This window comes from Harpia harpyja, chromosome 6 (genome assembly GCF_026419915.1).
Source record: "Harpia harpyja isolate bHarHar1 chromosome 6, bHarHar1 primary haplotype, whole genome shotgun sequence".
NCBI classification, from domain to species: Eukaryota; Metazoa; Chordata; class Aves; order Accipitriformes; family Accipitridae; genus Harpia; species Harpia harpyja.
Window position 1 is genome coordinate 53,345,531 of NC_068945.1, and position 129,791 is coordinate 53,475,321.

At 43.0% G+C, this 129,791-nt stretch overlaps 2 protein-coding genes across 12 annotated transcripts; one reads left to right on the top strand and one right to left on the bottom strand.

Annotated features, from left to right (window-relative positions):
• Positions 1-14,789: 14,789 nt before the first annotated feature.
• On the bottom strand, positions 14,790-100,733 carry GRAMD4 (GRAM domain containing 4). 5 transcript variants are annotated; one of them, XM_052789901.1, is made up of 21 exons: positions 100,498-100,733; positions 67,080-67,290; positions 62,485-62,605; positions 47,617-47,737; positions 38,217-38,278; positions 36,099-36,231; positions 35,593-35,618; positions 33,512-33,603; positions 31,855-31,946; positions 30,837-30,885; positions 29,923-29,994; positions 28,529-28,572; positions 28,320-28,429; positions 26,888-27,042; positions 24,361-24,396; positions 23,531-23,548; positions 22,817-22,964; positions 22,259-22,352; positions 21,105-21,189; positions 19,347-19,415; positions 14,790-18,329 (listed from the first exon to the last, which is right to left on the bottom strand). In XM_052789901.1, exons 1-21 carry the CDS (start codon positions 100,524-100,526, stop codon positions 18,228-18,230), a joined length of 1,869 nt encoding a protein of 622 aa, XP_052645861.1. In that variant the 5' UTR covers positions 100,527-100,733; the 3' UTR covers positions 14,790-18,227. The 5 variants fall into 5 exon arrangements, with proteins under 5 accessions (XP_052645861.1, XP_052645865.1, XP_052645863.1 ...); XM_052789905.1 differs by lacking the exon at positions 100,498-100,733 and adding an exon at positions 72,401-72,481; XM_052789903.1 differs by lacking the exon at positions 24,361-24,396 and having other exon boundaries at positions 100,498-100,732.
• A 142-nt stretch (positions 100,734-100,875) lies between these two features.
• Positions 100,876-120,077, top strand: LOC128143244 (histone H2B 5-like). 7 transcript variants are annotated; one of them, XR_008235688.1, is made up of 3 exons: positions 101,044-101,252; positions 102,980-103,136; positions 104,377-105,731. XR_008235688.1 is itself a non-coding variant. In XM_052790267.1 (3 exons), the coding sequence occupies exons 2-3, from the start codon at positions 101,850-101,852 to the stop codon at positions 117,152-117,154; spliced, it is 471 nt and encodes a 156-aa protein (XP_052646227.1). In that variant the 5' UTR covers positions 101,046-101,252; positions 101,793-101,849; the 3' UTR covers positions 117,155-120,077. The 7 variants fall into 7 exon arrangements, 6 of the variants coding, with proteins under 6 accessions (XP_052646233.1, XP_052646227.1, XP_052646229.1 ...); XM_052790267.1 differs by lacking the exons at positions 102,980-103,136; positions 104,377-105,731 and adding exons at positions 101,793-101,910; positions 116,745-120,077 and having other exon boundaries at positions 101,046-101,252; XM_052790269.1 differs by lacking the exon at positions 104,377-105,731 and adding an exon at positions 116,745-120,077 and having other exon boundaries at positions 101,049-101,252.
• Positions 120,078-129,791: the final 9,714 nt, after the last annotated feature.

Below are 129,791 nucleotides of genomic sequence, written 5' to 3' on the forward strand. Positions count from 1 at the left end.
GCTCAGCAGAGATTACATGGACAGGAATTTAAAGAAATTACACTAAAACCTGCTAAGTTTAATTTTACTTTAAAGGATTCTTTACCGTGAACCTTCTAAGACCCTCACTTGCTCTAAGGGCTGGCTCACAAGTAAATAGAAAGCCATCACTGCAGAGCTGAATAGGATTCAGCTGTCCTTAATACATGTCCCAGTAAGAAGAAGTAATTAATAGCCTTGAATAGGATAGCAGGTGAATAGAAGACAGTTCCTATCAAACTCTCATCCTTGCTACTGCTCTAAAACACACTCTAAGACTCATCCCATTTGTGTGAATGGTTTCTAAATGGCCCATTTGTTTAAAAGTCCCTTTTTGCTGTGCTGAACTTCCCTCCTAGGAAGAGAGTCACATTTCACATTAATAGTAGAGCCGCAGCTAGTAGACCCCCTGCAAGCATGGCGCTCATCGCTGCTGCGTTCACCAGCTTGCAATGAAGTTCATTCCACGCTGATTCATTACTAGGGAGAAGATGCAATAGCAAATTCTTTCAGTCTTGCTGACTGGTTCATCTGTTAGTCAAATAAACAGAGGAGGAAGCTGGTTAATTTGGTAACAGGAAGGCTTTCCTCATTGAAACATCACAGGCAATAAATAACCGTTCAGAGGGGTTTTGTTTGTTCTCTTGATTATTCCATGTCTATAACAAAGAGAATTCATCTGGTATTATGTTTAAATGAAGAAAAAAATATATATAGTCATTTGTACCAAAGTCATAGGGGGAAACCTAAGATGTTTGCAAAGAAAGATTATAATGGAAAATAAAACACACACAATTTGTAAGCGACTTTAATCCTTTTTCTTCTTTCTTTTAGACAAGCTCATTACAGAAAGAGAACTGAATTTCTGCAGTAGCTGCCTTCGCTCACAGACCTCTGATGAGCAATCAGCACTGTGCACTGAAGCATGAACTTTATATGTGTACAGAAATTCACAGTTCAACAAATTCCCCAGATCAACCTGGAGACGGGATAACAACAGAATTAGATGTGTTATTACAGATAGTGACCCAACACCTTCATTCTTCATCTTTCATTTACCTTTCCCTTTGCCTGCATCCAGAATGACAAGCTGAATCTGTCTTCGCTCAGGCACTTCTGTGATGAAGTGTTTGATGAAATTTCTGCAGGCCAAAAATATTATTGCTTTCTTATTAATTTTGATGTTGTTTTTCTTATGTTGCTATTCACATAGAAGCCATGTACGGATAGAAGAGATAAAGGAAAATGCCACATCGTACAGGCTTTGCATTAAAATAAAGTCCCTGCATCCCAGTTTTTTTCACGTACGAAAACACAAGAAAGATCCTGCATTTCTTCCATTTTTCCAAGAGGAATCACTAGGTGATTTTAACTCTGCTCATGAAAGCAGCAACAAATTCAGACTGCAACAGGTGGGATAATTTTAGTATCAATTGTTGTCTACAAAGCAAACTTCTCATCCAAATATACCTCCTCCCTGTAAGCCTGCCACCATGTCCCTGGTCATCGTGGTCTCCGAACAGCAGCTCCAGCTCCTCTGTGCTGCACGAGCCACAGCAATGGGCATCTCCATGACACTGACAAGACGGAACCAAAATGCCAGTGTCTCTGCGCTGACCCAGCACCTGCAGTCAGCACAGAAGACAGCATACTGGTTCCTGTCAGGGTGGTCAGCAGTCTGCTGGGGTAGCCAGATACTGGTGCTAAATTACAAGGATTTATTAGGTCCAGCATTTTTAGTGTATCTTGGCTTCCCTTCTTCAAACTAGTCTGCAAGGCTTGCAAAGGCATTAACTTCTTTCTGAGGCACTGGGGAGAAGGACACCAGCGCTCTTAGGGTTGTGGAAAGCAAACCTGAAATCCATAGCAGCCTTTTTGACAAGATCCATTCATTTAATAAATGGCAAAGTGTATTATACACATACATATATATATATTTTCTGAGGCAAAGTAACAAAAGGGTGGCAGTCTCAATTTTGGATTTACTAAAAACACTTCAAGCACCTCTCCTACAGAAGATGGACCAGAGCAAGTCTTGCATTAGCAAGGCATTGCTGGGCCATGATGACACCAGAGGGGTTTTCAGGAACATGCTGCCCGACTCCTGGCTTCACAGAGCCTGTTTTCTGGAGTAGGACAGCCCACTATGCATCACATGCTGCGAACACTACGTGTTCATGAACAGCTAACACATTTACCCACAGGTAAAGGGAGGAAGGTCGGGAAAAAAACCACCATAAAATCAATACTTAGCTTTTTTTTCTTTTTCACACCATTTCTTACAGCTGGAACCAGTGGTAGACAGACCCTGAAGCCAGGTGCTGAGACAAGTGTATTTCCAGTCGTGCCTCCTGCCATGCAAAGGCTGCTGCAGCAACCGTAAGCAGCAGCCTCCTGCCTCTGACTTTCCTCACTTGTTGGATGACCCATTTTCAGAAGTAAAAAAGAATTTGGCCTTGAATAGCAGGTGATATTTTTACATTTCAGTTCAAACATTTTTTCTTAACAGGCAAATGAGAGGGGCTTTTAGATTTCAGGCTCCTCAAAAATACTCACAGTAACTTTACTTTAATAATCCCTGTCTGTCATATCTGGGACTTCAGACTCCTCTTGCCTCATACAAGTCTTAAGCCAAAGTAATGTCAGCAACAACAGCAGCACAGTCTGCCACTTCATCTTTTTTATTTTATTTTGTTACCTTAACTCTTCCCCTTCTCCCTCCCTCCCTCCCCCCAGTTGGTCAATACTTTTAAGATTTTTGGTCACTAAAATCTCTTTTATGTAATACATATTCTATTACACAGGAGATTTTGGAGCCACATCCTTGATGTATCAGCTTAGCATGGACAAATTTGTAATGGACCCAGTTTGTAGGGAAATGGCACTGCAGGGTGTGCCCATCCCTGGGCCAGACCTGTTTTCACGTCCCACTTGCTGCTGGCCAAGGGGCAATGGCTATCACCTGCTTGTGCCAACCACATCTCACTGGTACAGCAGCCAGTGTCATCTGTCCCATCCAAGGCCTATCAGCAGGGTGGGAGCATCCTTCCAAATGCTGGAGGGCACCACAACTCCTGCTGGCATCAATAACCAAAACTGCCCTGTGCAATGATTCTTACAGATAAGAAGCACATTTACTTTATTCACTAGAGGGATAAATACATTATCATACCTTGAAACAGTCCCCAAAAGACTAAAAGAAACGCAGGTGTGTCTGGACAGCACCAACTTCCCCCACTGGTGCTGCTCGAAGGCTCCTCTCCTGCTTCTGCCCCCACCACCTGCCCAGTGGGTCATTCCCCATGCCCTCCTCCGCAGCCATCGGCCCTGTGGAGCTCACCAGGCACTTTGCATGCCAGCTGTCGTGATGCCTTTCATTCATTCAAAGTCTTTTATCAGAGACGTGTCCTATGGTGAGTGCCAGCGTTTTCTCCCTGTCTGTTCCTATTTCGAGCCCTGCAGTTGAGGTCTCCTTCAGTCCCACTTCAGGTCCCCCAGTTACCTTCCTAATTCAAAGCTACTGGCCCCGAAGCCCAGCATCACCTCTGCAGTTCTTCAGTTGAAGTACCGAGGGTGGTGGCACATGGAGTCCCACCACTCAGCTTTATGGCTGTGAGAATTTGAGGGTCCAAAAAGTTTGGGAAGCAGGTTAACATCTTCAGAGGTTTCCCTTCCTTGGTACTGTGGCAATGGGGCCAAGTGCCTCACAGAGCACATGTTCGATGTCACGCCCATGATGGAGGATGTCCCTGAAGGTATTTTAAGTAGTTCAAGCTGGCTTATTCTACCATAGGGGATCACAAAGGTGCCATAGCTTTATCATTAGAGAGCTCTGAGCTGATAAGTCTGATCGCAGCCTGCGCCAGATCTGTTTGCCATTAAATCATTAGTGGTCCATAAAAACTGAAAATAAATCAGGCTACTATTCACCAGACTTTGGCCATTTCCTAATCTCATGAAACACACAAAAATAGCTATGCTAATGACATTGTTATGAATCCAGTTTTCTTGCTCATCATTACCATTTTAAAGTGGCTTAAATGGGCTAGTAATCACCATAGCAACAAAGCAGCAGTCAGGAGGACTACTATTGAGAGAATTTGGTATCTTAAAAGGGAATGTGGTTTTTTTACATCTTTTCAATGAAACCTGGGTTTCTTCTGATTTTGAATCTGATAACAGACCAGAAAGAAACAGGAAGAAAATATGAACATTCTCATGAAAGCACTGAATATCCCCAAAATCTACATTTATTTATTGATGCAGAGTTTAAGGGGCATAAATAGAGAAGTAAGTAGGAATTAGTATATCAGGAAGGATCTAAGTATTCATTGGGGTAAATAACACATTCCAGTAGCAAAAAGGCAATGTTGCACCTGGGAAAGCAAATAACTGAGGTCTGGAAGAAGACCACAGTGTCTTGCTGTACCTGAGGTTTCAGGGGTATTTTTATAATGACTTTTCCTGCTTCTGCCTCCTCCTTCCATTGTCAAACACTCACAGACCCTTAAAATGACCTGTCATGGCATACATCACAGTCTAACATAGTTATTTTAGTTGTTCCATAGACACTGGCAACCACAGCTAATTGTATTAGAGATGAGATATAAAAATTTTTTTAAAAGTGTGTGCTACTGCCTGGCTTAAAAAGTTTAGATCTGTCTACAAAAAATAATGACATTGAAATAGCTATCATTCTCTGTTGTCTCTTTCCTACCCTCCCCTGCTTCTGGAAGACTTGATAGGTCTCAAGAAGAAGCAAATTGAGTCAAATATAACAAAACTGTTTAAAAACCTTTTTACTTTTTTTGTTGTTGTTGTTAATAGTGAACCATATCTGCACAAATGCCCAAGAAACTCTGGGTAAAAACTCCTCCTGTGAAAACTGAGCCAGCTGCAGCTGAGGTTGGAGTGCTGGGATGTTCCTCTGCCACGAGCCCTTCACCGGCACATGGCAGCAGAGCTGGAGGCTCTGGGTCCTGGGCTAAGAAGCAGAGGGGAAGCCAGAGGCCAGTTTCTTGTTGGCCAGATCCTTCCCCCTACTTACATTATCTTGCCAAGCCACTGACGACAGCACGGCTCTGGGCTTCCCAAAAAGAAAGATAGCTCTTCTTCCCCAAAATGCCTGACAGCAGTTGTTCTATTTAGGCACTAAACAGGCAAAATAGACAGCAGGTACAAGCAAGACACCTGCCTGCATGCAGGCATCATTTAGCAGCCTTAGAGAACAGGGTTTTGCAGTGCACAGTCCCTTCCGACCCAATAAAAAGGCAGTGGTGAGTATTTTCTGCTCTTGAGGGGCTGGTCCTTGGCGTGCCACAGTACCATGCAGCACGGGGACGGACAGCCAAGGCATGAGGCGGGAGTACCCTGCGGGGTTTGGAGCCCAGGAGCAAACCGCGGGTGGACGTTGGGCTGGGGGAAGCGGTAGAGAGCTGCCCCCAGCCACGCTGGCCAGCCCTGGGCTGCTCAAGTTGCCGATTAGACAACAGACATTGCACCCTCGAAGGCAAAGTCCTTTTCCCAGCTCTTTCCAGTTTGCTTGCCTTGCCGGAGCCTGAGGAAGCTGCGCGCATCCTGCTGGAGATGAGGCCTCTCCATCCCTCCCCACCCTGCCTACAGCTGGCAGACTTCTGCATCAGGAGGTGTGAGAAATTATATTACTTCAGCCTTTAGCCTCCACCTTGGTACAAAAGCATTTCAGTATTACAGAGCACCTGTATTAACTGCATTGCTTCTTTTTTTGGAATGCGCAAACATAGTTTTCTTCTTATAAGGGGCTTGGGTGCATGTCAAAAACTTGCATCCCGATGCCACTGTAATCACTAGGTATGGAGACCTTTTCCAAGACCTGTACGCTGACCTCTAGCCAGATGCTATTTTCACCTCACTGCTGACGAGCGTGTAGAAACTGCTGATGAGCAGATCTAAAGCAGTACACTTCCTCCAAGTTCCTTTCCTTCATCATTAAATACCAGCAGATGGACTCAGCTTCAGGTTGTCCCCAGCCATGCCCAGGGCTCGGGGAAGATGCAGGTCATCTTTAACCGTGAGCCGAATGCAGCAGGACCCACCAGGAGAGAGCTCACAGGAAAACACATTGGTTAAAAAACCCACCCCGAAGGTCTCAGAGGTGCCCAGCCGACCAATGCTCTGAGTGATGGAGACTTCCAGCTCCAGCACAGCACTGCAATACCTGTACCACTTGGGGATGAGTGGCTCTTACCCATCCTTTGCACAGGAGCACGTCACCCTCACAGCTCAACAGGCTCCTGCACGTTACCCACTGCAGCAGCTGATAGTCAAGTGCTGGTGACAAAGGTGCCTGCTGCTCATTAAAAACATATAACATTAGACAGATGACAACGTAGCTCTTCCTAAAGAAAGCATCAGAACCAACATCTGGCAAATGTACTTCGACTTCATCCCCTGCAAGGGCTTCCCTTTAAATTGGTTAAAAGTCTCACTCATCAGCTGTATTCAGCAACAAATTAACAGAGAAAGGGTTTTTAGGTCACCTCAGCCACATCGGTAGCAAAAGGAAATGGAGACCAAGGGTGCCCTGAGCCCAGGCTGGCCTGGCACAGCACAGTCCCCCCCTGGCTCTGCTGGCGGTGCTTCTGATCTGCGGACTCAGCCTCCAAAAAGGAGAGACCAGGTAGTTCCTGCACTTCAGGAGCTACAGAAACAGTATAAAACCAGACAGAAACAGTTACCCTAATAAAAGGGGACAAACCACGCAGGGCAGGTGAGACTCTCCTCTGTAACAGTGCCCCTCTCTCCTCATCGCGGCTGCTCTCGTGACCTTGGCACAAGGCACAGTGCGAGCCGCGCAGTCCTTCCCACACAGAGCTGGCTGATTGAAAACATAACAAACATGATCAAACGTGCAACAACAGCGTGGAAACGAGGGTAACGGCCTAAAGAGGAACTCTGTTTTGCTACGAGAAAAGTTCAGGTTTTGCCTGAAACCTTTCTGGCTGTAGCCGCAGGAGAGCGGAGCAGGACCCCTTCCACCTCTGCCTACCCGCCGGTGGCTTGGGGATGGCACTGGCCCGGCTGCCAGAGGCGCAAAGCCCAGACGTTTCTGTCACTCGTCCTGGCTGGGACAAGCTCGAGCGCGAGGGGGTGATGACTCTCCTGGCCAAGAGGAGAACGAAGCCGTGACTTGTACCCAGCCGGGACAGGACCTCACTCCGACTGCTCTCTGTGCTGGGGGTACGTGAGCTGCTCCACCCTGACCCCCCGCACAGCCATGTAGGAGCCTGGAGCTCACTGCAGGCACCTCCAACCAGCTGCTAAAGCCAGCAGAGCAGCACGAGCTGGGCTCGGAGGGGTCGTCAAGCTTGCGGGCACTGTGAGGGTCCCCTAGGCCGAAAAGCTTCAACAGCTCCGTACCTTTGGACAACTGCAGGGCTGGGTGCCCACCATAGGAGCTTTAAAGCACCTACGTTTGGGGCTTAATCCCTCTTGGAGATCCAGCTTTGCCAGAAATCAGAAGTCAGACCGAGTTTGTCACCACTGTGCCCCCCCCATCACAGCGTGTGACATCTCCTGCCAGGTGCTCAGGTCTTCTCTCATCGGCTGATCTCTTTTCCAAGCAATCTGATGTGGTTGCTGAAATGACGCTGCTAAAAGCAAGGGAAAAGTGTCTCTCATCAGGGCTTTCTTGACAGTAATAAAAAAAAAAGTCTAATTCCTAAAAACAAGAACTCAGAAGTAACTGAAACCTGGCACCTATATTATGATTTTATATTGTCCAGCAAGGAGGATTATAATACAGTGTCATAAAGTATCTCAGCCATAGAATGACATAAATAACTTACAAAGGACCTTGTGTGATGCATTTTCACACAGGGCTTACAGGTCAGGTTCCCAGAGCTGTCAGGGGAACCTCCCAACACCAGCAGTGCCTCAGGCTGCAGGCAGTGCCGAAGGATGAGCCATGGCCAACAGTCCCCACTCCAGTCTGGCACCGGTGATGCTTTTTTCTTTGCACTGGTGACTTGGGCAGCTGATGCTTTTGAAAACCAAGGGAGAAAAGTCATAAAGACAGAGGTAAATACAGCAAACATTGAAATGCCTGGCACCACTGCAAGGACACAGATCTGGGTGTGTTTAACAGTGAGACAGTATTTTCTTCGCAGACTAAGGGTACAGAGGCATAAAGGAGCAGGACATACCCCACCTGAGAATGCTAGTTACTCCTATCCAGGTTTTAAAAGCATCAAGTGTTAGAAACTGTGCATGCCTGAGAAAAATTCTCATGCAGGTGTGTGCCGACGGGGAACCGAGCTTTCTCTCAGCAGCTGCCGCTGCTGGTACAACCAGAGGCGCATCTGCACACAGCTTACAATTCAAGGATGAGATTTTTTGCAGATTCAGGATACCAGCACCACCAGCAACTTCCTTTTCACACAGGCTCACAATCTGGTCCTGTATCTACCCTCTTTTTATACCAACCCACTTCTGAACCTCTGAAGCTGGGTCAAGTATAGGTCTGCCCAAGCTGCACTTTGAAGAGATGATGAGCACTGGGCATAGGGGAAAAACAGGGAGAGTATTGTGCTTCCTTGGGGGAGCTGCAAGAAATGAGATAAAACCATTTCTGCCAGTTATTCTCCCCACCCTCTTTTGCTAAAGGGGGCACCACAGCTTCCTTCTGGCAAAAACTCATTCTAGACCCAACCCTCTAGAAGCCACATTTCCCAGCAGATTTAACTGAAAAGTGATTAACCAGCTAAAGCAGGCAGGAACACTCCGAGCCTTGCGGTATCAGACTGCAGGCGGTGCCCGAGAAGTCTCCCAGCGAGAGGAGCACCCGCGCGGTGCCACCACCTCCCGAGCCCTTGGCCCCTGTGGGAGCACGGCGGGGCTGGAGGCAGCTTCGGGAACTGAAGTGGGGAGGGCTGCCTGAGCACGATGGCTGGGCACGGGGCTAAGGGCCTAGAAAAAGAAGGCCTACCCTCATGCGAACGCATCTGCTGTGCACTGAAAGGTAAGGGTTTGGCCCATTTGTCAGTGCATGCAGCTACATACCCACAGGCACAGATGCAGAAAGGAGATGGTAAAACTTGGAGAGTAACATAGGTTAAAAAAACCCAAACCAACAAATAAATCCTTTTTTTACTTCAATTTAACAACATCCAAGATCCTTACTCCTGACTTTTAGGAGGAGAATGCGCCGCCCTGCAGATGACTAGTCTTCTGCTCCTCCCGCATGGGTGCCCCGAGACAGCCGCCCCCACCTTCCAAGGGGGACCAGCCTCACCCAGCGCAGCGCTTCCCCTCGCGCTCCGCTCCGTGCTGCCGGCAGAGCCGCAGCCCCTGAGACAACGTGCTCAAGTGGAAAGCCCGCAACCTCTCCTGGCCGTGCTTCCTGGCTCCCCTACAACCATCCCTGCTCTGATTGCAATGGCCCAAAAAACTAGATGAGCAACTACCACCCCCTCCTCACCTTCTTTCTGTCAGCTGTGGTTGAAGTTCTGAGAGAAGGAGCAGGGGAAAAGTCAGTGCTTGAAGGAATCGGATTTAGCAGATTAAATGGAGCTCTAACAACAGCATACCGACTCTCTAAATATTTGCACAATCGGGTTTTGTGCAGAGTTAGCCTGCACACACAGACATTTTTAGCTCAGTTGCTTTCCGTTATTCTTTAATAGTACAAACTCAGGACCAGCCTTTAATGTTTATCCAATTTATATTCAAAAGTTACCTCCAAAATCTGATGGATATTGCAAGACTGGGAAGGGGAACATAGAGGCAACTGTATGTATCAGCTCCGCTATGGACACCAAAAACCTACCTGCAGCTGCAGATCCAAGGGTAGCTCAGCCAGCCTGTAACAATTTACTGTGCTGGAAAGGGAGATGTACACTCCTCTTCTCATTGCACTCAGGTCCTCTCCTGGGCTCCTGCCAATTTTAGGAAGGTCTGGTGAGCCCTAGTGCCGGTATTAAGGTAGGTGGTAGGGAGCTCTTACTTTGGCATGAAACCATTGTCAGCTTAAAATGTTTGCTTGAGCAGAAGCCAGAGTTTGGGCTTTTCAAGAAGGTGTTTACCCAGTTGGACCTGGCACACCTGTAGAAGTAGGCGTGAAAGGGTTCCCGTCATCTACAAGTAAGGAAAAGGCTGTATGGTGCACAGTAAGTCTTCACCAAGCTGTCCAGCTCATCAGGAATATAAAATAATAAACCTACTCAAATAGCAATAAATTTTAAGCATATGTTAGCAGAGCAGTAAGTCCAGGTTGTTTGCTGAGGCCATGTATGATTTGTGTGTATTTATTTTCCCCAAAAGTCACCAAATGCAACTGGTATTTGCGACACAGTGACCCTGCAAGACCATGGTGGTCATATTTGAAAATGGCTGTTAGGGCAATACAATAAATCCACATTCTTCACATAAACATTCTTTATACACTTTTTGGTATATTTAAAAGCAGTCTCAACATATTTACATGCCTTTGAAGACAGCATCTCCCCTCCTTTTCCAAAAGCTGTTCTGAACTCTGCTCAGCCACAGATGGCGGGGGGACCACCCACAATCATCCCAAGTCCAGTTTTGGACTCAAAGCTGCCTGTTCCTCACATCCCATCTGTCCTCCCTTCCAGCAGACACCATTTCAGTCCTGCATCACCCAGACCAAGTCCAGGGCTTAACTCCCTTCTGCTGTGCTTTGCTTTCCTTGGATAGTGCCCAGGGCCACTCATCTTGCAGAAGGATTTGACACAGCCACCACAACTCCATGAGCTATGCAGTCGGGGTTGCTTATTTTGGGAAATCGTAGGGGTCAATGCCCCATGAGAAACCATGTGAAGCTCCATCTATGAGCAGGAAAATGGCTGAGGTATCTCCCCTGCCAGGTGAGCACTGTGAGCAAAGATGATGCCCTGTGTAGCTTTGGAAACTTTCCCAGAGCATGTTCACTAAGCAACACCATTCACATGCTTCCTGCAGGCATCCAAAACACAGGGTATTGCAAGAAAAACCCATCTGAATACAGGAAAGCCCTGAAGTAATATACTAAACCCTACCCCAAGAGTAAAAAAAAGGTAACTGCTAACATTATATATACTCCACGAAGAAATGCCCATTAGATCATTTCCACCCCCCCCTTTTTTGCAAAGAGCTGCTTTTGTTCCCAAATGCTTCTCAGACAGCATCTCTGCAAATTTATAGACTTGCATGATATTTTTAGGGATTATTTGGTTCAGAAACAGCTCATGTGAGTCTTATTCCTCATTCCTGTTGTGTGGCTGGTTAACATTTGTCAGTGGCTAATGACATTTCTGGTCAGAGGAGACGATTTTTCAAAAAGCAAAAAATAACACCATATAGTTGTTGGATTTACAGACTTTACACTAGGAGCACTCCTCCCCAAATACTTACCTGACCTAAAAAACTAGGGAGAGGATTTTCAAAAGTTCTTGCTGACTTAGCTGTGAGAGGTTAAAACCTCACCCCTGTGCTCAAGAGTAGCATGGAGATGCCTGAGCAAATATTGGCTTAGGTTCAGTCCTTCCCAAATACCATTTTGCAGCAGGCAGCTATTTCTACATTTATTCCTCTGCAAACACGTTTTGTTTGACATAGGCTTGCACCAGTGAGAAAACTGGCTTTGTCAAGAAGAGATTTTGTCTGCTTTGAAGAGCTCACTCAACGATTTCAAGAGGCATCCTCTCCCTTCAGTTGTGCAGGTCATCAAGGAGCAAAGACATGACACATCAGCGTGAGAAAATGGAAGCCACTGAGTAATCCAAAGCAGCAGAGAGAGTACTTTAGCTCCAATTTGCACAAAATGGAAAATGTAACAGGTGCGAGGCAGCTTTAGTGAACTTGTGACATGTTCATCAGGGAACGGTCAGTCAGTATTCCGAAATAATCAGGACTGAAAGTATGAGGGTATTTTTGTCAGAGGAAGAAAACTGGAACAACACTGAAGCAGAAAAATCCAGTTGAGAGGAAAGAGAAGAAAGCTCTCGCTTCAAAACTTGAGTAGTCACAGAGACAGCGAACCAGAAATTTGGGCCATTTAGGAATGAAAAAAGAGCAACTTCTCTTCGGACATAATTCAGCTTGAACTTTCAGCTAGACTGTAAGGTAAAAGCCAGCCACAAATTACTAAATGAAGTGAGGATGAAGAGAAATTTCTGTCTAGGCATGCACATGCTAGTAGGATTTTATCTATTCACATGAGATCATCCAGAGATGAAATAAAGAGCAGAGGATAAGGGATGCAGTAGGCCAAATGGGCCAAGTGGTTTTGGAGGAAGGTTTGTATATGCGCATGAGGAAAAGCAAGAAAAAAACATGAAGGAAAACAAATATAGAGAATTAGGGGAGGGAGAAGCAGAAGGCAGAAGCTATAGAATAAACAAAGTTGGTATTTAATAGAAAAGCACAGTGAAAAAGGAAGACTGAAGGAAATCAGCCTCCACATACAACTATTTTCCATGAAACGGGCAATGATGGAGCTTCAGTAGAGGATGCAAAAGCAGAGATTTTGCCTAATTCATACCTCAAATTGGCTGCGAAGCTCACAAGGTACAGAAGAGCTAGCTATCTAAACACAGAAACAGGTGTTTATTTTCCCCGTTTCTTCCCTGTCTCCCAACCAAATCCAACCTGGCCAAATACAGCATCGGTTCAGGCTAAATATATCAAACACATGTTCACAACTACCTTCCTGAGGCACTGCATTAAGCCAACTTAACTTTTAGAGCATCCACAGCCCAGTGAGGATACTGTTGCTGCAAGGGACTGCTCCCTTTGCAATGCCCTGACTTCTCCAACACAGAAAAGGAACACCTCACATCTTTAGTACTTTTTACTCATGATGTAGGAAAAATACTTGACGGTCTGAGATGAGCTAATAATTCATGGGTAAAACATTTAGCTTATCCTGAAACTGTCTAAACAGAGGAATTTAGTGAATCCAGGGATTCAGTAGAGGAACTGAGACTTAAAAATTATTTAAAAGTGAAAGCAAAGAACCCCCTCTGCTTCTGCAAGCTGAACACTGTCACTGTCCTTTACCATTAATCCAGATACTGCACAAGACATGCTTTTATCTGCTTATCTGCATTAAGCCAGCATGTGCTGGCGACACTCTGCAGACCACCACCAGCATACCTCCTTTCCTTGGACAGGCTTAGAGTTACACAGAGAGCAGGTAAATGGCTCATTCAATTCAATTCTATTATCTTCATGGGCTGCTAAAGAGAGTTTGAGAAAGCAAGTGCCGTTTTCATGAATGGCATGAACGACCATCCCCTCCTCCCAAATGCCATGCAGTCTACGGCTGAAATTAGACTTCCAGGCTCTACACCCTCCTTCCACGAGGCTTCAAGCAGGGAGGGTTGAATCCAATCTCTGTGAGCGCTGCTGCAGATGTAACTCATCTTGTACAAATATTTAATGAAAAATGCATTAAAGTAGTACAAGTCTGAAGTTAAGTATTGTCAGAACACATAAAGTACCAGCTTAAAAGCACTACTGCATTGCCAGATGCGTCCCTGCCATCGTGAAAAAAATAAACATTGAAATAAATAGAGCAGCACGCATTCATGACTGGAAGACCTGTCCCAGACTGATCTATTTCAGCTGAGCAAAACACAGAAAGGAGTATTGTAGAGGCAAACAAATAGGTCTGGATTAGATGACCAGGCAGCTCACTCCTGGTATTACATTCCTAACTGCAGACAAAGGCCTGTGTACCCAGTGAAAGCCAGTGCTGTGCAGCAAGCCTCCCTGGCACACACCATGGATAAAGAAGCCCTGCCATTTATCCCCAGCAGCGTTACAGGTTACACAGAAGCATAGCCATAGGCTCAGCAATTAGGCACGTGTCGGTGCAACCGATGAGCTGAAATGACCGCAGATGCTGCAGAACAGCCGCCACATCTGGATGTGAAACACTTCTGCTGAGCATACCTCCTGCACACCTCAGGGGTGGAAAAAGGCTTATCCTCACCTCCAGTGCCCACCTGTAACACAGTCTGCAGCTATTTGTTTCGTGGATGAACTCTGGCAGGTATGAGTTAGTACTCCTACAAACAGTCTTGTGCCATCCATGCCCTCCTGCAGTGGCAGCATCTTAGAAATCACTCCTTGCATTTTCATCCCTTAAATTAACTGTATGATTACAAAGTGACAGAGGTACTTATAGACAAAGATCTAACCAAAAATGTACATCCAGTCTCCAATACATTAACAGGATTATTTAAAACAAAACCATGTTCCTTGGGCTTCAAAAGCAGTGAGAAACAAAACCCACTCGCCTTCCCCCCAGTGACGGACTTGAGGTGGCTATAAATCTGCCTAAAAGCACTAACTCACCTCGTTCCAAGAAATCAGGCATAGTTTTGATAGATAAGTTATTAAAGTTTGTAAGAAGTGTTAGCACAAAGCATTTTTAGGTTTATTTAAATAAAAATTATAATTTATACAAGACTTTTTAAACAAACAAGATTTTCTTAAAAAATGTACAGGGCAAATCATTTCATTATTTCAATTCTTCATACAGTATAAGTCTTTTGTCAAACAAAAGTTACACTGATAATGAATTATTTACAACTTCAAAATATAGACTCAAACTTCAGACATAAAAATTTTAACATCCATTATATTTCAATGATTAGTAGAAATTAAACATCTGCCAAAATGTACAGAATTCAATAAAAACTACCAGTGTTTTCAATACAAGTTTAAGTAGCCAAAAAAAAGTACATCCTTTCATCTCTTCACGATTGGATAAAATCTCTTTTCTCTTTGTCTGCAGGAACAATGCTGCTGGCGTCCTGTGTGATGTTGCTGCTAATAAATAGCTCGTTTCATTCAATCTTGCCTCACAAAAGCTACAGTGCACAGAAAGGCATGATTTCATATTTCATCTTTTTTTGCCTTTTGAATTTAAATGGTCACCAATGAAGAATTAAAGCAGTCAGTTTTCATCTCCCTTTTTTTTTTTTCCTCTTTAAAAGGGACTCAAACTAACCAATGCACTTCTAAAGAAGTTAAATCCAATTACACGTGAATGATCCAGCAATGAACCACAGACATCAACAGAATTGCAAATATAAACAGCAGACAGACAGAATGACAAGAACATCACTTTCTGCTATTAGAAAGTAGCACTTTACATTAAGTGGTACGACCCATCCTGTTATTGAAGTACAGCAGGCTATACTGCAAGACTATGTAGGAAGATTGGAATTTAAGGTTAGAGCTTCAGTGTAATTATACAAGTCAAGTTTGTATTTACTCACTGTCCATCCCCTTCTGCCCTCCAAACCTGGGAGAGCATAGCAGGAGGAAAAGCGTGAGTAAACACACCAAGGTTACCTTCTAGTGTCTCTGAAGTCACATACACCACAGTAGCAGTTAATGTAGCAGGAACTTGGACAACCCAACGTAAAGTGAACTTTGCAAAATATGTACATAGATGTTTGTCAGTTATATTACAGCTTTATTTTTTAAAAAAAATCCAGTCTGTTTTCTATATATTAGAGTGAAACAATGTTGCATTGCAATTTGCACTAGGTTTACTGCTTTAAGAATCGCCAACTTTTAAGTTCACACTGTTAAAGTGTGGATTAATTTCAAACATCAACACGTTAGATTTTATAAGAAGTTTCTAATTTCTTTGTCCAGAAAAAAAATTTTAAGAGCATATTGTACGCATGAGGCATTTCAGTCTGGGAAAAGGATAATAACTTCTTTTCTCCCTCTCTGAAGCCTAGGTATGGTTAATTGTCCTGGCACCATCAACATCAGACCTATAGCTCCTCCAGGAACCAGAATCTAGGACAACCCTGTATACGAGGGTCAACCAGTGAAGGGTGGGAGGGGGAGGAGGTAATAAGTGCAAGTCAACTGATTTCCTACTGAAACTGCTGTTATGGTCAGAGTGAAGTTATAAATTACATTTGAAAAATGATACAAAAATAAGAAAAAGAGCATGCTCTCTGTAAAAAATATAGTTTTCTGTTTCTTCAAAAAAAAAGGATAACCTTAAACACACCCAAGGGATTTTTTTCTTAAGACAAAATGAATGAATCTGATTAAGATTTCTATAACATTAAGCGATTTTAATGCCTATTTGTTAGTCACACTTACTATTCAAGGAAGCTTCTAGAAAGGAAAGCCAAATGGTAATACACAGCAATTACAAAAAGAGATTAATTGGTTTTAAAGTAGGTTTGATGAGAAAAATTTAAGATTGAGGATTTTTACTTAAACATAAAACCTGCATGTGTAAAGTGAAGAAACCATAAACTGTCAAGCTACATCCATATTAGATGGTGGCAAAATGGATTTCCCACCAGCTTCACTTGTATTTTAAGTTTTCAGGCCCTGAGTTACACCATACGTAAGGAGGTCTTAGAAATGCACCCCTTTTTCAGGTCACATAAAGACATGTTCAAGTGCTACTCTAAAGGGAGAACTCAAAAATAGCATTTTAGCCATTTCGGTGGATTCTCCCCCATTCTTGTTCACATTTCCACCCAGGCCACAGAGTTTTACCCTGTCAGTGTTTCACTTTACACCACCCAACCAAACCACAGTATTCAACAGTATTTCTTCATATCAAGTTCATATTAAGTTCTTCATATCATGCCTCTTCATGGCCAGACTGAAATAAGGTTTGTACAGTTTGACTGCCACCTTCTTCCTAACTGCTGCGTTTGTTGAGAGACTTTAATCAAAAACTGTGCTAAGAGTTAAACACCCTTTGGTGTTTGTCTCCCCTCATTTTACCCCTTTCCCTATAAAGAAAGAAAATTCCTGTTTAAAAAAAGAGAAGAAAAATCCATGAAATTAAGTCCCACTTTTACATAAGAATTTGCATCTCCATTGCTTTTGGGGGGGGGACATTCATATAATGTCTGGAGACATCCATACTACTCAACTCAAAAGACATAGCAAAGGAAAAGACATACTGGAAGGCTTGGCATAACTCCTACTGTGCTTTCATGAGAATTCTAAACCTCTCAGATGGGTGCTATTACATAGAGTATAAAAGCTTTCTAATATTAAAGACAAAGGTCAATATGTGCTTTGCTGCTAGAAAGGCCTGAGAGAGTTTAGAGAAGGAGCACAGCCTTCCTGTTTTACCTGGCAGTTGGGTTTAATTGTTACTAAAATTTAATTTTGCAAGGGGAAAGACAGCAACATAACAATACCCCTCAAACTATGCTTTGAAAAGGAACTAGTACTTTCAGCTGCTATATTGTAGTGTTATTTTATTACAAGGTAACTCAAGAGAAATGCCAAATTAAAAAAAAAAAGTCATATCTCAGTTTAGTTTAATTATTCCCACCTCCCCCAACACAGAAAGCCTGCAAGTCTTCAATGCATTAACATTCAAACACCTTGTACACACAACATGTACAATAGTTGAGCCCTTCTATGACAAGTATCTACAGAAATACAAATATACGATGCCTAACATTTTAGGAACAACATTTTGGTGCCCTCTTTTATAAAAAGTATCTGCCTGCCTTCCCTCCTCTTACTTTGGTTAATTAGGAACGGAAGATATAGTTACAAACTTTCTCCTCCATTTCACTGTACAAGCAATTTAAATGTCTATGCAGGAACCTAACCAAACCAGTAAAACATCCTTCTGCAATGCAATAATTAGCAAGGAGGAGTTATTTTAAGTGCAGTTTTAAATATGGAAATATTAAGATGATAATACCTCCCTGGTGTTGCTATCAGTTTTAATAAAGAACTCAATTAAAAACTCTGAGCTGAAGAAAGAGACTTCAGGCTGCTGCAGTCATCATTCTCACATATTGGGGAAAAACAACTAAGATAAAGGGACAAATGTATCCCTAGTGGTATCAGTGGAGTTAAAGGGATCAATCTGTTTCACTTTGTTATTTAGTCAGTTCTCCAAGTATCTTCCCAGCTTTTAATGTCAGTAAATAAACATTAAAAGTGCTTAATGTGCAAGGCTAATAGTGATGATAGCACTTTCACTGTTGTTTCATTTTGTTTTTGTTTTGTTTTGTTTTTTTTTTTTACAAAAACCTTAAAAACAAACATGAAGGCATATATAAAATACACTTGATTTATGTAACAGATAGAATATAAACCACCAGACAAGAAAAATTATTGCAAAATAGATGAGGATGTTCATTTTTTTTCACTACCAAGTTGTAAAATAAGAAAGTTTCCTTTAGATCTTCTAAGATAAGATACTAGCTCTCACTGCTTGATGATGCAGAGGTTATTTTCACATATTGGTTGAAAATTGTCTCAAAAGCTTCATCTCTGTGTACCATGGCACCAAACACCAAAGGCTAAATGACAGAAAAAAAGATCATGTCAGTCTGGAAATGAAAAATCTTCCCCTAGGTATAGTTTTGGCCAAATCAATAGCAACAGGAGATGAACTCTACTTAAAGTGCATTAATAAAGACATAAGAATCTTTTTCTTTACTAAATCCTTGGATATATGGCAGAATTTCTAAGATTTTTTCACTTCTCCTCCTCCTCTTAAAACAACCATGGCATAAAATGCAACTGCACAGAGTATTAGCAATGGAGAACACTTCAACTCTCTTTCCAATCCATCCACTCAGTGCATGATGTTTTCCTGATTGACCTCTGCCTCCATTAAAGATTTTTAGAAATCTTTATCAGTGCCTCTTTGTTTTGGCTCATAGAATATTTATTTAGGTAGATGAATATTTTCAACCTCGTAATTAAGAAGTACTTCTCAATACCAAACGGCGAATAGGAAGCCTGGTACAATGGTCATGTGACTTGGAAAAAAGTAATTTATAGGTGATTAGTTTAAAATAAGGTTCAGTCACATGTTATGAAAAGCTACAGTCTCGCCGAGGGTATTTGAGGCTTAGAGAAGCTTAAATCTTCAGCAACATAAGACTGAAACAGGAAAACCACATCTGAGGGTCAGGCCTTTCCACTCCAAAGCTGCCTCATCCACAGATACTCTCAAGCCATCAGCTTTTTGTTCCAGACTGCACAGCAGAGCAGCCCCCATGCTCCTGATGAAGGATGCTGGGGAATGGTCAATGGAGGTAGTGAAGTAATGAAGCAAGTCTTTCTGAAGTGTTACAGTAAAATAGCCCAGATGCAGTAGAATAAGCGAAATGTTTAAATTAAAATTCTGAAGCCAAATATACTGAATAATAGACAATTGAATTAAAAAAACCAAAACCAAACCAAACAAAAACCACACCACTGGCATAAGGAGAAAAAAAAAAAAGCCTTTACGTTAGTGCTAGCCAGCGAAGGAAGACAAAAAGGGCATGAAGTCAAGCACAGCAATACAGATACAGCCAGCTACTTACTTTTTGCGTAGATGGTGTTGATACAGCAATACCCATCCCTGATCCCGGGAGAACAGAGAGCACTTTATACTAAAAAAAAAAAAAAAAACAAAAAACCCCAGACCAGGGGTATCTTACATACCAAACAATTGCAAGAGGTGCTGAGAAGGTTACACAACTCGTCACTGGTGTATCCTCCCAGCCACAACTAACAGACCTCTATTAAAAACAAGAGGAGGCCAGACGATGTTCTTTGACCCTGGAGTCAATGGGTGTAGCATTGCCCATATTGCGAGAACCTGCCTCTCCTCTTCCTCCCATGCGCTGCGGTGGCCCAGCCTGCCTGCCAGAACCGGCCCTGGCCCTAAACTGAGCACCCTGGTACCACTACGGCACGTGGGAGCTGGCCCAGCCGCGATGCCAGGGACCACACTGGCTGCTGGACAGTGCGGGCAGGTAGTACACCCTGGCCCTACATGTATATCTGTACGTGAGAGTGCTTGTGAGTATCACCTAGAGGTTTCCCTAGAAGTAACATTCATCCACTGTTTAAAGGAGCAGGAAGCAGACCAGAAAAAGCTTCTTTTTCAAAATTAGACAAACGGGGTATATATAGGTTGTTTTTTTGTTTGTTTTTTGTTTGTTTGTTTGTTTGTTTTTTTAAAGAAAGTCTGTAATGCTAAGGAATACAGTTGGCTGAACTGGGGAATATCCCCAAGGGGGAAGAGACCCTGAGTCTGGCCTGTGTTCCCCACCCCTAAATAAACCCAGGCACAGTATGTTTTTATGCCTGGCTGCATGATCCGCGTCTCATCTTCATCAAAAAAACTACACAGATGCAAAAGGACCTTTATGGCAGTAGACCTACTAAACAATCAGCCAGCATATACTTGAAGTATGATGTTTAAAATCCATCAACATGAATTATTAATTCCAACAGGAATGTTCAAGTTATGCATAAGTGTCAGCTTAATAGACATGCGATATAAATAGAAGGAACTAATTTGAAAATCTGGAGGTACTTAAGCAGTAGACACCAGACTGAGGTGTTTCTTTGCACAGCATGATTTAATCTGTGGCACTCATGGCCACAGGATATAGTAGAAAGCAGGGGTGTCTGCATTTAAGAGTAGGACAAGTTCAGACAGGGTAACAAAAAGTGACATTAAATGCCATATAGAGTGAAGCAAAGCACCAATAAAGCTGTTGGTGACTGCAGGCTGATAAAACTCAACCAGAGAAGGGACCACATTGTACTTGCCACGCTTCCAACCATCCACTTCTTGCCTCTGTTAGTGATGGGATCCTAATTAGATGAAACTCCAGCCTGATCCAGTCTAACAATTCTAATGATTTACCTTTCTCCACTGACAATAATGCCTCATCCCTCTGAGGCATCTACTTTTAAGATGGTGCATCTACTGATATCGACACGCAAACTGAAGTTAGTATTACACAATTCCTGCTAACAATAAATCTTAAAGTCTACACAGCTCTAGCCGATGCAGGAGTTAAGAATCAACACAAATTTAATTTTAAAATAATTTAGAAGTGTAAGGGTTTAGTAAACTACTTTGTTTTTATGGTCATAGTGAGTTTGAGTCCAAATGGCTAAACAAGCAGTTCTGGGAAATATTCTTGATCAAAGAATTACATTTTACTTATAAAAATTATCAACTGCATGCTTTTTCAAACTAACATAAGCAGAAAAGCAAAACATGACTAGCTGAACATAAAAAACCAGCTTTTGCCCCTATTTGCAACACAAATCAGACATACCTTCTGAATATCTGTTATATCCGTTAGCTTTATAACTTTATTTCTTTTAGATGAGCCAGATTTGGAGCTTTCAAAGCACAAGTAACTGAAGACAAGGAAAGAAAATGCTCATTTTGATACAGTATTCTAAAACGAAGCTCTCAACATCTTATCACTTCTGAAGTTTGAAATCTCACAGGTTAAAACCAGCTTCGAAAAAAAGAATGAGGCACACAATTCAGTTATGGCTTCTAATTTCGAGCAAACATTTGTAAATTCTAGCAACTGGCTAACATGTCTGAAAGCCCAGAACACACAGTATGCACACAAACACACACACAAAAAAATCTTGTATTTATATTACTGCACTGAATGGTTAAACCTGACAAGCATTTTAAAGACACAGGAAGCACGTATATCCTTTAACAGTTGAAATACCAAATCTCAAAAGGCTTATAAATCTTTTACCATCCTAAAAAAAGATTAATGGAAAACACTGTGTTAGTTTCATGCTATTGTGATGCAAACAAAAGCTCAGATTTCTAAACGCTGGAGAGTACTCTCCATCACTAGGTGACATTGCATACAGATGAGCTTTACTTCCATTCATTACACCCCAAAGGAATTTCAGTGCAAGAGACCCAAACAGTAGTGACAATAGCTAGTCAGCTCTGGGAGGCTGGGGCGTAAGGATTTAAAAAAAAAAAAAAAAAAAATCAAGTACTAGTTTTGAAACCAAGGCTTGAATTTCTATGTTCTTTTTATTGCACACTGTTTCAAGGAAGCTATACAATCAGTTTCCTTTAAAAAAAGGAACTAAGAGTATTTGCCAAATAACCATTGATCACAACTCTCCAAATACACTTAGCTTTTAGGTTTCTTTTTTGTATATAGGTAGTATGTTATCCACATCAAGAACTGCAGCGACTAACAGCTAACTATATAGAGCTACTCTCCATTCCTATGCAAGCCTTTCCAAGGCAAAACCACATTTGTTAAGCCTTACCACACCCCAGATTCAGCTCTCCCTCTGCTATGGTGCTTTCTTGAGGTTTTAAACCACCATGAAAAGGCATTTTTGTTTCAAAACATTGTTAAAGGATTACTTTTAGATTCAATTTTTTAATGTCTGTTAAGTTTCCCTCTTAAGAAATGTGTGGAGTGCAATGACTCACTTTTCTGTGACATAAAGAACTCCATTCCTGATGTAGTCTGTAGGCATCTTCCTATCTCTGTTTATCAAGCAACAGCGCCAGCCATTTTCACACACTGAAAAAGTCATAACAAGAAATCTTACTTTAAGAAAAAGAGAGACAGACATGTATTAGCCCCAACAGTTTCCTTATAGAACAGCAGAAAACACTGAAAATTAAACTTTAGGTACCTAAAACCAGACATGTTTACAAAGAAAAGCGTAAATAAGGTGTTTTTAGATACCGCAACATCTGTTTTGACGCTGGTTTTAAAAAAACACAAAACAAAAACCACTGACACAATTATTCCCTTTAACTTGCCTATTCCATTTGCATTACCACAAAAGGCATGCCAGGCTGTCCATCCTTTCAAAGAACTGCAAGGATGCGGAATGAAAGAGACTATCCCCATTCATCCTACTTTAAAGCAAGTCTTTTTAATCAAAAGCTTATACCTGTAGATTGCACAAAGGGAATTCAACTTTAACCTATCCTTGGCTTTTTAGAAAATACTAGTGTAGCCTCCCTGTTGCATAATACCTGCCAAAGGACGCTCATTTTCTGACAGGTTAAAAACTTCATGGAAATTCCCCCTCTTGGTGGTATGAAAACGACTTGTATCTTCATCTTTGCTTATTCCAGTTGGGGCGCTTGAGCCCACATAACTTCTGGATGCTGCTGTTTGAAGCTGCAGAAAAATAAACACGATACCAAAATTTGAACAGCAACATTTAAGGTGCGCTCTTAAAAATAACTTGGCTAACTACTCTTCCTAAAAAAAAAAAAAAAAAAAAAATCTGTAACACAACAATTTTCATTAACTACTTAATAAAGTTAAATTGGGACTATTGCACTGTACTATTGCTATAACACAAAACTCTAATGTGCTATCTGAACATAATCTTTCAGAGTGCTACCCTTTGATGGACACCCTTTGCAGGGGTGAAAGTGCATGGTGCTAAATGCACCTATCTTAAAATACCATTTTTCTGCAGTAAAGGGTATATCTGATTAGATACAGCTAAGTCACGGCACACGGCTCCAATTATTATACTAGTGGGAATAGGAACAGTTAATACATTACCAGTACTTGGCTTGTCTTCAAGAGACAGACCAAGCACAAAATATTATTGCACAAAATAAGTTTAGAAAGAAAAAAGAGCAAACAAAGAAAAAGCCACAGAAAACTGCTTAAGCTCATTATGAATACAAATGCTGAAATTGAAAGGAAGTTTTCCACACTATGATCCATACCTTTTCATGCCCTGACAGCTAGCAGGAAAAGAAACAAACAACACAAATGTGACAGTGACAAAAGAAAAAAGTGAAGTCTATTTAACAGTATAATACATAGAATAAAACATGAACTGAGTGACACTGCAAGATCTTGCTCACAAACCAAAAGACTACACACAATGAATGCAATTAAAAAAAGAAAAGTTATCAGTGGTTAGAGCACACCAGTTCAATTTATTCAGGTTGCATTAGAGCCATTAATCTTTCCTTTGCTTTGAAGTTACACTGAATTTTGAGAGTGTTGACATGTGAAATAAAACTGGAATGGTTGTCAGCATCCTTGACGGGGCGGGGGGGGGAGGAAGACAGCATGGAGTTCTCAAAACCGAAGTACTTGAGTAAAATCTACTTTTAAACAGAGCTCTTGAACCACTGGAGACTGCCCTAGCAAACAAGTCTTGCTTCTGGAAGGGCAGCAGGCAGTTTCTTTTGGAAAGCTTGCTTGCGTTTGCTTTTTCATCTTGGTGGGGCACCACACGATTCCAAAGGCTGGCTTTTGTCATCGAAGCATTAACAGCTCTGTTCTTAGCCTTACCATACACGTGCAGTTAAACAACTGGCAAACTGACAACATGCAAGCTCCGGACTAAGCCCTTCTTCTGTAAAGGCCTGATGCTGTCGGAGGCCAACTAGCCTCTGCTGGCTTTTTTTGCACGTAAGTTGGCAACACTCAACACTTCGCAGGATTTAGCACTTACAAAAGAAATCCAAAGCAAATGAAAAAATGCGCACTGCAATTGCTGACTAGAAGCCAGACTGACAAAACAGGCACAGCATAGGGTATTTACCATCCAGCTTTTAGGGTAACTGTAATACAACGATGCCTTGGGGGAAAAGAATAAAGAAAGTTGACATAGAAAGCAAATGGTTGAATGGTAACTGTACTATTGCTTCAGTTACTGCCCTTCTGCGGTGCTCTTAGCAATGATAGAGCCCCTGGAACCAAGGAAAATAACAGCTTCTCCAAAAATTTGTGTGCAGGTAAAGATCAGATGAATTTTTTGAAGGCTTTCTTGGACAAGTTATTTGGCTCCATATGCACGTAACCACAGGAAGCTCCATGGCCCAAAACGTAAAAAAGTCAGGGCAAGAGGTCTAATGCTTTTTGTGCTGGCATAAGGATTATTCCTGCTCTCTGCTACACCGATTCCTACCTATCCGTTATATAAAGAGATTAAAAAAAGGTGTTTAAACTTCAGTACCACATCCCATCCGGTGGGCTGAAGATATGAGAAAGTTCTGCCCTTACTTCTAGTCCTTCCTAACATAGGCAAATGTTTCCTCTTCTACCCTTAAAAAAAAAAAAATCAGCTAATTTGTCCATAAGCACCCAGGCTTGAGACAACCTATGGTCGATTACTCAAAAGAAAAGCATTGCATCCAATTTTGATAAGCCTTAAATCTAACTGGAAGTGATTGGATTTGTAATGTTGGAAGAGTCCTGACTGTCTAAAAACGTCACCAACAACCTGGAGGCAGGAATATCTGGAGGTATTCCTTTTCACTTGATCTGTTGTCAGCTTTTGACATACAACCTTTACCCATCAGATACTGTTGATAGGATTGTTCTCTAAGGACACAAGGTCAAAGTGGTGGTATAGGCAATGAATATTGCATTGTGTCTAGGTTTACAGTGTCTTGTATGCTGTTTAATGATAAGAAGCCAAAGCAAATGTACATATGGTGGCACTACATGTTTTTGGGCTCTGCCTTTTCTATGAAAAAAATGAAAAACCTATTTGGTTTTTACCTTTTCATACAAAGCCCCCTGTTTTTTTATACTATGAGGTTCCCAGAAATCTCTCAAGGGGTAAGAAAGTTTGTCTAAAATTATTGAGACCAAGTTAATGGTTTCAAAGACATTTAGAAGCAGATAATGCACACCCTTTCCAGGCAGACAAGCCAAGCCCATAAAGTCAGACATAGTAGTACTAAAACTCTGGTCTACTTGTCAAAACTTAAGCCATAAGGAAAAGCCATAAGGGATAATTACGCTCTAAGTTTATGGATTCAAGTTCAGCAATTCGTAGTTTTTCCACCTCCAAGGCAGATTAAAGACACCCGGCAAGAAGCTGCCACCACCACCACAGTATGTGAACGATAACCTGTAAGCTTGAGAAGCACAGAAACCTTTAAGCCCATCTTCTGCAAGCAAGAGAAATACCAGCTATGGACAGCTCACTCCAACCGCTCATTCACGTCTCTTGTCCCTTGGAAAATAGGAGCAAAAGACTCACTTTCTGTCAGAGAGTGTCTTTCTCTTCTACTTCCTTCTGAAATACTCAGATTATGCTGCAGTTATTTTACCACCAGCTGCTCCATCACCCCCAGAACCCCATACTACTTCTTCACAGGTTAACAACCAAGGGTTCATGTGTTTAACCCTTTGGCTCTCCAGTTGTGTACCGAGGCTGAATTATTGCTAAGTGCTGCACATTTTAGCCAGTGAGCTTATGACAGTACTCAGATACTCCATGAACATAATTAGATACCGTAATAAGAGGCATTAAGCAAATGCTAAAATGGGATTAGACTGAAGTTTTATTACAACTATTTTTATTTTTAAACTAATAAACATTGACAAATTCAGGGATACGGAAAAGCATGACTTGCTTTTCAGTTGTCATGTCAGGCCCCAAAACAATTTGCAAAGATGCACAAAACGCAACACTTAAAGATTTAACTATGAGATTTTAACGAAAGAAAAATTTACTGTTGGAGTACCAACATGGTGAAAAGTCATTTATCACCACTATGTTAAAAGGTCATCCAATACAAATAACCATAAGACATAATGCCTAAATCTGTAAACTGCTTTATTACCTCTGTTAATGCTTATCCCATTAGTAAGCTGCATATTACATCCAAGCCTTTTTTTATTTATTTTTTAACTAACTGTTCTTCAATCTACACAAGCAGCTGAATTTCCACTGAAAGAGAATGTCTGAGAACAGAGAAGGGGAATACATAAGACTAAATTTTGACAATAAAATCACACAGAATGTATGTTACAGAAATTTATATGAATATGGATGGTGTTATTTTTGTGCGTTTAGCTTCAGATGACTTCCAGTATATGTATATTTATATACACATTTTGATAATAGATTTCTTTCTTACAAGAAACCGAATCCATATAAAAACTCTGTGTCATGAAAATAATTAAAAAAAAAAATAGAACTAACGTTGACTTCTTGTAGGATTTAATTAACCTTCCTTTTAATGTGCTCTAGTCACTGGGGAAAAGGGAGAGGGAGAAAGGGATCCGATTTTCAGATGTTGGGAAGGAGGGACAAAAAGATTTATTACCCTTACCCGTCTCGACACTGTAGCATTAGATCTTTCTTTGAGCTGAGGATCTGTCGGGAGACTTGTCCAGATGATATAAGGAGTATCATACTTAGCTCTTAGTCTGGGGCATCGTTTGAAGATAAAATCAATAAGGAAAAATTTGATTCCAGCATAGAGTCCTGAAAAAAAGGTCACTTTAGTAGGCACGTTGAAGGGCATTAAGAACATCACTGCTTTGATCACGTTTTAACAAGTTCATGAATGAAACCAAATTCTGTATTTTCAGTCACAGTGCTAAACCATTCTCTTGGTTTTAATATTTTGATTCTTCTTCTAGAGGCAAGAAATTATTTTTCTTTTCCTCCGCTGCCCAGATTCCTTCCTCCCCATCCCCAGTTCTTTTAAACCACTTACGTAGCTTCTTATGACGCAGAAGAATATTAAAATAATGCAAACATACATTCCTTGTTGCCAGAAGCATTCTGAAAACATTATATACTTCCAAAACAGAAAATGTGCTAGAGCATTCAACTCTGCAGCTCCCTGCAGGAATTTAAATGGCAACAGAGGGCTCTCATGTACTACATTAAACTCTATCTTCCAGTCAGTATGTCCTCTTATCTTACACAAGGTATTTCCTTGCATTCTGCCAGATTAATAAAGGCTTGAAATACTCTCTCAAAACTTTACTGAATGCAATTCAGATCTAAGAGTCCGAGTAAAAAAATAATTCCCCACACATCTAAGTCAATTGTCACATCAAGCAAACCTATGTTTATGTTCAAGCTAACACAGTTTGACGTTCAGTGCCACTAAAATACTGATCTGATCATATCATTACTTTAATGAAAAAAAAAAAAAAAGAGAATTCTTGGTTCACAGGACGTGGCTTCATATCTCAGCAAAAAAGACAGTCTCATGCTATAGCAAAAACCCTCTTTTCCCAATTCTCAGTCGAGAGTTTAAGTATCTGCAACTTCACCCACAGTAATCTGTTCATTTTGTCCAGCCTATCTTCCAGCCTATCTTCCAAGTTTTACAAGTAGTCCCATTAACCCTTTCATTTTTCCCAACCCTGTCATTTTTGTGCCTTCTATGTGGTCCCACGTATTAACTTGCAAGGAAGTATGAGTGAAAAAAAACCAAAATATAGGACTTTCTGGAAGCCTTGCAGCTGACAGTCTGAAGACCTCTGCTAATAGCTCATCATAAAGTTCCCCTCTTCAAGGAGTGAATGCATTATCCAGTCTTTTTCTATTATATTATGTATCCAGAGATGGTTTTCAAAATGCACACGACAAACAATGTCAAGCACAATGAAAATACTTTAAAACACTGCATTACTTATTAATGCAGAGTTTTCCTTCTTAAACTTAAAATTCTCCCTCTAAAGATCACTTTAAGTTTTAACACATTAAGTCTAGACTGTAACAGGTCAATTATTTATTACGTTTACCCATTGCAAGCCCAATAATCCTGTAGGGCAAAAAGCAGGATGCAATAAAAGCTGCCCATAGAGTAATGTAGAGCTTCTGTGTTATTTCTGGCTGGACCCACATGAACAAGCTGAAAACAAAAAAAGAAACAAAATTTTATTACTAGCATTCCAGACATTGGTCAAGTCTTGTTTTAAGAGGAAAAAAAGACTCATGTCAGATAACTTACTTTTTAATTTTTTCCAGTATGTCTGCCATCTTGCCAAAAAGGTTCTACATAAGAAGCAAGAGAATTATAACCAAATCCTGCATTATTTTGAGCTTTTTCTCCACATAATAGAAACCAACAGTTATCTTACCCTGTTGGTAATAAGCAATTCCCAGAAGTGAGTTTTTTAACTCATTTTTATCCATTTATGTACTTCACAATTGAGTAAATACAGAACAGAATAGCAATACTCAATGACTTCCATCTCATTTAACACCTTGTTCTGAAACTCGTGATTGACTGTTAGAAGTGAAGAAGTTATCTTACCCCACTGTCACAACTGGAAAGCGTTTACATCACTGCAAATATTTTAAATTAAGGTGTCAATCTAAGAGTTAAGAACTTCTGTCAGTAGGTAACAAAATGGGAAGTTTCTTCACACATTTTGAGCACCGAAATCTCAGGCAGTAGTTACTGAGTTCATCAAATGTTGGACTCGTAGCTTCTTTAGAAACATACCACCACCAGGTGTTTATGATATACCCTTCGAGTTACTAGTTTCCACAGAATTCCAACAGCTGTTGATGCAAACAGACCCCTGCTCAGGACTAAGAGGGTTATTCAGCCATCTCCTCTAACTGATTCTTGCTGTCACAGGACCTGTAAACTTCACCTTCCCAATAAATTTCCAAAGACGTTCATATAAACATATGCATCACCAGCAGCAGAAGGAAGGAGATCAGCATACACAGTTGGTGAGACAAAGGTAAGCTACTTTCAGCAGTGACACATCGTTAGACATGGCACAAGGCTGCAGTTCAACTGGATGGTGGAGTCACTCAGCTGCTAGGGTAGCTCATCAAACTGATGGAGCTGGGAGAAAACCTTCGCTCACCCTCTCCCACACAAGCAGCAGATTTCAGGGCTGTGGTGGGGGATGGTGTTTAAAACAGACTGTTTCAGAGATGCTGTGCAAACTGTTGAATTAACACAGCTAAACAGACAGTTGAAGGAATAGGGCCTCTTACACCAGTTTTGCAACTAGCAGATTTGGGAAATGGATCCATACTCCAGTACACTGGTAAGATCTGCCACCTGACCTACATTATCAGAAGCTCATTTGCATATATTAGGGGAAAACCCATCAGAAGCTGCTTCTGTTCCCCTTCAGACCTTGCTCAGAGCCATGATGGCAGAATTTTGACCAGTTCTCTGAAGCATCATGCCATTCCAGAAGCTCCAGGCATCTTACTGAGATTTCTATTGCTTGTAAGTAAAGATCCCTATGCAAGGAAAATATTGCTTGTTTAAGTGTTTGTTTTCACATGCTGCATAACAAAGTACTTTGATCACTTGGACTATGAACCTCCTTGTTCTAAGGAAGCAGCCAGAGAAGTCCAAGAACAGCACAGTACCTGCGCCTTCTGAGCCACGTCTAGAACAAGCTGAAACTTTTCAGACACCGTCAGGTCCTCTTTTGGGGGTTCCTTGGGCAAGAAAGAGATAATCCATTAATTTTCAGCTCAGCTAAAACTGGTATTTTACAAAATTCCTCATGAAAACATGACTCCTCAACATTCTTGGCAATAGTCCTCTTGCTTTAAACAGTCTAAATTTGCCAAGTTCCTCCCTTGTTTCAGATCTACTGTTTGTGCTGGTTATCTTTAGTTATCAATGCTTTTCCTCCATGGTATATGCAAACATAGTAACATGAGGCTGTGAAAGATACAGTAAGTCTTTGGAACAGCATGGTTACAATGACTTTCAGTCTAGAACACACACTTAAATTGACCTACTTCTGGTCTAGCATAGAAATGCCTTTTTTTTTTTTCTTTTTTTAAGTTTTACATCTATAACTTTATTATTTATTTATTTTAATAGATTATTGGCCTTTTAAGAGTAACAAAATTATCCTGGAAGCAAGGCCTCACTAAGTCTTACTAAAAGGGTTGAAATTCAAAGAACTCCATCTTACTTACAATACTTCCTCCTTAAAGCAGGATATGCAAATATTTATTTCAAAAATAATACAGAGATAACAGAATGCAAGGCTTCCTGAAGATCCCACAGGATCTAACTTGTCCCAAGCTGGCATATTAACATTTATTCCAGAAATGTCATTCAAGTTTGGACTACTTTATGGTGAAACACCCAAACCTAGTGCTGTTGGTGAAGATTTCTAAATTTAAAGAGAAAGAAAAAAGCTGTAGTGTCTTTATTTGCATCTCGCTCTTCCCTCCTTTTACAGCTACCTACATAAAGACAGAGAAGGGTTTTGAAGGTGCAACTTTTAACATAGGCATATAGGCCAAACCCATCAAAGACCTACCATGGGTTCAGAAACTTCAGGCACAATGCTCCACTGTATTCTCCAACCCCTAGAAGTTATGGAAATAGTTAAAGAGAGCAAGTACTTCTTCTCCACCTGCCAACATGGATTATTTGTAAGAGGTTAAAGTAGTTTTCTGCAACAAGCACTTACGGCTTAAAAATAAAAAATAAAACAAATAATCCCCAAATCAACAAAGAACCCACAAAATAACATAAGCATAAGTGGCCAACAACAGACAGCTTTAAAGGTATATACATAAAAAAAAAATTATATTAGCTAGGTGGATACTACACAGAATCACCGCTTGTGGGTTTTACAACAAAAGTGAACTGTGTGCACAGAGTAAATAATTAGGAATATTTTTTCTTGGTTTTTTATGTGAACAAAATTGTATCAACTTATTCTGGAGCCTATTTACTACTGGTAATTTTCAAACAGTGTCAGACAGTAAGTATTAACTAAGAAATCAGAAAATTATTTTAGAATATGCACATTAAGATCCTTCCCGCCATTTTTAGCTTTTTAAGGGGGAAAACACCATTAGCCTAAAATAGCATTTTTAAGAGATCCTCTCAGTACAGAAAATGTACTTTTTTCTAAAAAAATAAAGTCTTAATTTTTAATAGAGACCAAATATACGAATGGAAAAAGCCTGCCATTTTAAGCCTAGGTGAAAATCCTCTCCAGGGAAAAGCAGCAGGGTTCAATATTTAAGGTGATGTTCTCCACCTACTCTGAATACTGCAGAATACTTTTATTTTAGAATTTTAAAGTGTTGAGGGGTTTGTCTGAGAACATGCAGCATCATTTATGATGACCCAAGTCACAGGAAATGAAGACAATTCCTTAGAATAGTCACAAATTATAGAAACTGAGCAATGAAATTAAGGATATTAGAGTTTGAATTTAACTCACAATGTTAGAACAGGTAACAGTTTATGACTCAGTGCAAGAATAATAAAACATCTTTCAAGCAAAGTGTTACAAGAGAATAATCTAGTATTTAAGTAAATACCTGGCTATGAGGTAATTTAGGGACAACCTCAAAATTGCTAAAAATAAGAACATAGGAATGGCCCAGCCATGCCATACAGCATTCATGTAAATCTGCAGATTAAGAAGAAAAAAGAAAAAAAGAAAGAGAGATGTGGATTACAAATTGGGGTACAGTGAGTTGTATGAAATACCGTTTCCCACTGTACTGTTGGTTTCAGAATCACACAACTCAGATCACAGAAGTTAATAAGTTTTAGCCACCCCATGACAGACAATAGCACTGCATTCATGAATGTAAAGTCAAAACTAAAAGATTGAACTAAATCTCCGGAGAGGACACTTAAATAGTGCTCAGCTGCTTGAAAGAATGAATATTTCCAACACTGCAATTGCATGAAGGTATAGAAAAAAAAGTAAACCTTAAAGTTTGTGAATCTGCTACATGACCATGATATGTCTGACCTTACCTAGATCAGCTGAAGCAGTGGTATGGTAGAAGAGTTCTAACAGCCCCCTTACAGGGCAATGGGATAAACTCTTGCTGTATTATTTCAGGTCAACTAAATCCCCAATTTTTACCAAGCTTAAAAAGACTGTAGGAAAACAGGTCTTATTTTACCTAACAAGTACAGACACAAAGTGCTTCAAAAGGTGTTCTGTCCTATTCCCAACTTCTGAAAATACAGAGACTACAGCCTCCCTGCCAAGAGACATTAGGCTAATTTTTACTGATAACCCCAAAATGAAGCATCGCTCTGGCTCTGAGGTCCCAGAGCTTTCTGAACAACAGCTGAAGTTCCTTCCTTCACCTTGTATCTGAAGAATGGTTTTGTCAGGACAGGTGAGAGAAAAATCAGTTCATAAGGAAAAGGGACAGACACAGGGCACCAGGAGGGGGAAGTCTCCTCAATATTCCTTGAGCTGTGCCATCAAAGCAGCATTAAGTAAGGCTCTGTAACTTACAGGGAGGGATCATTTAACGAAAAGCCGCGTGACACTTTTACCAAACAGGTTCATTCAACAACTACTGGTAATAATTTCTATGAGTATCAAAATATTTCATATAAACCGTGACCAAACGAATTTAGATCATTTAATTAACAATTGGAAGGAAAGCAAATAAAAACTCTACTAAATAGTTATGTCACTTTGTAGCATTCAAACCTCCTTACATAACATGGGAATACTTGAATTTAGCTCACAGACCCAATGTTTGCACATTAAATGATACTCAAATCAGGGCATTTTTTTCTCATCAGTAAGTATGATCCTAACGAAGGCCAAAGAGCACTGATGGTGAACAATAGCTTCTTATCAAACACAGCTGCTATCAGCATTTCAGCCCTAGACAAGGGATTTTGCAGACGCTGAAGTAACCATCAAAATACAGTACTGGGAGACAGGAAACAAGAAATGACAGAATGATGACCAAATCGTTCTAAGTTATTTTAACAGTTTCAGAACTATGCTACAATAAACCCAGAATACACAATTTAAGTGGCTTTGAAATATAATTGAAGTGACAACTACCAGTATTTTGTGTTAAATGAAATTACACTATTTGATTTGACTTAAATTGCAGCATAACCCCATCTCAGATATGGCAGTTTCAATGATTTTCGTTAAATAATACATTTAAAAGTTCTTATTACTCCTGGAGGAATAGGATAACTTACAATAAAGGCAATAGCAGAAGTGTAGATAGAATACCAGTCTGATAAGGCAGAAAGATTCTTCACAAAATTAGTAACAGGTTTGGCACCTCTCTCTAAACAGAAGTGGAGAAAAAATACAACTGTTAGAATTAGCTGGCAGTGGTTAAATCACTTGTAAATTACAAACACCCAAATCAGAAAATTAACAGGAATATTCAAGATATGTAAAGATAAAAAGGCTAATCCAAATTAAGAAAAATGAAATCCATCACTGTAACTGAACTAGTTAGGCAATGCATTTCCAAAAACTAAACTGTTATTCAAGACAAAGGTTATGTCTAAACTCTGAAGTACAGACAAAAATAATCAATGCCCTCTACAAGGGTACCCTGGATGCTGATAGCAGTCTGTTCTGAGTCCTGTTCATGCTACCCCGAAGACCTCCGCACAGGTCAGTTCATCCCACTGTAAAACAAGGTAAATTAGCCTGACTGGACTCCAAGCCACCAAGGAACAACTTGCTGCTGCTTGACCAAGCTAGCTTAAAACCAGGATAGATCTCTCTTGGCTACATTTCTGCAGGAGTCTATCCATTGGTAGCATTTTGCTGCTTACTCTTCCTAAGCCAAGAGACACAGGACCTTGCTGCCTGAAGAAGTTTTTCTCCCACCTCTGCAGACCTTTGCTCTCACAGTCACCGCACAGGAGACAGACCTGTGCCAGGAGAGGCATCACTCCCATGCACAGATGCCCACAGCCAGCCAGTGACAGCAAGAGGAGCTCTTCCTCAGCTCCCTAAAAAAGACTTGTCCTTTACCCTTCCTATTCCTCTAAGCTCTTTTACCACTTGGGCAAACTAGCTAGGGGACACAAGAAAACAGGAGAGGGCTGCTGCAAGAAGACCTTTGCTTTCTCTGTTGGAACACATGGGTTTTGCCTTCCCTGCTGAGAAGAGTGACGACTTCTCTTGCACAGGAGGCCCCTGAAGCACCCATCATCGTTTGCAGTATAGCTCACAACTTTCAAAGGCTTTCCTCAAGAGAACCTGCGACTTGCTGTCCAAGTTTGTTTGGCTTGATATTCAGCTATCCTTGATACATTCCCTATGGGAAATAATTAAACAGCTGGGACTAGATTTCCTTGAGCATCAGCAGGACAACCAAAGCAGTGGATGAAGTAAGTGGAAGGGCACGCTTGAGGCACTAGAGGTGGTCACGGACTCGAGCACTGCTCCACCATCCTCCACCAAACCTGCAGGGAAACCGCTGGTGACAACAGGGGTCTTGAGAGCATCCAAGGGTCTTGAGAGCTCTGGGTGGTCGTCAGGCATGCCTGGACAAGAGGGATCTAGATTTTGTGGCTCACCGAGTGGAAGTTAAGAACCACTTAAAGCTTGAGCTTAATACTGCTTTTTTTAAAAGCTATTCTGAAGGCAATGCACATCCACCAAGGAGAACAGGTCACAAGTACTCTCCCAAATGAAACTAGAATGAATACCAGTATTAGAATAAGGAGAACAAAACTGACCTTACATGGAGATTACAGACCCTTATATTTCAACTTCACCTTCCCCCCTACAATAATTTAACAATTTGGAGCACAAATCAGCCATATTTTTTTTTAGGCTAGCAATTCTTTGCTGTACAGAACTTCTGGAGGGCTTAACTACTTTCTTTAACCTGCCATCTTGCATCCTCCACCTTCCAAAATTATTTGTCCAACCCTTCCTTCTTTAAAAGCATAAGGTAATAGACCAGCAAGCGAACTACCAGCAGCTCCAGGTATAAGCGTATGAACACTGTTACTTTTGCCAGTGGACAAATACCCTGTTCTCATTCATTACATGTTTACGCATTTTAATTTACATTACATTTTTAGTTTAGAGATACCCTGTGTAATTCAAGATTAAAGGCAAGCTTCTACCACCGCTCCTCTAAGTTACTTTGCACTCCAAACACTAATTCAGGATTTCAGAATCATTTCTGCTTATGAACTGGCAGAAGTATTTCAAAACACTATATTTTAAAATGCAGCAATCCTCCCAATAGGGTTACTAAGAACTATTTTTACTTCCAGAAAATAAAATACTGCTAAGTACTTACTTAATCTTCTCATATTTTCAGTCAATCTGAAAAATAAAGGATAAAACCAACTTGTTAAATAGGCAAGTAGTGCACAGTTGTGTACATTTGGTCCCTGAAATACTGCTCACAGTTATAAATTAGATGTTTGTGCATAAAGCTTCATTCTTGCCTGTTATAAAATGTGTTTCTAGTAACTATTACAGCCTGCCTTACATCAGACCAAAAATTGAAATATAAAAGCTCTCCAGCCTAACTAAGACTTTGTCCACAGTTTTTGAGAGGCATATGACAGAATGTGGTAAATAATATAACTCTTACTCTACCTCAGACAGCAGATAAACTTCAAATTTCATGTTTTGGCCAAAGCATTTACAAACCTTTTGAGATGGTTCTGTACTTTCAGTTTTATTACTTGTTATGCAAACACTTGTTTAAACCACGTAAAAGGTTGTAAAAAAAAGAAAAGAAAAAAAAGCCACTTGTAAAGAAGCCAACAATATCATACAATCACATTACAGATTTACCTTCTAGCACTAAGTGGCTCTTCTGTTTCCACTGTATTCTCTTCTGGCTGAAATCTGAAGTCCTCAACATACTCCCCAAATTTGTCACAAAACCACTTCTGGAGTCTTGAACAGACTGTGTGACTACGCTTATCTGTAAAAAAGAAGCACTAAGTATCAGGCTAATACTAGAAGACATCTTCATCCAAAGCCTGCCCTTGCTCCTGCATGCCATGCTTCATTGGAAAGCAGACTTTGTACAACTTTCCTGTCCTTCACCAACACTTTTCACAGAAACTCACTATGCAATTTACTTCTGCCATTGCACAGAAACCCTGACTGCACTGAGCTGGTAAAATAAGACTAAAGGTTACTCCTGCTTTGTTCTAAGTGTGGCACATGGAAGCACCTTATTACCAGAAGTACAGAGCTTGCTTAAACATCCTAACAAACGAGAATTTTAGCAAACACTGTAAAAACATTTGCTGGTTAAGAGGTTCCTGTAAACAAAAGACTGACATAAATCTCAGCGCTCCTATTGTACTGAAGCATCACATCAAGAAAAGCAAACGTAAAGCAAAACACTCCTGAGCAGAAAGCAGAACAACCACCTTGCAGCCATACAAATTTAACAGGAAAGGGAGGTGGAAACTTAAGCAAGATTCTGCAAGAGGCATTTTTCCTACCACTTTCCAACCATTTATAGGCTTGCAAAGATTGTGTGTGTGTGTGCATATGTGTGTGTATGTGTGTATCTCTCTCTCTCTGTAAACATGCGCTTTCTTTTTTTTAAAGCCAGGCTACAGAAATTATGCTGTTTACGCCACTTTCTATATATGGAACATACAGGCGTAATACTGCCTGGAAAGTCTCATACAGCAAAGTAATGAAGCGATCCACACTTTTTGTATGTCAGTTTCAGTGGAAAAATATAACATAAATATAAGGATATATGGAAATAGTATAAGGGTAAAAGCCTTATGGTAGCACAAGTGAGAATAAAACAATCACCATTTGCTTTACCTGTAATTCAGAAAATCACTGTCTAGAAGGAACAGACAGACTATTCTTTGGAAAGGTAGGTCAACACAGCAATGTCACGAAGGGTACACTGGTCACAGCTATTCCAGAATCAAACTTTGTACAGAACTCCATAAAATTAAGGTATGATTAAACAGAGGCATGAAAAATTAATCAGCCAACTAAACCAGCCAAAATAATGCTTTTAAACATCTGAGAAAAAGCAACCAGCGTTCAGAAAATGGAATCAAACTATTTATTAATGAATGACAGTGGTATCTAGAAAAACAAGGAATTTAGTGACAGTTTACAGCTGAGACAACACTACAATTTGAAAATAAAAAAATTTTTTTTATTAGCTTCCCACATGCTAATACTTCAGAGAGTACTGAGAAAGAAATTTTGAGTGTACAAGACAGAAAAAAAATGGCAGGTTATAGTTCACATAACAAAAAGTCTTGACATTATGGGAGTACAGGAGGAGCAACTTCAAATTTAATCGGCAGATTTAAAAGCCTAAATCTCAATCAAGAGATGTGGGGCGGAAAGCTTAGGTGTACTGAAAGATTGAAAATCCGCCTGCTGCCTCAGTTCTTTCAGAAATCACTACACGATTGAATTCATAATAAGCAGCAGCTTGAGAAATGTAGACGACGGTTTAGGTGTCCAAAAAATGAGTAACTCTTAAGCCTATTCCTTCTCCAGAATGTCTTTTCTTTTAGAAAAAGGAAGAAGTAATCACTTAATGGCATAAAAGAGCTTTTACAGTTGAGAACAAAATAGAACATCTTTTCTATGTATTATACCTGTTTTCTGGTAAGTCAAGGATCAGCAAAGCATGCAAGAATGATAACGTCAGGCAACAGGTTTCATTATATTCCTAGAAGCTATACAATGCACAACAAACTCCTTGCTCAGGTGTGCAAAGTCAACTACAAAAAGTAAATGCAGAAGAAGTAAGCAGCTGCTCAAATAGTCTTTCATATTCAGCTTCTTCGGAAGCCTGCTTCAGGACCCAGCAAGTTTTTCAGCAAAGTTTGATCTTCTAAGGATCAAAAGAAAGGGGTGGAAAAAAGTCTGACTGAATCAAATTGCTAGTACAGATCTGACCAAGATTACCTGTTCCGTTGGCTTGCGTCTGTGGCTTTGCAGGTTGCTGAGCTGCTGGCACCTCTTCCGTCCTACAAAGAAAATGGAAACAATGTGAAATGCTACAGATGAAGAATTTTTTTCCCTCTTAGTTAAAGGGAGCACCGGAACCTCCGCGGCTTCCACAGCTGAGATAATACAAGATGACAAGAAAAAAAACACACTCATGCCCTTTCGCAAGAGTCAAAATATTCATTGCACTTAGGATCCAGGGAAATACCATCCACTGGAAGGAGAGGTGCAGTTTAGCCATTTCCTGTCACCGACAGCTCCTTTTCAACTTACAACTACTACATAATTTAGTATCAAATTTGTTGCATTACTTATGCCTTTGTGTTGTATATTCATTTCAATGCCTGCCAGGAAAACTCCTCAGAGCCCTGACTTTTCCCACAGTAATAAATGAAAAGGGATTCCATATCGCAAGTTGATAACCACAGTACTAGAACAAAACCACAGTTTAATGCATGAACCTTGAAATCTGCCATCATTACCAGAGTCAAACACCACTCACCTTCACAATGAGAGGAACAGGTGTCAAGAATTACTTAAAATGTTATGTTGTAAGCTCTTGAAATGCACAGATACCAACCAATTCTAAAAATATTTTTTTTAAAACTTGCAAAATTGAAATAATGGTCTGAAAAACCGAGACAAAAATGTTCTAAAAATATATGGCAAGTAGCAGGCATCATTAGTCTCACCTTTCAAAATGAGTCAAGAATAATATTCTCATCCATTAAAAGTGAACAGATTTTGGAAAACACAAATGCTTTTGCTATTCTGCACACGTGCAAGGCTTCAAATTACATTTACACTATCCATAGCCTCCAACTGCCAACCCGTCTTGAGAATACTTCAGGCTTCAGTCCAAAAGTCTTCAGCCATCAAAATGTAGATGTCCTACAGAAAGATTCTTCTAATGAAGCAGCAGCTTTGACAATGTAACACCAGCCGCAGCAAGTTTTACTTGACAGGAAGTTGTATGACTGAAAAGATTACTGCTTGAAACAAAAACATGTCGGTCATGCAATTTCATTATCACTCATTTATCAGACTATATAGGTGCTTTCAGATGTTCCCTTCATCATTTGCTCCACAGGAAGGGAACCAACTGGGATGCCAGTCAGCAAATGGATAGCGAGAAGAGGGATCCCACTGGACTGGGCACATTGCAGCAATATAGACAAATATATAGTTCTCTCTCCTGCTGTTCCTCTACAAAGTACATTAGGGAAAGATCTTGCTGTACTGTCTGCAGATGGAAAAAGCCATTACTAACACGTGCTGTCTCAACATCAGCATATATCAACGAGCATGATGGAGAAACTACAGAACTAATTACCTCCTTTTGTTCCTAAGCACATTTAATGAGCTTTCCACATCCTTGTTCATTTCTAAAAGGAACATTTAGAAATAATTTACTGATTTATAAATTATAACTGGACATCTATCAGTGTGGAGAAGGTGAATTCAATGGTTTCTGCTTTCAAAGCCACTTGTTTTCACGCCTCTACAGGACTTTTCCACACGGCTTCTGTATTCACAGCAACTCTTCTTTTCAAAAGCCACCTGAAATTCCACCAGTTAACTTTTTCTAGCTAAATTTTAACTTTGCTTTCTGTGCCATTCTTCCTCAGTCTTTAATAGCGAGTCCAGTCATCCTCAGGGTACTCCACCCCATGAGCTGGAAGGTAAGGATGAAGAGCATAACATACCCCCCTTAATCCAGGAGGAATTAGTTAGGGACCTGCTACGCCATCTGGACACTCACAAATCTATGGGACCTGATGGGATCCATCTAAGAGTAGTGAGGGAACTGGCTGAGGTCCTTGCCAAGCCACTCTCTATCATCTATCAGGGTTCCTGGTCAGCAGGGGAGGTCCCAGAGGACTGGAGGCTTGCCAGTGTGACTCCCATTTATAAGAAGGGTCGGAGGGAGGATCTGGGGAACTATGGGCCTGTCAGCCTGACCTCGGTACTGGGAAAGATTATGGAACGGTTTGTCTTGAGAGCACTCACATGGCAAGTCGAGGATAAGAGGGGGATCAGGCGCAGTCAGCATGGGTTTACAAAAGGCAGGTCCTGCTTGACCAACCTGATCTCCTTCTATGACCAGGTGACACGCCTAGTGGATGAGGGAAAGGCTGTCGATGTTATTTTCCTAGACTTCAGCAAGGCCTTTGACACTGTCTCTCATGGCATACTCCTTGAGAAGCTGGCGTCTTGTGGCCTGGATAAGTGCACTATTCACTGGGTGAAAAACTGGCTGGATGGACGAGCCCAGAGGGTTGTGGTGAATGGGGTGAAATCCAGTTGGCGGCGGGTCACAAGTGGTGTTCCCCAGGGCTCGGTGTTGGGCCCTGTTCTGTTTAATATCTTTATTGATGATTTGGATGAGGGGATTGAGTGCACCCTCAGCAAGTTTGCAGACGACACCAAGTTGGGAGGCAGGGTCGATCTGCTTGAGGGTAGGGAGGCTCTACAAAGAGATCTGGACAGGCTGGATAGATGGGCCGAGGCCAATTGTATGAAGTTTAACACGGGCAAGTGCCGGGTCCTGCACTTCGGTCACACCAACCCCATGCAGCGCTACAGGCTTGGGGAAGAGTGGCTGGAAAGCTGCCCGGCAGAGAAAGACCTGGGGGTGCTGGTTGACAGCCGGCTGAATATGAGCCAGCAGTGTGCCCAGGTGGCCAAGAAGGCCAATGGCATCCTAGCCTGTATCAGGAACAGCGTGGCCAGCAGGAACAGGGAGGTGGTTGTTCCCCTGTACTCGGCACTGGTGAGGCCGCACCTCGAGTACTGTGTTCAGTTTTGGGCCCCTCACTACAGGAAAGACATTGAGCTGCTAGAGCGTGTCCAGAGAAGGGCAACCAAGTTGGTGAGGGGCCTTGAGCACAAGTCTTATGAGGAGCGGCTGAGGGATCTGGGGTTGTTTTGTCTAGAAAAGAGGAGGCTGAGGGGAGACCTTATCGCTCTCTACAACTACCTGAAAGGGGGTTGTAGTGAGGTGGGTGTTGGTCTCTTCTGTCAGGTGTCTGGAGATAGGACAAGAGGAAATGGCCTCAAGTTGAGGCAAGGGAGATTTAGGTTAGATATTAGGAAAAATTTTTTTACTGAGAGGGTTGTCAAACATTGGAATGGGCTGCCCAGGGAAGTGGTTGAGTCACCATCCCTGGAGGTATTCAAAAAGCGAGTGGACAGGGTACTCCAGGGCATGGTTTAGGGGGCATGGTTAATGGTTGGACTCGATGATCTTGAAGGTCTTTTCCAACCAAAATGATTCTATGATTCTATGATTCCCAAGTTTCTACACAAGCCATAGGTTCCCCACCTAAAACCTCCTCTTCTCCTTGCTCTTTCCTGCACATCCTTGCATCTCCTCCATTTCCAGCTCTGACTCTCTAAAGGCAGAGCACCATTAATGTGATTAAATTTGCACAAACTATTATACAGCAGTATCTTGTTTTCCTCAATCAGCACACCAGGTGATTACACTATATAGGTGGGCATTTTCATCTGCAATCTGTCACTGTCACCGTGTTTCACTGAAGCTGAAAACATATTTAGGTAGAAAGGAGGTAGTCATTCACAAGCAGGTTCACACAGGCAGGAGCCAGTTACTCAACCTGCTCCAGTCATGCAAAGGCACTGGGGGGTGTCACACCTGAATGGCCCCAGTGACAGAGCCGAGAGAGGATCCCACCACTGCCAGCCGTCAAAGCCTTCAGGATGGGTCTTCCTTTGACATGCTGGGATATATTTTCAGAAGCAGCACAGCGTCATTACTCCCCAGGTTTCTTGGAAAACAATCCAAAAAATCTCATCAAGAAGGAGTTCTGGATAGCAGCCTCACTGGGCTCCATCAGGAGTACATGATGCTTTGGCTTTGGCCCTTCTTGGTGCTTTTTTGTTTTGTATTTTTTGGCAATGTCTTACTTGCCACCTGCTTGTTACTCCTTCCCTGTGAAGAACCTGACCTTTACGAATCATCAGGTTAATGACAGCTCATTACTGCACCTGTGAATCAGGTTATAATTAGCCACTTCAGACAGATTTGGGCCAGGAAGCTCAGAATTCATTGTTTAGGCTTGCACACCCACTGGGAAGCTCAATCCCCAAACCAGGTCATGTTGAACCAGCCAGTACATCAAGACCACTGATAGAGGGGAGAAATTATCCTTCCTACAGTTTCTGAACCACTCTTCATGCCAGAGATCAGTTAAAAGGCTGGAAAACATAAGCGGTCCCTCAGAACAACGTAAAAGGCTGTGTTTCTATGAGGGCTTCCTAACTGCAGCCTGCACCAAAGAAAACAAGCTGCACAAATTCCTCCGGGACCATGGTTTTCACCCAGAAAAAGGGTGCGATTGGTAATACCAACAGATCCCCAACCTGAGGTTAGGTCATGTTTATGCAACTAGAGATTGTACCCATTTAAAAGCACAGGCTGATTAAAACAGATAAGAGCAACCTCAGCCAATGGAGAAGACAAACACAAATGTGCCTTTTTTTTTTTTTCTTCAAAGATACTGAAATCAGGGAAGCATGAATGTTAGAGCTGTTCATGACCAGTACACATGTACCATTCAAAAATGACCAGCACACACTGATGCAGCATCCAGTCAATGCTGCTCCACAGAATAGCACCAAAGCGTTATTTTTGTAGCTGCAATTATGACACAAAAGTTAAGGGAGCCTGGATACTGAAGGCCATTGACCTTAAATAAGCATTTTTGGTTTGTGCATATTAGGCCTTGAATACAGTTGCGAGTTGAGGCGTATGTGGATCAACTGACTTCCCCCAACAACTGCATGAAGACTGGACTTGCTGCACAGAACAGGTCCGGTTGATGTCAGGATGTTCTTAGACATATTAAAAGCAATTTTCCTACAGGCTAACTCCACATTCACAAGCAACCCATCATCATTCTTTTGACAGCTGTTGTGGAAGCCAGTCAAGGCTGTTACATCCTTCTTACTCCTCAAAGCAACATGAACGTGTGTGTGTTTCCATCAAAAGCACCCTCCAACCTCAGAAATGCAAAAATAAGCATAAAGCAGGTATTTTCACAGCCTAGTTTAAAGGCATATCTTTCAGGTATGCTTGGCTTCTTCACCTGAGGAGCTGTGACTTAAACCATTTTCGTGTTTTGCATCTCCTTCAAAGAAATGTCATCAACCCAAAGTCGTACAAGATCTAGGTGTTCACAGGCAGAAAAAAATTTATAAGAAACTCTTGACAGGAGCTACTTTACAAGCAGCCTGTCACCAAATCTACTAAGTTAAAAATAAACACATACATGAAGTTCAGCCAACTGGGTACATCAGCAACCATGTATGTCAGCAAGCCCAGTGCAGCACGGCAGCCAGGTGATAAACTTTCAGCCCTGGGACTCAGGTTCTTGCTACCTGTGCAGAGTCCCAGCCTGACAGGGATCCTTCCAGGAGGGAACATTTCCAGCCTCCAGAGCAATCTCAAGCTGAGACATCTTCTCAATGGACAAAGTCAGCCATGCTCAAAACATCGCATGTGTCAAACACAATGTCATTTAACAAAAGGCTGGGAAGGGCTAATTAAGATAACTAAGATAAGCAGCAGCACAGAAGGAATAGGGGCTTATGCAGAAGCATTGCCTATTTGCTCCTCTTAAAATAGTTCACAATGATACTAATAAAAAGGTTTGCATAAGCCACATCTTGTTGGTAGGTGTTGTTACAAAACTACTTGGTTTTGGGGTGGTTTTTTTTCCTGTGTGATAGAGCTAGCTCACAATTTGTAAAATAAGGCAGCAACAGCCCACAATTTATGCTAAACAAGCACTGCTCACACAGACTATTCCAAATTATTTATGCACTGTTCCACTAGCAAAATGTCATAAGCTTCAGCTGTCGTACCAAGTGCTGGGATGTCCTGAAATGCATCTATGGAAAACTTCAGCTGGGGCCACCATGTTTCTGAATGCCGACATACAGACAATGAACACCATGACAAACAAAACCACTAAAAATCCTATTCTTCCACTCCTTCCTCCACACAACTCAATGAAAGAAGCCCATTTTCTTCACAAAAAAAAAAAAAAAAGAATCTAGATTAGCTCATTGTTTTCTCCTTGCTGAACACTTTGCAGCATGTATTCATATAGCTACATGTATTGATGTACTTCACAAATACTTCTGAATACTGTAACTGTTAAAAGAATTTCTTCCTTCTTACACCATAGCATGATATGTTTTTCATCAGCACTTCACTTCTGTAAGCAAAAAAAGAGTACAAGCAAAAATGTTTATATGCATATCTATTTAAAGATTACATGAAAAATTAGATAGCTGACAAGCAGGGCAAATTTTGTTTTGTTGACATAAGCAAAGATGACTTTCTGTGGTAACTTTGCTTGATAAAATTAAGTTTCCATCAGGTGTAAATTTGGCCTATTACGTATTTGATTGTGTCAGCCAACACTTTGCCTGTAGTCCTAATAAAAGTATTTTAAAATGTCTACAGCAAAGTGCAAAAAGATAAAAAAGCAGTGAAAAAATTTCACACAATGGAGCACAAGTTAAGGAAAAAACGTAGGAAACCTGCTTTTTCTTCTTCTGGGTAGAAGCTGGGAAAGTCTTCAAAGTCTTTTTTTCTGTTGTCATCTTACATATACCTGCCTGTCCCAAAAAGGTTGGAATATTAGCAAGACTAGCCTGAAAAAGACATGGATAAAGGGGATAATTGGCTGAATGTAATCCCCAAGTGCAATACCCAAGCTAACAGGGCTAGTGTAATCCTTAGGATATCTAAAAGGGAATACAGCGTCGAAGCACACAGGTCATGCTACCTTAATTTAGCAATGGCACGCCTGCTAGAGATTTGCTGTTGTCCACAATCCAACGAGACACAGATGTTGACACTAATACTGAGAACCAAAATCCTTCAAACTTTTTTTTCTATGAAACACATGTACTCTTAAGTTGCACTGGGCCATATCAGACCCTGGGCCATCCTCATTACTCTGAAATAGGGCAGGATGATGAGTACCTTCCTGCAGAGGAAGGCAGCTCCTCATCCTTCTCCAGGACTCCCAGCAATGATGGGATCACTCTCCCCCTTCTCTGGCGCGCGAGCTAAAGCCCAAGCATATCTGCTCTCGGGAGAAAAACTTAAGGCCTACGCCAGTGTTAATGATATAACCTGTACCGTGCTCAAAGACAAGCATGTGGAACTTGCATGTCAGATGACTTCTTCAAGGCAGCATGTCAGAGACGAAAGGTATCCTGAAGCGTTATCTTTCTCTACCAATAGCAGAAAACAATACTAATTGCTTTGTACTGCTTTTATGGAGCTAACAGGTACTCTAAGCATGGGGATGGGTCCAAGTTTGTCCTCTTCCACTGTCCCCAGTAGCCCTCTCAACTAGGCAACATCAGTCTAGATACAAAATAGAAGTTACACATGCATACAGCCAGGTCAACCAGCATAGGCAATAAAAAATGCAATCCCACTTCTCAGTTGTAAGAGCAACTTTTAAAAGTCACCAAAAAACCACCCAGGTCAGAGCTGTCCGGATCACCTTCCCAGTGCATGGTCACAGGGCTGGCTTGGGAACAAGGCTCCTCCACAAGGACCTTGCAGAGCCCCTTCTAAGCATGCAACTTGGCAGCTCAGGTCCAGACTACACGTAGACCAACCTTGCAGGGAACCAGTGATTTTGGAAAACCATCAGTGTGAAACATCAGCCAAAAAACCCCCACTGTACTGGGTACTGAGGGTAAGAGGGAAGGACTAATTTATTCTATATAAGGCCTTAGTGAACCCACACTTTGAATACTGCATGAACTCAGCCTCTTCATCTTAAGACGGAACAGTTAAAGAATGGCAACTGAAGTGATGAAAGGGATGGAGTACTCTTAAGAAGATACTGGAAAAGCTGGAACTCTTCAGTCTGGAGAGGAGAAGAGTAAGAGAGGAAAGGACTGATCAAGAGTGGTAAATAAGCTGAATGCTGAACAGTTATTCACCAAATCTCAAAATTCTGTAACTTCAGGCCACTTCTTGAAACCACTAAGAAATCTGTTAAAAAGGAAAGAAAATAAATTGCTGCTTTAGAGTCAAGAGTGGACTTCTGTAATGTACTGTCTCCATAGCTTCCAGGTGTAGACAGCACCAGCACTTTCAAGAGGGAGTTAAACAAATTCATGGATAACAGGTGTGCAAACAGATACAGAAGTGAAAAGGCAGCGATGTACCTTCTGATACCCCTAATACAGTGTTTGTGGATGCCATAGGAGTAGGAGGTAAAGAGACCACAGGAAGCAACTAGGCTCACACATTTCCTATAAATAGCTCCTATAACCATTGCTACAGAATACCAGGGGACATGGACTATTGGCCTGACCAGAAAGGCATCTGTATGCTCAGGATGAGTACAGAAGGAAGCGGCGGGCTGGGAAGAGTTTGTATGGCACTGGGAAACCTCACATCCAAGCAAAAAGTTTTGCCTGATGGTTCTTGCTTGTCACCTCTAAGTAACTGGCAGTGCTTATCGCATGTGATTACCAACTCAGTGTGCACTATCTCCTGGTGACAGCAGTTGATGGTGAACCACAGATCCTAATGCTCAGCCAAGTAATCTTAGCTACTGCTGAGGAAGATAACACAGGCAGCTATGTACGCAACTGGTCTAGACCAACAAGGCCACCAAGCACCTGCTATGGTCTTAAGACCTAAAGTCTATACAGCTAGGCAGACTAAGGAGAAAACATCAAACATGATGCTTTGCATCATCAAGGTGGGTGTCCTCAAGGCTGAAAGGACTTAGAGGCATGGGAAGGCATGTTTCCATTTGTTATTGCAGTGGCAAGGAAGGCTCAAAATCAGGTCACTCCCACACAGTTAGAGTTGTGCTGCAGTACTGGGATGTCCTTGCTGCTGCTAGAACAGGAGTAACAAGGACTAGGCAGTCTGGAGATGACACAGGTTTTGAAGAGGCAAAGCATATACAGTGGCATGGCAAAGTCTCTGGCATTCAGTAGCACACAGTGCACGCTGATAGCTCCAGGCAGGTGAGATCCCAGAGGGACGGCATCAGAGAAGGTGAAATGAAGAATATCCCAAATAGAAAAGTGTCAGGACACTTCTGTAGCTAGGGCAGTATGTATGGTCAAGTAACTTGGGTGTACATGGGTGCACAAGTGCACTTTTACAGGAAAACGTAGACAGCTTCTCTCTCTGTGAGCTACTAATTTATTTTAAGAGAGCCTAGGCTGGAAATGGATGCTTTTACCAGAACTCCTCAGAGACAGTCAGAGATCTCAAGTGGCTTTCAGCTTTACAGTGAAGATATTTCTCTTACCTTGCTTTATATATTTCTCTTACCTTGCTTTAAGTACTTCATTGACTTTTTGTTCTAGTTCTAATCTCCTCTGCCGTTCCTTTTCTAGCTCCTGCCTTAACGTTTCAGCATTTGTTTCTTCTCTCAGCTTCCTGAGCTCCTCCTCTGTTAATTAAAGGAGAAGAAAAAGATTTAGTTACCCTGAAGTATTTCTACGAGGAAATTAAAATCTAATTATGATAGATTAGGTAGGGGTTTTTTATCTGTGCTATACCAAATACGTTCACCAGAAAAAACAAGTAATCAAGGGCTAGGAAGATTTCATAAAAAGCACACAGCTGTATCACGTACAAAATATTTAGTTACAGTTGTTAAATCAAGGAGAAAAACAACTTTAAAGTTTTCTTTTCAAGATGCAATGTATCAAAAATAAGCCCTTGGTACAAGCTACCTTTATCTAAATACAAGGTGACATACCCTTTATTCTGCAAAGAAATAATCAGCAGGAAAGGCTGTCTATTGCTAAATTCAGTGGTCATAACAAGAAAAAAAAGTATCCGTTTTCTTCGCCCATGTCTATGGGTAGGAAAAAACCAAACCGTATACTCACATAAAGTTATATTATGCCATATAACCCTCTATCCATCAATTTCTGGCACCCCTGTATTTTTGTATAAGTCAGATGGCCCCATTATGGACCTGAGCATCTTACAGTTTTAAGATGGGGTTATGAGACAAGGAATTAAGTTCAGATTTTTACCCTTTTCTGAGGTTACAATGTACCCTACTAACTTCCATGTAATAATTTTATATATAAATATATAAACACATACACACACATATATTTACTTATACAAACATACATAGACCCTCTCAGAACTTTTTTCATGAGAAGTTAGTATCAACTATGCGTAAGGCTTTTTTGTGGCTAATTAGCCTTGCTTTTTTGTTTCTGGCAGTATCCTTATTCATGACCTTACTTTACTCTAGAGCTACAACAGGGTCACTATCAGTGATCACTTTTCCCAGATAGGCATATAAGAGACATGACAAAAAGACGACGACTGGGAATCGCTCTCTTTTTTTTTCTTTTTAAACAAAAAAATTACTCTACATTTTGGTCTCTGGGCTGGTTTTTAAGCTCAATATCGGCAATAAATTGTAGAACAGCAGGTGTATTTCAAGCTTACAGCAAACCAGAACAGAAAATACTTGCTAATTCCACCATCAACACAGACACAGGGGTTGAGGTTTTACATTGTTTTTACAAGATTCGTATATTACGTCATACCCTCCAGCAACCTCTTCTGTTTATTTTCACATATTGCCTTGTAAACCTTTGCTAGTCAGATAATTTTGATATCTGACCCTCTCTGACTACAATCATTATGCATCTTGAGAAGGTCTGAAGCCCTAGTGCAAATGTTCAGAGGAACTGATAAACACTCCCACCTCTGAAGGAGGCCCTTGTGCAGTATCTCTGACCATTTATTTTACTTGCTGTGCAAGTTAGGTGGTACTAGATTATTTGTATTCCTGCAGCGCTAAGAGATTTAGAGCACAGAGTTAGGGGAGACAGGAAAAAGATACACAAATCAAGAGGACATGACAGTTTCCACCATGTGGCTACAGGCTGAACTCCACCAAACAGAAAGGAGTGCTGCCATCTCCCCATTGATGCTTCGTCAGTGACCTCAGAAAGAAGAGTCAGAGCACATAAACCAAGTTATCTTCCAGCAACTAAAACTGAAATTTATTCCCAAGGGTAGGGTAGGGAACTTCCACTGTTGCAGCAGGTATTGTCTCTCCTGTAAATAAATGGAAAGATATGGACAAAAAGGCATACCCATACATGGTGCTGTTCCTAATCATGTGTCCACAAGGACTTTTAAATCCAATAAGAAAACTATGTTTATAATTAGCTTACCCTACTTTCAAGGGCTCGCCTTGTTCCAGAACAAGAGCAGGCACACAGCTAAGGGGAAACATCTGTTGCACTTCAAATGCACTGGACCTTGTGCAATATCATGAAGATATCACAAAAACTTCCAAAGCTCCATAGGGTTGTTATCTTCAAGACCATTAAAGGGAAAAAATTTTTCACTAAGCACTTTTTTTTTTCTTTAAAGAGGAAGTGACTATGCATTGTGTGTACATAAGAAAACCACAAGTAGTATAAATTAACCTCAGTGCCCTTGAAAGTCTACTCAGATGTTCCAGCTTCCTTAATTCCAGTTGTTCTGATTGTGCTACATCTTGTTCTACCAAAACCAAAACACAACCCCCAGAAACTTGACCACTAGCAGGACAAGCAGTGCCAGAGATTCTTTATGGAAAGAGGCAGAGTGAAAGGATACACAACGAACAGGGCAGAACTCCTATAGAACAAAACATAAAAATACAGCACCCCATCATTAAGGATTGTCACAGCTTCACCTTTCATAGTATTTCCTAACTTTCACATACATGACTGCAATTCAAATCCACCCCACCACAACTGCTCTGGCCCCTCCAACTCCTTAAAGCATTATTTGTTGCTACTTTGGCAGCAGTGCCGTCTGGCATTGTAAAACCTCCGGGTTTGGTTAGTTAAATACTCTAAAGTTTGCTAAGCAACAGAAACCATGGCAGAAGGTGGGGTGGGGTGGTGTTCTTCCTTGCTCTCTCCCCTGAAATAATCTACAATTTGGCCAAGCTGAACGGCACTTTCAGAGGATATTTCTCTAGCCCTAAGGGGTCCTCCTGCAGAACCAGTGAAGTTGGCTACAAAGAGCAGAGGTCACGAACCGTTGAGAAGAACCTGTAAACATTTCACCATGGTATCTATCTACTGAGCTTTACAGGTGAGTATCCTCCTTGATGATGAGAACAGGAGTGCTCCTTGGATTTCATCTTCAGCCAGTCAAAATTCAAACAACTTCCCCCCTCCACACACACACAAAAGGGTAGAACATAAAAGGTCAAGCTTCAGCTCCAAGATGAATCGGCTTCCGTAATTTCCCTCCTCGGCATATCAATCACAGCTCCCTATCTCCTGCTGGGCAAGAAACATTAAAATATTACAAGAGGATCAGTGCACGTCTTAACTGGACATGCAGGTGATGTGAGTAGCCATAACAGTGACCTGGTTAGAAGGGGAAAATTACTAACAGAAGAAAACGTCTGCTGAAATACTGACACAGAAAATGCCTGCCATCCTGGGAACTAGGCCTTGGAACCAGAAGCATCCTTGAGAAGTACAGCTGGCCTCTTTGAAGTACACAGATGGGTACCTAGAAACCAGAGACATCCTGAGATACCACTGATGAGCACAAAAACAAGGAACTGTAACAGCATCTTATCATCTGAAAAGGTGAAAAATAGTCTGGAAAAGGGAGAAAACATCCTGAGAAAGTAAGAATTGGTAACTGCCATTGGCTGTTCTATCTGCGAGAACAGGAAAACAGTCTGGAAAAATAAAAATTGGCCTGAGAGAACAGAAAACATCAACATTTATTGGCTATTCCAGGTAAAAACCAGAAATTAATAGCATCTATTGGCTGCCGAAGTGGTGGTGTCCTACACCTCCTTATTTCTCTATGATATAAAAATGACTTAATTTTTATCCAAAATGAAGCTTCTCTCTCTGAGAACTTCCCATGCTGCATGTACTTTTCCTTTCCTAAATAGGTTGAACTCTCCACACAAACTTTCTAAGAGATCTTGGACCCTTGCCGGGGAGGGTTTGGTTTGTCCTCCCACTTCTGGGATGGTTTGGCCCATTCTGAGATCTGTCCAATAAGCTTAATACTGGTATTATTGTAAACATATGTATATGTGCATAAGTAATCTATCATAATTACATCTGCTGCTGTATTATTGATAAGTTTGCTTCACCAGTGTTAAGTTTGTAGTCACCTGTAATAATATACATGTATTTGGTTGCTGCCATACTATTGATTGCTGCCAACAATTTGTAACAGCTTTATATATACTTTTTTTTCCATACATATATATTTGCTTTATCAATCATAGGTATAGTTGCTAGTGGTGATTTTTGTGGTATTTGTAGCAAACTGTAATAAAATAGAGAAATTTAGAGTAAAAAGCCTCCGTGTCCTTCTGCATTACAGAATCCTACCAACCCACTGCCACAATCTCTATATACCTGCAGGCTGGGTAACCCTTTAGGTTGTGACAGCAAGTGTGACCCTGAAAGAACACTTTAAAATCTCTCCAGCGAAGTCAACTTGTGTAGAAAAGCAGGACAGTATCTGGATGCTATTGCACTTTTAAAAGTGAGCTTCAGAAGTCTGTGAGACAGGGCAACAATAGCATTTCAACTGCATTAACTTGAGTACTACTGCAGTGTAAACCCTAGGAGAATTGACCCCATAGGAAAGAGCATCATCCACGATGCATCTCACAGGTTACCAAAAAAATTTATCCATTTCAGTTTTTCTACAGCATTTTATCCTTTATTAGGTGTAACATAACTGTCGCACCTGAAGGATTTGGTCATTTAAATTTAAAGATTTAACATTTCAAAAAGTTTAGTTGCTATCACGCAACTGCTAAAAGACAAGCTACTGAGCGCTTCATTGCATCATCATATGGCATCAGCCATTACAGCAACTGAAAAATTTCAGTTTGCTCCTCAGAATACAAAAGCTTGTAAGAAATGCTTTGATAAAAAGCTCTTAAATACCAAAGTATTAGTTCAGGTGAGACTGAACAGAACCTGAGTAGTATTTAGAAAAGAAAGATGATACATCAGGCTGGGAAGGCGTGGCAGCAGCTTGGATTTCTAATTCAATACTGCAGTAAAGCGGATGTTTCCCTTAATGCGGGGATTGGAGGTGGATTAGGGAGTCTCCTAGTAGCTGTTTGACATAATAGCATTCCTTCGTAGGCCTACAGGTATGCTGCAAAATCCCCCTCTGGGACAAAGTGACCAAAAATTTCTTTCAGAGCATAGCTAAAGACTGCAGACTACTGTTTCTAGCTACCAAATCAGTTTAGTATTAAACCTAAGGAGACCAAGTTAAAAAACTAGAAATGCCAAAAAGCGTACATGCACCCTGTAATATTTACATGGGGAAACACCAGTACTTAACAAGATATAAATAACCCTTCTACGTCTATGTTAATTATGGCAAATCTCCCTACAACCCTCTGAACATTACCAGAGTTCAAGGATGTTGTTTAATTGGTACTAAATGCACTAAATCCCAACCACACGCAGTCAAACTGGATCTCGCCAGCCACGCTGACAGAGCCAGACATTTGGAGTTTTCTCCAGTGCAGGCAGCTTCTACCTTTGCCAGACTCCCAGCTCCTACAGAAAGCTAATATTTTAACTTTGTCCCAACTAAACCAACTATATGACATTACTAACAAGATGTTAGGAGTCTTAAAACATGTCTATTTTCATTAACATAGACATTGAAGAGCTTTTAGTCTTTATCTTAAACACCAGCAGCAAGTTGCAGTGTTCTGAAAGACAAGGAACGGCTCCACCACTTGTGATAATGCAAAGACATACGAAGAACACTGTCTGACCAACAAGCAGTGATGGAGGAAGGACCCACAATAGCAATCCCTAACCTGTTTTTTTCCTGTCTCCAGTTATTTTGTAATTCATATACTCCTCTGGAGACAAGTTCACAATTCATAGCAATAACTGGATACAGCTTAATTGTATACTATTTGTTTCTTGTTCTTCTAATCTCTAACTCTCCTTACCCAGGGCTTATGTCCTTTCCACCAGTGACTTGAGAACCACAGAGACTGCCAAAGACTTACCACAAATCTATCCAAAAGGCTTCAGATAAAACATTAGCCTTTGATCCCAGACATTGCAAGATATTCTACTTCTTTGCATGCCAGATGCTTGGGAAAGAAAAGGGCTTGCCTAAGCCATCGCTCTAGCAGCTGCACTTTATTAGCTGTCCTTTCTTCTTTAAGTCACCTCTTAAGTTCATGTCCTCCTTCACACTTGGACTTCTACGCTTCACTTTGGAAGCACAAAGCTAACCTGCTTACGGGGACTACCCTTAGCATTTTAAGAAGGAAGAACCCAAAAATCTCCCCTTTCAAGCCCCAAACTCAAGGTTGACTGTCTAACCCTTCCTTTGCTTGTGCGGTTAGGTGGTCACTTCTAAAACGGATACCAGCCTTCTTCGTAGCTCTTCCAGAACTGGACAACGAGTGGTCTGGAGAGTCATTCCAGCAGACAGACAGCAGCAACAGTGGGAGGGGGGTGGGAGAAGGAGCCCGACTGTGGCGTTATCTGACCACAATTTTAGAAGTTCCTTCCTACTATAACAATACCAGATACTATTACCAGGATGATTCAGTACAACACTGTAAACTGACCGCATTTTAAGCAAGAGTTCTTCATGCTGTTTTTTTCAGGACACTGTCCTCACATTCTTTGCTGGAGAAAGTAGAAATCAGCATTATATTGACTTTAAGTCCCTTTTACACCAACAGACTAAAGCCAACCTATGTTCCTACTCTAGATTTTTATTTTTCTATTACCTTTAATTCAGAAAAGCCATGAGTGAACTTGGCAAGGCATAATGATGGGTTTCAGCATCACTGATCCCTCTTTTGCCCAGTGCTTCCTCAGACTTTTTTTAAAACTAAATGGTATAATATGGAGTCGACATATAACATAGTTACCAAAACAAAGAAGTAGATTAAGGGGAGGTCCTGTTAAACTGAAGGCAGAAGCTCTCAGACTTTGTCTAACTCAGAGGTGGTTCTTTAGGACAACTCAGGCACAAAGACAAGAATAATTTTTTTTTTTTTCTCTCTTTATCTTGCAATAGGTATTTTGTGAAGCAACATTGAGGAAGCTAAGTGTCATATACGAACATTTAGCAGCTACATCAAGTGAAATGAAAGAGTTACTGAGCCCAGCACCCTGTTTGGCGACGGTCAGGAAGAGATGCTCTTCCACCAGCACAAGAAGAGGGACTGGTGGCAGTACCCTCTGAACCACTACCTACCTGCAGTGCAGGGACTTCCTCTGCCAGGCATGCTGCATAGTGCTAAGGAGTGGAATGGCAGCCAATGTTACAGCATCACAGAGAGAATTACACAAAAACTATTCCCAATATATTGTGATAACCGTTTCCTCTTACTAAGAGCAGTTGAAGATGCCAGTGAAAGCATCAGCTACTTAGCAGGAACAGAGCCATCTACAAGCCCTGATTCATCTCTGTAACCTTTAGCAGTTAGTGTCATAGTGAAATTCCCCACAGCATAAGTGAACTTCTGTCATATTTTTTGTATCATTCAAAAACTTATTTATTTAGTGGTGAGGAGTCCTAGGTGAGCAAAGAAACTCCTGTAAGGAAAAAGTAAAATCAAGAGAAAGCATAAAAAAAACCCCAAACCAAAAACAAACCACCACCTCGAATTCGATACCTCACATGATCTACTACTATACAGGTATCAAAATGTGTTGTCCACACATTCAGCTACACAACTAATCCTCAGTGAACTCTTATTCCTCCTTCCTCAAAAACTTCTTTTCCTATTGCTCCAAAAGACTCATCCTGAACTACTTTATCTTCAGCTGATCTTTGCTCAGCTACACTCTCTAGAAGAAAATAATGCTAAAAACATATGAAGATTTTTTTTAACCCAACCAGTCTACGAATGGGGACAAAAAGCAAGACATCCACAAGCTAATTAGATAAGGGGAAAAAACCCACAAACCAAACAAAAACAAGTCAGCAAAGAAAGAAAACTGAAGGAAGAACTATTCAGAGGGTTTTTGTACTTGAGAACACCTTGTTTCCTTGCTTTGTCAATTTAATGGTTTTCCCTTTTGGTCAGGCCTCTTGCTTGTTTGCATGAGTCTTTCATACAGAAAAAAGGGGAAAAAAAAAGATTTTCTAATGGGAATATTGGTGTCATAAAAAGCCAAAAAAGCAGACAGAAACATTAAAGATAAGCTACATTTTTTGAGTGCATATCCTTTCCTCCTCCCTATCCTGTTTTATATAGGTGTTTTGGTAGAGTGGAGAAATGAAACAGTTAAGTATAGAAACCGCATTTTCACTATAACCTTTCTCCAGCTCAGTCTGGTTTACCTGCACACATCAAAACGAACAAGTTATGTGTCATATCCAGAAACAGTCATACGAGTTTGCCTTAAAAAACCCCTAACATGGGTTTGGCAGTTAAACAATCCCTCTTTTTACTTTTTTTGTTTCCGTCATTCTGCTGTGCCTCTCATTGCTCTTTCAAAGGCAGAGCTCCTGTTCCAGTACTTAAAATAAGCATAGCATTTGAGGACCAATTTTTGAGTGTCTTTGCATACGCCTACAGTGTGGGGAGCAGCCTGAGTGCTCTCTACGCTGATAGGAAATAAGCCAACTCTGATCCAGAAGCAGTGGAGGGAAGGTTAAATCTGAACCGTCGTCCTGCTTCTTAGTGCAATTAACATTCCCCTGGTACTATTTTCCTCACCTCAACAGCAGAGTTTCATGTGAAAGTGTTCTTCTATCTCATGTGATGAGGAAGACTGATTTACAAAGCACATCATGTTTGACAAGATCTTCTTCCTCTATGCAAACTGGTCTGGTCTCCTCTCTCACCATTCCTGTTATGTCCCACTTCAAGTGGGTGAGGTTGGAAAGAATTAAGATGTCATTACTATGGTATGTACAAAATAGTTACGCTAACAACCAATTAGTAACTTTATGTTTACACATAGTGTTTTCAGTAGACCTTTACTGTGTTGTAACAGACACAAGATCATTTCCCCTTCATTGCAGAAGGATTTTAAATTAAGCTTCCTGAAAATATCTGAACTATCTTAAAAATCAATAACTTACTGAGACAGATCCCGATCTCAAAATATCAAGTGGGAAGTTTTCTGTTGCTAGATACACTTTTGCCAGCTTAAAAGTCATGAAAAGTACTCCTGCTCTATGAATTTTCAGAAATTTCAGAGACTAAAAATGCCAGAAGAGTTGCAGAATCCATCTAAAATGAAGGGAACCGCAAAAATTTTGTCATTATTGCAGGAACTGTTTTCACTCCCTGTTTTTGGCAGAAGTGAAACAGGCTATAAACATTGCAACGTCTGGCTTGGGAAGAGCAGTAGGTTCTTCCAAGGCTTTTATGTTACTAAGCTGAGCAGGGAAAAGCAGGTTCCACATGGGGGTCCCAAAATCTCCAGCCCAGTTATACAAAAGGGACAGGCACAGCAGCGCTGACTGCTGCCCTGCCGCCCTGCCTGAGCTTTCACACTGACTCCACAATTCATGAAGCCAAGTTGGGCACCCAAAAAAAGGCAGAAGCAAGAGCACATCCCACCTACTTAAAGCGATGCGTAGGCACCATCTGTTTGAGCCCATCGAGGAGCTAAAACAATACACCTCTGTCAGCACTGTGCTGCACTTTGATTAATCAGCCCCACGAAAAGGCGGCGTGATGGCACATGATCCTCCTGGGTTGGACCCTCCAGCATTCTGGCATCTTCACGCCACCACCATTCGCATGCTTTATCCAATGAAGAGGGCAGACTGCACAAGCCAGTCCCAGGACTCCAGCCTGCTGCTGCGCTGGGCTGGAGTCACATTCTTTCCCTCTCCCCTGAGGAGAGGCTCTCGGGTCTCGGGAACCTTGTGCTCTTGGAAGCCAAGTTACGAGCAAGAGCACAACCCATCCTCCATCAGTCAGAGCAGAGTCCTCACAGATGAGAAATGGAGGTCTGAATCCTCTTTTGTTTGTACTGAGGCCTCTTAAACACCAGGCAAATGCTCTAACCTGCTCACAATTACCTCTTCCAACAATGTTCCCAGGAAAACGAAGCCAGTTTTGGAGAGTGTTTTGTCCAGGAAGGCTAGACATGCATTCAATATGCACAGTGCATCATGTAAGCATCTCTGGGTATAATCAAAACCTTTCCTACACCTTTTAAGAAGCTTTCTGTGGGTTTTGAGAAGTCTCCCATTCAGAAGTCAGACCTTGAAAAAAACTTAAAAAATTTGTTAGTACAAAGCAAGCAAGAGCAGCTCTGATGAACAGACAGCTCTGCAGCAAAACCTGGACTCATGCCTTTTTACTGTGGCTTCTCTGGGTGCCCAGGGAAGATGTTCAAGAAGATTCCCCACCAGTCACCATACACAAACCACAGTCCTCATCAGAGGAACTCCACAAGCTCGAGGGATGTGTGCAGATCTCTCAGAAACACCCTGTTAGTGTCTGGGAGTCCAGGATTTTAAGCTGAAAGAAAGGAGGGCACTTAGGTTAAGGAGCAGAGGGTGGGAGAAACCCAGGGTAAGCTCCACTGCCACCACAGCCTCCGTGCTCACCAGCATCAGCACGCTTTATTTAGCAGCCCATGCTGCAGCATCAGGATCCCTTGGCCAGGGTTGTCCATCAAAGCAAGGAATGGCTACTATGGCCCACAGTCAGTATTTGGGTGGCTGAGATATACACATCAGCTACTTACTCCCTTACCAAGGTCTTCACCTGCTACTTAAATCAACTCTTTATTCTGCTTCAAGATTTTTAAACCAAAGATGACTACAGGCTGCCAGGTCAGTAAGACAACAGCAAAACCAATGCAGTGAAACTATTCCTCTGCTATTCTCTAGTTCTGCTACTGCAGCAGGTGTTTGACCCTCATGTCAGGAGAAATTACACCAAGGGTGTCCTGACACAGTTGGTAGTCAGACTCTGACTCAGTTTCATAGTCAATTTGTGGCACACAATTACTATGGCTGTTCGAGGAGGTATTAGCATTTCTGTACAGAACAGGACTTTGTAGTACAGGTCTTTTGCTGGTCACAACCACTACGACACACTTCGCCTCTAAGGTTTATCACTTTTTTACACCCCAGAACTGCCCAAGGACCACGTATAGTTTTCTAGAGCTCTACTTTCATGAGGTCTGCGTTCTGCTAGGTTGCTCTTCTTGCAAAGAATCATTGGGTCATTTATACCAAAATGCAGAAGCCAGAGAAAACAATGGGAATTTAGTCACATACAAGGTTTAGAAAGGAACGTGAGAATGAAGAGTGTGGGGAAGCAGAAATTTCAATGGGAAAGCATAATCCTCACTTCTTTTGTAATGTTGATATAAAAATCATAACTGAAACCAGCAGTTTTGTAAGCCCCTAGAGACTCCTGCCACAGCCTGCTGTACAGAGTGGAATGCAAAACCCTTGTGGGAGAGGACTTTATTTCCTCCTAAAGCTTTTCATCCTCACACAGCGTTTCTTAGATTTACCAGTTTATGACTAACGTTCTTCTCTAAGTCACCTGGTTTGTTTACTCTTAGCTGCTGCTACCACCACCTCCTCTTCCCCGAGCTGCTAAAATTAGCATTGCAAAAGGACTGAACATCCTTGAATGAAAATTAGCTAATACTTCATGTAAACCATAGGATGCATGTATGCCTACAAAGCACCTTGTAGCACAGGGACCAGAGTGCTGATATCAGGAAAACTGCCCTCCATAACCAGGCACAAACGGTAACGGGAAGGTGCAAACCCAAAAAGGTATTGCCTATAGTTTTGTCTTTCAAATGCAAAAGCAGCAAGCAAGTTTTTATTTCTTGTTTAGATACAACCAGATTTTGAAATAGAAGTGCTAAAACCACTACTAACCTTAGGATATTAACCCAGCTGCCCCAGTTCAGCAGTTGCCTTCCCTACCTGAACCTTTAGCCAGCACCAAGGCAATGTTCATGTGCATTAAAAACAAGTTATATTAATACACAAAGTCCTTTATAAGCAGATTATTCCGATGGTGACAGCTCCAAGACAGAGCTTTTTCCATCCACGTGCATTTGGAGGTCCAGCAAACTAAGCTCTTTGCACTTTTCGTTCAGCAGGCATTCAAGACTTGTTCTGCAGAACCCACCCTGATACTGCAGTCTGGACAGACCCAACACACTTTTTCAGTATTCCTGTACTATGGCTCAGAAGGAGCCATTAGATTACGGAGATTAAGACCATTCCCCCACAGACAGGAAAAGCAACTTTAGCCCTTTCAGGCTGGAAGAGTCAGATGATCCCTCCCTTGCTTAAAACATCATTATCCAAGATCCCTTCCTCCTCATGCCTCATCCTCCTGTCAGTCGGCAGCTTAAATCCCTTGCATTTCCAGTCACATTTTATTTGCATTTACAGCTATGCAACACACTAAGCAATTCCTCTCCATCTTCACTTCTTGATGTTTAGATTATCTCTTTGCTAAGGAAGAGATTCATCTGACATCTTAGATGTAGATACTTTCCCTTTACAGACAACTGTTTTTATCCAGTAACTATTTGCTCCAGATTTCCTCTGCAGCTTGTAGAGGCTACAGTTAGATTTGGGATGTGTTTCACTGAAAATACTAGTCGGCCAAACTGCACCTTTTACTGGTGCCTACTCATGGTTGAATGGAGTTTAGAGAAGACTACCAGTTCACTCTTCCTTTAGCCAGGCACCTGCAACTACAGACCCACACTGACTTGTAGCTGTGTTGTGTATGTGTACATTATACATTATGTATAGCTGGGAGGAAATCTCTCCTCCTTAAACCTCCTGGCTCATAACACACAAATACAAATAAGAGTTACAGAAGAGGCAAAAATAAAGCCAGGATCAGGCTAATAATGTTTAGAAACTCAACACATTAAAAAGCAAATCCATGGAACCTTAAATATTTCCCCCACATACTAGCAGTTGCTTTGATTTTTGCACACCTAGCTGGAAGAAATGGAGTAAGAGGAAGTGGCAAACAGTTTATGCAAAAATACAATTACAGCAAGGTGTCCTTAAGGAATTCCATAATTAAAAATAGTATGCAAATACAGCTGAGTGACTAGCCTTCTTGAAAAACACCTACTGCAGCAACAGGATTTAAAAACAATAATGATCAGGCTTTCTTCCAAGGGCAAATTAAAGTAAACAAACTGCACATTTCACGAATGTTTTTCTGCTCATCATCAATTCACTTTTGGGAAGAAAAAAAATAACAAAGCATTTCTAGTACATAAAAAAAAAAAACAAACCCAAAACATTAACTCAAAGCGAAGGAGGAAGAAAACAGAAGAATACAGGAACTATATCCAAAAAGCAAGCTCCTACTTCACTCCCAACTGACAAACATAGTTACATATTTCAGCCCAAAACTTTGAATGGTGTGTAGGGGAATAAGGGATAAGCTTTACTGCACTTATTTGTCTACCAGTTTACCATTTTTTCTCCTGTTTTTACGTTCAGAGTTACGACCAACTTGCCAGGACAACTCTATAACTGCAGCTACAGCAAACCTCAGGCTTTGGTGAAGAGCTCTTGACCTAGCAGTAAGGGCTGGAGACACCCAAGACTGACCCATGCCACTCAGCTGAACTACCCCATTGGCCTGAACGTACAACCATCTGCTCAAAGCTTATGTGAAAGGGTGAGCTTCATTACCCTTTACCTTGGAGTTTGCTACAAAGGTCTGTGCAAAGGAAAAAGATTCAGCTAAAAGTAGTAACATAGTTGATCAGAAGGTTTTCAAAATACAGCAAGAACCTGAAGACTAAAAATATTCACAAAAATGCCTGCCCCATGTAGTTACTGTAAGCATATATTAAGGACTGAGAATGGATTCACTAGCCATGGAAGAATTTGGGAACCCTATCATGTTTTTACAGCAAAAAGCATGTCCTAGTTCAAATCAGAAATCAGTTCTGGGAAGTCCTACTGTTTCTGTTACACATCAGATTACATCAGGAAATCACAAATGTCCCATCTAGTTTAAAAAACAATTTGATAACAGGACCTTAAGCAATACCTCTTTGGGGATGGAAGGAGTACGTGGTAACTGTGTACTGCACAGTTAAATAAGAATTCAGATAAATCACTGAAACCAACAAGGCAAGTCAAACAGAGGTTTCAGTTTTTGCTTGATATTCCAATCATGATACCTCTTCCAGATATCAGTGGAAGCTGACAGCAGCTCGCTATAAATTCTTGCCCAGTCTCCTTTATTAGGCCTCCCTCACACACACAGGGGGGAAAATATCAAAGAAATATTGCCAAATGAAAACACAAGTCTTGTTGTTAGATTATAATCTAGAAATTGAGTAGAATCTATAGCCTTGTTACTTCTACCCCTTAGAAAATATCTGACAAGCTTTGAACACATAAAAACAACCCTCATATTCTGAAGTTCAAAAATAATCCATTAAAATGATGATTTGGGGAAGCAACTGAGCAAGAGTTCTCGTTGATTTATTACAGAGATCTCTACTTTGTCAAGTTAAAGGAATGCTTGTCTTCCATTTTTCTGGTTTAACTATCCTGTCTTACAAGTCAGCAGTTCAGATCTGCTGACGTAAAATCCCAAAAGTCTTACAGGTGCCTCTAGCCATGAATGACAATTTTGTCTCATACACACACACACACATATATATGTGCACACAAACCCTAACAAGTAACACTTGAAATCTACAGGTATCCTTATCTGTATTTCTTACAACACTTACAGGTAATTCATATACTGTTAAGAGACATGTGTTTTAAGACATATTACTTGTTGAAACAGCTGCCAAGGAAATATATTGGTCACCCCTTCAGAAATCTCTTCTTACAATTACTACTAGACAAAAAACACCTACTGCAACCACACTAAGGTTGAGTTAATTCTAAGATAACCTGCAGATGTCAACACCAAGACTTCAACTAAGCAGCTTTTGTCATGTAGTGAGGTATGTTGTGAAGAATGCAATGAGGACAAAAATACCCAAGTGACCCAGAAACCCTGAGAATACTTTTAAGTTCCTCCTAGGGAAGCATCAGTCCACGCGCTATCCACACATCAGCACACCTCAAAATTCTGATGCCAACTTTTGCAGTTTAGAGAAGCCTTATTTCAGCAGGCTTAAACCATTCCTTTCCACAGAGCATTAATTTTATACTTACGTAAAAAGTGTTTTTCCAGTAAGGCTATTTCCAGGTGACCTTTGATCTCATTCAGTCTGTCAGACTCTGTTCTGTTAAAATCCTGGACTCCTGAAGCCATGATGATGGTCCCTGGACCAGCCTATAAGAAAGCCAGAACACACTCACAGCTTGGAGGCACATTTTTTTTTTTTGTCATTTAAATACATCAACTTACTTCTGGGGCAGTAAAGATGCAAGTATCAACAACTCTGCATGCCTCTTATTCAGCATTATATTACCAAAATAAATGAGTGAAAACTAATCAAATGCACAGCATCTCTCCCATGTGAGTTTACAGAACACACTTCTGCAGACCTCAGGGAGTTACAGAAAACAAAGATATTTCCCCCCCCTTACCAGTTCCACTGCATCATCATTTAGCCCTTCTTCTGCTGACTTAAAAGGCATACTATCCCTCTCCTCTTCCTATTAAATGAGCTGTCAATTCAACATACTTTACATATAAAATTGTGAAGCTAGCAAATGTAATACTTTTCTAGATATTTACCGAGCTATTAGAAAACACATATTGTCTATTTTAATATCCATTTATGGAGTGTGTAATTCTGAAGACCACGGTTTCTCTGCAAGGAAAGGGTTCCCTGCTCCCCAACCTCCAGCACAGCCCAGTTACTGCTGAAGTATGTGGTCAGTGCCCAGAAGCTCATCCTGGCAGGCCAGGAGAGGGGGGAGTGAGGAGATTGAGTGTCTCGAGAGATTTACCAGCACCCCTTGAACAAATTCAGCACTGGAAATACTGCAGAATGCTGGAATTGAAGAGCAATTTGATTAGTTAGGAATGACAATGACAACCACCGCCTCCATGAAGTGAGCACAGAAAAGCCCCAAGCCCACACAGCAGAAGGCAGGTGATGCTGTCCTTCCCTCAAAGTGGGCATTTTCAGACAGCAGGGGAAAGGGTGGGTGAGGGCATCTCCTGGGTAATGGTTGTTCAGGCACTGTGCGCAGCCCCCACCAGGTACAAAAAGTCTGCCAACAAGTATTACAGGAGCTTCTCCAACAGTTTGTACTCAAAATCAAAGTGCTAGATTACAGAAGCCTACATCTAAGAAATGACCTCAAGACAAAAAGAGATTTATTTACCTATCCTAATCATTCCCCCACCCTTTGTTTGAGCCCTGAAAACATACAGGAACTGTACTGCTTTCAAAAGTCAGCTTGCATACATTTAACCATGACAGCTTAAATTACATACATATATGAACTCAACTAATCTACAAGAGAGTTAATTAAAAGACATTTCTATGTTTTAGGAAATATGTGCAGAAAGCTCACTGACAGAAAAGTACTTTCACTGTTGGGAATGATTTGCACTTTTAAGATAAAACAGTGTGGAGATACCTATTAAACATCTGTTTTCTTGCTTGAGCTGAACAGATGCTGAGTTTAAGCCTCAGAATTTGTCTATACAGGCAAATTAGCACTCTGAAGGCATTTATTGCACAGCGTTTACCTGGCAGCAACTCCCCACCTGGGCTTGCTCAATACAGTGCCAAGCAGAGATGCTATTTCCAGTCCCAAAAGCAACACACACCCACACAGCACTGTGCCAACACTGCTAGCCCCAACGAGGAGCAGAAGCTGTTAGCTGAGCAGCAGCCCTGTGCTGCTTCCCATTTTGGAGCCGACATGAACCATGCCATAGCAGAGACGGACAGACCCCAGGGCAGTCCTCACACAGGGAGCTGCAGCACAGCATCCTCCTCCCCGTGCTCCACATTTCCCGTTCGCACCTGCCTTTAGCCAGAGAGGTGCAGTAAGACATGCCATTTGCAACCACTCCAGCCTGCTGAAGAGCGACAGCTGCCTGTTTTCAGATGAGCATGGGATGGCAATTAACCTCTGTGTTGATTTCTTATCAATAGAGCTGGGTTATATTTATTTACGCTGCAAGATTCAGTGTTATCACTTGCCAGACACTTGGAGGGTCCCAAGGAGGATGGTGTGGCTGAAGTCGAACAGCAGCACCCTTACAACACACTCTACAGGCAACCACAAGGAAAGTGTTATTAAAATATAGATTGCTGCCCAGGTGTTAAAGCATGGCTTTCCATACTGTATATCCACATCTGGTACAAAGGGACAATCTCTGCTCCCAGCATGCAGGAGTTCATACGGAACTGTCTAAAGGAACAGTGCCACTGTTTAAAAATAAATAAATAAATAAAATCACATGTAGGTCAAAGAGCAAGATGCTGTACTCATCAGGAATGCACCTGGGCTCTGCGCATCAGCCCAGTGCTTAGACCTGCCCAACCAGTCCCCGCTCCCCAACCCCATGCGCTGTGTTGGGGACAGGAGCACAGAGACTGATGGGATGAGAGGAAGAAGGGGCTAACAAATATCTAAGCATATTCAAGTTTTCAACCTCATTGAAGATACTCGTAAGGTATTTCACCCAGAGAAGAGCTACATTTCAGAAATCCATCCAGAGAACCAGCTCTACTTTTGCTTCTTTCAGAGATGTTAAGACATTAATTAAAGCCCAGGATACCTTGACTGTGCCTCTTTGGAAGAAGGAAAAAGCAAGAGGTGCATAGCACTGGGGGCAGTAATGCAAGTTAACAGGACTCATTCTGAAAGTTTCCAAATGTGTCTGTCTGCTAAAGCATTGGATCCAAGAAGTCTGACATCAGTTGATGGGTTAAAAATCAGGAGGGTACACATCATTAAACTAACACAAAAGGTTACAATGACCTAAGTTAGAGAAAAAAGGAAAAAAAATATCCACTAAGTTAAAACATAAGGCTGCTTGCTAAGAATACTAGGAGCAAGATCATGTAATTATCGTGTAATGATAAAATGTTTTAACCAGAGTAGTAAGATACACAGTGATACAAGTTTGGTGGAAAATAAAGCATCCCTTTCCAAAATTAGTGACACCATAACGTATTAATGAATACAACTTAGAAGCATTTAGAATGTCCAGGACAGTGATACAGGAGACATTTAAGCAGATGGTTCTTTTGTCCAGAAGTTTCTTCCCCACACCAACACACCTTGTTCTGTCAAGAGGTGCTAACGGGCTAAAAAGATAAGAACTAAGGTCTATACATTTGCTGTAAGTCAACTGCCTGCCTCTGAATTCATAAAGTACCTCTGTCTGAAGTTAGCACCACTGACTCAACTCACAAGTTAACAAAAAATTATCTTGTATTAATTCCCGTGTTAACTGGGTAAAGGTTTCTCCTTTCTGCTGCCTCTGTAGGCTAGTGCTAGGACTTGGGCTGGATTAACTACACTGTACTGTACAGATGCCCTTTCTTGCTTCTGACTCACAGTAAAAGCCTTGAAGCCTTCCACGGATTTCTGCTTTTCCTTCTGTATCTCTAGCTTTGACGGTATTTGACACAGGAGCCCTCTTAAAATGTTGGCAATCACTATTGCTTAGTGAAGACCACGCACAAGGCTTGGCGGTGCCTAGGAAGCCAGCAAAATGCCAGAGTTGAGCGTGGAGTCAGAGACAGAGGGGTTAAAAGAAGATTTCTGATGACAACAGATTGCCTCTAACCCACTATCAGAGTTCACAGTTGCTGCTCCAAGCCACATCCAGCTCTGGATCTGAAAAACCACATCTCCCCACAAATGTGTTTTTCAAGCCATCTGCAGTTCAGGCTTTTCATAACAGCACCTCCCAACCTGAGAGTTCTCTGCCTTCCCTCCCTTCCCTCCCCAAATCCCCTTCATCCTGCGAGCCATGGGATTTTGTTCTGTGTGCTGAGCACCGATGCCACTGTTGCTGTACAGCCACAGAAAAGGTCTAAGTCACTTAACCCAGCAGATTCCGATCTGTCCTCTCCACCCGCAGCACAGCACATCTTCAGCATCACACAGAAACGTAACTGGCCAACTCTCTCCTTTTAATTGCACAACATCATATGCAGATTATTTTTCTCTAGGAATATCTAACAAAACATTGGTCTCATTTCCAAGTTTGTCATTAACTTAGAGAGGAGCAGTTCTCAAACACAGAGGATGGGGAGCAGCGAGGACACGGCATGCCAAGCCCAGAGGTGTAACCAACCACCCAAGTCACTCCTCAGGGCCCGGCAGTGGCCAGGACACGACACAGGGAAGAGGTAGTTTAAAATACAAAATTTTAACTTGCATTCATTTAGGCAGTGAAGCAGGGCAGGGGAAACAGTCTTCAGTAATACAACAAAACACAGAGCTTGCTAGAGAGGTTGTAGCCTCCTGAGTTTCTCAACTGACACTTTATGTGTATTTTCTTACTTCAAATTATGAAACGGTTCCCGGTGGCTGCTGCATTTACCTGCTGTAAGGAAAGGGAAAACCCAACAAGGGTTAACAAGGTTAACAAACCTGTCCACCCACAGCATCTAAAATCAACAGTAGGGACAGGGAACCCTAATACTAAGAAATTAATTGATCTTTCCACAAAATGGAAGCCTATTACTGGAAGTTTACTTGCTAGTCCACAAATCTTCAAGTGTTAAATCCAAAATATAGGGACAAAGAATTATTAATTTCTGTTATTTTTCTGCCTGACAACTATATAACATACTGTAACGATACTTAAGTCAAGTACTTACAGGGTCTCTCAGCTCTTCATTGTCTCGAGTTGATGTTCGAGGTATTTTCACCGGGATTTCATCTCCACATTCAGTGTCTGAAGCATTTGGAGACTCTGCTAAATCAAGGAACTCATCTCTCTTGTGACCTCTGAACCTTATTTTGTCCAACTTCTTTAGCATGTTCAGCACTGCACTTTTCTGCTTTACCTTAACATGACGGTTGGAGTCTCTGCAAGAAACAAGACATCAAGAGTACTTTAGAAAGCTTGCAATAAACCAAAATACACACATTCTAATCACTAACTACTTCTAACCATCTTTCAAGGGCCTTCCTGACACTGGAGGAAAAACATGCTGCAGCTTAGCTTTTTAACAGGCATTTTTTTCCACAGTGTAACAGATGCATGGTTTGTTTTTCAGTAGTTGATGATTTACCATCTTCCCACACTATCACGGCCTCTTTCTCATGGCTATTTTTAAAGCAAGTCATAACGGGCACAAGCCAACAACCTGCACTCCAGAGAAAGATTAGGAAGTCAGTTCCTAACAGGTTACTTGAAACAAAAAAACATTTAGCTGGTAAGTCCACATTCTTCAAATTGCTGATGCTCCTAATCAAAGACATGAAAATCCACTAAGCTTCACAACCAATCTTTAAACCCCAGAAAAACTGGAGCAAAGGAGTAAGGAGTGTATCGTACCTCCCTACCGCTTCAGGCTAAGAAAACAGAAAGTACCAAGGGTTTATTGAAGAAAACCACCAGACAGATCCACGCACAAGATCCCACCAAAAGCTAGAGATTGTTGGAATCACCTATAAACCACTTTCAAATGCACTGCCAAAATCCTTAAAATTACCACTACTGACAATTTTTATTATTCCCTTTGAGACACAAAGGCAAATCACTTTATTAGTGATGCTTTCACATTTTCTTAAAACTAGCATGACCAAAACTTTACTGTAAGAGAAACAGCACAGCCAGTATTTTTGCAGAACCTGCAGGTGCCCTGGCATCCAGAGGAATGAGAAATGCCCAGGACATTTCACTTCCAGAGACAGTATTTGACATGAGCAATACTTAAATTCTAAATCATAAACCATACAGGGAGAAGCATTTTGCTTTTTAAAAGACAATAGAAGAAAGCCTAATTAACGTATGTAAACTCATTGTAATGGTAGCTTTCCAAGACACTGCACTGTACAATTTCTGATTCAAACCAGACCTACCAAATCAGTCCAATTCAATGCTCTACATGTACCACACTCCTTATCAAAGGTCCCAAGCTCCATCTTTTGCAGGGGGCTGGGGAAGAGGGAAGTTAGTTCCTTGATCCTGCCACTCCAGCAAGCTACTGCTCTAGCAGTTTATAACAAACTAGCTGCAACTTTCTAACTTTCTCTCTTACAAACTCTGTGCCTCAGCTCAGAGCATTCCATTTGGAGGGTGCTGCAATGCTCTCCCAAATGGATTCTGCAAGTGGTAAAAATTTATTTTGAGGCACTTGTTGCTGTTACTATCCTTTCTTCCCCATGGTCAACACTGCCCTCCTCTTCATTAAAAAACACGCTTAGCTTCATGGCATGTCATCCCAGGCACTGGTGTGAGACGAAAAAGCAAAGAGAGATCTAGACATGTGTCAGTTCAGGAGTATAAATAGAGAGCAAGAAGGAAGAGCCTTTTGCTGCTGGCTCCCACAGCCTTTGCACTTGAGGTAATTCTCACCTCCTAACACAAACCTCTTTTCAACAGAGCTCTTCGCCTTTCCCTGCGGATTCTCCGCTTACCCTAACACTTTGGCAGTGACTATTCACACCAAGTTCAAACCAGATTGTTCCCTTCAAAATCTGCCTTAGTTTGCACCTCTGCCAAGGTTTATTAGCACCCTTCACTTAAACATTTAAGTTTGAAACTAATACAAATCCCCTATATTGCAGCTGGCAAAAAACCCCACAAAACTCTTCCTTTATCAGAGATGCTTAAAGTTGCAGCCCTGTGTTTAATCTTTCACTTAAAGAGAATCACTTGCAGTAACTTACACCAAGGTTATTTTCCAATAACAGCTTTTCTTTTAAATTCTATTACTTGTCAAAGCTAAGTTTAAAATAGCAACACTTCTTGCTCATTCATGGACTATTCGATGAAGAAACTTGTCAGCTATCACATCCAGAAATATCTCTAGGCCCTACTATTAATAGCAACTAGGGAGCAAACGCTATCAGGGAAGTTTAAACCTCTGATAAGCACTGGCACAATTTTATCACGCTCCCTCCCATCTCAAAGATCTCCATCTATGTTCGACCAGTTTTACATACCATGTAAGTCAGGCCTACAGCAAAGGAGTTGTAAACCAAACTCCATTTGCTCACCATCCATGCCATCACCGGTAATGATACAGCTACACGAAGAAATAAGGATGGTAGAGTGCTATCCTTTTCTGGTCAGCACTCATCAGCCCCTACCAGTGGAGGACAAGCATGCATCCCAAGCCTTCTCCAACCCTCTTACAGATGGAGCAGTTAACTCAAGGCTGCAGACGAGCATTGCTGTCCTGGGTGGAATCGGGAGTCCCTAGCGTTCTCCTGTTAAAGCCACATTTATCCACTGCTCCCCAAAGAGCAGGGCTGGATCTGGACCTCTTTTTATAGCCTGGCATATACAGCACTTCAGTGGACGTTTCAAGATCTGAATTCAGTTTTCCCCTTAGAGTGGATTCACATTCACCTACCACACAAAAGTGGGAGGCAACAAAACCATCTTGAGACAGAGCAATCTCCAACCCTTCTCTTCAAGCTTTGCCTTCAGGCAATGACAAATGAAAGACCCACAGGGCCAGTGAAAAGGCCCAGCAGTGTAACTGCCTGGGTTGGACCCCATATGGGAACACAAAATCCTAAACTCCAGCCTCCTCCTAGGATGGTTCATGCATTTCAGCCCTTGGTCACAGAATAACCTGGCCAACAGATGTACCCATGAACACATTTACAGTATTTTGTTACTAGTAAAACTGATGTACCTATCCTTAAGTGTGTTACCACCCAGTCTTTTAAAAATGCAAACCTTTCTTTAAAGTCCTAATAGATCACTCCACGGAACAGAGTCAGCTTAAATTCTGTAACACACAGGCTAGCAAAAAGAGATATCATCAGTGTCAGTATTTTTAAAGTACTAATCAGTAGGTTGACCATTAAAAGATGAAACAGTAAAGAATCATGTTTCTAGGCATTTTTAAGTGCTTTAAGTACAAGAAGCTGTTATATAAAAATATCTGCTCAGTTATAATTTAAAAATAATAAGATCATTTTGTCTAAAAATTGTTTTGAGTGTACCAGGCTCCCAGATTACTTACAGTTACATTACACTAACCTAAGCAAAAACCTAAGCTTGCCAACAAACTCCTATAGAAACTCATTATCTGGCCTCCAGCCAAACACACGATCTAAGACAGGCTTTTTATGTCAGCAGCTGTTCTTGCCACTAGCAACTTTTTTTTTTTAGATAAAGATCAATAAATATGGCAACATTTCGGCACTTTCAGGCTCACTAGGAAAAAAGCTTCTCACAAATTTTGTATTCCAAGTGACCTGGGTCAAATTTAGATAAGCTTGAGGAAGCATTTGTAAAACATGAGACCAGAATCTGATCTAGAATTGGATTTATTGTAAAATATAGGAACTAAATATCAAAACATTTGCTTCACCACCATAGCTATTCATCCCCTTACCCTCTCCCGACTACCCATCCACATCCTGGACTCAGCTGGTTCAGCTCTAAGTTTCAGGCTGTTCTAGTAACTCCCCATACCAGCAACATCAAAACCAACACGCAGTTTTGCACACACACAGCTCAAAGTGCAAATGCAGACCCGCATCTCCCTCTGCTTTCAAACTAACCATAAAGAAATATTATGAAATTATAATAAAAATACAAATATTTTAACTCTGTGCATTGTAAACACTCTCATTTCCCAACACTGTCATACACGTGACAATAATTGTTCTCACTACCATACAACAAACAAGCTATAAATAAGAATCAAGACTGGTATCATGCTTGCAAATTACTAACTTCAGCAACATAAAATCAAATCTGTCCTCCCCAATCAAGTTTATTTCTGCATACAAACACCCTACCATTAATGTAAGCAACAGGAGATCTTTCCCACATTCAATGTTACAACAGAAAGGGCTGCACAGCACAGTAAGGCAGACGCTGACTCTGCAAGACTGATTTAGGTCCAACTTCGTTGCACCTCAGCCAGATCTAATAATACTAGCAGGTCCTCTGTTGTAACATAGTAAGGATATCTTATATTAACATGCTTACAAACAAGGCTATTCAGGCACCCAGGTTTTTGAGAAGGTGGCTTTTATTTCTCATGCTGCAGTAGCAGAGGTCAAACTGGCAGAATTATACAGCAGCCTGCAAAGTTATCGTGAAGTCCCAAACCATCTATTAAAAAACTAGGCAACAGTTTTTGTGTACAGGGTTTGATTAGTGAAAAAGGTCTATATTTTCCACACTTAAAACAAACCCCAAACTAAAATAATCTTTAAAGGTGTTTTTTTTAATTACCATTAATGTCTAGTTGCTAAAGCAAATCCTTCAAGGCTGAGGTTTTATTCCTTTTACAGAGGGCCAGAAAAGAGATTCCTTTATTTGGACCTAATATGAAAACCCTCAATTAACCCCCAAATAACAGTCAGACATTCAGTTTAAATGAACGTATCAAGACCCAAAACCCCAAACCAACATAAGCACACATTCCAAACTTATGCTAAGTAGAGAAAAATCAAGTTTTCCCAAACTTTCACATAAAAATCATAAGGAGATCTAGCACAGCTTTTTCTGCCACGTTTGCAGAGAGGCTTCAGCAAGGAGACAGCCAGCTGCTGGGGAAGGACAAAAGCCAGCCTGCCTGGTGCAGTCTGAAGGGACTCCGGTACAGGGCTTGCTCCAACGGACATCGCCCCCACCCCTTCGTGCCACTGCTCCCCCCATGCTCTGCTCTTGCACAAACGTGGAAGAGGTTGGGATGCAGAAGGGAGGAGGGAACTCAGGGAAGGGCAGTACTCTGCATTAAAAAAAAAAAAAAAAAAAAGCAGCAGTCTTTTCTGGACGTGTCTAATTAAAACTGGAAACCTCAGTGAGTACATCTAAGCCTACAACAGATTCACAGTCCAGCTCTATATACTGCTCTGTGCAAAAAGTTCCTCTTGCTACATGATTTTTTTCCCCCCAATTTTTCATTTTAATGGACAGAATCTCATCTCAAGTCACTGTCTGAACATTTTGTACTTATTAATATTTAAGAAACTAACCAGAGAAAGATCAACTGACTGCACTTGAGAGCTCCTTGTCTGCTCAGCTTTTCTTCACCTCTGCACACACTTCTCCCAAACTGCTTGCTCTCCGGAAGGCTCACATCTGTGAAGAAAGCCAAACCTCACCAACAGCATCTCTTCTTGAGCAACAGGGAGTGGTTTTGTATGGATGAAGTTGGCACCTTTCAAGAAAACTTTACACAAAGCTCAACTCAACAAGACGCTTAAGCACGCAGAAGGGACACAAACCTCACTCAACGCAGCCCTTTCGTGAACAGCGCCCACGTGAGATTTGTATCATCCAGGACTACGCAGTATGTTAAGCTCTCTGTAGAGAATGATGTCACCATTTCTCATTGGAAACCAAGAAACAGCAATACTTTGGGCCAAACATCCAGCTGGACTAGCCAAGAGCAGCTTATAAACACTCTCCAAAAGTTGCAAGCGTTGCACAAGTGCCCTCAATTTCCAGCATCAACAAACACACAAGGCTTGACCTTCAGAGCTGAGCTCTCCCCACGCTCAACACGTCACAGGTTCATCCTGAAATTAGTCACCGCCTTAGCATCACAGTCTCATAAAGTCATCCTCCAGTTACGTCACCCTTGGCCCCAGGGTCATAATATGATGTAATGCATATACAGAACAAACTGCTTTCTGGTTTTGAGTAACACCTACTAAAAGCTTCCAACCCTTTCAGAGTCAGGAGTCCTTAAAACTCTAGGTATAGACTAGACTAGACAGGGATAGACTAGTGGGATAGACTTTGTTAGGTTTTTTTTACATCAGAGATGAAGTTATCAGTTAGGCTACCTATGGTGTGGAGAAATATTATGCTTAGTAATTCAGGTTTATTTTTCCCTTGAGTTTAAAGGGAGATGAACAAAAATAAAACCCACCAGAATCATCTCCTCTGCGTTACGGACTGCTGGCAGAAGCAACACTCGATTAACACAGGTCGAAAATGAGCTGGAAGTTGTGCTTCAGTGTTGCAGGCTTAATTAGATGCTGCTATTAATTAAGCATCAACTCTGAAACAATTTAAATTGTCCACTGACTGGGGGGAGGAGGGGAGGAAAAAAAAGTGGAAAGCTGCGTAACATGCGCTAGAGTACAACACAAGGAGTGGAGACAAAAGTTCAACACACCGATCTTGACTGCCAGTGGTGAGGTTGTCACAGCAACCATAATGCAGCTTCATGAATATGCATTACACTAAAATCTATTTTTTTCCCCAAAAGAGACTAACGTGTCATTCAGCTCACAACATGAAGCTGCCTGGGAGACGAAACGGGGTTGTACAATAAAAGTGACTTGTCTTCAAAACCTTCAGCTCGGCTGCTGCAGCCAGGAGGGGTTGAGGGAAGAGGGGAGACACAGAACATGGCAGCATGGGGCTGCAGGACTCTCTTCTGTACCTGCCTCAGCCAGAGGGTACTTCACACATATTTGGCAAACATTTTAAGGCAGGAGGTTCCCAAAAGGAGCTGCTCGGTCCCTGCAAAGTTTCAGACCTGTGCAAGGCATCCCCCTGAACCCCTCAACCACCTGGGGACAGGCCCTTCAGCAAGCCAGAGGCGGCGGCACCTCCAGCGACCCTCCAAGGAAAGATGGAGAAGGGGGAGCTGCTGCTCCCACTGCTAGGGACGGCGCCCAAGGCACCTGAAACTGGGGGGCCTTGGCTTGATCATCACTGGAAAACTGTGGGTGGAGGGGCTCACAAAAAAAAAACCCAAACCACACACCAGCGTGTCAAGAAAGAAACCGAGGGCAACGACTATTTCAGCTGAGTAGCTGTGGGATTTGTATTTTGTACTTAATCCCTCACTTAACAGCACGCTGGAAACATCACACATCCAAAAACACACCCCTTTCGCAAACATGTTGACACCCTACACACCTGTGTCTCTCTTTCATCATGAAACCTAAAATTAGCAAGCATTGTTTAATTCCTCTGTAAACTGCTAAAATGGGAATTTTAGCTCCCAAAAAAGGAAGAAGATAAAGTTCATTTTTTCCTCAAGACACCTGTGTGGGGAAAAAAGTGAAACATCTACTATGCCATCGGAAAGCCAGCACCAAAAACCCTGCACAAAAATGACCTTTCCTGCAGAGAGGAGCTCAAGCAGCACACGCAGACTGGAGGAGCCACCGGTTCAAGCCATGGGGCAGCAAGCAGTTGCTCAGCACTGGTGTTTGCCAGCTACTCTGCCTGGCAGACATCCTGTGAAAGGGGTAGCATGTCGTGATAGTAATAAAAGCCGATCACCCTCCAGGTGAACCCCCCGCCCTTCCCGGTCACCCACTGGGTCCCCCCTCACCACCCTGTCCCCCCTGCTGCGTACCCATCCCAAACCCAGACCAGCACAGGCAAGCCTGAAACCCACTTGGTCACAGGCTGACACCAAAGGGAGCAACCCCGTTCATTTCTGCCATGGCCTTTATGTCACTTAACCACTCATGCAGTTTATCAGCTCATTGCTGATGCAACTAATTTTTGTGTTTGTTTTCTGGCAAGGTCAGTCTAATCAGAGCAGACAGCTATGCAGCCTCACTCGTGGTTGCACAAGCTATTAGAGCTGTCATGCCTCCCGCACAGAAAATGTTTCTGGTTGTGGGCAGAGGGAGAAAGCATCCTTTTACAGCAGCCACCTGCACTTAAATCAGGTTAAACGACTGCAAAGCCTTACCCTAAAGACCGTGTTTATAAAGCTGCCATGAGGCACATCTCAGAAATCAGTCCCACACCAGAGCTTCAGTCCCTCCTCTGAAGGATGGTGGAAGAGCGTGTCACAGCTCAGCATTGACAAAAGGCTTTTTGCTGCTTCCTCACTCTGAATTTTGTCTACTAGTCAGGGGAGCCAACGGAGAAGACGGGAAGATGATGAACATCACCAGCTCAGGAAGAACCTCCGCATACAAGAAGGCTCAGGCAGCTCAGGTCTGGCTGGGCTTCAATCAAGTAAGAAGCCTGAGCACAGGGGAAGCACTGCTGATTCAAAGGACATTGACTCAATAGTTAATTTTAACTATTAAGTAGGTATTCTTTATTAGCAGCGCTGGTTGCACGGGGGATCGCTCCACCTATCGTGCACACCGTTAGGCTTTAGTGTACAGACTAAATACAGAGCATTCATGTATATGCATTAGATTTCCGAGAAACACGTTACATATTCATCCTTTTTCCGAGAAGTCATTAACATATTATAATGTTCGTTACGCATGCGTGTTAAGGCCTCTGGTGGTCTTTCGGACGTCCTCTGGTGGTCTTCGCTAGTCTTCCTCACGGTGTCCGCTATTTGACCTTTCTCTTAAGGCATGCGCAGTGTGGGTCATCCCAGGTGGTTTATCTCTTTCCTCCCAGTTAGCTGACCCTGGCCAGTTTTAATCACGAAGCTCAGCAGAACTCAAGGTTTCTCATCTCTTTGTGCCTACTGTTAACAAAGCTCAAGGTTTTCTTACATACCAAAGGGTTTAAACTTGCCTAGGCGAACATAAATCGAGGGATACAAAGATACAAAACACAAAAACAGGATGAAAGGACACCACCACAGTCAGTAGATTACACATACAGGCCTCAATTATTAACAATTAATATAATTGTTTATAACAGTCTCTTGAGTCTCCACATCATTCCCCCCTTTTCTTTATACCTTTGCAAATTCTTTTGCAATCATATAATTCCGTTATTTTCAAGAGACCGAGCGAAATATTTCCCAGTTTCTACTTGATGTTTAATTTTATTCCGCTTCCAATTCTCATAGCTCTCGGTGGTGTTCTGGCTACACCACATGAAACACTTAAGCATTACGCATACTATTATCCCTAAGGCTATGAGAATTATAAATGTTATGAATATTTGCTTTAACCATTTAAAGTTCGGTAGCCATGAGGTTAATTTATCCCATAATTCCTGAAATCCCCATGAAGTGTCATCCTTTGCTATTTCATGTAGTATTTTGGTCTGTTTCCAAATTTCTTCTAAGTCAGTGGATATCCTTCCACTTTGATCCACATACATGCAACAACTCGTGTTTATAACTGTACATACTCCACCCTGCGAGGCCAATAATAGATCTAATGCCATTCTATTTTGTTGTACAATTTGAGATAAACTGGATATCTCCAATTGTTGGGCTTTTATTACATCAATTGTTTTATTTTCAAGATTCTCTATTACTGCTGAAATATTAACTATGGCTTTTTCTAGCTCACTTACTCCCAACCATGGAAGGAACCATCGGACAAAGCTGTGAAAGGCAGTAGGTCTCCTTACTAAAGGATTTTCAACTTCTCGTCTAAACCTGTGAAAGTGTGTTCGCACCCATCCTTTTGGTGGAGAACTGTGTATAGTCATATTCGGTACTACAGCTCCCAGAGTACATGTTCCCATCCAATTCTTTGGTAAAACTTTCCGGGCAGTGTCATTGCATAGCCAGTACCATCCTTTTCCCTCTGGCACTGGCCATGCTGTAGTATTAACGGAAGTTGAAGTTCCAATATCTATAGTTTTATTACAAACTGTGTGATTCCCTACATACGTCCCATTAACGCAGTCAAGTTTTCCGAGTCCTTTAGGTGGATTACACCTCTGTACACACGTGCAATAAGGCTCCTGGGCCTTAGGACTAGTTATTTCTAATTTCTGAACTTCGTCATTGCCAGTATACCATGTGGTACTTTCCCAAAGAGTGGCCCAGGAGTGGTTACTTGGTATCGGGATGCCAATCAGCGAGATCCCTTTTCCACCATATTCTGGCATGTGAGTACATATCCAACAACCAGTTCTGTTCAGAATTTGGGAAACGTTTTGTGTCAAGGAGAAATGTGAGTTCGAGTTCCACCGAGCTTCATTTGGACCAAGTAATAACTCAGTTATTATCATGATCTGGAAAATCGCAGACCTGTGGGTCCTGTAGAGGTGACCGTCCATGGCCTCTCAGGTGTTTTCTTCACTCTCGAATAGTGAATCCAAGCCGGCTGTTCCTTGATCTTAATGGCAGTGAAGGTCGTCAGTAACACTTGATAGGGGCCATCCCATTTCTCCTCCAGGGGTTGTCCTGAAAAGATCTTTACATATACATAGTCACCTGGTTTAATGGGATGAATTGGTTGATCTAATCCTCTAGCCCTGGTTCCCAAAATTTGTTTATTTATATTTTCTAATTGTTTTTGGAGGGATATCATGTAGTCATACAAATGTCCTGTACCTAGTTGGGTTAAATCCTCCCCTGTAAATTGGGACTGATATGGTCTTCCATACAATATTTCAAAGGGACTTAGGTTTTCCTTGGTTTTTGGTTTTACTCTTATTCTAAGTAACGCCAGGGGGAGAGATTGGGGTCAGGTTAGATTGGCCTCCTGACCAATTTTCGCTATTTGTTGTTTAATTAAATGATTCATTTTTTCAACCTGTCCGCTTGCTTGAGGCCTATATGGGGTATGTAGTTGCCAATCTATCTTCAAAGTTTTGCTCACCTGCTGTACTACTTTGGCACAAAAATGAGGGCCTCGATCGGAAGATATTGTTGCTGGAATTCCAAAACGAGGAATGATTTCATTCAACAATATCTTAGTTACTTCCCTTGCTTTGTTTGTTCGGCAGGGGAAGGCCTCTGGCCAGCCTGAAAATGTGTCAGCCATGACTAACAAGTATCGGTACCCCCCTTTTCTTGGGAGTTCCGAAAAATCAATTTGCCACTGTTGTCCTGGATAATTCCCTTTACCAATTATTCCTAACTTTACTTTATTCGCCACATTAGGGTCATTACGTAAACAAATTTCACACTGTTGAGATATTTGTTTCACCATTGTATACAGATTGCGTCCTATTAATTTCTGATTTAAGCTCTTGTACAAAGTATCTGCTCCCCAATGCGTCTTATTGTGTTCAGTTAAAACTGTTGTCCATATTAAATTGGATGGTATTACTATACGATTATCCGCTAAACGAACCCATCCATCTGACTCTAGTTTACCTTCCAGATCTTCAATTAATTTTAGATCTTCTTTTGAATAATTTGGTTTTTGATTTGTACTTACAGTTTGGATTTTACCGTCTGGTATTAAGGATAATGTTTCTGCTTTCGCTTCTTCTGCCACCCGCCTAGCCTCATAATCTGCCAGTCGATTTCCAATTTCTGGATCTGTGTTTCCTTTCTGATGTCCTCGACAATGCATGATCGCTACCTTTTCTGGTTGCTTTACAGCCTCTAATAGCTTTAGGATTTCTTCTGCATGTTTTATTTGTTTTCCTTGAGCAGTTAGCAATCCTCGTTCTTTCCAAATTGCACCGTGAGCATGAACTACTCCAAATGCATATTTAGAATCTGTCCAAATGTTAATCTTTTTACCTTTTGCCAATTCCAATGCTCGGGTGAGGGCAATTATCTCCGCCTTCTGGGCTGAAGTCCCAGGAGGTAAAGACTTAGATTCAATTACCTGTTGGGTGGTTGTGATTGCGTATCCTGCTTTACGTTGTCCCTGCTTTATAAAACTACTCCCGTCGGTATACCAGGAGTTTTCAGCATCCTCCAGAGGTTCTTCTTTGAGGTCTGGTCGACTGGAATATATAGTTTCTACTGTTTCTATGCAATCATGTGTCACTGGTTCATTCAGAGTCCTACTAAGAAAAGAGGCTGGATTGACAATGTTAGTAACCACAATTTCTACATCATCTTGTTCTATCAACACTGCTTGGTACTTTAAGAATCTCTGGGGCGAGAGCCAATGGCTTCCTTTTTGTTCCAAGACCGTTGAAACTGTATGAGAGACCAGCACTGTTATTTTCTGTCCCATGGTAAACTTTCGGGCTTCTTGAATATTGATAACAACTGCTGCGACAGCTCGAAGGCAACCAGGCCATCCTCTGCTCACCTCGTCCAGTTGTTTGGAGAAATAAGCTACTGCCCGTTTATAGGGACCAAGTCTTTGTGCTAGTACTCCCAAGGCTATTCCTTGTCTTTCATGAGAAAACAGCCAAAATGGTTTTGAAACATCCGGCAGTCCAAGAGCAGGAGCTCTCATTAACTCTCGTTTGAGCTGTTTAAATGCATTTCGTGTTTCTCCAGTCCAAATTAATTTTGACTGGTTTTTCTTTATCAGCTCATATAATGGCTTCACCAATAATCCATAATTATGTATCCAAAGGCGACACCAACCTGTCATCCCTAAGAAGGTCCGCAGCTCTTTCACCGTCTGGGGTTCCGGAGTTTGGCAAATGGCTTCTTTTCGTTCAGTCCCAAGTTCCCGTTGTCCTCCCGAGATTACGAGTCCCAAGTAGGTCACGTGTTGCTGGACTAATTGAGCTTTCTGTTGAGAGACTCGATATCCACTCAAACCCAAAAAATTAAGAAGATTCACAGTCCATTGAATACAACTTTCTCTGGTTTCAGTAGCTATTAAGAGATCATCTACATACTGTAACAAAACCCCTTCATTATCCGGAGGTACCCAAGTTTCAAGTTCTTTTGCCAGTTGATTTCCAAAAATAGTGGGGCTATTTTTAAACCCCTGTGGTAATACTGTCCATGTTAACTGAGTTCTTCTTCCAGTTTCAGGATTTTCCCATTCAAAAGCAAACAAATTCTGGCTTTCTGTGGCTAGGGTCAGGCAAAAAAAGGCATCCTTCAAATCCAGTACGGTAAACCAAACTTGGTTATCTTTTAGTTTTGTTAACAAAGTGTATGGGTTTGCAACTACTGGATGTATATCTTCAGTAATCTTATTTACAGCTCTCAGATCTTGGACTAACCTATAACTTTTTCCATCTGCCTTTTTAACTGGCAGTATGGGGGTATTGTATTCTGATTCACATTCAATTAATATTTTATACTGTAGGAACCTATCGATTATTTCCTTTATTCCTTTTCTGTCATCCAATTTCAGGGGGTATTGTTTAATTTTTACTGGCTCTGCTCCTGGTTTTAGTTTAATTACTATGGGGGCTGCATTTTTAGCCTTTCCCGGAACCTCGGAGGCCCAGACTCCAGGATATACCTGATCAACGATTTCTGGAGGCACTTCAAATTTTGGTTTAGTTTGTATTAATGCTAAACTTAGAATGTTAATTAGCTGGTCCTCCTTGATTTTCAATTTCATTTTTCCTTCTTCAAAAACAATTTCTGCTTCCAATTGTTCTAGCAAATCGCGGCCCAACAAGGATTTCGGAGATCCGGGCAAATACAGAAATTTATGTATTCCCATTTGTTTACCTAATTTATATTTAAGCGGTTTTAGAAAATAAGCCTTTTTCTGCTGGCCAGTAGCTCCCATTACAGTCACAAACTCTTCATCCTCCGGTATCAGCTTTTGATTTAACACTGAATAGGACGCCCCCGTATCTACAAGAAAATCCACCTCTTGTTCTATTTTCCCTAGCTTAATTTTAACCAGTGGATCCGCTAGGGTGGATTCCCCCGGTCCCCCTCATTGACCAGAGGTGATATTGGCTACAACAGCCTGTGCTCCACTCAGCTTGGGACATTGTCCTTTCCAGTGACCTATTTCTTTACAATAAGCACATTGATCTGACCTTAGGGGCTGGCGCGAGCCTCCCCTCCTTCCAGTTCCCCGACCCCTCCCACGAAGGGAGTTATCCTGTCTTCCCAGCGCGGCTACTGTAGCTGCGGCAATAGCTGTTCCCATTTTTCGTCTCTCCTCCCCTTCTCTATTCCGATACGTTCTCCAGGCCTCTTCTATCAACTTTTCTAAATCCCTTATCTCTGTCCCTTTTAATTTCTGAAGTTTCCTTCTTATATCCTCTGAGGATTGTCCCAAGAACAAAGAGACTAGCTGCTGTTTCCCTACCTCAGAAACAGGGTCTAATGTAGTATATTTCCGCATTGCTGCTCTTAACCGGTCAAGAAACTCTGTGGGAGTTTCAGTCTGACCTTGTTTTACTGCGTACAGGCTTGACCAGTTAACTGCTTTCGGTACTGCATTCTCAATACCAATTTTTATCCATTCTTGATATTTTTTCAATAATCGGTAATCATGGTTATCATTAGGGTCCCAATTGGGGTCGGTTCTCGGTATGTGGTTATCTACCACACCGGGTAAAACCCCAGCAGTTATTTGAATTTGCACTTGAGTTCGTGCATTCTTTATTATTAATTGTTTTTCAGTCTCAGTTAAGGCATCCAGCATTAAATCGATGTCCTTCCAATCTGGGTCTTGATTTTTAACAATCAGCTCGAATCTTTTGGCAACTCCTTCGGGGTCGTCTCGGTATTCCTTTACTACTTCTCTCCATGAATCCAAATCATTCATTGTAAATGGTATCTTAATTCTAGTGGGGCCAGTAACCCCCACCGCTTGTCTCAGAGGAGCCTGAATAATAGGGCCCATCTTACTTCGAGTACGGGCCGTTATAGGTGTGAAACCTAAATCTTTTGTTTTTGTATTTTCCTCAGGTTCCTCCGCACCCGCATCCTCAATGGAATTTCCCTCTGAGGATGGTGGAGGTAATACAGAAAGAGAGAGATCGAGGTCCTCTTCCATCCTTTCTTCATTTTTCTTTAATTTTATACACCTTTGTCCTATACTACATGCTGAGCAACATCTTTTCATTTTTCCCGTACTCTTTCTTTGCTCTTTTTCTATCGCTAGCACGAGAGGGTCTTGTGGGGCCAAATTAATGCCACATTTCTTCTGCCAGTCTGAATGATTTCTTAAAGTGAAAAACATATCTGCATACATTACTTCATCCCATTTTCCCTCTCGTCTCAAAAATAGCATCAATTGCAACAGAGTATTGTAGTTTAGTGTCCCATTCAAGGGCCATTTTTCATCATCATCTAATTTATATAAGGGCCACCATTGATTACAATATTTTATCAGAGTTTTTCTATCCACATTCCCACCTGGGGGTCCCCCAATTTCCTTCCAATGTGCTAGGATACAACCTAAGGGGCTCTTTTTCAGTATTCCACCGCTCTGTCTACCTCCCATATTACTTGCTCTGATTTTTACCTTCCCAACCACAAATTATTCCTGCTATATACGTGACTCTCTCTCTTTTGTCCCAGGAAGCCCAGACCCGACACTTAGGGCATTCAATATCCTTTCCACAATCTATTTGTAGCTTTTGTTTACACCACATACACTCTAGGATATATACGGGTTTACACTCATTTCCTGGATGCAGAAGACACCATTCAAATACCCACATTTATAGAATACACCAGACAGGGAACTTCTTCCAACAACAACAACACAAGGTTAATAAGATAACCAAGCTCAAAGTTATAACTATAATAGTAATGTATAAGTTCACGTCCCAAATCATCAGTAAATCAATCACACTTCATTCACCTCCGGTCGTACCTCCTACGGAGATACGAGTCTGCGGATCGGAATTTCACACACACTTTGCAGCTGCCTCTCACTCACCCAAGCATTCAATTCACCGTTTTTTTTTTGTTTTTTTTTTTTTTTTTTTTTTTTTTACTCGATTTTATCACAATTTTGACTCAAAACTCACGATGATCTCCGTAATCCGTTTCCAATCCAATAGTCGTTTACCACATTCAGTTAGCCAAAAGGTCTGAAACAAAGCTAAACCAGAAACCAAAATACATGTATGGGCACTAAACCAAAAGCACGCAAAGTGCACAACAGCATACAGAGTATACTGCAACAAAAATGTCCAGACACGTATTAAACCAAAACCAAAGGTATACCAAGAGCATCAACTACCTGGCATACGCCATCCTGCATAAGTAAATCTTATGACTTATGGACAGCCCAAATGACCGGTCCCCAACTAATAATTTAAAGAATACCTTTTATTCTTTCCGATGGTGTTCTTGTCTGCTCCCGCAGTGATCCGAGTGAGGCGAGGAGCCCCTCCGGGAAAATCCCGGGGGTACCCTAGGGAGTCCTGTTCTCAGCGGGTCCTGCAGCCGAGCAGAGAAAGTCCCACCTGGGTCGCCAGATTGATTCAAAGGACATTGACTCAATAGTTAATTTTAACTATTAAGTAGGTATTCTTTATTAGCAGCGCTGGTTGCACGGGGGATCGCTCCACCTATCGTGCACACCGTTAGGCTTTAGTGTACAGACTAAATACAGAGCATTCATGTATATGCATTAGATTTCCGAGAAACACGTTACATATTCATCCTTTTTCCGAGAAGTCATTAACATATTATAATGTTCGTTACGCATGCGTGTTAAGGCCTCTGGTGGTCTTTCGGACGTCCTCTGGTGGTCTTCGCTAGTCTTCCTCACGGTGTCCGCTATTTGACCTTTCTCTTAAGGCATGCGCAGTGTGGGTCATCCCAGGTGGTTTATCTCTTTCCTCCCAGTTAGCTGACCCTGGCCAGTTTTAATCACGAAGCTCAGCAGAACTCAAGGTTTCTCATCTCTTTGTGCCTACTGTTAACAAAGCTCAAGGTTTTCTTACATACCAAAGGGTTTAAACTTGCCTAGGCGAACATAAATCGAGGGATACAAAGATACAAAACACAAAAACAGGATGAAAGGACACCACCACAGTCAGTAGATTACACATACAGGCCTCAATTATTAACAATTAATATAATTGTTTATAACAGTCTCTTGAGTCTCCACATCACTGCCATAAGCAAGCACACAACTTCTGCCTATAAAAACAGAGAGACATGGGGGTGACGGATGGGGGGGAAGGACAGGACACCACTAAAACAGGGTAAGATAAGGCTATCACTGCATATATCTTCTCTTCCACCGTTCAGCTGGAAGTGTAAGAAGCCTAGCTTGACACAGCACACAGAATAAAGTTGGCCTCTTACAATCTGCTTTAAAATAAACATTTGAAGTCAGAAGTACACGTACTAGCATGGAACATCTTGATCAGACTAATAAATTTATTACGGAAAGTGATCACTAACTGTTTAGAAACTGTGAGCCCTACCAGCCCTGAAGAAGAATTTTAATTCTATCCCTTCAAGTAATAAAAGTGCAAGTTATTGAGACCAGTGCAGTTATACCTTTTTGATGCTGACTGTGTTTTTCATAATCTCAGCTGCATGTTCATCATCTTTGGATGATAAATACCGATAAATAAGAGAATGGGGGTACTGCTAAAAAAAAAAAAAGACACTGTGGAAATGAACCATAATCCAGGCTTAGAGAAAGACATTTTGAGAACAGCCTTCCAAGGTCTATGCAGAATGGCTTGGACCTAGAAGGTATTTCTTTGAGAGGACTCTCAGCAGCAGGCAAGTACTTCATCTGCTCAGGGTGACTGCTCGTAGCTCACCCAGCAACTTTCAGAAACAGAACGAAGGTATATAACATGGTCTAGTTTTGAAGAATGACTATGTATTCCTTTTTTTTTGATAAAGATTTTACCTTGCTATTCACTTTAAAAAAAAGAGAACTAAGAGGTACACATTCGAAGGGGGACACAGCTCACAGCTAACGACTGTAGCCCAACTAATCTCTGCTGACCTCTATGCAGTGCATGTACCTCCACTGAGCACAGCTGAGAGCATGCAGCCCATTGCTAAAGAGAAACCTGCCCCAGCCCTTACCAACGAACACCTGCAGCACCATGCGTAGGCAACTTACACATTTGAGCAACACTTCAAATGTGCCACAGTGCCAAGCTACCTATGCCTTATGGTTTCACTTACGGCAAGACTATACAGAAGGAATTACTAAAACTGTCAGGCAAAAGACCACAGACCTGTGTTACATATGCAATGATAAAATGAACTCCCCTACCCTTTTGCTCACAAAGCAACCACAGGGCCATGTTCATACTCCCCAAATCACTCGGCTATCGGGGCACCTCACTGAGAACAAGGCTAGGGGCCAGAGTACAGCATGATGGTCTATTTTGAGGGGCTTCCCTCAATTTAGGGAGACAATTCAGCAGAAGCCAACATAATCATCTTTGCAAGTGAGTTACAAGTTATCATGGAACCATCTAGATGCAAGTTTTCAGCAGAAGATTCCCAGGATGCAGTGATTATGTGTACAACACTTTGCAACTTGCTTCTGCGAGCTTTAACTATTCTACTGCTGATCTGAGAATTCATTAAGCCTTTGAAATATCTATGTTGCAAAAATAAAACACAATAAAACCCAAGAGTTTCAGATGTGCTGACTACAGAAATCAATGACGGAAACAACCGAGGGAAGGAATCGAGTATTTTACCAAACACCAGTTGCTCTCCAACCACCATTAGTCATAAAAATAATTTTGATGAGTTAAAGTCTTTTAACTTTTCCCCTCATGGGTAAATAAGTTCAACATTGCTGGTATGTGAAGAACTACAAAGATACAGCTAGCATATGCCAATTACAACCACCACTATAATTAAGAACCTTTAATATGCTTCCTATATACTGGCCTTGAGCTTACAAAGAATGTGTATAATCCCCAAATCCCACACATTTCCATGTGAGAAGCAGTGCTGCTGTTCATTCTGTCTCTTCTCACTTCCTCCCAACAAAACCTGAAAACGCTCCTGAAGTTGGTGCTGCAGGCACAGAAGAGATAGGGCAGGGGAAAAAAAACAAAACAAAACAAAACCCACTATGTGGATTATGCAAATTTGTAGTGTTGTAATTCCTCATCATGTCAACTTCTAAATGTAGGGGCATGAAGTATTGTGTAAAAAACTTGAGTAAATAATACGTAAAAGGACACTGTGTGAAAGACTGCTATGCTGCACGACACATGAAGGAGGGATTTATCCAAGCTAGTTAAAGGAAGGAGTGACAGGGAAACAGCAAGTTTCATACAGTAAGTCTGGCTTCAGGCATCAGCTTCATTTCTGGCACTGTCTGTACTACACAGCTGCTTGTAAAAGCCATGTAAACTATTCCTTGAAATCTTATCACAGAATAAAAAACTCAAGGTCAAGCTCCCACCAGACTGACAGAAATGTGAACAGCAGCTCCGCTGGAAAGCAGCACTCTGGAAAACAGCCTCCTTCATCCCACCCACACAGCTTGTCAAAAGATGAGAGGGATTTTTTTCTCTACGTAGCAGAGTTTGGAAATAGCAGAGGAAGTTGCGTTACACAGGAAAGCACCAAACTTGTCCTCTAGGTATCACGGACCCCTCCTCCATTTCTTCAGAGTGCAACCCTTTACATAAGTTCCGTCTGTACTGCTGGCACATTTGCTATAAACAGAACTGAATCACTGTACCCGAAAGACAGTTTTGATTTCTGAACTGCAATTACTTGTTTAAATAATTTGGCTATTTAACTGACTTCTCTTAACATAGTGAAATGGTAGGCTTAAGGTTGAAAGGCCCTGCCGTTCAAGGTAATCTCCCTTACAGGAGCAAACCTCTACTCTCTCACATTTCAAACTGCAGCATTCCCTCAGTAGGCAGAATATCTGCTCTTTGACTCCATGCTTACAATAGTAATCCTGAATTTAAAAAAAAAAAGACAACAACAACAACAAAAAAACAACCGACCAAGGTGGTATAGCCACACCAGGCAGCAGAGTGTCCAACCCTGTAAGAAACTAGACGGGCCATAAGGAATATAATCACAATCCTCCAAGTTAACACTTTTGTTTAGAAAACTGCTGGCTATTCTGCCATAACTGCAGATCTTTCATTTCACATGGTGATTTTAACATGCTTTGGACAGCAAAAATAAGTGGAAATCTTTGCTATTAAACCTGATTCTTCCAAGCAGCGCATGTAGCCTGGGCATCTCCTCCACACTCTTTCCCAATAACCCCTGTACATTGTATCAACTGCTGTTAAAAAAGCCAATTTTGGTGATAACTGCTAAGGGCTCTAAGTAGAGGATGGAAGACAGACACCAGTCCAGCCCAGGAAAAGGCTGCCATACCTGCTTAGCAGTCTGACAGTTAAAGAGGCAACTGGTGGAGAAGGGCGAAGGTGAGGCCGAGCAGAGGGTGTCCCCTCACCCCGCCAGCAGTTACAGAGGGGGGACGACAGTGTGGGTCTATGCCGGGAAGTGGAATAACCTCAGAAACAATGACAGAGCCTGTGAGTCAGACACTTGTAGGGAAATACACAGGAGGGAAAGAAAAGGGGGGGGGGGAACCACAACCACCAACCCACATGACTCCAGTTACATTTCCCATGCATTCTTGTCTTTTCTCCCAAACTTTATTAGTTCGTGAAACCAATTTCATTGTCCAGACAAAACCAAAATAACTCATCACTCAAGACACTCAACAACGCCATGCATGAACTCCGGCCAGCAATTGTAACCGACTCATCTCCAGACACACACAGAGCGGTTCGGCTCCCCACCTTCAGCAGCTTGGCATATACGGCTGCAAGCATGACTGATGGAGGAAGGGGGATGAAAAATGGAGATACACAGCCATAGTCTATGAGCAATTTTGAGGCTTCCTTAAAGCATGCGTAGAGTTGAGGAAAACTAAACAAAAAATTCCATACTTTCAAGAAAACACAGAAATGATGCATTACATAGTCTGTAAGGAAGGTACAAAGCCTCTTCCTAACAAGTAAACCAGCCAGCTGAGGCTATTACCATAAACTAGCCCAGTTCTTACTAATTTGGCCATAATTGCAGGAAATTAACATTTTAATGGTACTCATTATATCCTATTGCCTCATAACTGCAGATGACAAAAAAAAAAAAATTATCCACAGGAGTTAACAACTACATTTTTAAAGCTGCTTGAAACAACTGGAACAAGATATCTTAGACCAAGTCTTCAAATAAACCAGGGCACATCGACAAACCCAGCTCCCCTCCCCTCCACTACCAAGGGGGAGCCTGCTGTCAGCAGCATCACCGAAGTACAGTTACATGCTAAGTGGCATTTCTCCCAAGAGAAGCCAGCTCCTCTCTTGATAGAGCCATATTAGTAAGGTTTCCACCATGTTTCAACACAGGATGTACTGGACACAAGGAAGAGGCATAAAAAAAAATCTCTGCCAGTTTGGTTTTTTGATCCCAAACATTGGGTAACCTATGACTCCAGTGGTGTTTGCACTTAATGGATCAGCTCTTCGGTTTATTAATCAAGCTTGTACAAACACTCTGATCTACCATTCTTTTTGCATGCTCTATTTCAAAACAGTATTTTCTCGTCACAAAATGTCACAAATACACCATGAAGCCTGTCAGGCTGCTAAGATGATACAAACCCAATGACAGTAAATAGCAACCTGGCACATCACTGAGCCTTCAGACTTGAAATAGATTTAAATTAACACAAAGATAGCAGGACAGAGAATTTAGTAACGAAGTGAAGGAACCAAGGGAGAAGAAATAAGATTATTTCAGTCATCATTTCAATCAGACCAAGCAACTTAAAAAAGCCAGCTACAGGATGGCATTTACGTCTGCCTCCAAGACTGGGATGAGGGCCAGAAATACACTACTTGAGCTGACAGCTTTATTTATGCCATGATGATACTTCGGTTAGCAATGATAAAGGTCCAAAGGTCAAAGTACTTTAAGAAAAAGAGCCATATACACACAGTATATCTTTCTGAGCAGTTATAGCTGGGGTGGGGAAGGAAGGGACAGTGAGCATTATTCCTTGCATGCACCCACCTGCCCCACAAGCCACCATAAAACCAATTCAGCTGTGCCCATTTCAAAGCTTCCTAAGTTCACAAAGGAGATTTCTGTAGAGATACCACCTTTCTTCGTCCAACCACTCCTAAGAAATGGTTTGGTTTTCCAAATCGAAGCCAGTGGTGCCTCATGGCAAAACAGAGAGGCCACATCACCAGTTGAAGCCCAGAGACCACCCACAGACCTCCAAAAGACCTCCCGAAAACTCCCTAAAAAAATGTGGGGGAAACAGTAAAAATGAAGATAGAGCGCAACATTTTTGACACTTCTGTCAGTCTCTTAACCAGCACTTCTTCCAGCTCTAACTTATTCCCAATTACTTCACTAATATTCACATATTTAAATCTTGGGATTTCAAAAACTAAACTATGGATTTCACTTTTCAAGAAGGATCCTAAAAGTTTAACTACCAATCAGGCTTAAATTCTGGCTTGGGGATATCAAGCCTTTTGTTTACACTACACAAATGTTTTAACAGATAGTCTCTCAAAGTCACGGAAACTTGGAATTCCGAGGCTTTTTGCATTAATGACAGAAGCATGCTGAAGACTGCAGGACACGATTGAACCACCAGCTAGCACTGAACTCCCATTAACCTCCGATTTGCTTATATAATTGCCATCAATGTTTAAAAAAAAAAAATTAAAAAAACATTATAACAGATTATTCTTGAATATTTGAGGGATTCCAAGAGGCTCCCATCTGTGCCCAAAAGCAAACTACAGAGCATCAAATTTGCTGAAGGGGTGGGGGGGGATATAAAGATGACATCTTTGGATTTCTTTGTTGTAGGCATCTGGGGCCTTTATCCAGCTGCAGGAGCTAGACAGGCTGACTAAACTTGAGCAGGGACTTTGGATGGCTGTAAATGGGAGTCTGCTCTAAGCAAGACCTAAGTCATGGAAGATGAGATGTCAAGAAACAGGACAGGCTGTCTTTAGGGTGAAAAGAAAAGCTGTAAATACACAATGAAGGGATAGTTCATATCCTACCGATACTCCTGCCAAACCCTTCTATTTATTGGATAGTATAAAATCTTCAGAAACTAAACAGCAGTTTTAATCAAGGATCGTTCTGAGTTTTTATTGCTGCACTCAACTTTGATGCCCCACAGCGTACCAGAGGCATCAGGCCTCCAAGAGCTGTATTGCAGCAAGCAGACTAAGCTGCACGCCCTGCTACAACCTCTCCTTCAGAAGAGGCAGCCACACAACCCAGAAGACATGAAAGCAAGTTTTGCTGAACTAGACGACTGTTTTCCAGTAAGTGGAAATGTTTCTAGGTGTCCAGGAATCATGACAACAGTAAGATTGGAAAGCTGGGTCCTATTTGTATATAACCAGCCCTAAGACCTTTGACTAAGAGCTCACACATGTAAGGAAAAAAGTCTTTGGATTTGGTATATAAGTTAACAAGGCTACAGAAGAGGTCAGACCACTTCATACTGGTGTTCCTACACAGAGGTGCATACAAGAGCACATAGGAGATGGAAGAAGCTGTCTCCCTTCAGGAACGACAGGACTACTAAACCTCACTCAGTTGAATACCTTTAAATAAAGGGGTTTTCTTTATCAGACTGGCTAGGAGGCGAGCTTTCCTTTCCACCTTGCCACTTGGCTCTCCCCAATGCCCCAGTGACAATATTCACATCACTAGTTATGACTGCATTTTGCAAAAAGCTCATACTTTAAGAGTGGAATCTACTGGTTAATCTTTATTTAAAAATAAAAAGAAGTTATTTCAAATGATTATCAACTTGTAAGAAAGAAAATCTGCATGTTTGCAGCTAATCTACTTCAACAGTTGGCGTCTGGCGTTTCCTCCACAGTTCGGAAACATCAGCAATGCATCTGCCTCCTAAACACAGTTTCTCATCTCCCGTTTCAGATAACAAGCAATCTGTGGTCAAACAGTCATAAACACAGTTTCTCATCTCCCGTTTCAGATAACAAGCAATCTGTGGTCAAACAGTCATCTTCAAGGTGCAACCCCTTCTTAGCGTTTCCAGTAAGTATATCTGTCTTTACCTACTTTTCTTCTTTTACAAGAATGCAGTATTAACTCCATAGCAATTAAATTACTGAATTAAAAAAACCTCTAGAAAACACCAGTCTATGTAACTAACAACACCTGGTTCAGCTGGAGCTTTTGAAAAGGAGGAGAAAGTAAAAAAGCAAATCACCACCTTTAAAGCAAACGGGCACTCTTTTTTGTGTCAGCCCATGTAGTGTTTCCAAAACTCACCTAACACAATTGTTCTACAGTTAAATATGCACATGAAATTTTCTGTGCAATGAGTGAGGTCTGCCGTACTTTCATATTAGCTCTCAAATATTATGATGAACTTTTAGCCAACTGAGAAGAAAGCCACCTTCAGGGTAAAATAAACAGATGTAGTTCACTTCACACAATAAGGAATACAAACTGCATGGAAAGACTTTCCATGATTTAACAAAGACAATAAATTGTCACTAACAGTAGACTAATGAGTCACAGACAACAGCTTAATACTTAAAGCTTATCTCTAAAGAAAAAAATACTTATGCAATTTCAAAGTATTAACAACAAAACAGAAAATGAGTTTTGAACAGATCTCATGGTCTCCAACCAGGATAGTTGTACACATCGAAGTGAAATCCAAAGCGGACACTGCATACGGCCAGGCTTGCGTTCCACCAGGAAAACCGGACTGAAAATGCCAGTCATTGTTTCTTATTCAAAAAGCATATGCTGTCCCTGCTCTGCTTTAACAGAGGACTACCAAGGGCCAGAAAGCTTCACCAGGCAAATTCAAACTGCTAAGCAAAGTGAGCTCCACATTCCTCCTGTAAAATATTCCAAGAAATGGTATTTGTGCCTCACTTGTTTTCAATGTGGTGTTGTAGAGGGATAAGTGAACCAGCATTAGAGGAAATCATTGTTGGCAGAGCCCTCAAACTGGGGAAAGGTTGCTACTGGAAGAAACAGGAAATAAACAGAAGTAGCTTTAGAAAAAGTGTACTTGCTGTAAAAATGTTTCCTAATACAGTTTTCTGGGGAAGTCAGAACTATCCCACTTTGGCTGGTTATTCCCATAACTGAAAGTAATAATAAGAGCTGTTGAATGTGCAAACATTCAGCAGTCCCATAAGCAACTCTGCTGGAGAGGGGAGGCAAAATCCTTCAAAATAGGCCCAGACCCTTTTATAAGCATCAAAAGGTTTATATTCAGATCGTTTCTCTGAAAACAGGACTAGCTCCAGATAATCTGGAGGAGACCACAGTCCTCATTTCTGCAGTGTTTTGCAAACTCTTGATGTTAGTTTTAATTACTGCAAGTTGCCAGGAAGCTCTTACACCTGAAGAAAATCTTCGGAGCAGAGCACCCTGTAGCAGCTGGCAGTTCTCTTAAAGGATCAGTGTGTCCAGCCAGACGGTCCATGGCTTGTTGAGGACATTCCTCATTGCACGATCCCAGGCAATCCCACAGAGCTGCTGAGACGATGCAGGGTTTTACACAAAACCAAGGCGCACTACATTTTCGTACAAAAGGTGATCTCAGACACTTGGCGGTATCTTTTGGGTTGCTTTGTAGATTAGCCTTTAAGAGGAGCACAAAGATCTTGGATAAGAGCACTGCAGAAGTGCAAAGAATTATAAAGTTAATCAAACTGGAATAATGCCTAGAAGTGGTTTAATGCTTTGAAAAGTCAGACTACATAAAGAACATAGTTATACAGACTCTGCTTATTCCCACTCCTTCCGATGACGTGATCCTTGCAAGCTGATGCAAGACTTAGTAGTCTACAGAGCTGGTTTTTACTATTATCTGATGATCACAGTCCAAAGTCACCCTAATACTAGTCACAAAAGGATGCTTTGGATGTTTTGTTGCTCTCAGGTCCCACACTTCACAGCTACCTTTACTCCACACAAACAGGATAGCAGCCACTGGAAATTGAACCTCTCGGCTACACACAGCAAGAGGAAGCAGCCGGGATCTTCAAGGATGGTACACGCAGGCAACTCCCTCAGCATCACTCCCTGTCTCACAAGGGAAAAGGTGAGCAAGAGGAAATATGAAGAAAGCCCCAAACCCAAAAGTGAGTTCAGAGGTAGGATCCCAGACTACAGATCATCTTGCAGCTTGATTTTGAATCAGGTAGCCAAAGTCATGTTCATCAAGGGCCATGTAAGTGCAAGGAACATCACACCGAACATACACAGCATTTCATCTTTGGGTGCTGAACATGCTATTTTTTTCCTGTTGCAACGTGGTATCTTGTTGCAATAGTTGTGCATTTTACAAAATGCTCAGAGCCCAGGCTACTGTTCCCTTCGCTCCCAGAATGGGGTTATGAATATTTTCAGACTGGTCCCTTCTCTGCTGCTCAGATCTCTAAGGCTCAAATTAGGCGTGCCACTCTCTCCAGCCAACCCAGAAAGCATTAACTCACCCAGTTTCTGGCAGCATGTTGTCCCTGGAACAAAACCTACTACCAATAGTGGTCCAAAACCTACTACTGGTCATGGTCCCACTACTTCAGGAGTGTCTGGGGAAGCAGCTTGTGCCCAAAGCACACAACTATATAGCTCCCTGGACTCAGATCTGGAGTAAATTACAGTAAATTACAGGGTTCAGACACCCACATCAGTCCTAACATAACTGGGAGGGACCCTGAAGCTGTACAGCTACAGATATCACATGGCTCTACCAAAAGCTAGACGGAAAAAAAAAGATATCCTCGTCAGGCTCATAACGCAGCATCATGGACTACACATGTCCTTCAAACCATGTTTTAAGAGATCTTTCTCTAGAGGCTTCACATTCCCCCATCCCTATGGCTGTGACTCTGCTTGAAACTGCTGACTGTTATAAATCCACACGCCTTGCTGTAGCCCTGCTGCAGTTCCCCAGGAATTACAACATGCTGTTAACCTTGAAAAGTGCAGCAAGTTTTTTTAAAATGCAGTTACTGTGCACACCTGGGAATGCAGAGATGAGATCCAGAGAGAGGGGAAGAAAAAAAGGCAAATCATTTCCTGAATGTAGAAGGAACATGGAGCCTCAGGTAGTAAAATCCGCAGTGAGAGGCTGGAGGACTTTTTTCTGAAGGTAGCTCTAGAGCTAAAACTCTTTCAAGAAGTTCTCTTTTGCATACACATTTCTAACTTGAAGAAGCCACTTTTCAAAAATTAAGCTAACAATAAACTTCAGGTTATGAAATAAACCCTGCTTTGAGCATCTAAAGATGCTTGTGTACCCTTCATTGAAAAACCTGGTACTAATTTTCAGTCTCTGAGAATTGGTTGGTTTCCAAACCAGTGAATTTGAAGTGTTCTGTATATATGTAACCTGATACCTGAAATGAATATTGAAGGAACAAGTGGCTTTTACAACATGGTAAAAAATGCCAAGCATCAGTAATGCCAGATACTAATACAGACTGCTGACGGTCCTATCGAGAGTTCTGGTAAGACAGTTTTAGCAGTTGGAAACTAATTGCGCTCAGTCACTAATTGCATACATCAGGCCAGCATGGAGTGCATGGCTTTATTCTCTTTAATTAAGATAAGTATAGACCTCTCATGTTGTGCAGTTACTTTCAGGGGAGTACTATGGAAATTTTAAAATGCGTCTATTAACCATTGTATTTGGACGTAGAGCAGGCAAGCAACTGCTAACTGCTTTTTCCACATAATTTTGCATATTGTTTAAAAACCTTAAAAAAACTTCCTAACCAACTACACACACCTAGATATACAGGAGGGGACACTCAATGGCAAGAAATGAGCATCCCCTCCCGTGGAGTTTGACGAGAATCCCAAGGTTAAATTGGTATTTTGTGCTTTATGCCTTTTTCTTGTTCTCCTGTCCCCCTCCTGTCCATGAGCAGTGTTACCAACATTACACTAACAGTTTTATTCTGCACCCGAAGCGTTGACCTAAAAATAAAAACCTTGTTTACAAATTCTATATTTAACATCGACTACAGAGTTACCCATATAAGCGTACAAAACAGGTGTGGCAGAATAAGGAAGCATCCAAACTTCACTTGGTTTAGTTTATAAGACAGATGGTCACCTTCAGGCATGTCACAAGGGAAACGCAGTAATGTAGAAAGTGCCCACGGAGCAGGCAGGTCAGCCCTGACAGAGTACAACGCCGCTTGGGATGGCTGCTGGAGAACCAAACCAGCCCACAGCAAGGATGTGCCCTCACAAACATAAGCAAGCATTCACTCAAAACTGAAATGAGCTCTGTTTCAGACAGCAGTCCGTATGAACACACCCCAAGAAACACACGTACCCGTGTGACTCAGCGTCTAATGATTACACTTATTAGGCATGTGTAGCCAGCAAACCTAGTCATAAATCCCTTAATCACAGGTCAAAAGACTCGTCAAAGCCTGCATTGCTGGGATTAGGAAAATGCTGAAGCGTTTGGGGTTTTTTAACAAGGAACATCAGCTGCTGTGGAAGAGCAAAATATTCAGAGAAGCTGCATCGATGACTTACAGCACAAAAGAGATCCCTCGGACCTCCATCCTAAAAAAGACACGCTCAAAATTTACTTTAAAAGTTTCTTATTTTTACAGAATACTGGGAAATGTGAGGCCACAGCTGGAGTGCTGGGTCCAGTTCTGGGCTCCCCAGTACAAAAGAGACACGGAAATACCGGAGAGACTCCAGCGAAGGGCCACGAAGGGACTGGAGCATCTCTCCTGTGAGGAAAGGCTGAGAGAGCTGGGACTGTTCAGCCTGGAGAAGAGAAGGCTCAGGGGGATCTCATCAATGTATATAAACACCTGAAGGGAGGGTGCAGAGAGGACAGAGCCAGGCTCTTCTCAGTGGTGCTCAGAGACAGGACCAGAGGCAACGGGTACAAACTGAAACACGGGACATTCCCTCTGAACATCAGGAAACACTTTTTCACTGTGGGGGTGACTGAGCACAGGTTGCCCAGGGAGGTTGTGGAGTCTCCATCCTTGGAGATATTCAAAAGCCATCTGGCCATGGTCCTGGGCAACCCGGCTCTAGATGGCCTTGCTTGAGCAGGGGGAGTTGGACCAGATGACCTCTAGAGGTCCCTTCCAACCTCAACCAGCCTGTGATTCTGTGAAATAAAAGGACTAGTTCTCTTCAGTCACTGATGACACACCTAGAACAAGTTTTACAGTATGTTTGATGTGTTCCTGTCAACATGTGTATCTAGAACAGGGGATGTGTTCTTCACAGACCATCATAGAGAACCTGCTTCATTAACTCAGAATTTGTAAGAAGCTGCAACTAAACAGAGTTTCAGTTTCCATTACGATGCAGACATAGCTTTTAAACTAAAAGAGACAATTTAAAGTATTCTCAAGGCATGTTTAGAAAATACAGCCAGTGTTTTTCTTTCCTCACTAACACAGACATGTATTAAACACATATGGTGACCCAAGATGCAAATAGAAAGGATTTTTCAAACACAACTGAACACATTGGGAATCTTTACCTTCCACTATTCTCAGAAGCAAAAAACTGCATCTTCAATTATTTAAGCACCTCTGAAGACCTGGTCTTGTATGTCATGGAATTAAATTTACTGCTACCAGAGCATGCACCAGGAGAAAGGATTGGGTGTTAAAGAGAGGAGGGGAAAACCAGCAAGAGCGCTCCTAACCACAAATACAGTATTTTTGGTTTGCATCCGATAAGTGCTCTTTCAGTTTAGTCAAGGCAAGAAGATTTACTGTGCAAAAGAAACTGTACTACTAAGGTGAAGAAAAAACATCCAGAACTTCCTTTCTGTGAAGACTGCAGAGCCTGTTAATATTTATGAAGTCTGAAGTAGCTTCAAAGACTCCTTACTTCATTTTCTTATGTCATAACAAAAAGCAGCACTAACTCATTAAATTTTAAGGTGAGTTCACCACTAAACTATAACTGTTTTAATAAATTCTGATCCCCTAGGAAAAGGCCTAACTTTGTTTTGTGTGTGTTTGTGTCCCCCATATCAATGACAATGACCACAAGATGAAAAGAGAAAACTTGCATTTGTTCAGAAACTTGAAAGATCAAAACACATAAATCCTGGAAGCACCCAACATTATGACACAAAAGCAACGTTTGACAGCTGTACTTCTGTGTACAGATTATTTCATGGATTAACCTACCACCGTGCAAGGCCAGGGCAGTGGGCAGAAAGAGAATTTCTTTTGGAAGACCCTGATTAAGCACTTACCGTCAAAAGCTTTCTCTCTATCAAACTCTGTGTCATAAAAATAACACATTAGAGGAAGTCATCTCTCCTCCTAGCATGGACGCTGCCATACAGATATTACTTAGCTGAGAAAAATCTATGTAGGAAACAAAAAGAAACAGTGTTACAGGATAAAGCTAGAAAATTGTGTACTTTATTTGGGCCTGACACAGTCAGGTTTGGACAACAGAACCTCCAATTTGGGACAGCAGATTTTTCTGCACATAATACTGGAGTACTTTGGGAACAGCCAGGACTTTGGGGACTTCAAAGTTAGAGAATACCACTGCTAAGCCTGATAAATACTGGGCGTAAAGAGGGGGAGGAAGAGACCAGGACAAGCCATTGAATAGCTACATAGCTTTAACCCAAAATATTCAGCAAAGTACATGTTGCCCTTGACTCAAGCATTCCTGAATAGCATTTATTTTCCAGACCTATAAGAAACAAAACATCAGGAAATGTGATCTATTACTCCTTAAATAAAAATATATTCACCACAAAACTGTTAATGAGACCATATGTTACACAAAACACAGTCTCAAATCTTCAAGAATCCCTATGGATTTGGTGGTGACTGAGTCAAAAAACAAAGCATGACTTTACAGCAGACAAAAACAGGTGAAATGGGGTCTTTGTTAATTTTCCAGCAGATCTGTCCTTGCTTTGGGGGTGAAACAGTTAATGCTCCTCCTTAGCTTTGAAGTCTCCGTATTAAGGAGTGAACACTCAAGTATCAGAACAATGCTGAAAACACAACACATGTATGTACGTCACATGTATCCACAGACAATGTTCTATACCCCAGAAGTATACCTGACCTTTAACAGCAGCACTAATCACTTCTCAGACACCGCAGAAGTTCCCTTACCAAAATAAAATATTAAAGTTGGGTTTTTTCCCCAGGTCTCAAACCACACTGAATCTCTTTGACACCCATTATTGCCCCAGCCATTCACTCTTATAATGAAATTTGGTCCCTACAAGCTTTGAATATCACACGCCAGGAGAAGGAGAAGGGGTAGGGCCAGGGAACAGCTTCCACACTGGCTACCTGCTGTAAATCACCGGGAACTAGTTCCCGGCCAGTAACACAGCAGGGCTGCGCGTCAGCCCCCTGATTTTGCCTCCTCAGTCAGGATCTCCCCTCCGCCAGTCTCTCTGAAACCAGGTCCCACCAAAGAGCGGAGCCAGGACAGGCTTTTCCCAGCTGCTGCCCTTAACTCCTCCCTCCCCCACAGGAGCTGACGTCAGGTCACCAGGCCACAGCGATGCTGGCGAGGCGGGCAGGCAGGAGGTCAAAGCCTGGGTGATGCCTTCACCCAGAGCAGAAGCCGCACCACGCCAAGGAGCGGCACACGTACGTTCAAACAGCAGCCACCTCCCCTGCGCTGCTCAACAGTCGCCCCCTGACCCAGGACATGCTGAGCAGACCAGGTCTCACTAGTGTCACAGTTAAAAGAGGGAAAAAAAAAACCAAACCCATCAGTCTGATGCTTTAGGTCAGGTAAGTCCCACCTGCCACTGCCCAAAACCATCTCCGAGAGCTTACCTGCAGAGCTGGAAACACGACATGGCTCATCTTCCATCCAGTCTGGCATCTCAGCCCAAAACCACCTTTATTATGGCAGAGGGATGAGCCAAACATACTTGTGGCCATCATACGAAAAACAGCGAAACGTAACTCAGGCTTTCAGGGATTTTCGCACAATTTGGTATCATAACACCATCAACTAGTTTTATATTTTATCAGTTGCACAGCTAGTAGCTTAAATGTCAGCTTCAGAAGACCACAGACTAGGACTAAAAAAGAAGCCCTCCCTTTCTGAATAACTAGATACAACATTTGATAACTATATATGGCATTTAAAAAAGAAAAGGTTTAAGACAGCTCACACTCTAATTCTGAGGAATGAAACTACTTATGACATGTTAAAAACTAAGGCAGGATACTGTCAGTAAATGCAGAGCACAGGCACCTGTGATCCCTACTTTATTAAATATTTCCCCTCCCCACCCACGTCTCAACCACCACTGGAAACACGATACCCGAGAACTTGCCCATCATTCATTCCACATTCACACAAACTTAACAGTACCACATCTAGTCAACCTAAAACTCCGCAGTTGCAGTAACGAAGCACGACACGAAAACGTGACAAAAAGCTGTCATTCTCCCATTTGCCCCATACGTGCGCTTAAGCCCAGCGGTGACCCGCAGAGGCACGCAGGAGGCCCACAAAATTCGTGCACGCCTATCGGACCTTTTCTGAAGGAGTCCAGGCTGACCGCTTGGACTGCAAGACAGCCATTTACCCGGCACCATGGCTCTGCCATCCCCCCAGTCTCCTTGAAAGTAAGCTCTCCAGCAGCGTTTCTCTGCTCCTACTCCTCCAACACGCCCGTGCCTCATCGCTCCACATCAAGACACATCCAGACACTGCACACGCTTTGAGGGATGGGTACGCTGCCGGCTACTATTTAATACGAACATGTGGCAGGCCCTAATTCAGCCAGGCTCAGCTAAAGCTCAAGAAGCAAACCTCACAAGGAAAACTACGTTCCCAGGTCTTATTTCCAAATCGAGAGGCCCCCCAGACGCCATCCCGGCCAAGGGGCGGGAAGAGGTAAAGGAGGGGTGCGACGCAGCTGGCCCCGCTCCCCCCTCGCCAAGGCAGATCCCTGCAAGCAGCTGTAGGAAACACCACCAGGATCCAAGCCAGCCGCACGGCAGCGAGAGGAGCGGGTCCGGCAGGGGCGGACGGCGTACCGGCAGCCGCAACACGGTCCCCAAGACGACGACAACAACAACTCGGAAGACCGGCTAGGACGAGCTGCGTTTGTACCCGGCGATGTGACCTCTACCAGGTTCACCGCCACCCTGCATGCGCTGTGTTTACTACAGCCCCTGACTCCCGGCCCCGCGTTTCACCCGGACGGCGCCGGTGATGCACACCTGTCCCCGCAGCCCAGGACGGCCCCTCGGTGCTGGCGGGGCGGAGAGCAGGGCCGCTCCCCCGCCGCGGGAGGGGGGCAGCCGGACACCCGCCAGCGCCCACGGGGACGGCCTCCCGTTTCCCGCAAGTGGATGAAGAAGGCCCAGAAACGCTGAGCCACCGGCCGAGCTCCCCGGTGGCTCCCGCCGCACAACCCCCCCCCCCCCCCGGTCGAGCTCCCCGGTGGCTCCCGCCGCACCCCCCACCCCTCCCCGGTCCGTCCCCCGCCACCCCCTAGCCCCGCGAGAGCCGAACAAAAGGCGACGGAGGGAACGGGGACAGCAACCCCGTCCCGGGGGGCGGCGGGCCCTGCCCTGCCCTGCCCTGCCCTGCCCGGCGGGGCACTCACCCTGCTCGTAAATCGGAGCAAACTCTCATTCACGCTCCCCGCCGTGCCCAGGCCGCCGGAGCCAGGCGACGCCCCGAGAGCCGCCGGTCGCTGGGGTGCGCTGGGCCGGGCCGGGCCGGGGCCGCCCGCCGAGCCCCGGACAAAGCGCGGCGCCCCTGCCCGCTGCGGGCGAGGGCGGCAGCAGGTGCCCGTCCGCCGCCGAGGCCGTGCCGAGCGCCCTGCGCAGCCGCCGCTGCCGCAGCGCCCGAGCCGCTCGCCGGGGCCGCGCCGCGCGCCCGCCCCGCCCCCGGCGGCCCCGCGGCGGGAGCCCGCAGAGGCGGGGCCGGCGGGGCGGCCTATGGGCGGCCGCACGGGCGGCGCGGCCCGGCCCGAGCCGCAGGAGCGCGGCGGCGGCGGCGCAGCAGAGAGCGAGGCGCCCCGCCGGCCGCAGCCCGGCCCCAGCTCCCGCGGCCGGCGGCGGCGGCGGCGGAGGGAGGCGGGTCCCGCGGTCCGCACCGGCGCGGCGTCCGCAGGGTCTGCGCGGAGCGGCAGCGAGCAGCGCCCCCCCCCCAGCCCCGCCGCTGCGCGCCCGGCGTGTGCGCCTGCCCTGCCCTGCCCTGCGCCGCGGCGGCGCCCGGAGCTCGCCTGAAGGAGCCCAGACGCCCAGCAGGCAAGATCCTCCGTACTGCGCTGGCCGTTTCTGGTGCAGTCCGGGCTGCCCTCTGCTATACGCATCGCACGCCGGAGTAGCCCGCAGCGGGGACTGCGCTGTCTAAGTATGCTGCTATTTGTCGTACAGCCTGTACCGTAATGCTGTGTACGGGTGGCGGTAGCGTGCGTTGCGGCCGGATCCTGAGCCCTGTGGCAGGATCGGGTCTGCGGCGGCAGCCTCGCCTGTGCTTCGCTGTAGCCGTCAGGAACCGTGCCGCCCGAGCTCACGGCGCTCCGGCTCGCCGGGGGCCGGAGGCGAAGCCCGTGCCCGAGCCAGGGCCAGGCGGCGGCAGGGCCGGGGCCGCAGTCCGGCCCGGCGGCCGCAGTCCGGCCCGGGGGACCTGCTCTGGGGCAGGGGCTGCGGGGGGCCGGCGGGCTGGGCTGGACTGGGCTGGGCTGGACTGGCCGCCTACGGCCTCGCCGCCCGCACGCTGAGGAACCCGGGCCCTCGGGGAAGGGGTCGCTCCCGTGCCGAGACGCCTCTGTGTCAACACTGTGTGTGTTTGTTAAATATTGAGTCAACACGCAGGGCTGCACGCCGTCGCTCAGGCAGCGTTTGTTGTCCTTTGCACTGCTTGTTGTTAACCCTGATCTCTTTTTCATAGCTTAAGAAATACGGGGAGTATATGCCGTAAGAAACCCTTTTATTTCTCATTCCTCTCATGTCCCATCTCCTGGGTTTGGCGATGCAGGGACTGCCTAACGGAGCGGCTGCCGTGCAGCGTAAGCAATATTATACAATTTTGTAATAGATTTGTCTACCTCAGCGCGTGCCTCTAGCGCAGCGCAGACGAGCCATGGTTTGCTGTGCGGTGTCCTCTGGTGAGTCCCCGGAGGGGACGGCCCTGGCTCCGCTGCTTTTCTCCAGAAGATTTGTCTGTTTGCGTGCTGGTGACTGACGGCACGCTCTGCATTCGCCGGCGTCCTCGTATTTCACGTCATCTCGTGCCCTTTGCATGCTGGCTTTGTAACGCTTTATTTTTTGCGATCAAGAATTTATGAATCAAAAGATGGGGGAGTGGAGCCATGTGGAGGCTGAGTCAGATTGTGAAAAAGGAAAGCCAAGTGAGAGTGTGCAATTGCATATCACATTTACAAACACGGTTTCATTCATCTCCATATGTTGCTCCTGTTACTACTAATAAAACTCTGATTTCTCAGACTGGTGCTGCCCTGGGAACACTGTTTGATCTTCCTGGGGTTTTTGCTCTATAGCCTCCACAGTATTTGTGTTATAGTGTGTTATTTTCCCAATTAACTTTTTTATTACATTGAACACATGTTAATAACAGAAAGAATTTGATAGTGTGAGTATACTTCCCACACCCTTCTCTTTTGTCCCTATTACTCAATGTGCAAAGGAGTGACATTATTTACCAGCAGCAATTTTTTCTCTCTATACTGGTAAGATTTCCTAATTATAAAAACAAAAAAAACTTTTTCGCTGAGCGCACATCCCTCTCTGCTTCCTCTTTGCTCATCCTGCTAATGATACCCAACTCCATCATGGTAGTTTTGGAGCTGCAGGAAATCTAGCTTTGTCTCCTGAAAGATTTATAGGGAAGACTCTGTACGCACAGGGAGCCAGAGAGCAAGGTCTGCTTTGGGTGTAATGGTGTCTGGGGTTTTCTTCCCTGGCAGGGAGGTATAACTGTCGAGTGTACAGTAATTAATTTGATCCAACATTGGGAGAGAAGGAGGAAAAATGTGTTGGAAAAAATAAGGGTTTTTTAAAAGTTTCAGGTGTAAGATCTGAGTGGCAATTTCATGACCTTCGTGATTTCTATTTTAGATAAAAGGCAGCAACCTACTACAAGGGTATCGTTTGTCTTCTGGCCTCATCCTTGTTCTCCTTGGGTTTAGCCTGTCACTTCCCAGGGCTTGACTCTGTCCCTCGTTGGGGCAGCAGCATCTCTCACCCGTGACTCTCCGAAGTGCTGGTGTGGCAGGTGATTTTTTTTTTTCTCCAACTGCTTATTTCACGTCTTCTCTGCTGTGCAAGGTCTGTCTTTCTTCTTATGGCCCTCTGAGTCTTGCCAAAGACTGTGCTGGTTACTTTACCTTCCCCCTTCTCTCCACTTTTTGTTGACTCATGCCTTTTCTCTCATTTTTGTCCCCTTTCATATATCTTCTTCTATATTTTTTTTTTTTCTCTTCTGTCCTGGTTTTATACTGTGTCTTGTTCTTTCCTTTCTGACATCTCACTTCAGTCCACTGCCTTGCTCTACCTTCCTCTTGACATTTTTTCTCCACGCTGTTCCTTTGGTCATTGTCCTGCTCCATCTTTTCTCCTGACTTATAGTTACGTATATATATGTGTGTATACATATATCTCCACTCCAGATCTTCCATTCTCCAGCTGAAACAAAGAAATGACTTATGCTGATAGTCTGATGCTATTGCATCCCTTTCTTGGCACCTGAAATACGCTGCTTCTGCCCATCCTTAAACACACGTATTGGGTAGACTGAAGAATTAAGTATGTGGGAAATGTTCCTAAATTCAGAAGTGGACTTGAAAAAGCAGCTCGCTCAGGCTGCACTGTGAACAGAGCAGTTACTGTGCTCCTACTGGCAGTACCAGAGGAGGACTGTAAGCGCCCTGAACTCAAGGACCTGATGGCATTTTCTCCACATTTCCAAATTTCTGATTTTTGGTAACGATAAAGTAATGAAAAGATAAGGGACACAGCCATCTGTTTGAATTATCCTTGAATACTGGACTGATCCAAAATAAGACCCCACAAAATGCTTTTCATCTTTCCCCAGTTGTTTGGTTTTATACATTTGTTAAGCCACTTTTGTGCAGCTATAGGGAGAGAAATGCTTTTCTCCTCATCAGAGGTAAGTTCTGCCTCTGAAAAGGGCTCTGTGTGAGGCGAGGCTGGGATCTTGTCTCATCAGCTTCCCGTTTTTTCTGGAGCTGGGGGAGAGGAGAGAGCTGTGACTGTAGGATCATATGCATTGGGTGGGAGATGGAAGAATAGATGCATAACCCCAAAATGCTGCATTAACCTCAGGGGGTGGGGGTGGAGTTGTTTAATAACATTTCCCCTTGACTACTTGATACAAACAGCATCATTGGGGATCAAGGCCAAATGTTAGATTTTGCTATTTAAATAAGACTCTTAGTTAAAAAAAAAAAATCTGATTTAATAATTAAACTTTTTTTTTTTTGGTCTTTCAAAAGCATAGTACTAACTGGCTGGAATGAAAACAGCTCCATCCCACGGATTCCACCTCCGCTTTCTGGCAGCTTACCTGACTCATAAAGAGAGTGGGGGATTTTATATGCCACCTACATCAACTCAACATTTTCCTTTGTGGTGAGAGTTAATCACCACCCTTGTCATATTATTTCACCGACGCTGTCAGGGGGGATTGTTTATCTTTCAAGCCAGCCTTAAAAATTCTTATAAAATAGGGGGTTTTTTTCTGAATTTGGTGAAAATACACAGGCGGTCCATTGCAATAAGGTTTTCCGTGTTGTTTGTTAAAAACTGGCATTTACCCCAGGATCAGGGAAGAGGGAGTTTTTGTTTGCAGAGGACTCATCTCTGACATGAGAAGTGCCACCTGGAGAGTTGAGATGCATCAGCTGAAGGTAGAGGACCATCCCCCAGGTAATCATTGCAGGAGGTGTGCGCTGAGGAAGAAACTGTGGAGTTGTAGCCATGATGACGAAGGACTTAAGAGGGCAAAGTTTTGTCAGCAGAGGCAATGTTTATATTAGACCAACAAAGTGAGGAAAAATGGTCGTGCTTTCGGGCACATAAAATCTCTCCTTATAACCTGTTTGTATAACCTATGTGACCCTGTCTCTTGTGAGGAGAGAGATTGTATGTAGTAGACCGATATTTGTCAAGCAGAAAATACTACACAAAAGAATTCAGGAAGATACGAATGAGAACAAAACACAAAGGTGGCAATACAATAAATACAGTGTGCACAGGAGGCATTGGAAGAAGCGGTAGGAGGAACTGAAAGTGCACCTCCAGGAAGGTTATTGGCAGTTACAAAGAGGACATGAGTTACCCTGGAAAGTGAGAGGAAGCTTGAGCAGAAAAGCATGTGACATTTTTACAGAAGAAATTCTTGAAGTACAGGGAGGGCAGAAAGGAAGGAACAGCTGAGACCGCTCTGGAGCTCAGCACTTGAAGAGAAATCTTAGTGTGAAGGAGGGCCAGGGAAAGCATTTGGTAAGAGTCTCCTCATTTCTCTGTCACAAGGGCAGGCAGAATCAAGGAATGAGAAGGAAAGGGGAAAACCAGAAGAACTGAAGTGAAACATTGACAAATGTGGATGAAGGAAGGGTAGGGAAGCTGCTGCCGTGTTGACAGAAAGGGAGAAGTCCTCTGTGGGACCTGGAAAATGACTGAGTAACAAGTGGGGTGCTACAAGACAGGAGGCAGGGAGCATCACATCAGGAACGAGCTGTCTGACCATACCCAATATAAATACAGGTTATTTCCATTCTTGATGTGTATAAGCCTTAAAATGCATTGCAGATACAGCAGCTCTGCCCTGAAGATATGGATGCTGCAGCTGTCTCGCCCATCCTGTCACACCTTCCTCTTTCTCCCATGCCGGAACTAATCCCGTATTCTCTCCTCTCCTGCACTGTGGGTCCTCAGCCCAGCTCCAGTCATCCTTCTTATCGATTGCGCCTGCCTGGTAACTGGGGCACAACTCAAGATAAGGACTCGGGAGTCACCCACAAAGATGTGCTGCTTGAAGCAGAGGCACTAATGAGCTCTGTGGAGGGTGCCTGCTGAGAGAGGCATCAGCAGGGAGGAAGAAGAGCAAAGGGTGAGCACTTCATCTGAGGAAGAAACAGGTTGGGAGACCTGCAGTGGGGAAACTAAAGGTATGGAAGCCTCAGGAGGAAAGTGAGTGTAGGAGGATGGAGCCACGGATGATTAAAAATAACAGTGTGGTACAGATAATGTGGCGCTCCACTGGCATTTTAAACCTGCTGCCTTTGAAAACCCTTCTGTGTTTTGAAAAGGGAGCCTTACATTTCATTGTTCTAATTGCTACTGACCAGCCAGGACTGCTGGCATTTTGGGGCTGTCATGTTGTCAGCAACCCCCATTTTCTTCACTGCTGTGATTGCAACCGACTCTTCAGCAGAGCACTCTTTGCACCCCTGCCTGACGTAAATATTGATGTATCCCTAATTATGCTTTGATTTCTCTGGAAGGGAGATGGCCTTTTTTAGCTTGCATCAGTATAGTGACTAGCACACTGAGTGCATGCGATAATGATGCTATCACAAATTAGAGCTAAATTAAAACACCATTCACAGGCAATTTGTACAACGTGAAATTTGGGCATGAGCTAACCTGGCCTGAAAGCCATATTTTTTTTCAATGTTTCTGGAGAACTGCAAGCTTTTCAACCCTGTGGCTGTTCAGAGTAATGTGTTAATCTCTGTACAAGTATCACATGTTGGATGGGACCAAGTGGCAGCAAACCTGCTGAGGCTTGGAACCTCCTGGCACTTGTAATGGGTGTGAAAGAAAGAAGGAAGGAACAATAAAGAAAAGAATAAAGGGAAGAGAATTGCAAAGTGAAGGACCTTTGTGCATTTTGATAACAATTCTTCAGTAGCACGGCAACATAGAACAGAAGGACATTGTCTGGTTAATGTAGAGCAGTTACTTGCTATTGCAAGAGCCGAATTTTTTTTTTTTTTTAAATCAGGTTTTGTCTTTGAACTATGGAAGGTACAGGTTTTTTCATCTTTCTGCCGTCCTCTGTTGCCCTCATCCTCCCACTTCCAAGTAAGGATGTAAGTGAAGCTCCTTCTTCTCATCTCCAGCATAAATTTATCCATGAACATTTTAAAACAGTTTATTGTCTGTTCTTGTGCCAGAGTTTACTTTTACCTTCAGTAACTCTTGTGTCCTTAGTGCTCACCCCTGTCTATTTCTGGCGAGCAGCCAGCTCCCCTCTTTGGTGGAGCTTTGCTGTGCTGCCCCAGCCATGCATTTTCTCTTCTTCCATCTAACTGGTTCTCCATTTTCCTGCTTTGTACAGAAGATGACCTCTAACGCTCAGAGGACTCTCTGCCTGCGGTAATGTGATCTAGTGGCTGCAACAGAGAAAGGTGTCAGCAGTCCTGGATCGTATTCCCAATCAGGTTATTGGATGATGCGAGATCTAGGGAAGGACATTTATCTTCGTTTCCCCGCAGGCTCCAGTAATAGTCACGCATCTCCAGTTTACAGTAAAATTGCTATTACCGTGCCAAATTAATTATTAATACACACATTACAATATTTTCAGTATCCTGTAGCAATGGAATCTGACTCTGTGCCACTCCCTACCCTTTAGCTTGTGGTGTGGCATGCATTCCTTTTGGATGTACCTGTGTGGTACCCACGGCTCCTGCATTTATGCTGCATGTTCCCAGGCACCCACGCTTTACAGTCATGATAAAGCAGCTTTCACATATTCCTGACTTATTCATTAATTGTATGCTTTCCACTAATTTTTTTTAAATCGTTTTTAGGACTTGCTGAAATGTGAGTAATGTAACTGGGAAACAATGATTGAAGTTAGAGACTCTCATTTAGAAGGAATGTCGGTCATGATTGATTACAGCTGCACACGTCATGCCCTCGCCTGGCTCTGTCTCCCCATGTAGGGGGAAAGTCGGTGGTACTGCCCAGGTCTGTTGAGCATACGTGCATTAGACCCATACACATCGCATGAAGGTTGTTAAAAAGTTTTGCTGGGCTTATTTCACCCATGCCGTTGAGGATATGTGGTAATACTTGGGTTGTGAGGTACCCATCACATCAGTCTTAAAAGCCTTAATGACCTTGGTCTGATTTTCAGTCTAATTTGGGAACATAGCTTTCCACTTCGGCATGGTTTTATATCCATACATATTATTCCCAGTCAACGTGGTATGGCCAGAGTAAATATTTGGGAGTACGATCCCTGCTTTTGTTTCTTTCTGCTACACAAATTATCTGTAGCACTGGAAAAGGTCACAGAAACCTACTGAAACCTGCTGATGGGACATGTGGGAGGAAGAGGTGCCACACGTGTCTGCGTTGGTTCCCACGTAACTCCCGCCTTAACTCAGAAGCAGCTCGCATCTCCTGGGGCTTCTTCTCCCTCTCCCACCCACTCTCCCCTTATGGCCTGCAGGTGTTGGGCTGTAGCTTCTCTCATATTTTTGGCCGTGGCTGAATTAGCACGTTTTCAATGGATGCCTTTTTCAGCACCGATGAACATAGTCTAGAATTTTGATAATTCTCTGTTACTCTGTAAAATCCATAAAAATAGTTTGCTTAAATGCCATAGCAGTTCTTCAGGCTTATTATCATTACTAGTTTAGAGACCGTGGCTCCATTGTAGGAGTTATTTAGATATAGCATACTCGGTGAATTTATGGTCTTCCGCTTTTCCAGAGAAATTGAAATGATGAGGTCAAAGATCAAGTGATTTTCATTTTTTCTATGGGCCAGAGCAATTTATTTTGAATCTACACTTTTTATTTTCAATAGCATACAGCGTCATGGAATAAGTAAAGCACCTTTCTGATGTGTAACGGGTCATTAGTATTAAAGACCTCAGTCACCTATGATTTTTGTTCTCACACCCATCTCCAATAGTCTGTACATTGCGAATCACCAAGAAGATACAGAGAGCTTGTGATGCTGCCAGGTAGCTGAGCTGCTGTCTTGCTTGCTTCTCCTGCCCAGCAGGATTGCTCCGGGTCAGTTGGAGATCATCTGCCTGTATGTGGTTAGCAGGCTCTGACCTCTCCCTGCCTTCAGAGCAACTTTGCTGAGTTAGTCTAAGGACAGGAGCTAAACCCTCCACCAAGACACAGAGTTGCTGCTGACAGGTTGACCCACAGTCAGTCCAGTTGAGTTGCAGTGGAATATGAAGGGAACAGAAGCCTGTTGCTTGAGGAAAGGATTCATGGCAGAAGCAGCAAATCCTGATGACTGAGAAACTTTGAGAGGAAGCTTTGTGCTGAAGTTTATATTGTGTTAAGGTTTTGACTTATTGATAAAACCCCAGGAAGGGAGTGAGCCTGGTTGTGTTCTCTGTTGGACTGTGTCAGTACTGAGGGCTTTCCGAGGGTGGCTGCAGTAATACAGGTTGCTCTTAAACCCTGGCACTTTGTGGGAAAGCTGACTGGAATGTAATTGTAGCAGATACTGATACTGGGTGTACTCTCGTAAACATTTAACGGGTATTGATCTATAGAAAACATCATTTTTCCTTTTAGCATTTATTAGATCCTGCTGGTCAAGCGTGTAGATCAGAGATATTCCAAAGCAGGTAGATAATGAGTGCTCTTATAAAGAGCAGATAAAAGTAATGCTAGAGCTTTTTTAAGTACTCATTTAATCACAGTAACAAAACCTTGGTAAAATGTGGAGTCTGATTTTTATGAAGTACTGAGCCTCCTGGATTCCAGTGGAAATCAATGTCGGCTGTTGGTGCTAAGCATCTCTAAACATCGTATTTGTGGTTTCAGACCCAGGTTAAACCCCCATTGACTTCAGGCACTCCTTTAATCAGAGTAAGGACAGCAGTATTTAGCCTGCTGACAGTCATTCTTGCAGCACTCTTGTCTCTCTGTTTTGCTTGACTCATGGGTAAGATTTTCTTTTGTTTAAAAATTCAATGTATCTTCTCTGCAGAGAGCTCTGATCTAGGGTCCTGCTCCTTACTTTGTACGTAAGCATCTCCAATTGATACCCCACAACCCTGAGAAGTACTTGCAGCTTGGGTAGAAATAGCACAAGAAATTACAGCTGTTGCTGGTGATGAAAAATGTGTTTTCTAAAATCATAAATGGAAGTGCTGGAAAAGAAAAGAAGAGAAAAGACAAGACTACTGTAGGGAGTATCCTGTACTGAACTCCCAGGCAATGTGTTAACACAAGCAATGATAAGGATCAGTCAAAGAGCTAGGATGCCAGTGTATCTCAGTGCTCTGTTCTGCTTGTATTTCTTCTAAAGCAATCTAAAGATCACTTTGAACATAGTGTATCTGTGTCAGGAAGTGCATTTGTAGCATTTGTTTCTATGTTAAGGAGGAGGGGCCATCTTCAGTTTTAACATGTTTTCATGATCCAATATGCAAGCATGAATCTCTTCACTAGAAGAATTGCATGTGTGTATCCAAGATTAAAAGTTAGGCATTTAAATTATAACTTTACAGGAGCAATCATATAAAATGCAGCAGAGCATGTGGGATTAGGTATGAGGCCTTATTATTGATACTGGATTACCTGGGAAGAGACCTGGGATCACAAAACTGATCTCTGTGCCCCTCCACCATCAGAAGAAATTGGGCATTTCACACTAGTTTACCTTTTTCTAGGAAATTCTCCTCCTCGTTACTTCAAAGCAAATATTACCTCATCATCACATGCTAGACAACATACCAAGAGAAAAATTCTTTCCAGTCCAAAATATGACTATCAGTTTTTGCACATGAGGCAGCATCACCAATGTCTCACGGTGACTCATCATGCTTCTGATCTGCTTTACTACCTAAGGCAGAACTTGCTGCCAAATAACCATAAAATATCTGCTTGTTTTCTCAGCTATTACTATTTAATGGCACGTGTTGTATGAGCAAATGCTTGTGTAATAACTTCCAGGTAGATGACCAAACATTATAAAAGGGAGGGGATTTGCAGTTTGCAGAAATATGCTGTTCCAACAACAGTCATTTGCTGACAGCTGGTAATTTGTAAACTGTATTTACCAGATCTGCTGTCTGTGCTCTTACAAGCATTTTAGAGCAGATGAAGCCATTAGGAAGCCTTTTCCTTTTGGTGGAAACATTCCCTATTTGTTGCCCTTCTTTGTATTTCAGAGAGAGCAAAGCAAAAAAGCAGCAGCAAATTTTGCATTTCTTGACGTGTAGGATTAAAGCCAAGTTTTCTTTATTTTATACAGCAAGAGAAACTAAGGAAAGGGACAATAATTGGACAGACCTAACAGGACACTCCTATTTAAGGGGCAGAATAAAAAGCAAGTGCTTATTCTAGAAATGTAGCTTTTATGGTTGATTAGGAAATTACAGCAAGGGAGCAGCCCGGTGGGCATGGGGATTTACAGTGGATGCCACAGAGCTCATCGCAGCAAGGACAGCTTTTAATAGGAAAAAGAAGGAAAAAATCCAAGTGCCGTTTCCACCCCTGCATGAGGAGAGGTCCAAAAGGCCAGCTGATAGTCCACCCGTGGTCACACCTGCACACCGCTGGCACCAACTTGGCACTGGTCCTACAGACTCAGCAGCAAGGACAAAAATGAACAAAAATGCTGCAGGAGCTTCCCTGCCTGTCTCTCCATCAATATATCAGGCCTGGGGAAAACAGAGACAGCATCAGGCTTCACATGGGATTTCTCAGCAGGGCTCCTCTCCCATCACAGATCTGAGAGACTGCGGTGATTTGTATCTTTGGATATGTTTTCAGTTCATTTTCCTTTTAATGATGCTGAAGAAAGGCGTGTCAACACAAAGGAAGATATAACTGTCACTCCGCACCGCTCTGGTTCCTAGCAGCAGGCAGGCTGCTGCTTGGAGCTGGCTAGAAAAAATACTGTGGTTGGTTTTGTTGGTGGTTTTCTGAGGAAGGAAAAAAATGCCAGCACTGATAACTGATTGACTCAGAGCATACAAAGCAGTAAAGAAAAAAATGTGTCCTCAAAAACCTGAAACATTCCAAATGTTGCTGTGATGCTTCAGAGTGCCTCGTCTTGCATGGCCATACCTTGTGTCCCAGGGACCTCGGTGGCTAGGACCTGGAGATGAGCACCATCGCCCCTCTTGAGGGGTCCCTGTGGGAGTCTCGGGCTGCAGTATCCCATGGGAAATGCCCATCAGGGGAACACAGCTCATAAAGCATGTTCTAGGCAAGAGGTACCCAGCTTGCCTCCAAGAGTCACAGAATGGCTGAGGCTGCCATCTGGTCTAGAACATCTAGTCCAGCCCATGCTCAGAGCAGAGTCAGCTGCTGCAGGTTGTTCAGAGCCATGTCCAGTTGGATTTTGAGTATCTCCAAGGATGGAGAACCTGCAACCTCTCTGAGCAACCTGTGCCAGTGCTTGGTCACCCTCACAGTAGAGAAGTCAGTCATGATGGCAACACTTCCAAACACAAAAACTAATAATTATTAACCTCTTCAGGTTTCCTCTTTTTTTTTTTTTTTTAAGGAAAAAGAAAGAAATGCAACTATTTTCATAAAAAGAAACCATTTTTTTAAAGGTCATCTAGATCTAGTTTTCCCTCCACAAACTCTTCACATGGACACTTTGGGAATAATGCCACTACATCTGTCTTCGTACCACAGCAGCACCTGCCTGTGGATTGTGTTGCACTGTTGACAGAAGGGTTGGTGATACTGTTGACCAGTATTAACATTATTTATTTAGCACCTGCCAAATGGAGTCAGGCTCTTTGTGCTAGGCACTGCCCAAACAAGCTGGAAGGAAGACAACCTGTTCCCAAAGAAGGTGTTATTTACCTCTTGAGGCTGCAAAGAAGTGGGGGGAGGGAAGCAAGGACACTAAAGCTTTTGTGCTTATCTCTGAACTTTAGCATCATTGCTTCCCTCATTGCGGCTGTGCATGGGAGAACGAGATCCTGGCAGCACTACCCGAGGGCATTAGCCAGTCAAATGGATGGAGATGTCCTGTATGTGTGACCTTTTCTGGAGACATATGAAATCACTCTGGTGCCTGTTGGGCACTGTATTCATTTTTTAAAAGCTGCAGTACAAGTGCACTTAACAATTAATATATATTTCAGAAGGACGCACTTTTTAAAAAGCCTAAGAAATAGTCATTTACATTTTTCAGTTGTGGTGTTTTTCAGTCAGGAAATTAGCTCAAGAGAAAAAGAAGCAAGGGCACAGTTATTTTTTCTCTTGGAAGAATACCTTTCCATTGAAAAGACATATTTTCAAGTCTGCAAATAAGAGCGGTAGGGAATTTCTTTTCCCAATATTGCTTCTCAAGTAGAGAAAGAAAGGAAATAAAATCGTGGTTTCACCAGAGGAAGAAAATGTGGTGTTTAAGGGGGCATGTGTCAGAGTTTTGAAGGATGTCCAGGACTTTCGGGGCAGTCCAGCACTTGCCCTTCCAAATGCCTCCACTGAGAAGAACGCCTGGGGGAATTAAGAAAGTGCATGAGGTGGCAGAGTCAAACATATAGCACATGAAAATCATGTCTTTGGAGGTTTTAAAGGAAAGGTAAGAAATTCATCTAGGAGGGCACACCTAGGGTACCCCATCCTCAGAGCAAAGTGTGGAGCTCTGGAGGCTCCTTCCAGCTGCACATTTTTGACATTTCTGTGACAATGTTTATTCGTGTGCACTGAGCGTTTTGCCATGCCAATTCTCAGAGTCCACTTTGGTCAGAACCATCCCACGTGTCTTTGGGCATGCTCTTTGTCCATGGTTTTCCACCTAGCTCAGCTCACTTGGCCATGAAGCTTTGCCAGGGGGTCAGTTCGTCTGGAGGAGAACTACTCTTGCAATGTGCCCATCTCTTTCCTCTTTCTGTGAAACTGCTTTTCCTTTAACTTCAAAGAGTCAGCAAAATATGCTAGTTTATGATTGACAGGTGGTATAACCACATATGTTACAACTACAGGTTTCCTGAAACTAGGAAAATACAGTAATGTTCATAAACCAAAGCCAACTAGAAGAAAGCATCAACAGCTTTCCATTTGGTTATTTTTTTCTTTACTTTTTCTTCCTATCCTCCATACCTGATGCTAGGTTGCTAGTTATTCCAGGGATTTGAGAGGGATTTATATGTATTTACCCAGTTTTGGTGGTGTTTTTTTAACATTTGGATGCTTTAGTTGCGAGCAGTTTGAGATTCTGGTGCAGCGAGGAGTTGGTGGTGTGCTTGCAGCCTGTTACATGAAGTTTTCCTGTATGCTGGCCACCTAGTTAGACAATATTCCATTTCAGAGTGACAAAATAGTTCTTTTTGCAAGATGAAGCAAAGGAAACTTGAACGGGTATCTCAGGCCTCACAAAGGCAAAACTATTAACGGAAAGGAAGAAACTGCTTTGCTTGAGCAAAAACTCAGTGCTAAGGACACCGGTGCCAACTTCCACTTCTAGCCAGGCGGGCATTTTGGAGGGCTGTGGTGGAAACGTTGCATCCGCGCTCCCTAGCATCCCGAGCAGTGCCAGCCTGCCCTTGCAGCTGGGTGTACCCCGCCTTGAAAGGCTCGGCGTTGCCCTTTGCCCAATGCCTGCCAGACCATGCAGGTGCCAGAGCCCAACATCAGTGCCTTGTAGGGTAAAGCAGCCAGCAGCGGCCCTGGTGCTTGCTGCAGGCAGAAGGCAGCATCTCACATACTGAGGATTTGGAGCCACGGAGGTTTCTCGCTTGGTTTGGTAGCAGGAGGTAGTATCCACCAAGACATGGTCACGTAAATCCAGCCTCAGCATCAAAGACGTCTGCTCCCACAGGGAGCAACCGGGAGCTTCTTATAGACTTGGTTGCAACACAGCTGTCGTGTCTGGCTTTGACTGCAGATGTGGGCAACAGTGGAGAAACGAGGCCGGGATGGAGGGTGGCATCTCATTCCTTCCCAAGGAAGAGAGGCAGGGTTGAGCATGCAGCCGTTGCTTTGGCACAGGCACCATGTAGGTCCCTCTCTGATGCTCTGCGTGTGCAGGCCATGTGTTACATCCCAGCTTTATCTTTCCTGTTTACTTCTATCCATTTTCCCATGTGCCATCAGCCCTGAAGCTCTTCTTTCTCTTCTAGTCTTTCTTGGCCAGCAGACTGTAATTCCTAGGTCATCTTCACAGGAGGTGCAGAGCAGTAAAAGCCCAAGCCCTGGGGTGATGTTGGAAGCTGATCCTCCAGCAAAGCCTGGAGAAGCCTTGCCTTTCAAGGGACCACTCAAAGTGTCCTCTGAAACACAAAACCGTTTACCAGGTTACGACACAGTTATTCCCTTGACCCATGTAGTAAAGCACATGTACGTTTGTAGTGTAGGGGAGGCAGCCAGTTTTATGACAGGTTTACATACTGTCTTTTTGTTACTGCACTCTGGATGACAGCAGTCAGCTTCAGGTCAGGGCTCTGCAGGTTATGACCTAATGAAGAAAAACTCGGAAGGAGGATCAGGCATCTTTGATGTTAACCAGACAGCGGAAGCTCGCTTTCTCGAAAGCAGAAAGCACCAAATAGCAGGAAACAATTTCAGTCCATGTAGCTTCTCTCCATCAACACATAGCTCAAAAGCACTTTGATTTTTTCCTCCTATCCACATTCCTATTTCTCTGCTAGGTGATTCCTGCCACCTCCTCTGAGCTTTTCTACTCTCTGGTATTTTTGCTAGCTAACGTGAATACTGAGAGATTCCCATAGCTCAGCTAGCTAGCTTAAAACTATATGATTTTTATATTCCACTGGAATACATGGTGTAAAACAATAGCCACAGAAACACAAGCACTCTCAAAATAAACATTTACCTACATGCAAAGAAAAAAGGGTCTATTGGAGACTGTAGTAACCACACAAAATAATTTTGACCTGTCTGTCCTGGTTTCAGCTGGGATAGAGTTAATTGTCTTCCTAATAGCTGGTACGGTGCTATGTTTTGAGTTCAGGATGAGAAGAATGTTGATAACGCTGATGTTTTCAGTTGTTGCTAAGTAGTGTTTAGTCTAAAGTCAAGGATTTTTCAGCTTCTCAAGCCCAGCCAGCGAGAAAGCTGGAGGGGCACAAGAAGTTGGCACAGGACACAGCCAGGGCAGCTGACCCAAACTGGCCAAAGGGGTATTCCATACCATGTGACGTCATGCCCAGTATATAAACTGGGGGGAGTGGGGGCGGGGGGAATCGCCGCTCGGGGACTAACTGGGTGTCGATCGGTGTGTGGTGAGCAATTGCACTGCGCATCATTTGTACATTCCAGTCCTTTTATCATTACTGTTGTCAGTTTACTAGAGTTATCATTATCATTATTAGTTTCTTCTTTTCTGTTCTATTAAACCGTTCTTATCTCAACCCACAAGTTTTACTTCTTTTCCCAATTTTCTCCCCCATCCCACTGGGCGGGGGGGAGTGAGTGAGCAGCTGCGTGGTGCTTAGTTGCTGGCTGGGGTTAAACCACGACACAGTCTCATATAAAGGTGGCTTCAGTGATATCTTGCAACAGTCTCCAGCCCATTCCAGCAAGATTTAATTTAATCCATGCTACAGTTAGTGTTTTCTTTGGAGCTGCAATGTTCTTCTCATAAATATGTTCACCCTCCAGCCCATATTTACTAAGTAGGTGCCAACTAGGCCTGGGTTCAGTGATGTTTACAAGGCCAGTGTTACAGGGATTTAAACAGAAAACAACAAAAAAACATACACTGCGAGAGCGGTTCTCGCTGGCAGTTCAAAAATGCTTGCACAGGGTCATGGGGTGTTTGGCTCAGATGCAGAGATGTTGCTTGTGTCCGACTCAGACTCTCTCATCTTTCAGTAAAACTGTACTGTAGAAGAACAAAAAATAATTTGATTTTCTTTGGTGTTCTTTCCAAGCAGCTCCAAGACCCAGAGAAAGAGCTGTCAGGATGCCAGAGCCAGCGAAGTCCACCTCTGCCCCCAAAAAGGGCTCCAAGAAAGCCGTGACGAAGACCCAGAAGAAGGGCGATAAGAAGCGGCATAAGAGCAGGAAAGAGAGCTACTCCATCTACGTCTACAAGGTGCTGAAGCAGGTCCACCCCGACACCGGCATCTCCTCCAAGGCAATGGGCATCATGAACTCCTTCGTCAACGACATCTTTGAGCGCATCGCTGGAGAAGCCTCCCGCCTGGCCCATTACAACAAGCGCTCCACCATCACCTCGCGGGAGATTCAGACGGCCGTGCGCCTGCTGCTCCCGGGAGAGCTGGCCAAGCACGCCGTCTCGGAGGGCACCAAGGCCGTCACCAAGTACACAAGCTCCAAGTAGCTGGACATCACCTCTCCAATGGGACCATCAAGCACCGGACCCTCCGCGCAAGCACAGGTAGGCAGCCATGGTCCGGATAAACGTCACAGCTATTATCCACAGCAATTTACAGCCTTGGGATGGGCATGAGAAGTTACCTGGTGGAAGAGGAGACGGTGATCTGGATGTCGGCTGATTTTCATTGTCTGTTCGGGACATGCAGTGGGCAAGGCTGGTGGAGGAGACCCCTGCTTTCACATCTCATCCAAAAGACTGACCGACTGTAGTATATCCAAACTCTCCTCTGTGCTTAGCAAACATGCATGTTTGGCACTGGCGGGGGAGACTGGCAGCAGCAACACAGAGACACTGTCTCTAAAGTCTTCCTGTTTGGCTGCTTTCTCACAGTCATCCAAGATGGGCACCGATGAGTCAGCTCTGGTATCCTCTCCTTCGTACCCTGGATCCGTCCTGGTGTACAGCAGCACAGCCCACCCTGTGCCGGCAGAAGTGGCATCAACAGCTACCGGGCACAGGCTGTAGAATAAAATCCATATTGATTCAACAGCTCTCTGTGCTTGACAGCCTGTTGTAAAGAGCAAGCCTGGCAGGCAGGCAGATGCCTGGGATGATACGAAGCGCTGTTCCTCCTCATCACTCCCCATGGATGAGCCATCGAGTAGGCTGAGGGTGCTGGCGCTGGAGCTGTCTGCTGCCTCCCACCTTGCGCCAAGGCAGACAGATGGACAAGGGGGGACGTTGGGGCTGGGTTGCAACCTTCCCCAGCTGCTGCTTTGCCTGCTTTAGGACTTGCTTTGGTGTGCAAGATGTTGCTAATTCTACTGCTTTTCAGAGACTTTTCCTGCCTCGACGCTGCCTGGGCGCTCCCTTCCACCATAAGCGTGGGCGAGACGGGCTGGTGCCCATGGGGGTCCCCTGTCCTGTGAGCGCTAGGGTGGTGCAGGACAAACAGCACGGAGGTGTCGGGTGGGGACTGACGTTTTGGGAAGGCATCTGGAGTGAGAACAGAGGTGGTTAATGCAGTCTGGGGGAGAGGCAGGCTCCCTGCAGAGATCACTGTGGGCAGCTCACCTGGCCCTGCTTTCCCTGCTTTATTCACTGGTTAGAAAGCAAAAGCAAAAACTGGGACTGGGTGGATATATAGGGGCACTTGCCTGCATCCCAGTGATATTTTAAAGATTAAATAATTTTAAACTACTTCAGATACTCCCCACATCTTCTCAAAGTCCACAGTAAGGTGAGCAATAATAAAATGCTGATAAAAGCCATAGAGATTTGTGGAGGAATGTCTTGGTTACAGGTTTATCTTGGCCAAACTGCTGGATAGCAGAAAAGCATGTGTAGAACTGGTGTGAAGTTGAAGCTTCCTACTCAAAACACAAAATTAGCCAACATTTAAAAAAAATATCAAAATCTCTGGTAGGCAGGAGTGCTCAGATAAAAAATATTCATGTCTAAAATAACAACTGCTTTCTGCAGCTGATTCTGTAAATAAAAAGGGCAGCAAAGACACAGGATCCAGAACTAAGTGCAGGTTCTCCCCAGACTGCAAGACCTTGCTTTTAATTGAAAGGTAAATTCATACCCCGAAACACCAACCTTGCAGTACGTCTCTCACTTTCCTCTACATTTATCTCTATCCTGTTTCTTTACACTTTGAGAGTGATGGGGACCCTTGACAAATTTATGTTGCTTTTGGAGCTGTAGGACTCTGCAACTCCAGAAGATTCAGTTATTTCTTGTCTTTATAACAGTGTTGCAGTCATTGTCCAGTTGGTCTGAGGAAAGGACTGTGTAGATCTGCTCAACGAAGAGCACCTCAGAAACCCAAGAGTAGCATGGGGTCTCGTGGTCTCTGTGCAAGAGCGAAGGTCAAGTTGCTTATGGGCTGCTCCCATCCTCCTGATTTGGGTTTGAAGCCCCAAAAAGGGGCTTTCCTCCCATACTTTGCTTGGTGATAGCACACGGCCATGTTTCATACCCTAATGCCAGCAGGAATCCTTAGCAATATCTTTCAGAAGGAGCAAAAGCCGGCTCCCCAGGTGTCAGCACCCACAACGAGCAGCTCCCAGCAGCAGTACCTGTACTCAGTAGCATTGGTAACCTGAACCACTTGGCCAGGACACTTTGGAGGTGACAGCTTAGCACTTCTTTTTGTTTTCCAATCAAATAGTCAAAATCAGATACCAAAGATGAAAATGTACCTACAGTGGGCCTAGAGCCACTGTCCTTGGCCCCTCTCCCACCAGAAATCAGACAGCGGATGATGCAGAAGGGAAATACAGGGAGTGGAGGGCTGGCTGGCAGTGCTGGAGCTTTCTCCTCCCATCCCTGGGAGCCGCAGGTCAGACTTCATCCCCTTGGGGAGGCCTCCTGAAGGTAGGAATTCAGAGTGGAATAAATCCACTGCAGTCCAAGCAGTGTGTGCGAGCCAGGACGCACACCTCCCGTGATTACCCGGCACAGCCTCTAAATCCTCACTCTTCCAAGCAGAGCAGAGTCCTGCTCCAGTCTCTGCAGGCTGCAGGAACTCAGGAAAATAAAATGAGGTGGTGTCCTTCCAGGGTCTCCTGGGCAGCTTGGGAAGCTGGGGACAAGGCTGGGCACTCGGACAAGAGCTGCTGGCCCCATACACATACTCACAGTACTGGTCTCATTTTCTTCTGCCACTGTTGCCACTCTCCATTTTTGGAGATTGTTTCAGAGAGAGGAAAAACAGCAATTTAAGGCTGTAAAAATACTTGAAGGCTTAAAGAGGATTTTTATATTGTCTAAAGCCAAGTGACTGAGACTGGTCACGACCATCCGTTTATAGTTTAGGCTGCCATTTTGCACATCATTTGCTCTTCACTCTCCTTTTGTGTCTTTTCTTTACTTACCCCTGACAATGTGGAGCACAGGATTGAGGAACTGATCCAGGTTAGCAGCAAAGACATGGCTTTTAAATACACCACTATGGGTGTTACCCTTGCAGTGGCCCACAAGCAGTTTCTCTAACAGTGCTGACACTAGAAATCAGACACATCCCATTTCTGCAGATCCCAGAGGACTCAAGTGTTACACAAGGGAAAGGGAGTAGTTTGGGGAGGGGACTCTGCTCCCATGCAGCCACGCAGCTGTAGTGGTTGGAGGTTGCCTGCCTTGTTCAGCAGGCAAACAGCCTGCGAGGCAGCCTGCCCTTCCCACAGCTGTCTGCTGCTGTACTGCCCTTCCCACAGCTGCCTGCTAGTGTACAGGAGCATGCTCACAGCGCTTCCACGGGAATTATTTTGACTGTGATGAGCTTGGACTGAGCCTTAATAGTAAAGGCAATAGAAAATGGTCTAAAAGTTCAAGCATTGATTGTCCACTCAGTAATCTGATGTGTGACGTATTCCACAGTTCCCTGGTAAGGGGGTTTCCTGCGGAAGAGGAGTTCTGCACTTCAGGATCTGTGCTTTTAAAAAACACGTATTTCCAGCTCTGAAATTGATAAAACGTTTTAAAAATGAAGATAATATACCAAGCTCCACTGTCCCTACCTGATTCCTAGTGCAATCCCAGAAGCATCTCTGGACCATTCCTGTGTTCTGCCAATTAAAAAAAAAAAAATCAACTGCAGATTGAAAGTTGGAAAAGGAAGCTGAAAAAGTGTAATACAGCCTTGATATTAACTTCATATTAACCCCATGGACATCACTGCACTGAGTTATTTGTTTTCATATACAATTTAAGAGATTAAATTAGCTGCTATAGATCTACTCCTGATTTTCCACCCTGCTTCCCTAGAAGGGCTTTAAGTCCATCCGCCCTTCACAGCAGAGCCCAACCTACAGAAGAACTGAGTGGCCACATGCCTAGAGGTTTGCTCCTGCTCAGAACAGACAGGTCTTTAGTCAAGCATGGGGAAAACAAAAGTAAAAACAAGTGTGGTGGATGAGTGCCTGTCCTGGACACCACGTGTCCTAGGAAGGGATGCCAGAGCTGAGACCGCTGAAGAGCCCTGCCCAGAGGAGCCACGTGGCTGTGTGCCCTTCTGCCCTGGTGACAGGCAGCCATGCAGAGGTAGCCCCAAGTCCTGGCCACCCCTGGAGTCAAGCTTGGCATGGCCTCTGCACAGCCCCGAGCCTTTGTCCCATCGTAGCATTTCCTGATGGTTTACATCCAGACCAAATTGTTTACAGGGAAAGGAAGAATGTGAACTAAATCATAAAAATCACTTGCTGCCAGAATTTTGAGAGTTCCCTGGGACCAGCACCTGGGGAGCAATCTCTCATGCTTACTTTCCATGCATGGTATCTTGTGGGCTTATGTACACAGAGTTTTTCTGACAGTAAGTGTTACATCAAGTATGATCTATGTTATATTATTGCTGCTTTATGACCTGTCTTACTGCTAATTACCTGTTTTCTGTTAAATGTATAAATAAAATGTAAATGCCAACCTGTTGAAAGTCAGATGAGACCTAGCTGTCAGGATGTCTTTGCTTCTGCTGTATCACCCCCCCCGCCCCCCCCCCAAGTCCTACATTTCTCTTTCTCCATCATATTTCCTCCAGACCGGGGGTGACAGGAGCCACCCTTGCAGCAGAGATGGAACTTGGCCGGTCCTGGTAGAAGGTCAGTCAAAAACCAGAGCAGCCCTGTACTGAGGGGATGTCACAGGCTGCCACTGTGAGTCCTTGTGGGGTGTCACGCACCCCAAACATGGGTGCAACATGAGCATGTGTGTGTTTTCAAGCCCTTCCAGCAAGCTTGCCCCAGGCAGAGCCGTGCCTGCAACCTGTTCTAGCCATACTCCTGCTTGGGGTGCACTCTGCCTGGCACCCATCATTTAACCCCCAAGGGGCAACACTTCTGACTTGCACAGACTGAAGGGCTGTGAGATTCTGTGGTTGGAAAAGTGTTTTATGCACATTCAGAATTTCTGTTTATCTGAATTAACAATTGCTGCCACTAGAAACATCTTTCCTTGGACTATGAGAAGTTTATAGGCAACAAACATGGAATAAGATGTAGCATCTGAAAAATCCAGGAAGAAAAAGATCATTCTTTTAAAGAATGGTTGGTAAATACACTTGAGTGAAACACTTGCTGGACATCAGCATCATAATGCACTCACTGGAGTGGGAAATGCACGTGCCGTGCTAGACGCTGTTTGCTGGAAAAACAAGCTGAGATTTCAGATATGGCACATAACAGAAGTCAGAGCTAAAAAGATTGAGAGTCTCTCTAAAGACAGACTCATAAGCTTAACATAATTGGGGAGAAGCAGTGTTTGGAGAAAAAAACCCTTATAACTAACTGATCTGAAGTATTTCTTTCCAAAGAAATAAATTGTGCTACTTCTAATGCTGATTTCCATTCTGATACCTCTTTGCAGGGCAGCACCCACAATGCAATTCCATAACAGAGCTGACATCTGGGTCTCAAGAACACCCAAACCAGGTTACAAAAGGTAGAGCATAACCTATGGTCATGCTTCTCCAGGAGGTTGGGACATAACTAATTTTTTTTTAGTTATTCAGTTATTATTTAGTTATTATTGACTAGTTATTCAAAGACCATTAGCAGGGCTCAGGTGCCACATGGCTAAGGCTGTTGGCAGAACCAGATGGAATTCAGCAGCATCAAAAGAAACTATGAGAGAATGAGGTTTAAAATAAGTAAAGAGGAGCAGCGCTTCATGCAACAAGCAGTCCACCTATTGAGCCCTTTGCCAGCGGATGCTGGAGATGCTAGAATTTGGTTCAAGGACGAATTAGTGGGAGGGAAATCAATTGAGAGTTGCTGAACACATATAAACTATACTGAAAATTATTAGAGGCTGGGGGAATACAAAGAGGAAGGAAGTTATTGTATGTGTCTGCCCTATTCCTACAGTCTTTCTTGCCTATTCTGTCATGGCCACTGCTGAAACAAGACTTTGGGTTGGATGCAGCAAAGGGCTGATCTAGGTTGTCTGCATAAACTCGTGTAATGTCTGCCTTGTACTATGCATGAACTGTGAAGAGTTTCAGGCAGTTTTCTTAGGCCTCTGAAGCTTAGAAGAAAGCATAAAAGAAAGCTTTTTATCTTCCTTTCCTACGTGGCTCCTGCACTTGCATTGACAGTTATGTGGATTGTGTTAGCCTGGCTTACATGAAAGATGTAAGAGATGTTTTGTTTCTAAAATAGTTAGAGTTAATAAACACAGATGGTGTGAAAAAGAGAGGAATGGAGCTTCTGCTCCATATAAAGGAAAGCTGTTCTCAAAAACATTTCTCATTTTCTCCCTTGAAGCAGTTGATTTAAAAAAAAAAAGATTATACACAGTTTCCTGCCTTTTAATGTCCATAATGATAATTCCCCCCACAAAAAAAATCTCTTACAGAATTTCCTACAGAATTCATTCAGAAAAAATTTTTTCCAGATTTAACTGTCTTCTAAAGACAGAAGAAGATTGTAGTAGTAATAGAAATGGGAAGATTGGTAAGAATGGGGAAGGAATGGCAATAGCTGGATGTGAGGCACCAGAAGGGACCAAAAGCAGGAGAGACTATAAGTGAATGCTGTAAGAGGGACAGGTGCTGATGGGACCTCGATGAGGAGCCCACCAAGGTGCCAGCACACACACAGCGTGCAGCTGCTCGAGACACAGTCAGGAAACAAAGGGCAGGGAGTAAATCCTGGTAACTCACAGAGGTGGAGCAGGATGGACAGTGTAGCTGGTGCCAGCAGCTAAGGGGTACAAAAGGCACATCCAGAGCCAACATACAGTCACCAATCTAAGAGGAACCCAGGACATTTAATAAGGACATGGTGGTACCATGCCTCATCCTCAAACTCATCGTGAAGATGGACACACACACGTCCTGGTGTCTTCATGCTGGTCCCCCATCTCGTGAGTGCATGGGTATGAGAATATGAGCGTGACTGAGTCAAATCAGTACTGCTTTAAAATAAATTCACCTGCCTATAAGGTGGTAAAGTCACCCTCCTATAGGGACTTGCATTGAGTTTGCTATATTGTGGCTGCTCATCGATTATTGGCATACATCCAGCCTCGGGGCAGGAACAGTATCTCATCTTCTGTGCACTTCTCCAATTTATTGGCCATCAAACCTCCTCCTGCGCAGGTGTGGAGAACATTCTTTTTACAAAGTATATCCATATTTGCCAACACTGGAAATAGTGTCTGGCACAACTTTTTAAATAAACCAGGAGATGCTTCTGACCTAACCTGCCCCATGGGCTAGGACACAACCTGGTGAATACCAGGCTGCCTCTGAAAAACATAGCTCCAGGCAGGAGAGCCATGAGTGCTGTCAATATAAGCACTCAGTCTCCTCTCTTTGCCTGTCTGGGAAGACCAACAAAAGGAGGGAACATAAGTGCACCACATCCAATTTCACTAAAGTGAAGGAAATGTGAGGGTGCTATTGCCATTTACCATCTTCTTCTTGTAGGCTTTCAGTTTCTTTGGAGTGCTGCAGTATTCAAGGGCTCCCAGGAAGCCTGGTCTTGCAGGCACTGATGGAAACAGGCTATTGAACTGCTCCATCTCAGTAAGACCTGCCCTTGCAGGAAGCTTTCTGAAGCATGGCTCAGTTCTAGCAATGTGGGAAGCCTGCAACAGAAAGGGCTCCTGAACATGTCGAGAGGTAGACGGTTGCTTTTGTTGAGAGGTTACTTTTGGGGGATGAACGTTTATTCCACAGCTACTTCCTCCTGTCATTGAAGTAATAAAGTCACATCTGAGTGCTGACTTTAGAGATGCAGAATCCTCCCCTCTACTCCACAAACACCCTGCAATGCCACATCCACATGAATTCACACTGAGTCCATACTGCTCCCATACTGACTTGCACTCTGGCCCAGGTCTAGAGTGAACCAACTGCAGCTTTAGGTGGAAAACTCAGTGGGAGAGCAAAAGAAGAAAATTCAAATTCATCCCCCCGCCCCTTTTGCAGCTTGTGTTATAGCAAAAGGACCCAGACACCTCTCGCCACAGCTGATCTCGGCTAACAAAAGCTGTCTCCGTGGGGTCCACCAGCAGCCCCTGGCCACTTAACAGGGAAGAGCCAGAGCTCTTTCTAGCCCAGATGATTCAGCACAAAGAAACCTTTATAGCTCAGCAGTAGGCATCTCGCGCCTCTTCTCATCACGCCTCTTCTCAAGTTTTAAATACAAGGGCATAAAAGTTCTTACAAACCCCTGATTCTGCCAATTCCCTGAACATATGCCTGTAATGCTTTTTCTGGCATTTAAGTATCTTTAAATGGAAAAGATAGAGCTCTTAGGAATCACAAGACGCTGCATGCACCATCTCTCTTTCAGAGCCAGCATCTTCCCTGGCATAAACTAATCACCACTTGGGATATTCTGCATTTGTAGGGCAGGATACTGAACAACACTGAACAGCACCAGAAGAAAGTTCAATGCAAGCAGCTGCGCACCATGAAGGATGAACAGGTGGTCCTCCGTGCCAAAGGGTATCACAGCAACCGAGAGGTCAGCCATATTTTTAAAGGGATTAGAAGTGCATAGATGGCAGGAAAAATTTTAATAACAAAAGACTAAATAGATGCAAGTTTGCAAGCAATGGTAGCTCTCTGCTTTATAGGAAAGTTACACTAGATACAAAGGAACAGCAGGAAGAAGTCTTATCCCACCCTGACAGCTGCTGTGGGGATTGCAGCATCCTCAGAAACAGCCCGTACCTGTCAGCCCTGGCAAGGACCCTCCACTAGGTAGAGGCAGAACAGAAATTCATGCCGTAAGTGCCCTATTCACATGAATGGTCAGTTCAGACTGTTCAGAAAGGAATATTAAATTTTTGAAAGTTTTCCCTCTTTTTTTTGTTTGCAATTTACCATTTGGATCACATTTTTCATGTTTTCTTCAAGGCTTAGCCTGGCTGTGGATAACTTTGACGCCCAGCTACGCACCCGCCAAGGCCTGAGCGGGCAACAGCTCTGAAAGTGACCTGGGAAAATGTGAAGTCAACAAAAATATCTGCAGTTTTTCTTCTGGGCGCAAAGATGCCAAAGCATCTGTGCCTATCCAAGGCTGAACAACTTTGTAATGATACTTAACGCTGATGTTTTTCCTGTTTCTCTCTAGCAAACTCTTAGGAAAAGCAAGAGCATGGAGCCACTGCTTGCTCACTTAATGCTATAGCTCAGGGAAAAAAAAGTGCCCTGATTTCTTTCCTCCCTCTGTTTGGATGACTGGGAAAGGGGACTTGAAATCAAGACCCCTAGCTATTAGGAAGAGCACGGGAATTGCTGGCTGTAGCCACCTGCTTCCCAGCTCACATCCCCTAGCCCTGCAATTACTCCTATTCCTAACCTGGGGCAGGCCTTTCTACCCCTCCTGCAGAGGCTGGGCTTCTATTTGGAAAAAGGAAATCAGGAAAAGTACATGAAGGAAGAAGCAAGTGTTTTTGAAGTAAAGGATAACAGATCAGTAACCTAGAAACTGTTTGTTTTTATCCTTTAAATGATTAATGAGAAAAGTACACGTGACTTGGAGCAAGATTCCATTCCCCAGCAAGTGCCGTCTCCTCCAGGCTCGGCATCAGGTGCACTTTCACTTTCTAATATTTTTAGACAAGGGGTCAATTTAGGAGGGGGCCAAGGATGAGGACTCCTTAGAAATTAGGCACAACAATATTATTACTTAAATCTCCCGCACATCTCTTTAACACAGCTAAGTGCCTGCACACGGGTGGAAATCCAACCTCCACTTCTCATTCTAGCTTCAAAACCAAAGTCGTCGTCTTAGCTGGGTCTGAAGATTCGAGCACTAGTAATAGTAGCATCTGTTGTTGTTGTTATCAACTTTCATAAAAGGTCTTTTGCCTGTCCCTGAAGGCAATTTAACAGTGAAACCCTTGGTGTTATTTCAGCACTGAAAATAGTGTCCTCTCCATATCTTGGTTATGTCATATTCCTGCACTTGTCAGATGATGACCCAGAAGAGTTAGAAGCCATATCAGACAATCTTCTCAGTCCCCTAGAGTCAGCCAGGTATAAGGTTTGACTGGGTATTATAAAAGATTTATGGGAAGACATGTGGTTGAGCTGACATCTCTGATCACTTGTGGGATTTCATGGCACAGCACGTCAGGTTGTGTTTTGCTGTGCAGGGCTGCTGTTCTCCTGTACTGGCATCTCCCTGGCTCTGTCACTGAGCACTCACAATTGAGATTTAAGATATGGATGTGCATAGTCTACACCATACCATGTGTTATATCCTGTGTGTCTTGCTAGAGGCCTGGTCGCTGGGCTCAGTAAGCTCCAGTATGAGACCCTACTTAGATTCTCAGGTTATAAATAAGTGAGATTTCACTAAGAATTGAACTTATTTTTAGTAAGGTGGAAAAAGTTCTTTTTCATCTTCTGAGACTCAGTTCTCTCCTTCGAGTCACCAGCTAAGACACCTCCACCAGGGTGCTGAATCACAGAACCTAAGATGGTAGCACCTTGTCCTTACAGAAATGGATGTGATATCATCTGGGTCTTGAACCCTGAGCTGAAACAGTGCCCGTGCTGTACTTACAAGCTGAGTCACTGAGACAGCCACAGGGAGAGAGGCCTTGGGCACAGCAAATCCACTCACCTGCAATCCAGTCCAAAGCCCTGACCCTGAAGGACAATGCACACAGAGCTCCTTCCAACAGCTCCTGTATGAGCTGGCTTAAACCAGCTGCTGACAGTTATTTTCATTCTTATAGATAAAGTTAAGCTGTGGATATGGCAGAGCAGTATTTGGTATAAATCAGTTCATTGAAACTCAGCCAAGGTGTGTCAGGGCTGAAATAAAACTGAAGAGAATTAGTCATCCATCCCAATTATTTTATTTTTATTTCAACAGTGCTAAAATAATTCAAATGAGAACAGGTCTTGACAACAAAGAAAACAGCTTCTGTGCCGGAGAGCCTGCTCACAGGGACAGCCTGGCAGCACGGCAAGGGCATGGCGAGGAGGAGTGTGCCAAGGGACACTGCCAGGCACCAGGGGAGCAGAAGGCAAGTGCCCGTCCCTGGCTCTACTGACCTGCCCTGCCCTTTACTGACTCTTTGCAATCTGCTCAGTCTTCAGCAGGTCCCAACGGTGCCCCATTGGTGAGGTACAGCTTACATGTGCACCAGGCTCGTGGCAAGAGGCTGTGATACCACCACCATGTGCTGCCGTTTGTGAGGGACTTTAGATAGTGGAGATTTATGCCTGATGCTTTGGTCTGCTCAGCATAGAACATGGCTGTTTTCTAGGCAAAACTAGCCCTATAGGGTGTCATCCATGACCTCTACTGCCATATTTCATGGTCTGCAATAGTAGCAGGCTGTAGGCAGGACCCAGCAGGCAGGAGGTGGTGGCTGTTTCAGCCTACCACTAAAACCAGAGGGAGTGTGGGGCTAAACCTGGCCACCTCGAGCTTACAGTTTACAGATGCTCCTCTCTGATTTAGCACTGACAATCCCAGCATGTTGAGGAAGTTTTCAGAGAAGATCCTGGTGACTGCCTCCATTTCGTTTTCTGCAGGTCTCTAACTGTTTCCAGACATGTGCATGGCACCCCTTGTTGCAGTCTGTTCGGTCAACATAAATCCACAGTGCCAATATCTGCTTATATCCTACCTTGTCCCCCACAGCTTTGCAGCTTCTCTAGCCAAGTGCTGGCCTCATCGAGTCTCTGTCAGGCTCAAAATCCTTTCTGCAAAGTTTCCTCAAGCCTCCCCCTCTTTCTTCTGGTCCTCACAGCAGGTGGCTTTGTCAAGCTCTTCCCTAACAGGCAAGGAGGTACCATTTCCCTCTCTCTGAGCCCTTGTCTCCAGAAGTAGATTAAACTTGAAGAAAGGAGATTTTTATCTGTCTCAAAGCCCCTCACCACAAAGCAAAGGTGAAAAGGCCTCAAAGCATTGCTTATCATGCTGCTGCGATGGAGGATGCTGAGCATTTTTGGTGCAGTTGAAAGGGGAGTTGAATTCCCACACACACTGGCAGCTGCAAAAACCCAGCACTGATGAAGTAACATCACTTTGCTTTACTCCGCTCTGCCTGGATGACTAGTGCAGGTGCCAGTATCTCTCGTCACTGGAGCAAAGAGCAATTTCCGTGCTGCGAGCCAGCTGACCTGCGCAAGGATGAAGTGACCTACACCCCAGCAGTGCACATTTCTCTCATTCTGCAATGAAGGGAGTCTGAAAACCTTCCTTGAAGACCAATATCTGAAATTAGGCAAGTTTGTAGTAGGTAGGATGTGGCAGAGTGTCGTGGTTTAACCCCAGCCAGCAACTAAACACCACGCAGCCGCTCACTCACTCCCCCCCACCCAGTGGGATGGGGGAGAAAATCAGGAAAAGAAGCAAAACCCGTGGGTTGAGATAAGAACGGTTTAATAGAACAGAAAAAGAAGAAACTAATAATGATAATGATAACACTAATAAAATGACAACAGCAATAATGAAAGGATTGGAATGTACAAATGATGCACAGTGCAATTGCTCACCACCCGCCGACCGACACCCAGCCAGTCCCCGAGCGGCGAATCCCTGCCCCCACTTCCCCGTTCCTATACTGGATGGGACGTCCCATGGTATGGAATACCCCGTTGGCCAGTTTGGGTCAGGTGCCCTGGCTGTGTCCTGTGCCAACTTCTTGTGCCCCTCCAGCT

Bases quoted from the DNA above. Each gene is read 5' to 3' on its own strand.
- GRAMD4 (XM_052789901.1), bottom strand. From the start codon at position 100,526: ATGAGAGTTTGCTCCGATTTACGAGCAGG. The intron at 67,291-100,497 runs GTGAGTGCCCCG...TGTTTCTTGCAG, and splicing joins TGCTCCGATTTACGAGCAGG to AGACTCCAACCGTCATGTTA. The intron at 21,190-22,258 runs GTGAGTCATTGC...CCTTGTCTTCAG, and splicing joins GTTCTTTATGTCACAGAAAA to TTACTTGTGCTTTGAAAGCT.
- LOC128143244 (XM_052790267.1), top strand. From the start codon at position 101,850: ATGTCCCATCTCCTGGGTTTGGCGATGCAGGGACTGCCTAACGGAGCG. The intron at 101,911-116,744 runs GTAAGCAATATT...CTTTCCAAGCAG, and splicing joins CGGAGCGGCTGCCGTGCAGC to CTCCAAGACCCAGAGAAAGA.